At 36.1% G+C, this 138,802-nt stretch overlaps 5 protein-coding genes across 8 annotated transcripts; 1 reads left to right on the top strand and 4 right to left on the bottom strand.

Annotated features, from left to right (window-relative positions):
• Positions 1-17,267: 17,267 nt before the first annotated feature.
• Positions 17,268-20,685, bottom strand: LOC120774773 (protein yellow-like). The gene is made up of 4 exons (XM_040104588.1): positions 20,606-20,685; positions 18,448-18,701; positions 18,191-18,378; positions 17,268-18,128 (listed from the first exon to the last, which is right to left on the bottom strand). Exons 1-4 carry the CDS (start codon positions 20,683-20,685, stop codon positions 17,268-17,270), a joined length of 1,383 nt encoding a protein of 460 aa, XP_039960522.1.
• A 33,811-nt stretch (positions 20,686-54,496) lies between these two features.
• LOC120780051 (gelsolin-like) lies at positions 54,497-97,615 on the bottom strand. The gene is made up of 10 exons (XM_040112324.1): positions 97,408-97,615; positions 88,098-88,313; positions 66,711-66,785; positions 65,240-65,435; positions 64,552-64,845; positions 62,795-63,852; positions 62,487-62,732; positions 62,316-62,426; positions 62,128-62,253; positions 54,497-54,641 (listed from the first exon to the last, which is right to left on the bottom strand). The coding sequence occupies exons 2-10, from the start codon at positions 88,167-88,169 to the stop codon at positions 54,582-54,584; spliced, it is 2,238 nt and encodes a 745-aa protein (XP_039968258.1). The 5' UTR covers positions 88,170-88,313; positions 97,408-97,615; the 3' UTR covers positions 54,497-54,581.
• A 4,895-nt stretch (positions 97,616-102,510) lies between these two features.
• Positions 102,511-104,317, bottom strand: LOC120774585 (WD repeat domain phosphoinositide-interacting protein 3). Of its 2 annotated transcripts, none has more exons than XM_040104319.1 (4): positions 103,995-104,317; positions 103,311-103,939; positions 103,015-103,240; positions 102,511-102,951 (listed from the first exon to the last, which is right to left on the bottom strand). In XM_040104319.1, exons 1-4 carry the CDS (start codon positions 104,059-104,061, stop codon positions 102,845-102,847), a joined length of 1,029 nt encoding a protein of 342 aa, XP_039960253.1. In that variant the 5' UTR covers positions 104,062-104,317; the 3' UTR covers positions 102,511-102,844. The 2 variants fall into 2 exon arrangements, with proteins under 2 accessions (XP_039960253.1, XP_039960257.1); XM_040104323.1 differs by having other exon boundaries at positions 103,311-103,933; positions 103,995-104,316.
• Positions 104,318-104,783: 466 nt separating this feature from the next.
• LOC120774597 (band 4.1-like protein 4B) lies at positions 104,784-111,980 on the top strand. 3 transcript variants are annotated; one of them, XM_040104331.1, is made up of 11 exons: positions 104,786-105,728; positions 106,685-106,832; positions 106,888-107,064; positions 107,123-107,331; positions 107,400-108,196; positions 108,259-108,402; positions 108,696-108,815; positions 108,909-109,060; positions 109,309-109,514; positions 109,769-110,539; positions 111,137-111,980. In XM_040104331.1, exons 1-11 carry the CDS (start codon positions 105,519-105,521, stop codon positions 111,278-111,280), a joined length of 3,078 nt encoding a protein of 1,025 aa, XP_039960265.1. In that variant the 5' UTR covers positions 104,786-105,518; the 3' UTR covers positions 111,281-111,980. The 3 variants fall into 3 exon arrangements, with proteins under 3 accessions (XP_039960270.1, XP_039960265.1, XP_039960276.1); XM_040104336.1 differs by lacking the exon at positions 108,696-108,815 and having other exon boundaries at positions 104,784-105,728; XM_040104342.1 differs by lacking the exon at positions 109,769-110,539 and having other exon boundaries at positions 104,789-105,728.
• A 5,970-nt stretch (positions 111,981-117,950) lies between these two features.
• On the bottom strand, positions 117,951-121,142 carry LOC120774621 (actin-3, muscle-specific). The gene is made up of 2 exons (XM_040104346.1): positions 121,049-121,142; positions 117,951-119,197 (listed from the first exon to the last, which is right to left on the bottom strand). The coding sequence occupies exon 2, from the start codon at positions 119,170-119,172 to the stop codon at positions 118,042-118,044; it is 1,131 nt and encodes a 376-aa protein (XP_039960280.1). The 5' UTR covers positions 119,173-119,197; positions 121,049-121,142; the 3' UTR covers positions 117,951-118,041.
• Between the last annotated feature and the right edge of the window lie 17,660 nt (positions 121,143-138,802).

Genomic DNA, 138,802 nt, shown 5'->3' on the forward strand with positions numbered 1-138,802 from the left:
GCACCTCTAATACCAGACCTTAAATAAATGTTGGCACTTTTCTTAAAACTTATCACAAACTTCTGTGGTTTTAGAAAAAAACACACCGCTTTATCAAACCACCTCCGTAGCATATTCTCCTTCCGCCTTCATTCCCTCCACAATTCGGCTGTTTAAGCAATCGTTTTGATTGCTGATTTGGTCCGGTTCGTTTTGGTTTGGCCTGATTCGCTGTGGTGTGTGTGGTCTGTTTCGGTTAGGTAATGCAGTTTGTGTCTTTGTTCTTGGCTTTTCGCTTCCACTGCTGACTGCCTGGCATGACGTGACTCACAACTCCTCGCAAGCTTACAACCAATATGGTCTCCAGCCGCTCGTTGACTCTCGCACCATATTGGCTTGCCGGCAGCAGGGCGATGCCTTGACTGCTTTAGCGCGACGTTCGATTCGGTTTCTCAGTTTCTTCTGCTCGTTATGCAATGCAATTTTACTCGCTTTAACTTAAAACTTATTTGTGCGCTTTGCAAGTTTCATTACACAAGTTTGCCATTTATTCATACACACACGCACACACATTTATTCTCATATATGTGTGTATGTATGTATGTATGTACATACTCTCCTTCCTTGTGGACACACTCCTTCGCAGCGCAATTGCAACCTCGCCGTGAGATTTGTCGTATATCCCGTTGGCTTTGGTCGGGGCTTAACGCCGCTCACACGTGAGCAGCGTGCGGACTATCGAAGTCGGACCAAGCGAAGCAACGGCGCAAACAGTGGGGCAACAGGGAAAACTCAAGCAACCAAAATGCTTTAAATACAATAAAAGAACTGCAGCCACAAGAACAACAACTATAGCAACAATAGCAAAAGCAACTTCAGCTACAAGCAAAGCTAGCTTTTAATCGTTCGTAATACGTAATCACCCCACAGTTGGAAGTTGTTGAACTGCAATTGCCGCTGTTCTACCTCGGAAACCCCCTGACTCCCTCCTCCCCAAGGCTGCTAACTTCAGCGACACGTTGTAATTGCACAAGTGGCCCTTTCCACAGCGCACCTTTTCTCCTGCTACTCACACTTTACTTGTATGTGTGTGTATGTATATGTGAAACATAAATGTGACTGTGTGCGTCGCATTTATGTGTACACTTGTCAACGTTGTTATGTTGCTGGCGTGTTTGTCTAAATTGAGATGTTCACTGTTGCGAAAAGTCGAATTGAAAAGTGCAACATTTTCATTAAGTCCATTGCCGCCCTTTCATTTACACTGTGCTCGCGTCATAGCGCGCTTCGCCGCAACAAACTTAGGTCCGCCTGCCTGGCTCTCCTCCGCCGCCTCGCTTCCTGGCACAGCCTATTTATTCCGCTCTCTTTCATCTAGTGCTTATTTTCTTTTCACTTATTTTTGTAATTGTTGTTGTTGTTGTTTATGTTGTTGCATGCTTGTTAGTTTACTGTACAGTGCAATTGTAAAGGATTTTATCCTTCGTTTATGCTTTGGTGAAATGTATTTAGCACGTCCTTTAGTCGATCCTTTACCGTTGGCCTTTGTTGCACTAGCACACACGCACACACATACTACATGCATGTATATAATTTTATAAATATATATATTTGCATGTATGTATGTATGCTTTTACTCCAGTGTTTCCTTCTCTCTTGTTGTATTGGTTTTGTGTTGCTTTCAACTTGTTATTGTAATTGTTTTTGTTTTCACTCGGTTTTTCTCCTTTGCCACTTGCGTGTGTTTGTTTTCTACTGGTTTTGTCGCATCGCTTATTCTGTTCTATTTGTGGCCATTGCTGGTTAATAATTAATTTCGAAAACAACTTAAATGCTTCATTTTCTGTGTAAGTATACTTTCCCGCTGCACTCTGCGGTCCTCTTCGGCGCATTGGGTAACATAAAATGGGCAATTAAGTTGTAGGAAATAGCACTGGAAGTAGGCAAATAATGTAAATACATATGTATAATAGTTTGCAATCTCTGCTTTGTTCTAAACATTCACATCCTGAGCTGTCCTGTGAGTAATTGCCCGGATAGAAGTACAAAGAAAGAAAGTGTGAAATCGTTTTACACGTACCTGGATCAAAAGTATAGACTGGTTTATAAAACTCTGGAAAGTAACAGATTAAGACATTTTTATACCGATTTTTGGGGAGTTAACAATTATTAAAGAAAACATTGAAATTAAAAAGTCCAAGCGCTGAACCCAATTTTCGACGGGTTTCAAACATAAATCGGCCGATACTGGTGCAATTTAATGTGTTCGCTGTGTGGCTTTTGGCTTCGCCGGCTTGTGGGAACCACATATTTTCTAAACCCATATCATTTGGTCCAAAAGTATTCGGTTATCATTGCGCGTTGGCGATTCCTATTCACAGTAGTGTGCCGGTCTTAATAATCACGGAAGAAATACAGCCCAAAGACGCCGCCAGCCAATAAACCACACCAAACCGTAACTTTTTCCGGATGCAATCTTTACTCATGGAGTACGTGTGGATTCCTCCCTAACCAATAATGCATATTTTGCTTATTGATGAAGACATTCAGCGATAAATGATGGGATCATCGAACGTTGAAGATGATTTTTCGATGAAAATCCGGATCATTTTCAATTTGTTGCTCAGCCCAGTTCACGAACATACGACGATTCTGGTCTTCAAGCCGCTTCAGCTCTTGCATCAATTTGATCTTGTAAAGATGTAGGCCAAGATCTTTTCGCAGAATTCGCCACAACGACGTCACAGAAATGTCCAACGCTTGAGAACGACGTGTGAGAGACTTATTTGGGTCTTCCTCAATTGATCTCGACGCTACGGGCACTTCTTTGTCTCACTAGCACGTTCACATTAAAGAGAAATGTCAAAAGGGCGAGAAAAATATGGAGTAGCTTTTGAAAAACCCGTTATATATTTTCAAGTCGACAATTTTTTTTATGAACTAGCAATAATCTGCCATCAGGAGTCAATCCCAGCAACATTAAAACCTTCTTTCCATCACTTTTAGATTCTAGTTAAACCTCTCTTCCCGCTCCTTTCTATAATTTCCAAATTTTTCGAGAATGTATGGATATTATTACGGAGATAGTCTAACTCTATTGTCAAATTGGCTGCTAGAGATAGAGATACAGTTTGTCAGCATATTTTGCAAAACTTTGACTTTTTTTTGGACTGTCAACACGATACTTTTCTAAGCTTAAATTTTTTGGAACAGTTGTAACCTTGATAAAATCTGTATCGCTCATCAACCGCCTTATTTGAGGACCAACAAATAGTTTTCCTTTCAATTTTTCAGGAATATTTTATAAATATCATAAAACAATATTCGTCCATGTTATTTTTTTTACCATTCCCAACTTGATCATGTATTCAATTCCTGAGTTCATTGTGTTATCTGGATTAATGGCTGATTAATTGATTTCTAAGTAGTCCTTGCGAATTACTTTTGAAACGGGAGCAAGATTAAAAATGAACATTTTCCGAACTCTGATTTGTTCTAAATATTCACATCCTTAGGGTCCTTACCCATGTTCGGAGAGAACAAGAATGAAAGGAAGTATGAAATCGTACTAGCCCAAAGTCGAATCAATGCAACCAACCCTTTGACTAAGTTGCAGATAAGAAATTCTCCGAAGCATCATCTGCTAAAATACAGCACTATACATATAAATCTTACTGGAAGTCAGTTAGATTTCACTTCTCACTCGCTAAGCCTCGTAAAGGAATACGAAAAATAATTTCCTGTCCTTGTTAATTATCAAAATATTGACAAAAGTAAGCAAATTGAAAAAGTCACCGAAAGTGTGTTTGAAAATCACCAAGTTACGTTGCGTTAGGTTAAAGGGTGATCCAAAATCAGTGGATCTCTAGCTTACTAAAAGAATTTTACAGTAGTTAATATGAATACCAGCAACTTTTCTATTTTCGCCAAAAGTGTGTCTACTAAAATATTTCAATATCAATCTGGCAAAAGCCGGGCAATAGAAGAGAAAGTGACAAGATGTTTCCCTCTATCCTACATCCATACAACTTTGGCAAAGAGCGTCTGACTAAATATTTAACCGGTTCGAACATAATGGACAGTGTGCAGTGAGAAAACCTACGGCGAGATAGACTTTTCTAAAGAGCCAGTACAAGGAGCTTTCCAAATTAAACAGGATTTTTTCATGACATGACATTTCATTGATTGGAAGTGAAGTTATTGCGTTTTAAGTGTCAGTATGTTTGTGTTATCGGTGCGCAAATGAGCCTCGAACAAAAAACAAACATTAAATTTTGTTTTAAAATTGGTAAAACTTTTACCGAAACGTTTCAATTGATGAAACAAGTTTATGGCGATGATTGCCTATCCCGTAGCAGAGTGGTTTCAACATTTTCAAAGTGGTCGTGAGGACATAAATGACGATCAACATGTGGGCCAATCAAAATCCGTGATCACCGGAAATTCCATCGAAACTGAGCGTGAAATCAGCCGAAATCATCATTGAAATTCATGGGAATGGAATTGAACATCTCCAAAACATCGATTTATTGCATTTTGACCGCACATTTGGGCTTACGAAGGTGTCCATCGCGAAGATAAAAGTTGGCGTTTGTTGCACGATAATGCGCCATCTTATCGATCGACGCGTGTGACCGATTATTTGACCAAAAATCACATTTTAACCATTAACCACTCTCCGTATTCACCTGATATGGCACTGTGCGGCTTCTTCTTTTTCGGAAAAATACCTTTGCCCATGAAGGGAAAGCATTATGCAGACGCAGAGGCCATTCAAAAGACTAGCACCGGCATACTGGCCATACCAGCCAACGAGCTAAAACACTGGTTCGACATGATTTTGGACGGTGCAGAAAGCTGTATTGAAGCAGAAGGAGATTATTTTGAATAAAATAAATTGATTTTGCCGAAAAAACCATTTGTTCTGTTTTTTTGTTTTAAATTCCTGTTTACTTTGGAACACCCCTTTGTAAAAGAAGACAAAAAAATATTTCAAAAGAACTCGACAGCTTCACCTCGATGGTTGCTTAACATCCCATATATAATAAATGACCTCCAGCTCTAGAAATTTTCTCCCCAACTTACACACGCAGAGATTTCATGCAGCGAATAGTGCAAGGCGACAGCAATGTCAGCGCACTGTCGAACCCTAATATTTTACCCAAACAACTCTCTGTGCCCACCCTTCTAATATTAATCGAAAATTCCACTGAAACCCCCGCTGCTTGGTAAAACTTTTAATCTCATAACTAAGTAAACTTCTAACTATTTATGCAAATGAGCAGACACGCCAGCAAATCATCAGCGTAAGCAGCAGCAAATTGCCAATATTTAGATGACACACAAATCGCAGCACACCAACACCGGCACACACACACATGCACACAAGTAATGCGAAAGTGCAATCTTTGGCGAACAACTGCCTGGCGACGATAATTAAGCGCCAAATGACGGTAAAACAAGCCGTCGACGGCACAGCCGCAAATTCCCGGGGAGCTTTTGATCTTATTCGACACTTTACCTTTTGGCTTCGGCTGAACACCTTCGACTTTGGCAAAGACTTCGCCAGCGATTGCGGCTGCAACTGACTTTAGCGGTTGTGGATGTCATCGCTGGGAGAACTGTTGCGGTTGGCGGTCTGCAGAGGGGTCTGGCGGACGGTTGGACGGACAAGGCGGCAGCTGGCAGCCACTAACGATATGAGAGTATTTATATGTATGCACTTATACTTTTATGTATTGGTGCGTAATTGAGGTGCATGTATTTACGTATATGTGTAGGTGCCTATGTGTGCGTGTGTTTGTCTGACTTGTCGATCTCTGCGTGGATAACACCGCCGTGAGTGCGTAATTAATATCAATCATAACATTCGCAATTACGAAAGTTGCGAGTGAGAGAAAAAAAATGAAGTGGCAGCCAGGAGAGAGAAGAGCGAATAATAAGAAGAAGCAACATTGGTTTTACGCCAGCACTTTGCCACTTTTGCAACTGCAATAACAATTCAAGGATGTACACTTTTGCACTTTGTTATTTGATGCCCAACACTATCTAAGTATATATGTCTGTGTGTGTGTATGTGTGTACAACGCGCACGTTAACCCTGCTTGGCACTCACCGCTTTAACACAAATGCTACACTACAAGGAAATATATTGAATACAAGTAATTGCTGTTGTGTCTGTATGTATATGTGAACTTAAACACACTCACACAAACACATTTAAACGTTTATATGTGTGCGTTTGCGTTTTGCGAAGATTTGCAGATACTCGAGCAGGCAAACTTGCGGACTGCCACGAAAGCAGAGTCAAAAGCATAATAGCGACAAGAAATACGACAACACAATCAGCCAACAATAACACCAACAACTGCAGGCAAGTATCGCGCGCAACTGACATAAGATAAGGAGCACTCAACAAAGCCAGCGGAGGAAAAATAAGAAATAGAACTAAAAGCCAGCGGCAGCTGCAGCGGTGCTGTTTGTGGTCACCATAGCAAACGGGATTGGGGAGTTTAGGTGGCTGCGCTAAGGCAAAAGGGCTGCAGATTTGCTGCGCAACTTTGCAACATGCAGCTTTCATTGTTTGTCGCACAGCAACACACTCATCTTTGCCTTTGCTGCCGTTACACTTCTTCACATTGTTGTTCTTGTTGTTGCTGCTTTACTTTCTTTGTCGTTGCTGTTATTGCTGTTGCCTGCCACAACGTGCGCCAGGCGCTGTGGCACAAGCCCCTTGCGCCAGCCATTTGCGGTGCACGGACGTGCGTGCGTGCGTGGCTTTTAGGGGTCTTGAGCGCCTGAGACGCTGAGGCCTGAGACCGCAACTGCAGTTGTTGTGGCGCTCATTAAAAAAGTTTTGTTGCTTCAATAGTTTTCGCTTTAGTTTGGCCATTGTTGTTCTTTTTGTGACACACACACGCACACAAATGCTTACATAGCATACTTTCAGGCGCTGGTGCAAAGAGTTGTTACAAACATTAGATACAAGTGCCCATATGTATGTGTGTGTTTATTTATGCATGTATATGTGCAAAGTTTCGCCGGCACTTGGCCAGGTCCAAGTGTTATGCGCACATCCAATTGAATATGTAAATTTTCGTTGTGCAAAATTATTTCTTCGCATTTAATTGGATGGGCTGAGCGCAAACACACATATCTCTTAATGCATACAGTATGCTTATACCTAAAATATAACTAATATATTTGTATGCCATATTGTATGGCTGAATGTCTGTAATATTTATGCAATAAGTAGCAATTGCCGCAACTCAACCGCAATATCGAATCAATCTAAATTCTATCGAAAAAGTTTTCGCCCAATTGCAAATTTCATTGCGGTTCAAAAACTCACTTATCCATTTCATTAGCATTTGCACACAAAAAATAATAAAAGGAGAAAGTAAACTTTTTCAAGGCTATCGCATGTAAAATGAATATTTTAAGCTGCGAAAAGAGATAAAAGTGGCTTTGAGGGATTTGTGCAGTAGCAAAATGATTATATAATTGCTTATGTGTGCTTAGTTGGACTGCTTAATTTCCAATTATAAATTTCACTCTGCCCATAAATAAATAAGCAGTAGTTGCATAAGCACGGCAATTGAAAGTGTGAACACATGGAAAGGGAATTTGATAACATTACTCAACCGAATTGGAATAAGTATGTATGTAAGTACATATAATAATTGTAAATGTCGAAAGGTAAATTTCCAAATAAACAAGTAAGAAACGTCAACCAGAGGATCGGAATCCAAACAATTATATATACATATATATATATATATGTATATATATTAGTTTGTCAAAAAAGTCTTGCGGTAATTTCGCTAGTTGGCGCAGAAAACGCGTAGTTCTAGTTTTATTCGTCGCATCGGGTCATGCTATACCTTTTTGGAAAGCTCATTTCACGCGCTAACACGTGTTGGATTGATTAAGTCGTTCGTGAGTTATAGCGTCGCAAACATGGAGAAAAATAAAGAGAAAATACGGCATATTTTACAGTACAATTACGAATGTATCTCAAGCTGCTAATAAAATTTGTGCAGTTTATGGACCCGATACAGTTTCCATTTCCACCGCACAACGATGGTTTCAAGGTTTTCGTTCTGGTGTAGAGGTGGTCGAAGATGAGCCACGCTCCGGAAGGCCTGTCGACGAAAATTGCGAACCGCCGAAAGAAACCGCCATAGTAGCAGCCGTAGCATCGGTCAAGAGCTGGGCATGAGTCATCAAAAATTCATCTCAATTAAAAAAAAAAAAATTCAATAAATATACCGCAAGACTTTCTTTACAACCCATTATATACATACATACATCAATGGCGGATTCAGAGAGGGGAAATGGGGCAAATTTATAATGGGTTAAATGGCTTATTAGTAATTCTAAAAATATAAAGTAACATATATACATATACTGAAGAATCAATCCATTTTTGAATATAATAAATAATGCCAAGATATCACTGAAGTTACAAAGTGTAGCAACGTATTCAGATTAAATTCTTAATAAATCCAATCAGATCCTTAACTGAAAGTGCTAAATTTGAAACAACGCGGCTTGATAGAGTACTTGAGGTAGATAGAGGCGAATGCACTCCATCTGTGATAGTTTGGATTGATACATTCTCCGCGGTTCATCCTCCAAGTTTTCCAACATAGAAAAGCCAACAGCTGACAGCCAAAACCATTGTGCATCGAGCATTCTGACATTTTACGGCGTGTTTCTTTTTGCGGCAAATTATCTCGAGGAAACAACAATAAGAACTGGAAAAAAAGGACACAGCGGAAAAAGCAGATATACTCATCGCAGCCGTAAATTTCAATTTATAATTGGAATTTTTTGCCGATGTGATATTCTATCTCTAACTCATTCCTCAAAATGAATCGATCGATCTGGCAAAGCCATCAAATGTGATAGATACGCTGTTTGTTAGGTTACGAAATCAAAGACAAAAAACTGAGGAACATTTCGATCCATTTATTCAGACACGAAAAAAATGGCGGCAGAACTTAAGTTGATGAAGAAAAACCAAGAATCTGCGGCCAACGTCGAAACGTGAAAACTTCTGCGTGAAAACTTGCGAAGAATATTACAGGGTCTCAGTGTACATTCCTATGATGGATCCAATAGGCGAAGATTTGAAAACGCACTTTTCTAAACAAATACTGGATGGATATCAACTGAGTTTGTTTTGTTATAATGTGTTTTTTTTTTTTTTTTTAATTTAGTTGGATTTGATATTAGAAGGTCGATTTGAAATATTTCCACCATGATATTGAACTGTATAAAGATTTAATACATATAATAATCTTCATGTGTCAAGTAAATGTTTTATTCCCCTGCCCAAGAACTATTTCTGAATCCGCCCCTTTATATATATATAGCACTTATACTATATATACATACATATATATAATTCATACACTGACGACAATTTCGACATAAGGTTTGTTAGAAAAACGCAAATCATTATACATACATATATTGTATATGGGAGTTGTGGGTAGTATCAAACCTACTTCATCTATTTTTTGTCAATACTACACACGCAACATACTAATAAAATATTCCCTGAGCCTCATAAAGGTGCTATCAGAAATCATATGGAGTGAGCTCACCTGGATTTTATATGGAGGCTACTTTCAGAAAAAAAAAACACAGTAAATCACGACTTAACGCGAAAATAATACAAATTGGGTACATGGGAGCTAATTCACACTCAAACATATGCACTATCGTGAAAAATGATTATAACTGAATTTCAATTACACATCTCACACTTTGACTCGTACTTAACGTAAAAAGTCAGATATAGGTATTGGTCTCCAAATATTCGGTGCCTAAAGGCTTAAACAGCTTTTCCTGAAATTGAACATTTTTTTCTTACGTTCTCCAAATCCATATCAAGCAACTAATCCACAAATGGTGCGAACAGGATTATGTCAAAAACCACATAAGGTAACCTACATATGGGTTGAACTTTTAGTGAATAAAACATATCAAGAAATAAGCCGTTAAACTGAGCTCCAGATCATGTAACTTGATTAAATTATATGGATTTTTGTGAAGGCACGTCAAAGAAATGATATATGAAATGAATGAGTCGCTGCAAAATACAGTCGCAAAAGCGAAATAATACAAGATATTTTTGAACATTAAATGCCATAAAATGTATGTGCTTAGTCTAGTCAAATACGACAAAAAAAATAAAAGCAAACTTACCTACATTTACTACATAACAAGTACAAAATTAGTGAAAGTATTCAAAACGTGGTTAAAAACAAGAAAAAGCGTTAACTGCGGCTGCACCGAAGCTAATATACCCTTCACAGGTGCATTTCTTTTAGTAACTATGTGTTCAGTTTGTCTGGAATCTACATGCTATAGTAATCCGATCTGAACAATTTTTTGGGGATTATGTTATTACCTTAAGCAGTAATCTATGACAAATTTCGTGAAGACACTACGTCAAATGCGAAAGTTTTCCTTACAAGCCCTTCATTCCGATCGTTCAGTTTGTATGAAAGCTATATGTAATAGTGGTCCGATTTTGGCAGTACCGACAAATGAGCAGTTTCTTGAAAAGAAAATGATGTTTGCAAAATTTCAAAACGATATCTTAAAAACTGAGGGACTAGTTCGCATATATACAGACAGACAGACGGACATGGTTAAATCGAATCAGCTCAACTTACTGATCATTTATATACATACTTACTTTATAGGGTCTCCGACGTTTCCTTCTGAGTGTTACAAACTTCGTGGCAAACTTAATATAGCCTACTTAAAAGTGATTCAAGCTTAAAGATCCAGTCAAACAACTCCAAAGAAAAACGTCCAAAACTTTACGCTCATAATAAATTTAATACAAGCACTAAAATCGAATATAGCCAGTGAAATATGATGAAATTGAAAATAAATGCAATTCATAGACAAAATTTCGTTTCCAAAATCGAACGAAGCGGCAAAATGTGAAATAAAAGTAGCATGAATGTAAAATAGATAAATGTTATCATGAAAAATGCAATGATGAATAACTTAAATGCAGGATATTACTGGCAGCTAAAGCGAAAACAACAAAAGCAAAAACACCAAAACAAAATGAAAACAAATCAAGCAACAACTAAATTGTAAGTGCAACAACAAGTAAAAGCACAGACAACGATTTATACGTGTGTATGTGTACGTGCGTGTATATATACATATACTGCATGTTCATGTGGCAGCAATGACAAGCCACTTGCACCGCTGCAACGAGTGTCCTTTTCTCAAGGACAAACTGTGCAACACGCGCGCACACTGTGCTACTCGACGTACTTGCAACTGGGCACGAACACCATTTTACTCTTAACGAAACACACCCACACACACGCGCACTAACACTCGCAAACACGTTTAAGCAACAGTTTTGTGTGTATGCATGTATGTGTGCGACGCTTTTTGGATGTAATAAAGCAACGTTTGACAAAGAAATAAATTTGTTCATGCAACAATGCAGTGGCAGCAATACGAGTAGCAACAACATTACACATACATGCATGTAAGTGTGGGTGCTTCGCTCCACTTTCGCCCAGCAGCAGTTCAGTGCACATCCCTTTCAATGCCACCCCAACGCACCACTTCACAGCTTCGTCAGCGCTCCTTGTTGCCACTTTACTCGTAGATCAAACATTTTTTCTTACATTTCACTTGTTTTCCCCCTTCTTGCCTGCGTTGGTGTCTGGCTTAGATGCGCGTAAGTATTTATATATTTTTTTGCAGATGAATTTTATTTTAATTTTAATGAAGAAATGCCGCAAGTGTTGGACAGTGAGAAGCTGTGGCACACCTTGAATAAGCCTGCAGCAATGCAACCTCTCAGCCCGCGAAGTGCCTTGAGCGCCTGCAAGCGCGCGGTAAGGCCGCTCCATCGCATCAAATATCTGTAAATTATGGTAAAAGTATCCAAAGTGCCTTTTAGTGTCATCTTGACACACAGCCAAACAGATAACTGATTATATATAGAGCACATATACAACCACAACTAAATCAGCAAGGTTTACCTGTCGCAAATCCGCCGTCTTCATGCGCTCTCTGACCGCTTAGCCGGCCACTTAACTAAAAATACTAACGGCATTGGTGCCACTCCGTCTGCCATAGCATGCCACCTTCATTGCAACAGCTTTAAGTATTTTTCTCCCCCTTAGTACTCATGCCCACTCTTCCTGCATTTATTTTCAGCGCTTTCCTTGCGCGGGTTTCCTTAATAATTTTTCAATTTCTTTTGCCTGTTATTTCAGTGGAAACTCTTAATATTATTCCACTGCTTTAGTTAGTTGATATTGTAGAAATGTTGCAGATGCCTTTCCTCACGCTTTGGCGCCTCTCTCGAAGCATGATCTGCATAACTAGGCTACTATTTCCCTTCCTCAAATGCGATTCAAAGTGGTTAAGGCGTTAGGCAGATTTCAAGGACTCTGCGAATATTTTTAGTAATATCATTTGCTACTAACCATACAAAATGTATATAGATGCCCATCTGTGGTCATCAAAAAGGTCCTGAGATGTCTTAATTGCAATGATGTAAGGTTTGCTCAGAAAATGGAGAAAACTTGTAAAACAATAGTCTTAGCATTTGGTTAGAATTTTTCTGCTAAAATAAAGCTAATTTTAGTTCATACAACTATAAATAGTTCAATAACAATAAGGCCTTTGACCGCTTAGTCAAATAGTAGAAGCATGATTGTCAGTGACTAAAAGTGTGTAAGGAGTGCAGTCAGAAATCAGGATGCACAGAAGCCCAAATAAATGAAAGTTCGGTATGCTTTAGGGAACTATTTCTCCAAGCGACTTATTGATCTTGCTGAACAGTCTAACAAATGGAGTTAAGGAATTCACTCAAAGTATACAGAAAATCGTTAATTTAAAGTCCCTTTTTATTGCAATAAACTTTTTCGAGACGAGTTTTTCGTCTGGCTTCACAAAGGACCGAACATAACAATCTAAGTGAAATCCCTCTGTCATGCTGAGGGATCCAACATCTAACCTAATCTAACTTTAATTTTCACAGAAGGTGAGAGAAAGTGGTTGTCACACATTTAAAATAAAATTCTAAAATATAGCGGTAAAATGTTCGACCTAAAGTTATGAGAAAGAGAACGATAAAATGTATGAAGAGTAAGACAAATATAAGCCAGAAATAGCTCTTGAAGAAATAACATAGAGCATTAAAATTCTCTTCTTTAGCATTATTGCACTTAATTTAAGAGTTTTTCAATATACATATTTCTGATTCTTAGATTATACTTGTATTCTGTGGATTATGCAAAAAGTAGGGATACTAGAAAAAATAACAGTATGAGATCCAGCGTTTCTAAAAATTGCCCAAAAGAACGACTCTTCAGAAACAACTTCCATTATGTGAAAAAAAAATTAAGTATTCCTTGGTGGAAAAAGAAAATTTACTCTCCGAGCATATCGAAATTATAAAATTTTATTACATTTTATGTTATAATATTATATTATATCTATTCTCTGCACTTGCTTTCTCGGTACGGACTTTATCGGACCACTCTAATATAGCTGACAAACAAACTGTCCAAGACACATCACAAGCTCCGAACAACTTGTTCACATCGGACTACTAAAGCATATAATTGCAATTCGAGCTGACCGATCAATTTTAAAACAAGATCTTTTCGTAAGCTTTTATGCTGTCGGGAGTTCACCTGCAAATGGTCCGTCCGTACACCTTAGTATGGCGTTGTGATTTTTACAATGGATAAAAATATCGAACAAAGAAAATTTCTCAAATTTTGGTGATTCACTTTTATCAGAAACATAAGACTTCGAGCGGTTCAAAGCCTTCAAAGACGGTCGAAAAATCGTTGAAGACTTGACCACCTTCTTCAACTGATGAAAATATTAAAAAAGTGAAGAACATGGTGCTTGAAAATCATAAGGCAAGTGTTAAAGAGATTACAAGACAGCTCCACATCTCCCGCGAGTCCGTTGAAATGATTTTGGTAGATATTTTGGGTATGAAACGCTCCTTGCTCGCTTCTTGCTCGCTTCTTGCTCGACTCGTCCTGATAAAGCTGAAGAGTACCGCAAACTGATCAGCTAGATCGTGCAATTTTCGATCACAGATTCATGGAAAGCATTATAACTGCCGATGAGACATGGGTTTAAGAGTTTGGCATGCAAACAAGTGAACAATCATCGCAATGGTTTTGCTCATTGATTTTTCGATATTCGTAGAGTAATGCATCATGATTTAGTTGCGGAAGGTCAAACGGACAATAAGGAGTTCTATTTGGCCATATTGAGGCGTTTGCCTTCAACATCCTTTAAAAGTGGACGGAATTGTGGAAAACAATTCATGGATTTTACACGATGATAATGCATCATCGCATCGAGCCACGAGTGTGACCGAATTTAAAGCCACAAACGCAATGAATACCGTTGATCAACAATGACATTTACCAGATTCGGCGTTATTTTTTCGTTTTGCCCAAACTGAAATTGGAATCTGATCAAAAAGATAAAACAAAACTCGCTGAAAAATCGTTGACATAAGTGTATTCCGCCTCGTGGGGAATATGTAAATATTTTCGTTTTACAATTTCCGAGTACTTAAGATTTTGTTTGTTTCTCCTGAAGAAAAATAGTCGTATGTATTTACAGTAAGCTGTCTTCGTCACTTGCAGATAAATTCAATTAAAAATCCCAACAAATCTATGTCTTATTAAAATTTTCTATCTAGCGGGCACATTAAGAATTACGCTAAAGTAGATCTGCGACACTTCCCAAATACGCAAACGAGCATCACACAGCATCAAAGTGAACTTCTAACTCAATCATAGTTTTATTCATCTTAGTAATGGAGCTCTTTGAACGCATTACTCGTCAGCAGAGACTATTATGTCGCCAGAATCCCACTTTCATTACCCGTTCTTAGCGACTTTGCATTAAGCGCAACGCCTTCCATGGCAAGTATGAGAAAGTGTGCAAGAAGCTGCTTAGTTTAATGCGCTCAAAGGTGACCTTGTTGCGATTACAACGCCCGAGCACGATTCGTTGCACGGCATTTGTTTTAGCAACAACAGCGGGCACGACACTCAACGGCAGCGCACAATTTCTTGGTCATCTTCTGGTCAATGCTTTTTCCTTAACCTCTTCTCCTCTCACTCTCTACCAGCCTTTGGTGCGCTGGGTGCTACGTGCATTTTTAATTAATTTCCATTTTGCGGTTCTCCTTTACATTTCTCTTTCATTGCTGTTTTCAGAAATATTCGCGCGCATTTTATTTTGATTTCTCGCGCTTCTCCACTCTCCGCTGCGCACCCACTTTCCTCGAGCACGTACGCCCTTTAAGCGAGTTTGAATTTATGTGCGTAACTCGCAACGGCGAAGGGTGTGTTTGCACATTAGCGTGTCAGCCTGATACCGCTTTTTCGCGGCAGTAAAACTTTAAAATGCAAATGCAAATATTTTGCGAAATAACACCAGAAATGCATTTAATTTGCATGACTCAGCATTTACCGTGAATTATCCACTTCATTCCCGCGCTTTCATTGCATTTCTTGCTCTGGCCTGCAGTTGTTTTTGTTATTATCATTATTTTTGTTGTTTTATCTCGCATTGGTCTGGCGCATTTTGCACCCGCAACAGCTGCAACGTATTATCACGCCAACCCGCTTTCGCGCCCCGCCCCTCATTCAACACCTTAGCCATCATTCACCGTACTTTATTTTCTTTTTCTCTTCTTTGGACTTGTCTTAAACGCTGGCAGCAAAGGCATTAAGTTGCACAGGTGTCCTGACTTTTTGCATTAACTACCGCAGCTCTTCGGCACTCTAAACATCGCCAGCTACCGCGCCATAATGTACGCTAAGCTAAATGAGTGAGTCCATGCGCGCCGCGAAATATGCAACAAATAATTGCATGCCGCTTTGTCGAATTTAATTAAAAAGTCTTTGCTGTGGAATTGCAGTCTAATTTTCTATTCGTTTTTCTTAAATCTTAATCGTTTTTTACCCTTCGCATAATTTTAGTCGCTGCTCGCTGCTGAGTACTGTTTTATTGAGTTTTTACTAGTCGAAATTATGAAGTCAATCTCCCGAAATAGTTCGTTTCTTCAGATGTTAAATGCAAAGTGTGAAAGCGGGTGAGACACAGTTCAAATTTCAGAGCTTTAATTAGAAATTGGAATTTAGAACCAACTATTTTCTATTAAGTTAAATGAAATTTAACAAACAAATGAAATAACGATTACTATTTTAGTGATCAAGATCACTGAAACCATTTAAAATACATAATGGACTTGAACTCAAAAACGGGTTAAACAAACACAGAAATTCTGTTGTCGCCCAAACTTTTGAATCAAATAAACCACCGAAAATATATGCACCCTATGTACAAGATGGAGAAGAATGGAGTTATGTGTAGAAGTTCACGCAAGTGAGGAAAGTTCTCTGATCGCAATTCACTTGGGAGCGGCCAGAAACGATTATTTTACATGTGGCTCAAGCAGCTCACGACTACCGGTCTTTGACCAAGTATCCTCTGGGATAAAGCCAAAGTGAGAAGGCGAAACATCCCCTCCGTAGGGATGTGCGCAGGGTTTGGGACCCGCCACTAAAAAAACGCACCCAATGAAAAGAAACAACAAGCCTCGGATGAGTGCCCCCCTTTTGATGACGACCATGGCAAACGAAATAAGGACTACGATCTAAGGACATGACTGGTAATAATATTGATTTATTAACAGATCTTCAGGACTCAGAATGACAAAAAACTATATGTTCCGATACCTTCGAAACACAAGAGCCAAGTAACAGAAGAACACTTAATTCAGTTTTCCATATACTCCCAGTAAGCCTCGGCTGGATTGTCGAAGAGTTTCGACGTCATATTCATAAAGCCAAATCGTGTGATCACTATTGATGCGTTGAGTGTATTCAGGTAGGATATTCAGCTACGTTTTAAAACATCTCTTTTGCGACCTCTACTCGTCATGGTTTTTGGAAATGATTCAGGTCTTTTGGTACGAGTCTAGCATTGATACGCTTCATACCCAAAATATTAATCAATAGGGGTTGAATCGATCCATACAAGATTTTAATATCTTCCGATATCTTTCTGGGACTAATACTTAGAATCTCAAGAGATTTTTAGTATACTCATATTTTACTATTTATTTAATATTAACCTTTTTAGCTCCTTACACAAATCTTATATTGTACTACTTAAATTTAATTAAAATATCATATTAAGGTTTCAGTAAATTATCCAAAACACCACCCAACCCATCAGCAAGGTCTTCCTTGCAGCAGCTCATCCAAACCGCACCGCATTATTCGGTAGTTAATCTCATTGTAATTAATTTTGCCGGTGAAGGCTTTTTGTAAACGATTTGATAGCATCCAAACTTCTTCCTTTCCCCAAGGATTTCTTATTACCTTTAGACCGCTTATAAATTGCAGTTTTATGGGATTTTCAGCCAGCAAAAAACGCGTTTGAAGCGTGTAAGGGTTACGTATGTTCCAGCCGAATAGCCCGACTGGCTCGTAGTGACCACACAAAAGCACACCATTCGAGGTCATGGCTGATGCTCCACATTGCACGCCACGTTTGCCAAGCACACTGAACTGCTCTATAGCCGAACCTAAGCCAAAGTCCCAGAGTGTGCTGTTGTTTATAACATCCAATGGTATCGCCACTTGCGCATCATTTGAGAAAGAGTGAAAGTAGAGCGAACGTCTTAAGCCCAACCCCAAAGGCGTTGTAGCAAGACCAATTGCGCCCTCCAAAAGCTCAAAACTTTCACCAGCTATAGTATGTGTGCTGAAGTCTGGATCGGGATAGGTGAATTTATTTTCTATGCGCCAAGATCGGGCATTTTGCACATCATAAACAACAATACCGAAACCGGTAGCATCGGCCATATAAACGAAGGTTTGTTTGCATTCACCGCGTGGCGGTGGATCGGTACAATCAACATAAGGCGTAACAAAACGACTAACCGTGCTTTTATACATTTCCGAAGGTAAACGATAGCGATGCAACAAGTGAGTTGTAGCCACGTCAATAACGACGATTTGTGGTGGACAGAACTGTTCGTTGTCTATCTCACCGCTATCGAGTATCCACATACGGCCGCACGGATCGATCTGTAACGACAGCGAAACTATGAAATTTGTATGTTTGAAGGGACCTCACTGGAAGTACACACATGCACACGACAAACAGAGGTGAGTCCGTTACAGTCCTTGCCGTGGGACCAATGCCAATCGTAGCTGGGATACGGCTGCAGCTCGGTGCCATTAGGACGTTGCACATTTGTCAAATATGCCAACGAATAGGGTATGCCTTTACCGAAACGCGGTATTGTGACAAAAAGGATAGGCGAACCATTGGGCGCTGAATTGGAAAATGAGAATATGTAAAGTTCTAACTTTTTCTTGTCTAAGGACAAAGTCTCGTACTCACGCGTATAAAAGACATCTACATCGATCGGCAGCGCACTATCGGGGTTGTAGCGCCCATCCCGTAACGTTGCCTGTCGCTCAGCTACGCTGGGGAAGCCGAACTCCAAGTTTCTCGCTTCGTACATTGTATTAAGTTCCTTATATCTATGAAATTGTTGCTGATTTTGTTGCACGTACCCACCATTGTAGTTGTAGACCGTTGGACAGGCACAAAAGTTGACAAAGACCAGTAGTATATACAACTGAATGATGAGCCTGAATTAGAATAAGATAAAAAATATATATTTTAAGTTTTTGTTGTTTTACACTTGTAATAAAATAGATGGCACCAATCAATGAATAATATGTGCTCTTATATTTTTTTTTATTTCTTCGGAACCTGTTAAAAGACTAGCATGAAATTTGTATACCAAAAACCTGTTTTTGTCATAATTTATTAAGCATTTGAAAGCGAAATATTTATTAGCTATTAAAAAAATTAATTATCATGTTCTCACATACCTTTTAGATGAAAACAAACAATAATTCATTATATTAATTCGATATTTAATAATGGTTGGCAAGTTGTTTAACTGAGTTTTACATCTTAAATATACTACATTAAGTATACCAAGAAGTTTATAAAACCCACTAGGAATATCGAGCTGAAATGATATCACTCGTTCTTTCCTCTCCTAAACTCGACCTTAGCTTTTGAATTGAATTATATGTGAAATTAGGAATTTTAGTAGAACCCTAATGGGCTGATGATTTCGGCAATCTGCCACCTGATCATGATGCAGTGCCACACCTCTGAAAAGGCTGACGGGCTAATGTAGCAACTGTCTTCGTCGCGTTAAAATCCTGACTGGCCTCAGAGCACGTTCTCCGCCGCAGTCGTTAAGTTGACGTGGTAGGTGTACCACTAACCGTGCGTTCAAAGGTGGTTAGGTAATGCCTAACCTTCTTATCAATGGCAACGTGTAACTTTGCCTTGTAACTAGTTTGATAAGACTAGTATGAGTGCCAGACCACAACGGAATCGCAAGCAATTGTTAAACTGATGAGATTGTAAGGAAGGGTATCCTAGTCTCCTATCAGTGGGAAAGAAATAAGTTGATACACTTCCTCTACTCGTGTGTTCTACTACTGGATAGCTGAGCTTCGCAGTAACTTGGAAAGCGCTGGACTTTCATGATTTCGTGCATGATACCTTTATACCAAGATCGATTGTAAGCGACCCCGTGAGCTTTTTGCCTCAGTAAAGCCAGCCTCTCCGTAGGTGTGGGAGTTCTAGCAATCTATTACCCTATCGGCATTCATGCTATAAGGTTGAAAATCTTAACGGAATCCAGCTGCAAAAGTTGTATAAAAGAAGACGAAGTGGAATTTTCTAAGCACTTCGTTGCCCCGCGTTTGTGAGGTCAAGGCATAAACTCTTGGTAGCTCATACTTCTAGACATTTCACCAAACTGATGGAAATAGAAATTAATCACCTGAACAAATTTTTACTGGCCACAAGACCCTTTTCTGGCTTACAAGTTCGAATTACAGAAGTTCTATTCTTGTGGCAAGACAAAGAACTGCATAAAGTAATCTAAATGCGATCTTTGGATCCATAATTAAACTTAAACCTTTCTCCATAAAAACAGCTTTTCATTTGTCGAAACCGCCGATATCGGACCACTATAGGGTAAGGTTCTATATAAGCTGAACGCTGAAGCTCAAATTTTAATATGGAATCATTCTTATTTCCGATGTGTATTGCAGTTTAAAATTGTGAATCAGATATTAGACTATTTCCACTCTGACTAGACTTTTTTTACTTCGACATAAAAATTGAGGACACCCCTATGCATAACCTTTGTGCAATTAAAGCAGAAAATAGATTCTAAAATAAAAGCCATTTCTACACGATCTAACACTAAAAGTACTCGAAAAGTACCAAAATTTCAGACGAGTGTAATATTTATATATACATATTTGAGACACTCATCTTGATAAGAGAACTCAATTAATGTTCAAAACAATCTCACTTAGATTGATTAGATGAGATTAGATTGGACCAGCTACGTCGGTTGAGTCCAATTTTCGATGACTCGTTCGAGTATTTCGACTGGTAACAATATCAGACATCGTTCTCACCAGCATCATTTTTGAGGAAATATGAAGCGACCCACAATCCACACCAAACCGCAGTTTTTCCTGGATGAAATTGCTCTTGAACCACTCCAGGTTGTTCTTCGTCACCGTGTTCCATTCGGTCGGATATTATCTAATAATGAATTTTGGATCTCAAGAAGGGTGATGGTTTGTTGAACCATTTGTAAACGCTGTTCAGGTGTAAGTCTTTCCATGATGAAATGCCAAACATTACAGACCAAAAATAACATGAGAGCTTGACACGACTCAGGCAGGGTATGTTAAAAAAAGCTATTGAAAATAGTACCTTTACTTGGATCAACCGTTACAAGCTAATAAAATTTGAAAAATGCTTCATTTCTGTGAAAGGTTGTATCACTTATACGAAGCAGCTTCAAATTAGCGAATAGAATATATTAATCACTGTTACAATCACGTCTGTAAAGAATTAACCGTTTTAATGACAACATTAGTTACACTAGCTGTTACTGGTTGTTTCTTGCCAATTTTGTGTTGTCTAATCCGAAAATGATAGTAATAATTTCCTAACACGAAGGATTGTTTGTGTGTAGGGGTCAAACCACATCCTTTCACTAAAATTCCAAAAATAACTGTACGTGATGAAAATTTTTTGAACTAAAATTCGTAATCAGGACACCTTAAATACCCTCTGAACACATCTGTCGCTAATTTTTCCTTGAGATTTCTTAAGTAGTGTAATTGAGGTGTTCATTAAAATTTTAAAATTAAAATTTAAATATATTCAAAAAGTTTACTATGCAAGGAGAATAAAAATGTTTTTAAAATATGTCAATTGTTTTCATACTTTACTTCTAATGCCCGGTTTCAAAGTCCACACTTAAGTTGTGCCCAAATAAAATCTTAGCTAAGCATTGTTTCGGACTGAGTAGTCATTTGGGTTTCACAGTCAAGGCTTAATTTCTATAAAATTTTAAAATGATATATGGCAACGTTATGGGCAACATATGTTCTACAAATGTCATCCATAAAAATATGATTGAAATATTTAAATTATAAGAGTAACTGACAATATATAAAAGGAAATTTATATCGAAAATATTGGGACGAAGGCCTAAGCAGCCAGTTTCCTTTTTTTCTAGTATGTCTGTAAATTTATTTACAAGTCATATTAAAATAAAAAATAAATAAATAAATATATCAATATAATGGATGAAAACAACAAAAGAACGCCGAATTTTACCGCTAGAGAGTCGGAGCACCTATTGGAACAGCTGCGAATCCCAATCCGACTCCATATTTTTTAACAAAAAATAACTTCTTATTTCTTATTATTCTTCTTTTGACAAATAACTGGAAATACAAAACAAATCAAAACAAAAATCAGCTGTTACTTAAGCACTGCTTAAGTCTCCCATTTTTAGTAGTTAAGCATAACTTAAGTCTGAACTGTAAAACACTATTTTCCTGTTTTATCTTCAGCACAACTTAAGTATGGACTGTGAAACCGGGCATTAGTATCTCTGTTCAGCAGAGCTTCGTAGATAAAAAACAAATTTTAATCAGTTTTACTTTAAACTTTTTTCACAAAACAAATCTGTTAGATTTTTTCAATTTTATTTTTGTAATTGTAAGTTTTTTTATGATTTTCATATAAACCAATTAAAGTAACTTTTCACTATACTCTATTGCATAATGTACATTTATGTACGTATGTATCATTATTGTCTATTATTAAATCACTCACATTTTGCACAAGACTATTTATTTCTCACTTCAATTAGTAAACAAATAATTTCAATAAGAAAATCTACTCGCATTTAATATTCACACCAGGCGTGGCTAACCCGAAAACCGCACTGAATGTAATATTTCAATAATTTTTGATCGCAGTCGACGATCTTCGAGAGGTACTTGGTAAGTTTGATTTACTTTCATTTACTTTACATTACGCGTTTCGGTATATTTGCTCTGCTACCAATCTAATTTTCAATTTTTTTTTCAAAGCAACAGTGTGAGATTGGACGCACATGTGTGTATTCATAATTATATTTAAGCTAATTTCGACAACTGGTTTCCCTACTTGTGACGCTGCCGAATGGGCAGCTGGTTAGCAGCAATGCATTTGTTGACTTTAAGCGAAACAATTCAGATTTTATGGGGCGAATGACTGCAATAACGGTTTTGTAATGTTACTGTTGTTGCGGTGAATTGTTGGCTTATAGACTTTCAAATATTTGTTGTTCATTTTTCAGACCTTTAAACAATCAAAGCGGCATATTTTTCATTGAAAACATTTCTATATAAAAAATTATCGGAGAAGTCTGCGCTCTTTTTAACGGCATATTATAAGCGCACACATGTCGTGTTTTTCCTTACAACTGCAGCTGTGCTGCTGGCGCGGCAAAAACGCTTTGCTGACCGCGAATGGTCACAAGTTTGATTATTTTTTGATTTTTTTTGTCTGCCTCAATGAACGCAAACCGTAAATATGGCAACTTTCGGCGCATTTATGGTTGCTTTGTTGATATTGTGTTTTTACCGTTATACAAAAACAATACATTTTTAATTTATAACCTGCAATTTGTAATTTCGCCAACATTTAGCCAAAAATTAAATGCGTATTTAGCGGCAACAACCGAAAACACCGCGAAATGAAATGTAAAAGCGGGCACACACACACAGAGAGAGAGAGAGACAGTAGAGCAAACAAAGTGCAGTGGTATTTATGCAAATGGGTTTCAGATGCGATTATAAAAACCTGTTGAAATAATATTTTCATATTTTACGATCATATATTTTACGCTTACGCGCGTGTGCGTGGAGCAATACTTCATTTGAAGCAATTTTAATGCAAAAATATTAAACTGAAAACGTTAAGAGTCGTCGTGGCTATTGTTGTTTGTTGTTTTTTGTATTTTTGTTGGCATTGTTGTTGTAGTAAACTGAAAATGCTGCCGATTGCTGTTGGTATTTTTGTTGTTGTTGTTGTTGTTGTTGCTGTATTCATTTGTTTTCATTTTTGTTGTAGTAAACCGAATATCCTAACGGTTATCGTTGTTTTTGTGGTTATTATTTAACTGTTGTTGTCTTAATCGGAAAATGTTACCGACTTTGGCGTTGCAATAATTTTTGTTGTTGTTTTTGTTATTGTGGTTAACGTTGTTGTTGTTATTTTTTTTGGTAGCAAGCTGAAAATGCTGCTGGCCGTTGAGACTGCACGGTTATTTTTATTGTTGTTGTAATATTAGTATTTTTTTGTTGTTGTTGTTGTTGCTTTACATACATACATGTGCAACGCGTGAATAATTTCGCAAATATGCGCAAAATATTCTATGCATATGCATGAACTCAAATGCAAAACGCACACACATGCACTTGTAACCGAGTCAAAGCTGTATTGTAGCCCAACTCACACACAGCCACACACATGTGCACTGTTGTGTGGCGCACACCAGACCATTTTGTGGCAATTAATGCACTTTCGTTTATTTACATTACGCACCGTAAACAATAAAAGTTGCAACAATGATACCAATAGCCACAACAACAACAATAACTACTACTAAAACCAACGCCAGAGCAAAAACAGCAGTAGCGACAAAAACCATCACAATACCAACCACAACAACAAGCACAACAAATAAAACTTGTATAACAACAATAAAATTACAATAAATTACAATAGGTTGCATTTTAATGTCGATGTTGCATGCAATTTGCAAAGAGCTCGCATTGTTTGCGCGCTATCATTTTGTGTTTTGCCGGCAACATTGTTGCACAGAAGAATCGCAAATGATGCATAGTTGACAAATAATAACAACAAATGTAATAATAGCATTAATACCGAAATAATTGTCGGTTTGAGGCGCATGCCACACTTAACGCTGCACAAATGTGTAAGTGGCAGAGTATAATGTCTGTGTTGCACACACACATTTACATCGACACTACTTGCTGCAAGTAAGTTAACAACAATCAGAGGGGAAGTTACAACTTTGTGTGAAAGTAACTGTGTATTTATGCCCGTATGTGTGTTTGTGTACGCTTGCAACAATCGTGTTTACCGGACATTTTTTCTGCAACTGCAGGGAGTATGGAAGTTCATGTTTGCCAGCAATTAAAATGAGTGACGCATACGGACTGCTCTGAGTATCAAACAAGCAGAGGTAACGGCAGGTGAGGCGCAGTAAACAATTTCTCGGTGAGTATTTCAACTAATTTTGAAATCTGACTATGTGCAGACCGGTATATGTGTGTATGAATGGTGGTGTCAATTATATATCAGAGTGACCGAGGGTTTTGCTTCGTTCACCGAATGCCAATCCGCTGAGCATTGGGGACATAAAACAGGTCAATAAGAAGTTCTTTCTTACTTTTCCCTTACAGTTTATGGAAATATATTTTTTTCATAAACATGCTACTGTGATAAAAAGTACATTGAGTGTGTATACAAAATTCTTCCAATTGAATTTCGATCCTGTCCAATAAAACGCAGTATTGTCAACGCTTTTTCCAGTTCTCGAAACAGTCCGAATAGTCTTTTTCTGGTATAGTTTTAAAGACCTCTTTCGATTTCGATTTTATCTCACCAATCGTACCAAAGCGGCTTACAACGGACTACTGACTGCTTGACATCAGTCCACAAATTTTCGATGGAGTTGATGTCAAGGGACCGTGGCTGCCAGTCCATTACCTTAACATTCTTTTCCTCAAACCACTTTTAAACAACTTGATTTGTGTGTTTGGAATCGTTGTCGTGCTGGAACGTCCAATCAAGCGGGACGAATCTCCAGTCATGTTTTCCTTAATCCAATAAATAGATCCTACACCTTGCCGAGAAAAACTTGCTCGAACCATGATACTTGCACCTCCATGTTTTACCGTTTTTGTATGAGCTGAGTTTTTGGCAGAGAAAATTAGAGAAGAGTGCAGTATTATCTTGAAGAATAAACTAATTAAGACTTGACTTCCGATATTTCTCTCTTGGACACAAAACATTGTTTAAATTATATTTCAATATTCAGGTTTCTTATTGGCAATCGCCCGTAGAGGTTGATGTCTTCTTATTGCAATCTTTTTTTTTCTTATTTTGACTAAATATTGACTCTAAAAATCTAAATCAGAATATTTATTAAAAACTTCGAATTTTAACACTCGACAATTACAGTTATATTTAGGCTTCTAAGAGCATTTCATAATATCTTTAACGACTATCTTTTATAGAAGAAAATATGTTTGGAATTCTTAAATCAAAGCTGCATGGAGCAGGAAGAGGTGGAAACATCCAGGCTGAAACTGACATTATCTGTCTCGCATTTTGTAGATTTGTTTGGTTTTATGATCCGTTTTGAAGGAGTTTTTAGGTACCACAATGGGCTTGCTTTCTTAGCCCTAGTTAGATCCTTTTTAAAATCGACGTATTAACCTAACCTACATAAATCATAATGTATTTTGTTAATTCCTCTACTCTGGAATATAATGTGCCGAAAAACGTACATATCATTGGGTTCGCAGATGACATTGCTGTGGTGGTAATAGCCAAACACTTAGGGGATATCGTTATGATAACCAACACAAAAATATCGCAAATAAGTGACTGGCTCGAAACTAACCCGAGAAGTTGCTACATTCTGCACAAAAGGTGTAAGCATAACCACCCCGCCTGCCATCAAATATTTAGATATTGTTCTTAATGCAAGAATGACGTTTAAGGAACACGTGAATTATACGTGTTAAGAAGCTTTAAAAGTATGCAGAGCTCGAACTCGGTTAATTTTCAATACCCGCGGACCAAAATAAAACACAAGACGACTGCTAGGCGGAGTATTAAAGTCAGGCGCACAGATATTGGAGAAGGATCTCGAGATTAAATCGTATCGGCGCGTCCTATTTTCCACATACACCATTTGCGCATTAAGAGTATGCTCCGCGCTTCGTAGGGCATCTCACGATCCTGTCCTAGTAATCGCGGGCTAACTCCCGTTAGATCTCTTAGCCAAAGACCTCAAATACCCTTTAAACGATAGAGTAACACCCACAACTCTACACGAAAATGCTAGAGCAGATACGGTGAAGCATTGACAGAAACAACGGGAAGACAGCCAAAATGGTCGCTAGGCCTTCCGACTAATTAAACAGTGAGTCATGGCTCAATAGACCGCATATTCTAGTCTATGATTTCACTTAACCCAAACTCTCACAGGACATGATTCATATTTGAAGTAATTCAAACACGAAGACAACGACTTATGACATTATTACGGAGACGAAACCATCGAGAATGTAAAGCAAACTTTGTTCCATTGTGAGAAATATGATCAAGAAATGCAAATTTAGAAAAATTCATTCGGGATAGACACAACTCCAGAAAACCTGGTGTATCAAATGGTGGAATCACTAGATAAATGAAAAGCCGTGTGCGAAGTAGCAGCCAAAATAATGAAACACCTAAGAGCTGGAGAACAGCAAGGTAGAAGAGATCTAAGACAACTAAGACACGACACACAAATCATGATTGAAACAGACACGAAGGGTTTGTGGACAAAAACTGTACAAGGAGAGTTATGAGACAAAACGGGTGACGTAAATACAGCTTGTTACTGGAAGAGCTAGGTATGAGTAATACTTAGTCATCCATTCGACGTAATACTTGACGGTGGTACCAAGAGGATCGGTACAAGACAGTAGGAGCTTTAGTTCGAATTAAAGTTCCACATTGACACGGAGTTAAGGCTTTCGATGCTTCCTTCTCGTAAAACAAAGATCATCACACTATTTAAATTTGTCTTTAGGCATGTACGTAAAACCAGGGAACACAATTTGCATTCCTGCCGCAAAATCCCTTGCAATTTAAATACATGAAATCGCTTTTATTTCTTTTCAAGCATATAGATACATATGTACAAGTACATAGAAGTAAGCAAGTTATTATAGTTGCTGTTCAACAAATCGCAATGCAATGACCCATTTCAAACATGAAAACCACAAAATGAGCTCCCACTTGCATCTACTCCAGTCGTTTGTTGGCAACTTTAACGCCAACAACGAGTACGCCAAAGCAACCCTACATACTTTCAAAAACACACTGACACATACAGAGCCACAGTGATTCGGTTGCATTTACCGTTTTTGGTGTTTAACAATAAAATATTATTATACTCGTATAGCTCACTATTCATAAAACATCAGCGGAGGTGAGGGGAACTGACGCCTCTTTAGCATATTGGCGTACGCATTGAAGAGGAAGGCAGGAAAAGGGAGCAGAAGAGAGCTTTTACTGTGTGCGATTAATTATTTTTTTGCTGCTGCCACTTTCACTAGCTGCCACAAGTGGTGGGGCAGGCAATTGCCGCTCCTCTTTACAACTTACCTGCCGTTGGCGGGTCGTTCGTTGCCGCCATCTGGATAATTCCGCTGCCTGTTCTCCACATTTAACCTGGATTTCGAGTGCTTTTGTTCTCGTCGGCGAAATTAACGAAATTATGAAATTACATTTTGCCTGTACGGATTTCAACAGGCAACTCTTCGGTGATCCGCCTACTTTGTGTTGCATGTTGCTGCCACTGCTGCGTCGACTGCCGGCGCTGCTTCAAGTTGTGCCGCCGTCAGTATTGTTTGCGTGCAAAACTTACGAAATGAGGCGCAAAGAGTTAAGAAAAGTAAGCGAGAGAGAAAGAGGGGAGGCGTATTAAAGAAAGTCGGGGTAGAAGGCGAGCGAAGCTGGCAGCGCTGCAAGCAAAAGTGTTCTAGCTTAAGCTACTTGATTAGCAGTACGGCTGCATGGCGACACGGCTCTGAAAATGCAAAACGAATTACAATGCAATGAAGAAATCAAGAAAGTCAACTACAACACCAGAAATTGAATAGGAAATACAAGAGCACACATCTACACGCATAGGCTGCAGCAAATATGAATTCGTTTATAATTGTGAAATACACGAAAAGCACATTACAAGACGCTCTGGCGCCTGCCAAAGGACATTGCAAGGACACGTAATGGAAATGAGCATTTGAGCGAATAATTTGAAGGTGTAGCAAAATGCAATTATTTTAATCTTAATGCAGCTAGAGTATGCCGGCAATTTATTTCTTCTTGCAATCACATTCCACTCATCGCTACACGGTGCCATGCACACATTCTACATATTCTTTAGCTAGCAAAATGGAATGTGCTTACTTATGTATGTATGTCTAAAGAATTTTTAATTCTTGTTCTGGAACCAATTTTTTTATACCCTGAATAGGGTATATTAAGTTTGCTACAAAGTTTGTAACACCCAGAAGGAAGCGTCGGAGACCCTATAAAGTATATATTTAAATGATCAGTATGTTGTCCATCTGTCTGTCGGTCCGTCCGTCTGTCTGTATATATACGAACTAGTCCCTCAGTTTTTAAAATATCATTTGGAAATTTTGCAAACGTCATTTTATCTTCAAGAAGCTGCTATACAAACCGAACGGTCGGAACCAAATGCTTGCATGGGAAATTTCCTCATTTGACGACATACATATGTACATATATTCAAGAACTTTGGTATGAATTATTGTTCATAGAAATAATGTAACCTCAGAAAAAATTGTTCACATCAGATTACTATAGTATATAGCTTAAATACAAACTGAACGATAGGAGTCAAATGCTTGCATTGGAGACTTTTTCAGTTAACGAGATAAATTCTGCAAAATTCGTCGTGGTTTATTCTTTAAGGCAACGCTAAAATAGTTGAAGAAATTTAGCAGATCGGTTTACCAATCCTGCCATATAAATGTCTAAAAGATCCATTTTCTTTAATAAATAACCTTAATGTTTCTAGCAAACAACCTAGCTAAAAAGAACTAGTAAAATACTCTCCTTTGGATGAAAACCACTGGCCGATTACATCTTTACATTTACTTAAACACATACATAGTTACTAAAAGAAATGCATCTGTGAAGGGTATATTAGCTTCCGTGCCGCCGAAGCTAACGTTTTTCTTGTTTTTATTCTATATACATATATGAAAACAAAGATCATATATGTGACTACTTTGTGGATGCTTTGCCAAAAAAAAAAAGGTTTTTAAAATTTAATGTGGAATGTTTATTATCGTTCGAAAGAACCTTCTTTGGCATTTAGTTTTTGAGGAATATCCCTTTCAAATTCAGCTACATCTCAGATGGTCCATCCATTGAGATGACTTGTGCGAGCATTTCGACCGGTGAATGTCAGGCGTGATGTTTTTCTCCAGACCTGAATCGAAGCAGCATTGTCCACATAGACTTTAGATTTTACATATCCCCAAAAGAAAGAATCTAACCATGTGATAACACATGATCTTGGCCGACCGGTCCAAAACGTGAAATTATCCGCTCACAGAAGTTTTTCTCTCAATAAATTCATTGATTGATGCGATGTATGGGAAGTGGCGCCAACCTTTTTGAAATCAAATGTCGCCGTGATCATGAACTTCTATTTCAGGCACAATAACGGTCCCCATTGACGGTTACATACTTATCAGTTTTGAAGAAATGTAGACCGATGATTCCACCGAAACACAAACCACACCAAACCGCTAATTTTCCTAGATGAAATGGTAACTCTTATGTCTCTTCAGGGTGCACTTCTTCACAAATGCGGCAATTTGCTTGTTTACATACTCATTGAGCCAGAAATTAGCTTCATCGCCGAACAAAATTTGGCTAGAAAACGTCGGATCTTCTTGGAACCTTTTAAAAGCCCACAGAGCGAAGCGATGTCGCTTAAGAAGATCGGGAAGCTTCAGTTCTTGCGCAACCAGTATTGTACGCTTTCAATTTAAGATCTCGCCGTAAAATGCTCCATATGTTAGCTGGAGTTTTTGCGAACAGCGCAGAATCGGCTCTTCACGATCTTCGTGTACACTCTCAGTGACGGCTGCTATATTTTTTCACTGTGTGCTGGACGTGATTTTTTCGGTGCAACATTATCCAATAATGAATGTTGGGTCTCAAAACGGGTGATGGTGTTTCGAATAGTATGCTAAGTAGGCCGATTATGTTACGTTAAGTTGAGAAAAGTGCGTGAGAACGTTGATTTTCGTAACAAAATTGAACGAACAGTTTGTGAACGTTGTTTAGGCGTTAGTCTTTCCATGACGAAATACCAAACAATACTCAACACAAGTAACATGACATCTTGTCACGATTCACGTATGAACTGTCAAAAATAATAATAAGCTTCTATATTTAAAACAAATATTGGACCGATTTACTTCCTTTTTACCTGTATTTCCTTTTTCTTGCACCGACCCTATATTGGCGATCAATTTGGATTCTAGAATAGAAACGAATTATACCTTTTTTTGGTATAGACGTTGAGTGATTTTACAGGGATTAGTAGAGGTACTCGTAGGCAATATGAGACCGAGGACTAAATATTGTTGATTGTTTTCAAAATTTTGTACAAGTCTGTTAGAAATGGAAATCATAGTCAATGAGACAGAAAAGGGCGTTTACACATAGAAAAAGAAAGAAACTGTTGATCCAAGCAAATATTCCTTTTAATATAATTTCAATATATCCAAGCAAATGTGTAACTCGCTCGTAAGAAGAAAATAGTTCCCTCTCAAGAGTAAACGCGAAAATACGACAAATATATAATTATTAATGGTAAAAATATATTTATAATTCCTTTCAAAATATTTGAATAAGCTTATTATTTTACGCGTATATCGGTCAGAAGTGTCTTGGCAAGCAGGGCAGCGGTGAAGATTATCGCCAAAAGGCGTCAAGCGACTTCAATTATACTGGGTGCCAGGTCCTTAAGGCTTTAAAGGCAATAAGAGATTGCGAAGAGTACTGTACGGCTGTCATATATGGCGATCTGGGCAGGAGTATGGCAAGGAAAATCTGGTTCGATCAACCAGGGTTCAAAACTCCAAAAGTCATCGGCAAATCGGCAAATCGTAAATATATAAAGTTCCTATTGGCCCTCGATAGAATGGACTTTAGAAACATGATCGGAATACTCACTGGTCACACATGACCGCAGAATGGGCCTAACATATTGAAAAGACTGCAAAAAATGTCAGCAACAAGGCACCAGCGTAATAAGGGAGCGATAGAGGTACTTCAAAGAAACACAGTTTTGGTAATGCTTGAAGAAGGTTTTAACACTTAATCAACTCATTTGGTAATACTTACTTATATAGCGACATTTTTTTCTAATTTGCATACGAGCACACAACTTAGAATCTGGTTTGAACATGCAAGTAAAGAGCATGTATGTATATGTAATTTCCACAGCTATATGTAAATACTTGCTTGTACAATGTACATACATATGTATATATGGATATGAGTAGCCAGCTGGGTGCGTGTTTCAATTATGGTCAATAAGCAAACACCTGCAGAACCCGCACCGCGCACTTACGACTAAATTAATGCTATCGCAAACAAGCCCACACACACGTGCACACACATGCACGGATGTTTGCGGCTTATTTGCAGCACATAGCGGAAACGGAACTCTAGCCCAGCCCAGTTGCCGCAAATACACGCGTCTTCATTGCCTTCATCAATGGCCTGCACGCCACTTATCACACGCCACTCTCGACTCCATTCGCCATTCGCACTTGGCGGCTGCCGCTTGCCCCTTGCCCCCTTTGTAAACTGGCACTTGTCACCTGGCACCGCAGCTTGAGTTTGCTGCACGCTTAAGCGCCTTAGCCAACAACACCTTTGTATGCTTGCGCGGGCCCCAAGTGCAACCATTGTTATTGTTGCTGTTGTTTCTGTAGCTGTAGTTGCTGATGATATCTCGAAGCACGCAGTAGCGGGGTCATTATAACGATATGCTCGCAGTTAGTGCGGCGCGACAAGTTTATTATACTGAAGCTGTTTTGACTCCGACGCGGATATTGTTATTATGCGACGCTTTGCCAAAGCTCGCACTCATCCTGACTGCCAAGCGGATAGCGCGAAACGCAAACAACGCAGCAGGCATACTATACATACTACATATATAGGCATATGTGGCTATGTGTATGACTTTAGCTCACACCTTTTGGACACACATTACAGTCACCTACACACAGAGCATACAGATGCGTATTTGACGCTCTGGCATTTAATTGAAATTTTCACACGCAGCAAAGTGCTTGAACTTCCCATTGAATGCTCATCAATTAAAGTGCGATTATTAATATAATTAATGTGGACTTGTGTACAATTGCTTTTGCTTATTTTTCATACATTTGCAACAATTTGCAACTCCGGTTTTTGCGACTCGCCGCTCATTCATGTATTTCCAGCGTTTTCGTTGCTTTTTTGCATGTTTATTTATTTTCATTTCAACTTTTGCAATTTCTTTCATTAATTTTTTAACTCTTGCAACATGTTGCTACAGATCATAATGGTTTTGTTGAATCTTTTCATTTATCGGAACTGCCGGTGTCCATGTGGTATATCGAGAATATGAAAGACGTACGGAAATCAAGACCGTTTATGGAAAACTAACTCTCACAATATTTGGTTCATATTCAAAACAACGGTACATTCTCTGAACAAATGAAAATATACGGCTAGAAAGCAGTTGCAAAACATTTGTCTCTAGAACCACACCGTTGGTTGGTTCCTTATTCAGATTTAGTTATTTTTTTTTTTAATTGCTATAAAAAATGCATCTACAAAGCGTACAATTTTGCTGCGGCAGAAGTTAATATTTTATAATTCTATTTTTTATATTTTTTATAAAACAAAATATTTTTTCGTATGTTTTTGTTTTTGTAGTTTCCTTCTACATATTCTTGTTATTTGTTATCATTTGCCACCGTTTATTTTCCGGTTATTGTTTATTATTTCAAGTGTTTTTGCTATTGTTGTTTCTTTCGTTCTTGTTATTGTTTCACCGTCAATTAATTTAATTAAAGGTAATTATTCTGCTTATTGAATTGCGACAGTGTAAATATGAAAACAGCGAAGTTCACTGTCTGTAAACCAACACGACGCAGAAACAACAACAGCTGACTTGGCGCTGGCAGATCTGCCTGCTTCCTCGCTGGCAGAGTGCAGGCCATGAGATTTGTGATGATGTGCTCGAAGCTTTATGCTGACCATTATTGTGTTTTTAATTTAATTAAATTTATAAATTACAACTATAATGGCGAGGCGCTTTACGCATGGAATGACGAAGTGTAAGGTATGCAGGTTTTAATGAATACCGTTATTACTTCGTTTTTTTTTTAAGTTATCCGGCAAATAATATACTTATTAAGTATATAAGTGCTTGTGTTCAAAGTAAAGAAAGAAAATTGAAAGTGAATTTTCGTAGTTAAGGACTTAAATATTAGCAGAGTTTATTGAAATATTGGATGAAAAATACAGATAAACAAAGTAAAAATGGTTCGTTTATTATTAAATTCTGCAGTTACTAATTTTATTTATTTATTCATTTTTTTGCTTAAATCGGTAAAATGTGTCGCTTGTTTATTTTCACATTTCTATAAACTTTAAATGAGCTTGTTTTTTTTACATAATCGCTTCTATAACTTCTCGAGAAGACTGTATGCTGCAGTGGAAACTCATAACTTTAAGGTTTACCCTAGAAGTAATGTGTGATGGAAATAAGTCTTTATTGTTGTGGTACTTTTTATCCTGTTCAAATGGCACTAGAAAAAAAGTCAGTACTGTGAGGTTGTGAAGTCAATTTCACTTCTTTTAACTGGTGATCCAATTAGAGATACTTTTTTCAATAGCCTTTTTGGACAGATTACGCGTGAGTCGTGTCATGTTTGTTTAGTATTCTTTAACATTTCATGTTGGAAAGACTTACGTCTGAACAATGTTTTGAAACCGTTCAACTTTATTACGAAAATTCACGTTCTGCAAAGAATTTGTTACGCTAGCTTTGCTCAACTTATGGTCAACATAATCGGCCTACTGAGCGTACTATTGGCAACACCATCACTCATCTTGAGACCCAGCATTCAGTATTGAATAATATTCGACCGAATAAACTACGTCGAGCACACAGTGAAGAAAATATATGTAGTAGCCGTAGCTTAGAGTGTACACGAAGACCGAGGAGAGTCGATTCGGCGCTGTTCGCAGCAACTAAGGCTGACATATGAAACGACTTGACTTGAAAATCCAACATTTTCCAGCAAAATTTTGTTCAGCGGTGAGGTCCATTTCTATCTTCTTTTGGCAAAATTCTTTCCGAAGAAGAGCAAGCTGAAGATATTCAACAGTTCCCACTTGAACCTACTTATTGAGATAATATTTCGGTAAGCAGATAACTTCACGTTTTGAGCCGGTCGCTAAACCACCAAAGTCGTGTTATATCACACCGTTAGACTTTTTACTATGGGGATAAGTAAAGTCTAAAGTTTATGCGGATCATCCCGCTTCGATTCAGGCCTTGGAGCTAAACATTATGCTTGCCATTCGCCAGTTACCAGTCATCTAAAATCATCTAAAATTGGATGCAACGATGAACTATCTGAAACGTAGCCGCGGTCAATATTTGAAAGAGATAATCTTCAAACGAAAAATAATATTCTTTCGTATGATAATAAACAATCCTCTTTAAATTTCCATGTTCTTTCTTTAAAAAAGAAGGGAACCTCGAAATGGATCACCCCATAGAAAAGAGTTTTCAATAAGACATAGTATCGTTGTGATATGTTTCCTATAATAAATACGAGAATTGAAATTTATATTTCGGGATTAAAGAACAGTAAATATAATATTATTGAAATCAGGAGACTTTTACATGCCTTTGAACCAATTGTCAAAGCACTTTTGTCACTCTGACCATCTTTTCACATGTCGAAAAATGTTAAATTCTTAGTTTGTGTTTATTTGATAATGTTCATACAATATTTAATGTATGCTGGTCCCAATAATGTCAATAGTTTTCGGAACAACGACTAATTTTAGACAGCTTTCCTCAAATTCGTATCGGAGAGATTTAAAATCACGATTGAATTCATCATACCACCGATAAACATTGGTCCTTGATTTAAATGAGTTCATGGGTGCACAGTTGCTAAGTTAAACGACGTCGAAAAATGTAAAAACAAATCCATTGAAAATGTAAAAACAAATCGATATGTTCGCAATTTATTTCCATTTTTTGCTAGAGATGAATATTCTAAGTTACTGCAAACGACTCGAATAGCACACATATGTAAGTATGTCAAAACCTTCTGAGTATATATAACTCAAAAAATGTCAAACTTACGAAAACTTGTGAGTTGCTGATTGTAAGACTTGGGTTGTCAAATCCCGAAATATAAAAGGCACTCTACGTACGTGGTGTGTTCAAAAAGTATCGCGAATTTTAAATTTTCGCGGGTTACGTATATTCGAATTTCGAATTTTTTGTGGCGTTATGTTGGTACTCATGTCTCTCACTTATGCCGACAAGCTCGGCCATTTTTAATGTTCATTTAATTGTTGACAGCTGCTTTTCTTGCACGTGTTTTGGATCGGCTTCGATTTTTACCTATTCAAAAAAATGGATCAAAGAACCTGTATCACATTTTGTGTGAAAAACGAAATTAAGTGCGCGAATGCATTCAAAATGTTGACTGTGGCTTACGGAGAAGCTACCTTGGACCGAACCAACGTTTATCGGTGGTACAAAATGTTCTCAGAAGGCCGAGAAGATGTGAACGACGAAGAGCGTGCCGGACGCCCGAGCACTTCAACAACAGACGAAAACATTAATGAAGTGGAGAAAATGGTATTGGCCAATCGTCGAATCACCGTTAGAGAAGTTGCTGAGGTCCTAAACATATCGACCTGCAAGTTATGCGCAATTTGCGCGAAGCAATCCGCCAGAAACGCCCGGATTTGTGGAGGAACAAAAATTGGCTTTTGCACCACGATAACGCCCCTGCTCACACATCGTTGCTTGTGCGCGACTTTTTGGCCAAAAACAACACACTAATGAAAATTTCAATTCTATTTTTAATTCGGTAGTTGGAGTTAAAAACTCAACATTAATCGCGTAATTGAGATTAGAAAACAAAAAATTAATCCAAGTGTTAATTTAATAATTTTTTTAATGATTTATTTTCAACCCTGGTCAAAACTAATTTCAATAAGAGGCATTTAACTTCATTTTATTTTTAGCGAATTTTACTTAAGAGAAATACTGGCACAAATGTCAGTAATCTGAATATCATTAAGGTCGTAAAACTTCTGCTACAAAAGATTCAGCTTCTAAATTCTGAATGTGGAAAAAACCGACAGCTTTTGGAATCCAAAAATATATTTTTAAATACTTTTCAAAAATATTTTTTATAAAGAGCATCTTCAAGCTTCAATGCGATGTAGTCCAGCTTACTAATATTCAAGGAAACCTTGCTCTAACAAAACTGTATAAGCACACCTGCTTTGCAATACAAGAAAAAGTTCAAGAATATTTAGATTATTAAATTAATTAAATTGAAGTATGTATTGTAAATGATTTAACTCAATTATAATTTATTGAATTTCGTAAATTTTCATAAAATTGACATTTTTACAGTCATAATGAAACTTTGACATAACATATACATACGTGCCACATATTAAGGCAACTTTTCTACTCTCTCAGGCTTATCTATAAGAGTACATATTAAAGGAAATAGTTGGAATTCGTCAGCATATTTTAGAAATCAACAATTACATGAAAAAATTTAAAATTACATTATAAAGTTGGTAATTCAATTTATTATTTGTCTCCGAACATTTAAAATTCAACAGATTATGGCACCTAAGAAACGGAAAATCTACAATGTATGACCCAGAGCTAACTAATTTCAAAGAAATGCTTTTGGCAAAATACCAGAATTTATTGATATGCAAATTAAATTAAAGCAAATCGATTAAACTGCATAATAAACTTCAACCGTTAATAAAATTACATTCAGCATGAGCATGTACGTGTTGCTGTTTGTGTAGGCGTGTAAGTGAATAGGCTTGCAGTTGTAGGCACGCCATTAAAATGTCAAATCAAAAATGTGTCGCTTTCTTGTAATGGCTCCGAGCGGTCGCCAGAAGCGCATGCACACACACATAAGCAAAAGAACGAAAGGCATGCATAATTGTTACATTCTGAGTGTGTGTGTGGAGTGTGTGTGTGTGTACACTGTTCTGCATTCACTCACACTTATTTGCATTTGCTGTAAGCGTTTCTTGTGACAATGAAACCGCAAATTATTTATCGCTGCCAATAATGAGAGCGGAGAAAATACCACAATCACATAATAGCACAGATATTTACATACTAATAAATGTTGACCGCAACAATTTAAATATGCCACGAGAATAATATTTATGAACTCGCATACAATTTACTTCGTTGCTTAAGGGAAAATGAAATATTTTGAAAGTAAAATTTTATGAAATTTTGTCAAAATTAACAAAATGGGATAATTTTCACTTATCAATAAATACATATGTACATATATATATCGAAAAGAATTTTGGCGTAAATAACTTTCCTAATGGGTCAAGGTGCCCTACTTTTTAAAGAAAAACCACAGAAACTTCAAATTTAATGATGAATATTTATTATCATTCGAAAGAACATCCTTTGGCATATATATTATTTAAGGACTATCTCTTTCAAATTTTGACCGCGGCTGCGAGTCTAATTTTCGATGACTCGTTCGAGCATTTTAATTGGTAACTGGCGAATGCCACGCTTGATGTTTTACTCCAAGGCCTGATTGTCCTCATAAACTTCAGATATAATATATCCACAAAGGAAAAGTGTGATATCAACCCAAATCGGTGGCCAATTGACCGGCTCACCGAAATGTTCTCTCAATAAATCCACTGACTGATCCGATGTGTGAGAAGTGACGCTGGCTTGTTGAAACCAAATGTCGCTGAAAACACAAGTTTCAATTGCAGACATGAAATAATCGGTTATGATGACACGATAAGGGGAGGCATTGCCTATAACGTCCTCACCGGCATCATTTTTGAACAAATATGAACCTATAATACCACCGGGTCACAAACCACACCAAACCGTCAATTTTTTTGGTTGAAATTGCAGCTCTAGAATTTCTTCAGGTAGCTCATAGCTATACATATTTATTTGACAATGTATCATCACAAGATTCGGCATTGATTCTAATCTCAGGCATTTTTATAATCTCTGAATAAGTTGTCCAGACCGGTATTCCATAGCAAAAAGCTGCCATTGAAACTGGCCGATCAAGAAAACTATTTTTTATATTCTTTTATGTAATTAGAAGTGAAACTGTGAAATTATAGCTTCAGTGGAGCTGAAGTTAATGGTATTTTCTTTGTTATAAGACAATTTGGTTTTTGTCTGAAAAAACTGTATGCAACACATTTTCCCTCGCAATCAGTTTAACCTAATCAGTTGGAATTAGTGATACTATCATCAGTACTACTCTTTTTTTTTCTGCAAGCCAAACACTTGAATTTTACAACACTTTCATTGATTTCAGCATAATCGTTCGTTGCAATTGCATCACACACGCTGGAAGCAACGCAAACAATAAATATTGGAAAAATAAAAAAAGCAAAAAAATCGGTGTTGTTGCATACTTGTTAATTGCAAACTATGGATTATAATTACATTATTTAGCTCGCAAAAGCGAGTGTGCAGAAGTATACACATAAGAGCGCACGTAAGTGCATGCCATACTCACTCACACACTCACATATTAAAACTTGATAAAGGGTCTCACTTTCTCACACCACAAACGCTCATAAATGAAAGGATATTTCCACTTTGGCGTGAATAATAATCGTGTTAGTAATTGCCAACAGTAAAATACAATAATAAATAATGCTGCTAGCACGCTTGTAATGAGGGGCGAAATAAGTAGAAATAAAAAATATAAAAACAATCAATGTGACGTTATGCATGCATGTCACGTGCAACAACCTGACATAGAATGTTGTAGAATTAAAAGCGATGTAAAAAAGTAATTGAAAGAAAAAAATGCTTTTGAAGTAAAATAAGGAAAATAGCATCTAACTAGAAATTGAGAAATACAAGGCCTTAAAACTTTTCCGTTAATCTTCTTAATACTTTCTCAGATATGTAGTAAGATGTTTGTAGGCTAAGGATTTGAGCTTTAGAACTGATTTCAGCTGTCAATTGTTGTAGAGATTTTACTCTTTACTGCAGAACAAAGATCGCTCAAATGTAAAAAAACAGGTCATTAGCATAAATTCGACTATCTTTCATAGCTTAGAGCCAGATTGACTAAAAATTAAGGACCTAGACCTCCAACTTTACAATAGCATTTTTGTAGTAGGAATTCTCCTTTGCTTCAAAAAAGACCTCAGTTTCGTCGATCGCCTCTTTCTACGCATCAAGCATACTTTTGAGATCTGACAACAAAAAGTAGGGGCTTGGGGGCCAAATCTGCAGATTACGGGAGATGCGGTAGCAATTCTATTCTATTTTTGAAACAGCACTTTCTTTTCTTTATATGTGGCTGTTTTTCGGCGATTTCGTCCTTTGAATGGTTGGACCATTTAGGCTGTGTAATAGTCGTTTTCCTTCCTTTTTCAAAATTATTCCATGCGCATCTCAAAATACAGAATCCATAACCTTTGGAGCGTATTCATCGAGTGCAGTCTACTCGGACGACTGTCGATTGAACTTCGGAGCAAATCAATGGTGCCATGTTTCAGCCGTTGTTACATATCGACGCAAAAACTCAGGTTTTTTATGCTTGAGAATCTTCAAGCAGTGCTCCGAACCTTCAACTCGTCGTAGTTTTTGGTCCAAAGTGAGCTCGCGCAGCACCCATATTTATGAATGTTATGATGTACATGGTCAGTTGATATCTTTCGAGTGTCTGCTATCTGGAACAATTTCACTTTACAGTCATCCAAAACTATTTTGTAGAGTTTTTTGATGTTTTCGACGGTAACAACTTTCTTTTATTCGTCCACTGCGTTCATTGTCCTCGGTGCTCATTTCCCCACGTCCAAACATAGCATACCTGTTATTGATGGTTGACTTTCAGTAGAAGAGTATGGAAACTCAGCTGACAGCTGTCAAACTTATCATGAGCCTCTCGAAGATTAAGACTTTCCGACTGACCTCTTAATATGTCCGACACATAAGACAGACTTCATTCAATATAAAGGCCGTTAAGCATTTAAGCAATTAAAGACATGATAACTAAAGATCTTCATTTATAGAAAAACATACCCCAATACAACCTACTTCGAATTCTTTGCACTCTCAAGAAACATATTGCTTTAGATGGGAATGCAACATTTTAGTTTTAATTCCTTAAGAAAATTTGTATTTTGGAGTCACTTTCTTAAGCGTTCAGCTCGGCTATCATGTTTGAGTCAAGTCCCTATTAAATTGCAATTTCTGGTGAGATTCGTTTAGGAAGGGAGTGTTTGAAACAAAGGCCGTACTTTTACGTTACGGACCCGAATATATTTGAAGAACAGATATCTGCCCGGTAAAGCCAGGGATAAATAACTAAACAACGCAAAGGTTTAAATATTTCAAAAAAAGCCAATTAATCAAATAAATAATATTATATCCTAAAGCCACATCGGTTAAAGACCCTTAAGGGACCGCCACCAACACCAAATTAAGCAATCCGCAATATCCTTCACTCCCCTGCCAAGTAACTCAGGTTGATTGCGTGACGCCACATATGCGTGACATATTATTTATTTACTCATATGTTCGAAAGTTATAAGCATAAATTCTGGTCTTTGATAACGGTAAAAAGTTAGAGCGAGCAATAAAAAAATATATAAAAATATTAACAAAGTAGGATTAAATTGCAAATTGCAGTGGCATTCCTTAACTATTGCTCATGTAATGTGCCGTTGCGTAGCTTCATTTCTGCACAGTGGCCTCTATTATTTAGCACCTTAACACTGGGCAGCTCTCAAGCTCGGTTCCATATTTGAATATGCATGTTCAAATTGATTATCGGTTCAGTACCTTCGGCATTTTTTGCGTACGACATGCCTGTGTTGCATGTTTGATCCCATCGCCGTTGCATGTTGCCGCGCAATGTTTACACAAACACACACAAGCGCGCATGACACTAATTTATGCAGCATTTTTAATAGCGACTTTCAGCGTTTTCACCATATAATTTTGCACTTTGTATAGGTTAAGCGGGTCTAAATATTTCGTAAGCTAAATTTATTACTTTTTCAGGAAGAAGTTTTAATAACAATCAAATGCGGTCAATTTATGAGCCCATGTGTAACACCTCTTTCTTAAGTTGGTCAATAGAGTGTAATTAAGTTCAGTATGCTGGCGATGAAATATGTTTTGTGGAGATATGAATCTGATATGTTTGCGAAGAAAAATTAATTAAAGTCATGTGTAATACAAAAATGTGGAAAAAATTATTTAATTTCCCAGTTATGAGAAATATATATAGAAAACATGTAACTTACTTTAAATTATAATGGCAACTAAATCAATTAAATGTTGCAGGAAAGCTCCTGAGGAGGCTTATAAACGTTTAAACTTTTCAAGAGAACGAAACAAATATACATATTCTCTTGCATGCTTAGTTAAGTGGGATCCGTTATGTGGCTGATCTCACATCTTCCACTATTAATTATACAGACTCTCTCGAAGACAAGTTTGTGAAACTAGGTGCAGAAATTAGCCGGTCAAGTACAGCCTATATTATTGAAATATCTACCCGTTATTTTATGACTACTATTTTTGATTTGGGAAATGGGCTCTCATATCATTTAGGACCACAGGATCTTGGTGTTGCATTATGTTAAAACAAATAATTGATTCCACTTAATTATCTTTTTGTCCAAATTTTCCATATGAAGCTGATCTTCTTCAGCGCTGCTCTAACTTCAGCCCTGCGTTTTAAAAACTGGACGCTTGGAAATAACCTGCTTTTGCGAATCAAGTTTTTGTCTAATGAATGAAGTTTGAGAACAAAAAGTAGTCGCACGGTCATATTTGAAAAGTACGGACGACAGGATAACAGTTCGTAGCCTAATTAGACTAATTTTGCGAGGGCGGAAATGTACGCCAGCTCCGATGGCATGGTATTTATACGCCAAATGTTTCCACTTTTTCTGCACTCCGAAATGGAATAGGTTCAACAATTGGGCATAATGAAGCCCAGCACTCATCTTGGCCTACTTCAGGGCGTCGATATAGATCACATTTTCCAATTCCCAGGAAACAACGGTTGTTGCTTTCCGGCTATAGGACAGTTGTCGACTTCTTCGGAGCAGGATCAATTTGTGAACTATTTCGACTATTTATAGATCAGACAGCATCAAGCATTGTACTGGAGGCAGCAAATGAAACATCTATTATGCGGTGAGACTCCAGATGTCGTCATACGTTTATCAGACACTTGGTTTATGAAGTATTTGCTAGATATATTGTTTTTATCCCTAAACAGGCTATATCAAGGGGCTATACCAGTGTGACGCATGAAAAATTAGGCGACTTTCGTGAATTTTTTTTAAAAGAAAGTACTAGATTGAATGTTTCGCAGTTCTATGAACGTAATAAAGTATATTTTTGGCTATATTAAAAAAATTTTATTTTACAAAAATATTGAAAAATAACGGAGTTATGTGCTGTCTGCGGAAGTGCCGAAAAAAAGTGCCTCAACTGCTGGCATGATTCCGGTCGATTGAGTAGCTGAAACAAAAAAATTCAAAATGTTTATTAAACTTAAATATATTTTCTATGCAATGAACTACGATCTTTGAAAAATATGAAAAATTAAGAAAATGGCGTAATTTAAAAAAAAAAAATCGTTTTTTACGAAAAAAATGGTCTTTTTTTAATGTCAAATTGACAATTATCAACCAATCAAAAAGATCGTAGTCGATTGTATAGCAAATGTATTCAACTATATCCAGTTTTAATTTTAAGTCGATCGATCAATTTCTCGTTGAGTTATAATGTCAGCAATTTTGAAAAATGTCGTTTCGAGAAAAACGCGTTTAAAGTTTCACTTATATAGGTTTGCACCTCTGAGCAGTCGCTGTTTAGAACGCTGCCATTCAAAAACTATTTAAGATACGACCTCGCCGATTTCACAGGATATTTTTGAATATATAAACTATCGAAAAAGCAAAAAAAAAAAATTTTGAAAGTGTCGCACTGGTATAGCCCCTAAGTTTGCCACAAAGTGTTTAACACACAGAAGGAATCATTGGAGACTATAAAATATATACATACACTTATATATATAATAATGATAAGAAAGAAGAGCTGAGTCGATTTGGCCATGTCCATCAGTCTGCATGCACGCAAACTACTCTCTCATTTTTGGAGATATCAATCTCGAAATTTTCCACACGTCCTTTTCTCTCGAAGAAGCTGTTCATTTATTGCAGCCACGGATATCGGACCACTATAGCATATAGCTGCCATACAAACTGAACAATCGGAATCAAGTGCTTGTATGGAAAACTTTTTCATTTGACGAGATATTTGGCACATGTTGTTATCTAAGACAATGAACTAAACTCCTAACCTTTTATTCATATCGAGCGACTATTCCATATAGTCGTCATATGTACATACTGACCGAACCAAATCTAGTTACTGTAAGATATGCGAATTTGCTTAGCTTAATATAAAATAATTAAAATATAATATTGAAAAATTGGCTACTGATACCATTTATCTGGCCTTTACTGTATTTTCTGTAATATTCGACAACGATTATTTTAAAGTTGAAATTATAATAATAAGACCAGCTAAAATGTTTTATAAAAGCGTTGTGCACGCCTCAAACTCAACATAGCTCAGATAGCCAAAGCCTACAATGCCCCATTAGTAACTAAATAGTAGCACTGATAGTTAAAGGTAAGCACAGCGGTCACATATGCGACAAAAAACTGAGATACTAATTTAAAACGCGATTTCCTGGAATTTATGAGCTGGCAAGTGCAGGGCACTGCTCACTTAACGGCAGCTCATGAGCATTGATGATGATCGCTCAATTGCGTTTAAGATGCGGCCATCGAAAGTTTGGCCCAACCAAATGAGCAGCGACCAGAAAGTGCAACCATGTGGAAATAATACTACTACAACAACAAGAACAACTACTGAGCATAAACTTGGAGGTAAAGTGCTAAACTAAAGCTGCGAACAACATATTGCCCCTGTTTTGTTGACTCACAAACACACACACACACACACACCTACATTATAATGCACAGGTGGATTGTTGCATGCGGAGCACTCGCTGCCTTTTAGGGCGGAGTAAATGCGAAATTTGCGTGCCAACTAACAAGCAGTGAATGACGAAAATGTGCAAACATGCATTTAGTCACGCACGCACGCACGCACACACACATACAGGCACGGGCAACAATATGAAAGTGTGCATAGTATACGACGCTGGCGAAGCAAACGCCTATATTTATGCAACAAAACATGCACTTTGCCCGCTTGAGTTTATGCATTTCGCGCAAAATGCACTACGACACATCAGGCAACCACCGGGTCGCACACACCCACATAAACATATGCACATAAAAAAGTTCGGTTTCGTATACATGTGTTCGCACATATGCCTCTATATACATATACATATATTTATACATAAGTGTATTCGCTTATATTTTGTGGCGAGCAATAACGTGTTCATTTCAGTGCAGCCCTTCATTCGCTGCCGAGCCTATTTAACGGCGTTCGATGGTAGTAATGGTATTATTAGCAACACAAGTAGTTCGAATAGTTGTTGCTGAGCTCGAAGTTATTGTTATTGTTGTTAACAATATGGTAATAATCAGAAGCAACACGTGCCATCACCGTCGGCATAACGGTACGTCTGGCATACGTCAAACTTTTGTGGCAAACAAGACTCGCCAAGCGATGGCGTTGCGACACTCAGCCCGGTGGCGAGGCGTTGACCTGTGTGGGTGCATATTACGATTTAACCCGGTGAAAGTAAATGTTTTTGTTTGCAAAATTAAAATTTCAGCTTACTCCATAGCAGAGGGTGTACCACCTTCTAACACGAACAGGCTCTGAAATGAATATATAAAAGATTTATATTGAAATGGGTTAATTAATTTCGAAGCAATTAAATTTCAAATTAGTTTTTTCAAATTCAATTAATAAGTTTTTTCTCTTTTTTTTAATAAAATTGACACGTTATACATTTGATCTTCGCGAGCTATAGAACATATTTTCTATTTTGTTGTGAGTAGAACATTCAGTTCCATTTTATATTCTTCCGTACTAGTGTAGGATACCCAATAGTCTCAAGCTACTCAGCAAAGCCTCGATGAATTTGCAAGATCTACGGCTTGTTGTTAATTGCGCTGAATATTGCAACCTCTAATTAGAGTAAGTAGAGTGAATCTGAAATTTTTATAAAGAAGCATTAGAATTACTTCGACATACTCGTCATACTAACCCTGAGGTAATTTGGAAGAATACTGCCGATTGGACAGTCCTCGAACGGATAAAAATACGTATCCGTTCTGGACCACGTAGACCCGACAGTCGCGGGAACGGTAAGCCCAATAGTTGTTTTTGTTGTTGTAGCGGCAGAATTCTGCCGAGTTGATAGTATACTTGTATGTTGAAAGTTCATGAAATGTCACGAAGTTCTCACTAGACGATCGATAAGGATAGCAGATTCTAACGCGCCAGTCGACATACAGCTGGCGTCACCAGAGGGCGCTAGATTCAAAAAGTCCTGTTTACTTTGGAACGCACCTTCGCATATAAGTCTTCATTACTTACAATTACTTTAAATAAGAGGAATAATAATTTTGCAGATTACTTTTTATAGTCTAGAGGAGATAATATTCAAAAGTACATAAACTAAGTACCTTATACATATATTATATTCACCTTTAAGAGGTTACATGGATTTAAGTGTTTCAAAAACTCGATTTTTTTTTTTATTTTCTTATTAAATTTCACAACACTTCTAAAATATTTTCCTAAATTTTGAAGTTGATCCGAGTAATAGTTTCGGGGATACAGCCTTACGAACTTGAGCGCTGGAGACTAGCTAGGCTAAGTGCGCCCTCTTTAAACGCGTTTTTCTCCAAACAGTGTTTTTGAAGTCGGTTAGCAAGATTTCTCGCGAACTACTCAACCGATCTTCAAAAAATTTAACACAAGCCTTTGCGGTACAATTCGTAAGGATTCACTGAAACTTCCATTTTTTTTTTTTGTGTAAAATTTTTCTTCGTCTAGGGTCTAAGTAAAGGTTTTAACTGAAACACGTATTTTTCACTTTTTATAATCTTTTAAGGATAACCGGCAAACGTGGGCGCATCTTTTTTCAAAGGGATCACCGGCAATGTCGTCGCAATGGCCGAGTTTAAAATATTGTTTTTGCAAAAATTTCAGAAATTCTTTGTTAATAGTGTATGTTTATAACAATAAAGAGTTCTAAAAAAAATATTTAGTTTATTATATGACAATTTTTTTTTTGAAAAAAGGTTGTTTTTTACCCTAGGAAACTCATGTACTCATTGTTTAATCTTGTAACAAATAGATACATATGTATGTATCTCTATTACTACTTTGGGAATCAATAAATTGTCTAAATGGTTATCACGCACATTTGAAATGACAACACCTTATCACTTAAGTGTGTAGTATAAAATATAGTTTATTTAAGAGGAATTTAACTTTATACAAAGATTCCTTTTCTTAAAATTAAATGTCAAATGTAGAATGTTGATGTGCGGCGCAGTATCGAATCGAAAAGTAAAGTGCGGCTTGTATAGGTCGAATGTTGATAGCGAATGGTTTGTAACGAAGTGAGCATGCTTTCCCGATGCCCATCCTTTTTGTTAAGTGGGTTGGCGTACAGATGTGTTGAGTTGTGCAGTAGTGTCATCAGCCGTGGTGAATTACACTATAGCATTAGGATGCGCCAGTTTTACCGGGTAGAGGAGGTGGATGCTTAACTCATTTAAACACTCATACTTTAGTAGTTAATTATCATTTTTTTAGTTTTGGGTTGACTTGATCCTGGAACGGATCTTTCGGAAGATCTTTGAAAAGCGGTAGCTGGCGGTAATCAAAATACTTCTGCTTGAGTTATCTCAAATCCAGAAACCAAAAACCTTATTATTTTAGTAGTTAAGTACAGGTTATGATTTAAGAACTAATCAAAATTTTATTTTTGACAGGCTAGAAACTTCCAAAAATTATTTTATTTTTGTGAACAAATTTATATTTCAGAGTGGCTTAAAGATCTTAATTATTATAAAAAAATATTATTTCTGAAATGAGAATAGTAATAAACCTGAGAAATAGTTTGAGAAGGTTGTGTGAAAATTTTAATTCGATCAGTCAAGCCGATTCGAAAAATTTGCCTCACCGACTCTGAAACTTCAACTTCAGAAATAATTTGTGTTTTGGAAAACCCTTGTAGGAAAATATTTTTGAATATCTACGCTATGGAATTATAAACATTTAAATTTTTTCATTTCTATTTCTAATTATGTATTTTATAATTATATTTCTGGACTGAAACACCCCCTTAAGTCATTAAGGGGTTAATTTCTTTCGAACGATTTTTATTGCACTTTTATTCCGCATTTTATGCACTTTTGGCTGCTTACAGCAGCAAGCAAATTAATTCGATTAATAAATTTGTTTGTTTATTGCGCTCAAATAACGAGAATTAAGTAGCTACTTTCGCTGTCGGCGCTGTTGCACCCATAACGGGTTTTCGCTGTTCACTATCATGCTGTTTAAATTTTCCACATTTTTTTTTGTTATTTTTTCCTTTGTCATACAAATTGATTTAATTTCCTCAACAGCAAGTTACTGTGGCGCTGCCGCACGTGTGGGAGTGTGTGTGTGTGAAACTTGGAATACGCCTCTTTCGCTTCGTCTGAGTGTCAGTGGCGTTATCGTTGTCGCGTCGTGTGCGTGTCTGCACATCACGTGTCAAGTGATCATAAAGCGAACGCCAACTTGTGGCCATTTAACAAATTTCGCCATCAATATGAGAATATACTTCGCCACCAATAACGCTACATGGCATATGCACACTGGCATTTTGACGTGGCACTCGTCATCGTTCTCGTCATGGTCGTCCGTTAACAAAGCCGCGCCTTCACGTTGCCTGCGAGCGCATTAAATGCAACTTACTTTCATATTTCACTCTAAGGTATATGCATACATGTGCATAGTATATAGATGTGTATATAAATGTATATGTATGTTTGTGTGTAAGCCGACTAGCCGCCATTCGAAAGGACATATCATTGACGGCAACGATAAAAGCCATGCTCATGATAACCAACGACAACAGCCACAACCAGTAACACAGCCCAAAACCAACAGCAAACACAAGCACAAAAGAAATAAGCAATGCCAGCGATAAAACTCAGCGACAAGACCGAAATTGATGACGACATCAACGCTGTTGCGGTTAACCATAACAAACATGCCGCGCAATAGCACGCATATTAACAAGTGACTATCTCCGTACATACACACACACATATAACCATAAACACATTCGTGTCGGTGAGAGTGCATATGTCACATGCACCGTTGCAATGACGAACCTCAACGCTGATTCCTATCATAAAGGCGCTTAACATTGTTGCTGGTTTCGTTAACCCAAAATTGTTGTTGTTGTTTTTGTATAAATAGCTTTTTTTGCCAATTTGGTTCGCATTACGTAGTGTCTAAAATTTGGTTGATTTTTTTTTGTGATTAAAGTAACCTAAATCACTTTAGGGAAACGTTGCAAAGTACGTACATTGCCAAACACAAAAAACATATGATCTCGCTTCAGAATTAATCCTGGAATTTTTTCGTAAAACTCACTGTAATGGGAAATTAGATATTATAGTACGTAATGGGTGTCGCCTCTAAAAATATACAAAACTACCAACTCGAAACCTTTCCAATACTTAGAAACGACCTCTTTTCGTGATCCGAGAGAAACCTGATCCTCAATGCAATCTTTCAACATTTAAAACCGATTTTAGGCTTCAATATTGTACTTCGGTTTCATTTGAGCCGATATAGTACTGCAAATGAAATTCGAATTCGGAAATACAATGTCATGGCGTATACGCAACTTCCGCTGTAATTTCACTTAACATGAAGGAATTGATTAATATTGTAACGGCGTATGTATATAAGTACATATATTGAAGATTATAATATACTTTATCCAGTTTTGGTTGACTAGGAAGGTTAATATCATATGTACAGTTCCCGAAAATTCAAGAGTTAGAGGAACGTGGAGTCACGTCGTATACGCAACTTTATTTCCTTTGCATACCCATAGAATTTTACCTTATGAAATCAGTCTGATTGTTTATGCTTACGAATATTTTTTTCAAAAAATAATGTAACAAAACCACTACCACAACTGGATTACACACCAGTCGAATTTTTCCAAAAGTTTTGTTGTACTATTTTTTTTATTTACAAATACTAAAAATACGCTTTTTGTGAGGCTGCAAAAATGGTTACAGTAAATTTCGGACAAAACTATGAGTTTCGCACTTTAAAATTATCTCTTTTTATTGAGCTATAAAATTCATTAAAAAAAATTGCCTTAAAATAGTCAAATTTCAACTGTTATATCTTTTAAAGGTCAGATTTACGAAAAATCGTGGCATAGCTTATTTTCAGAGCATTCGATTTCCTGCAAAGTCTATGAAGCGGAATATTTTTTGGAGTAGTGGGATGCGAGATTTAAATTTTTCTATCTAATTTTAAGAAAAAAATAGAATACTTCAAAGCGGAAGACTTTATTGTTACAATCAAGAGCTCATACTTCATTGAGATATGTAATAATTTATTTTTTTTTTTTTTGAATACTAAGCGAATATAAATGAATTGAAAATATTCGCTTTCTTTTACCTCTCCTTGTGTACATACATACACATATGTACATCCGTTATTTGCCAAGTTAATTTACAATCGCTTCCTGAAGATTCAGGATTATCCTAAAAAAATTATAATTACTAAATAGCTCTTTATTTTCTTTTTAAATCACGCATAACCCATTTTACTATTCCCAAGTATGCATAGAATTCTACAATATTTTGCAATGAACACTAAAACTGCAAATTTGTAAAAATGTCATCCAAAATAAAATCTTCCGCCGCACAAAATAGGTTTTTATGATTTTTTCCATAAAACCACTACTTTAACAGTTATACACAGTTAAAGTTATACTGAGCATAGGTACAAGTGTGCTGACATGCACACAATACCATGGCGTATGAGCAACACAGAATTTATGAGGCTCCGTTATGAATACTCGAGGCAAAAACTGAAACTTCAGCGTACTTAGCTTGGTAAATAAAAACAATATAAAATATACATAAATATAATGAGAAAAAACGACTTTTAGTTAATATTACTCATACGACATGTAGCACACATTTATTCTTACTCGCGCAGTTGCCTTTAAATTAACCGTCACGACCTTAAATTATATTAATTTAACTAATTTCCTTTTTGTTATATACCCACCATATATGACACGATGTCAAGTCAACCACAAGTGATAAGAACTAAAAAACCAAAGGTGTCAATTGCAAACCAGATATACATATATAGTATTTATATGGCAGCATTACCAACGAAGTAAATGGTTGAAACAATGAAAGTTGCAAAGCCTTTTTATTAACAACAATTAAATTCTCTTATTTTCTTTACTCTCTCTCATCAGTGTTTTTCTTTAGAAATTTTATTACACTCGTGCTAATAGTAAAACTGTCAGTGGTTGTGAGAAAAAATGTCATTAAATTCCAGCTCATCGAACAACAGCCACAACGGCTCGAACAAACGCGCGCACCGCACCGCAAATACACTGATAATGCCGACAGCGCGATTACAAATCGAAACCGAAATGCATGCTGAGGCAACAAAAAATACAATATACATACATACCATATATTCAGTAACTGTATACGAATATATATATATATATATATATATATGTATGTATGTAACATGCAATGTGTATATGTGTAGTTGCATGCAATGGTGGCGAATGGTTTTGCACTAGCGCTAAGGGCAGAAATGCCAATAGGCAACCGGAAGTGAAAGCTAACGACCGCATTTAATGGCATTTATTTTGTTCAAACTGTTGCATGCCACAGACAGCATGTTGTTGCTAACAACAAGTGTTAATAGTGATTGGGAAACCGATCATAAAACCCACAAACATATGTAGGCATGATAGGCTATAAGTAAAGGAAATAAAAAAATCTTTAGTACAGTGAAAGTATATTTTTTCAATGCAACATATTTTCGTTCAAGTTCTAGAAAAAACCTTGAGTAAAGACTTATGAAATAATATTTTAAATATTATTTAGCCTAAATTAGTTCAGTTAGGATACATAATTAGTTTTAATTTTTTGGTAAATATTATTACGAAAAAAGGTTAGCTTCGGCTGCACAAAATCTATATAAAGGAATCACTGTTTATTGCATAAAAGAGTATCAAAAGAAAGAAAGGTTATTCACTTTGTAAGGCAGCTATGAGCTATGGTGGTTCGATTTCGGCGGTTCCGACAAATGAGCAGCTGCTTGGGGAGAGAAGAACGTCTGCAAAATTTCTCAGCGATGTCTCAATAAGTAACGGACTAATTCGCGGAATTTCGACCAGAGCTTTTAACAAAAATAATATCAGTAAAAACAAAGGTGTTTATGTTGATTGAGAAATATAAATAACGATATGACTTTGTAGCCAGCATCATGCTAAGTGGCTTACCTTCTATTCACTCCAATTTTTTTTAGTTCGTAGAACATATTCCATATACGAGGCAAAGTAAGAATGATATCTGAAGATAACTCCGCTAACTCCTCAAATAACGGTACGGATTAAAACTACTAAAAGCGCGATAAATCAAAAATTAAATACGCCAGAGACATTAACTTTACCTCCGAGATAGTAAGAGTGAGCTTTATGGAAGCTGGTGTGAAAATTGGACGATGTGCATGGCACCGCCCACTTTTTGGTTAAATCCTCTATCTCGGGACCCGAGCAACCCCTTCCGACAAAATTTAGTAAGTGGCATTCTTCTTACATTCTTGTATCACACTGTGAAAATGGACATGAAATTGAATCGGACAACAACCAGGCCTACTTTCTATATAGCACAGTTTTAAATTCCACTTGATTCGTTCAGTTTCCAGTACATAAAATAGATAAATTATATCTATTATATATTATGTTAAATATTCTCCTTGCATCTTTCCATCGGCGGCATTTCAAAATGGCATGGTATACGTCGTCTAGCGGTTCGCCTCCTTAAATACATGCAGGACTTTTTCTGATTTTCCTCTATTGTGCCTATTGTGCTACTTTACTGCATCTTCGATTAGTTTGGCAATTCATCTCCCTTCACCGATCTTTTCAGAGCGCAAGTGTCTGCTACCTGCCTGTAGACTTGTGGACATGTGTATTTCTCTTCTGGAGAGAAACAACACTGGTTATCTTCTTCTTATTATCCTGTCTTCTTACATTACCGGCGTTATTTATCTACTTTGCGAGTGGATCTGTTGGAATGACGCCACCTATATTCCTATACGGATACAGTGCCGTACGCTAAGATCAGTCTCAGAGCTACTCTTCTCTGCACCATAGCAAATACTTTCCGTCTATGTTTCACGGTTCATATTTCGTTACCATAAAACAACGACCGTGTTTTATTCATTAGCAGTTTCTTTCTAGTTTGAAGCGGACTTCCTTTATTTATCTTTTTAGCAATTATGTTTTAAAGATTATCTCTTTCAAATGTTGGCCGCGGCTACGTTTCAGATGGTCCATTGGTTGAGTGCAATTTTCGATGACTCGTTCGAACATTTCGACTGGTAACTGGCGAAAGACATGCGTGATGTTTTTGTTTGAAAACTTATGTCGCAGAGATGACGAGCTTCAATTTCAGGCATCAAATAGTCTGTTCTTATTTCGTGATAACGGTCGCCATTGACGGTTACGTTCTCACCGGCATCATTTTTTACAAATATATACACCGATGATTCCACCGGACCACAATCCACACCAAACCGTTTTTTTTTTCTAGATGAAATGACAGCTCTTGAATCTCTTCAGTTTGTTCTTCGTCTAAAATGCGGCAATTTGCTTGTTTATATACCCATTGAGTCAGAAATGGGCCTCATGGCTAAACAAAATCTGGCTCGAAGGCATAGGATCTTCTGGGAACTTTTCAAGAGCCCATAGAGCGAATTAATATCGCTTGGGAAGATCGAGCGGCTTCACTTCTTACACAAGCTGTATTTTGTGCGTTTTTAATTTAAAATGTCCGCGTGAAATGCGCCAAGTCGTTCCATACATCAGTCCGAGTTGCTGCGAACGGCGCCGAATTGACTCTCCGCGGTCATCGTGTACACTCTCAGCTACGGCTGCTATATTTTCTTCACTGCGTTCTGGCCGTGATCTATTCGGTCGAATATTATTCAATAATGAATGCTGGGTCTACAGATTGCCGATAGTGTTGGGCATAGTACGCTCAGTGGGCCGATTATGTTCACCATAAGTTGAGTGCTGCGCGCGAAACACATTCTTTATAGTACGCGAATTTTCGTAATAAAGCTCAATGATTTTTAAACGCTGTTCCGACTTAAGTCTTTCCACGATAAAATGCTAAACAATACTGAACAAAAATAACGTAACAATTTGACACGACTCACGTGCTATACATATGTCAGAAAAAAGCTATTGAAAAATTACCTCTACTTAGATCACCCCTTGGTTGGCGTCTGCTGAAACAAATCGACCCTTAAATGAAGACTGGGATTTAGCTTCTGTTGCATTGCAATTCCGATCAAATAATTTTAATTGTAAGTCTTGAAGTAATGCCCGCGTGTAATTTCAAATTTCTTAAGCAAAATAGTTACTTTTCCACAAAAATATATAATTTTTACTTTAAAATTGTTCATGTACAAAAGTAGTTGAAATGCAAGCAGTACAAACTTCTTAATATAAACGTATATAGAAATATCTTTAAGCCAAAAAAGTACAAAATATCAAAGGACATCAGTTTATTTCCCACAGATAATCACGTCATATAACTGCATATATATTTTATTCCTTATTGGCAGCTCACAGTGTTGCATTATGCTTCTTCACCTGCGCCTTGACATCATCATACGATATTATTGACTGTTGCAAGCGGAAAATTTATTGAAGAAAAATATATAATTTCACAAAAATATTTATATTAAGTTAACAGATTTATACAAATATGCATGCATGATATATAACGCTTTTTGCACGATACAATTAATTTAAATAACTCATACAAAAACAACAAAACAATGCAAATATTATGGAAAATGATATCCTAACAGCTTCCATGGGAAAAAATTACGAACAAACAGAACAGAATAATGAAGATAAAAGCATAAATGAAGCGCACAGACACACTAAATATACATACAAGTATATGTGTGTGTGTGTATTTATGGGTTGAAAATGCTGCAATGCATTAATTTTGAAACGTGTAAATTTAAGCGCGAAAATGCGAACATTTCAGCACGTAAAAAGCGAGCGTGTAATAAGCAGCCATGTTAGATATTCAAGCAGACACTCAGTGTTTTCAACTTTTTTCCGAACTGTCGCCGACACTTTTTCTGTCGCTTCACTAGCTTGTATTTTTCCTTTACTACACGGGTGCTCACACATCAATAATCAACTATTTTTCCACGCTTTAGCATAATAAACGTGAATAATTTTCAGCGAAAAACGTTATGTAACAGTATTTTTATCATTTTTAATCTTGTGGTCGCAAAAAGCTATAACAACAATATTTGTCTAAGTACATTTATTAAATATGATATAATTTGTATTAAAACACAATTTCCGGGTTTTCTTTTGTACATGAAACAATGAAATTTTGTTACAATCACAACTTTTTAACATTTTCAGTTTAAATTGTTGCATTCATTAATTATTATGTAAAATTGCGTTGTTTATCTTTAAATCAAATTTATGTGCAAAAATAATTCAATTTATTTGCAAATTCGCTTATGCCGTTAAAAATTAATGCACCTGCATAAATATATAAGCAGCTCGAAAATATTTTCTGGCAGCTTAAATTAATTGAATTATTTGTAAATGTCCAATTTATCAGAAGAATGACTTAACTCAGGAGTAAATAAATAAAAAAAACGTTGAAAGCTTTAATTTTTTTCGCAAATTCAAGTTTTTCTTACAAGAACTTGATTTTGATCGATCAATATAGGGACTATATCTGAACAATTTCTTCAGATATTTCATTATTGTCTTAGAGAATAAGACATGCCAAACTTCGTGGAGAAATCTCTTCAAATGAAGAAGTGTTCCACACAAGCACTTGCTTCCAATTATTCACTTTGTACGGCAGCTACATACATAGATGGTATAAAAGTTCGAATAGACTTTTCCAAAGTTTCTGATCGATAATCGAAAATTGAGAGATTCGTGCGCATATATACGTACTTACAGATGAACATGGCCTCCATAGGGCCACCGAAGCATCCTTCAGAAAATACAAACACTATATGCAGGGTTTAAAAAGTCTAAACTAATAAACGCACAGAAATAAACGCATTGTTTGCCTTGAAATATATTAAGGTGCCGAAACGGTGTATATTGAGGGGTACACTTAGTGTGATATTTGAAAAAAAAATCATTTTTTGTCGTTTTGCATATTCGATAGTTCGTATTTTTAGTTTTTACTTCAAATATTTTTTAAGTTACAACACGATCAAATTTGGAATAAAGTTAATTTTTTATTTTACGCAACAGTGAAGAACCTTTTAACTTTAAGAAAAAAAGGTCTTTAAAAATTGTTCTGTCCTCCCATAAATATGTACGTAACGGGAGGTTCAAGTAGAGGTTCTATTTTTTAATAGAATTTTTCGATGGACCACACGAGAGATCACGCTGTGAAGTGAAGAAAATATAGCAGTCGTAGCTGAGAGTATACACGAAGATCAAAGAGAGTCGATTCGGTGTCGTTCGCGGCAACTCGGACTGACATATGAAACGTTTTGGCGCACGTCGAGCTCTTAAATTGAAAGCGTACAAAACACAGCTTGTGCGAGGATTAAAGCCGTTTAACTTTCCCTAGCGACATCGCTTCGCTATATGGGCTCTTTAAAATTTCATGAAATTTCCGAGCCAAATTTTGTTCAGCGATAAGGCCCATTTCTAGCATTGAGCTAAAGTATGTAAACAAGCAAAATTTCTGCACTTGGGACGAACTGCCCTTTCATCCAAGGAAAAACAACGGTTTGGTGTGGTTTATGAAACAGTAGAATTATCACTCCACATTTCTTCAAACTGATGCCGGTGAGAACGTAAGCGTCTATGGCGACCATTATCGCACAATGATAACCGACTATTTGATGCCTGAAATTGAAGCTCGTGTTTTCGGCGACATTTGATTTCAACAAGACGGCACCAATTGCCACACGTTGCATCAATCAATGGATTTATTGAGAGAACACTTCGGTTAAACTTGTTCCTATGAGAATATGTAAAATCTAAAGTCTATACGGACAATTCCACTTCGATTCAGGCTTTGGAAAAAAACATTGCATTTTGGATTGCGAGAGAATTATATTCGAAGCAATTATATTTCTTAGCGAGTTCAATAAAATGGTGAAAATTAAAAAATAAGAAGGTATCGATTAGCATAGTTTTACAGAATATTATCGCAATAATGATAATAGTAGAAAAATCTAAAAGCTAACATTATTATTTACAAGTATACTTGCCTGATAAGTTTGTAATGCACATACATATATGTACAAGTACATGCCGTTATATGCGTAAAATAAGGTATAATAATAATTCTGACAACTTACCTGTAACCACAATTTTATTTGAGGAAATTGGTTTCCACATATTTAGTCGAGATGGAATTTAAAGCAACAGCTTTAAAAGCAAATTTAAGACTGTATGGTGCATTCCATGACAAATGCGTGTAGAAAAAAAAATATAAATGGAAACTCGTTAAAAGTCACTCTATCGCAAACCATAAGGAGAGTTATGAGGGTATGGATTACTTCATTCCATTTCTATTTACTTTAAATTAAATTTTCAAATATATGATAACCCTAGACAAATTAATTTTTTTTACGTTATTTTATTATTAAATTTTCAAGTTTTAGTATTATTTATTAAAAAGGGTTGCCACCAATCTACAATAATTAAAATAAAACCAAGTGGTAACCCTCTTCAAATAATATTATAGTTTCTATGGTAAGCTGTGTTTATCCCTTTCATTTTTTACTGTTTCCTTATCATATAATTTTTTTTTTAATTAAAATTCTTAAACATATGGCAACCTTTCAAAATTTTTGTTTTTAATTTTCTTAGCCGTTTGAAAAAGTTTTGGTTAAGTTAGTTTCATCATTATATGGCTAGAGTGACGAAATTTTGTTGCGTAACACAATTTCGTTGCCCAATTTAATTACGAAAATTCTAAAAAATTAGTCGAACTCTTCACAGAACAGGAAAATATTTTTTATAAAAAAAAGTCAAGTCCTTTTAACTACTTTTTCTTTTATAACAAAAATTATTCTCATATCCGTCGAACTGGAAAACGCCATATAAGCACACACGCATATGCATAAGCAGTATAATGCACCAGCTCCTCTACACTTACTCTACACATACTTTATTTACTAGTTTCTCTATGCTTATTTTGAGGACCATGTACATATACTTACGTTTTCATGTATATGTGTAGCAAACAGAGTATTATTTGCGTAAATTTAGAAGCAAAACAAGCGAAGGAGATTAATAATGCAAGCATTCATGCTAATAGCTTCATAAATTTACAAGTGCATGCACATATATCCCTAAGCACTTACACTTAAACATAAATAGTGCCATACAAGTAAAAACCAAAATGCTTAAAAGCGAATAAGAGAAGCGGAAAGTGAGTAAGTACTTAGTCACCCTGCATTTAATATATTCACATATTGGTGATATAAGGTAGTCAAAACTAACAATATCGGTTCTAAATATTGCATTTTACTCCATTATTATTATTTTTTTAACTTTTTTATTTTTATTTTTTTTTTTTATTTTATATACCTATATAATCATTAAAGATCTATATATCTACTGTCTCTAGTTCCCTGACTTCTGGCAAACTTTCTGTGCGTCGCATTCTCCAACGTTTGCGCTCATCGAGAGACACAACATCAACACCATCACTCTCTGCTTCCTCATCCTGCGCCATACTTGAATTCTTACCTGAAACTAATCTTCTCTCCACAGCGTAATTGGTCTCCACAATTAATTTCAGCTTGTTATCAGGCCCTGTGGAGGGGTAAAGTAACGCCGCAGTCGATACAGTCATGCCCAACAACATTTTCTTTAATAAATTGGTATTAGAGAGGGTCGCCAACTTCTCGGCATATTGCAGATTATGTTTAAATTTCAATTTCGTTGTCAGCAGAAGCCCTAAATAACCGATTTGCGGTTTGGCTTCGACCAACATATTGCCCTGTTTGATACGCTCTTGCTCAACTTTCTTTATACGTGACTTCAAAACGGCGTCGGTTTTGTTTTCACCCAGCTGTAGACCAATTGAACTCAGCCAATCTTGTATTAACACCACCTCGGCATTGCTGGCGCTGGCAACATCCGTTAAATGCCTCTTGATCACCGCTAGCGCAATATCATCGGCAGCACCAACTATTTTCGCCACTCTCGGGTTCTGCTGTCGTGCGATGGCTTCGCGTATGGCGTTCCAGTGAGTCTGATTGTGCATCGCGGCTTCTATGCCTTGGAGACCTTCAACAGCGTCTGGGAACTCATTCACGTTGCCAAGACTAAGTGGTTCGTTTATATTTATTATTGTATATAATTTTTGTGACGCAATCATTCAAAATACCTTGTGTTTTCTTCATTTTGTTGTAAGGCGGCTATTATTTGTTCCCAATCTGCTTTATTATAGGCGTTTTTCACATCCAATGTTACGACGCGATAGTATTCTTGAAAGCCGTTTCGAACCCTTTTACCTTCAATGGATTTCTCCGACATACTCTCTACAACATCAGTAGGAAGTGAGCTTACGTGATTTCTTGAACTGTCTAAGGTTTCTTTACTCTCATTCCTTGCTTCGTTTTCGTTCTATCTCACATGTATGTGTATAGTTGTTAGTTTGTATTAGTGTTCAACATGAAAGTACGCAAATGGTACTCAATAAAAACAATAAATATGATATAACTAAACATTAAGGAATTTTCATAATATTTACAGTATTGACTTATATTTCTATGTGACGAATATTCGTCTTTCCAAGCACGCTAACCTACAACCAATAATCAAAATAGTTGTAAAAAAATTAACATATTAAGTGTGCCAGAGATCCAGTCAACTTCCCCAACTTTTCATTGCGTCATCTTAGGCGGCTTCTCCAAATGAGGCTCAAGCATGCAATCTGTGGAAAACCTAGGGCTCATACTTCATAGAAAGCTCTTATGGAAGCCAAATATTGAGAAGAAAGTACAGAAGGCATCGGTTGCCTTAAACTTCCATAGAAGAGCTATATGGAAAAGGTGGGGACGCTCTCCAAAAGCGATATTTTGGATCTACGAAACCTGAGTCAAAACAATAATATTGGGTAGTCGAAAAAGTCTTTTCGTATTATATCAGTAGATGTCGTTGCAGTCCTATATCTTCAGGGCTACTAATCACATTGTGTAATACCATATAGTGTTGGAAAGGTGAGATTCTAAGCTTCATTTAACAAAAAAAATTTAATTCGGGGAAGTTGAAAAAAGTTACAGCCGTTCAAAGGGAGTGAAAATAGTGAAAAAATTCGTTTCGAATAGTGTTTCGAAATTTTTGTATAAAAAAGGGAAGAATGCCACGCAAGCCACCAATGAAATTTGTCAAGTTTGACGATGCTGTATCAGTTCGTGTAGCACAACAATGATTCGCTCTCTTCCGTTTCGGAAATTTCGATGTGAAAGATGCACTTCGCACTGGTCGACCTATTGTTTAAAAATTCGATTAAATTATGGAAAATATTGACCAGGACCGTCACATGACATCGCTAAGGAACTTAACATTCACCATCGAACGAAAAAGTAGCACGATGTATTTTCGAATTTTCTATGAAAAATTTAGTGGACCGAAGAAACATCTGCGAATCCTTGCTGAAACGAAATGAAATCGAACCATTTTTTAAGCGAATGGTAACAAAAGACGAAAAGTGCATCTAATTTCAAAATAATGTGCGAAAAAGATCATAGTCCAAACTCAACAAATGGTCGCAAAACCAAGATTGACGCCTCGAAGTGTTATGCTGAGTATTTGGTGAGATTAAGAGGGAATCATCCACTATGAGCTGCTTCAGCCTGGTCGAACTATTGGCTCTACATTTTACTGTCAACATCTGATGAGATTGAAGCAACAAATTGAAAAAACTGCTAGACCTGATCAACAGAAAGGGCTTCGTCTTCCATCAGGACAACGCCAAGACTTGTTCGACTACCCAATATTTTATTCTTAATTCTCATAAACGAAAACTCGAAACTCTAAAACGCTACACTCATAAAGAAGCTTGAACGCGGCCAAATCGCGGCTCTAATCGGCATCTCCGGTGCATTGTGAATTATATCAACAATAGCTTTTAATGCCATTCTACTCATACCACTTGTGGATATTGCCGGCAGATACATTGCTGCGAAAGTCGCTCTAGAGCTCAGGAAAGCTGAGTATATGAAGGGTCCAAACACGGGCACGCTGAAATTCTCTCTTCTTTCAACTGCATCCCTGAAAACTTAAATCATTTCGTCGCAGAGGATACACCTCACATACCACTTCTTTGGTCACATACAAACCATTCACATATCCGGATTGTTAGAAATCGCTGGAGAAGACGGGCAGTATGCTTTTTTAACAGCTAGAAGGTAGCTTAAGCTACCGGACCACTTTAATACTTTTTATCCATCCATCAAAATTTCATCTTTAATAGGCCTGTCACCACTTTTGAAGCCATTTCTAGACATTCCAACTTACTAGAGAAATTACTACCAATTTTTGAGATACTATACAAGCCATAAAAACCGATATTGTTCTCTCAAATATTTTTCAATCGAACAGACTTTCTGATGAAATTCAACTTCGTGAGAAGAAATGCAGCTTTACATAGAAAAGGTTAGGTGAATATACATATTACTGAGTAGGAATTCACAGAATTTTTTCAAAAAACTTTGCAAACACGTGACTCTAATTAGGAAATTTACGATGAAAAAAGGACCTTTAGAAAAAAAGCTACATCGTAAACAACTAATCATGTTGATAAAAATAATCATGTTTTTGACAGTAATCTGAATAAGTATTTTTCATATACAATTACATATAGACAATTCTCAAAGCAAAAGACCAATATAAGGAAAATATTTTCAAATAATTGGCAGCATTTGCAACTAAAAAATCATTTGCAAGACTGAAATGGAAGCTTTATAATACTTACGTTTTGAGATTCCAATATCTCATTACTTTCGAATTTAAACTATGAAATATTTAGAATAAATACAAAGCCGAAATACATATAATTTACAAAAACAATAACAACAGCGCATAGCCAATCAATAAAGCAGCCTTAAAATAAGCACATTCATTCAAGTCCACTGACCTTCCAGTAGTCATTGTCCCAGGAGGGAAACATACGTGTAAATACACGCGGCTCATTGCCCTGAACAATACGAATCACGCTGACAGTATCGACAGTGCGGTCGGTAGGCTCTTGTTTGATGTATTTCTAGAGAACAAAAAGGTGTGGTAAATATTTGTAAAAAAATTCGTGATTGCATAATAAGTTACCCGAGCCATTTGTAAAATTTTGGCATTTTCCTCTACAGATGCACCGGAGCCAACCCACATGTAGATTTCATCACCGGCATCCAACAACATGACGTCATCAACATCGAGATCCTGAAAAAATTTTATATTACAGCACTTTATCGTTAGCCAGACATCACTAAGATTACTCACCGATTGCTCGAATTCGCGCACCTCCTCCACCTTAGTGCGCCAGGCCACCAATTGACAATGGAACAGACGCGGTTCCAGCAATGGTGCACCCAGATCGTTAACGCTGCGGTCATACTCACCCTCACCATGCAATTCTTCCCAAAATTCCGAGGGTTCAGAACCTTCTTCAATCACCTCCGTCTTGCCATGTGGCCAGTAGTGAGCAAAACGCTCATTCGCAGAAGATTTCTCAAAATCGGAAGCACCCTTTTGAATGCAGAGTATTACTTATTTGTACATATAACACACATTCAATATCACAAACTCACCTGACCAATCCATATGTAGACTTTGTGATCGAGCGTGATTAGCGCAAAGACATCACCAGAAGCTAACGATGAGGCGTCACAGTTCACTTCGGTCGCATGTACATCGGTCGCGTCGGTGCCGCGTACGCGGAAGAGTTGCGCACTCTTCGGCTCTTCGGTGAATGGCGTAATCAGCTTACCCTTGAAGATTTTCAAGAAATGACGCGGCTCATGACTTTGGCCGGTGCGCACCAATATGGCATTCTCCTCCTGTGCCATAGCCAAACCGTCATTGAATGAACGCTCCTTCACGGCATCACTGGCTTTTGCACCTTCCCACACATAAATGAGCTTGCCAGACTCACCACTCTTAGCGCTATACTTATAGGTGATAATGTAGGCATATTGACCGATCAGCGGTGTGGTGCCTTCGAAGTCTACAATACTGCGCACCACATCATCTTCCGACTCTGAGCTGAACTTAATAATATGTTCGATATCGCGTTCGCCAAAGTCGGGCATAAAAGCAATTGCACGTCCACCACTCTTCTTCAGATTCTGCACAACTGAATCCACATCCTCGGGTTCCTCATAATCGGAGTCGTCTGTGCTGTAACCCAATGCGGTGCGTACCAAACGCTTATGATATACGCCTTGATCATGCCAAGTGGAGAAGTATTGTTTGAAGGGCGCCGGTTCACCATCCTCCACGACACGATGCACCTGTGTCCAGGTTGGATACGAATTAGTCTCTAAAAAATGCTCAGCTGCTTTCATTGCACTGGTCTTTTCCTTTTGTGTTGAATTACGTCCGACCCAAACATAAATGCCGGAGTCGGTGTCAAGTATGAAGCTGTCATCTGTGTTAAGCATTTCTTGTCGTAGTGGTTTTTCGGATATCTTTTCGATTTCCAAAGACCCGCTAGCGTCACTAACTTTATACAGTGTAACTGCTTTGATATCGGCCGTCTCGAAGGCGCCGTCCTCTTCGTCTGTGCTCTCATCTGGCACTTCGTCAGCCGAACCAGAGCCGAGTGTAGTGAAGAAATGCTCCTTCGCAAAATCAGAGGAGAAGTTGTCTACATGCGAAAAAATTAAGTAATATGTAATATGAGATGGGTGTGAGAGCGAAGTCATGACACTTTATAGAAAAGTCGTATATCTTCAACTTTAAACAGTATTAATCCTAGTCTCTATAGTCGTTTTCTTATCTCTTGTATAAATCATTAATTCTTAGCATAAACTTATTCTCCTTCATGAACTGGAGTTTAAACTTATTAATGAGTTGCTTCTGATTTGGAGTCTTCTGAGAGATATTCATAAAGTTTTTTTTATAGCATGTAATGGCTTAGAGACTCACAAAACAGGAAGACGATAAGCAAATTTTAAAAGAATAATTTTATGAAGAGTTAGTTCTATTCCACTTTAAGACCTACTCATACCTGCACTTACAAATCTACATGTAACACGAAGCTTCCTTCTCATTTAAAGATTTCAAACATTTTCGGTATACGGCATAATAACCGGTAGGTAGGTTAGCTTAATCTGGTATCCACGCATAGACCAAATTTGGTCCTTTGCGATACCAGATGGAGTTAACCAGTAGGTAATCTTCCAAAAACAAGTTCTCCAGACAACACTGAAATTGACGACGCTAAACACAGCATTCTTCCTTACTTAAACTTCGCTGCTCTTCATGAGACGTATTGCTTTCCAACTTACAAATTACTGACGCACCAAGTTGCCTTTCACTTGTACAATAATTTTCGACTACTCACCAATAATGTTCACCTTCGAACGTCCATGATGGTCCTGATCACGTATTTCATTTGCAGCGTAAATGGCTTTCAAACGCTCCAAACGCTTCGCCTGCTCGCCCACATAGACGAGTATCTCTTCGCCCGCATCCAAAATGAAACAATCGCCGCGATTCATCGACGTTATAGACAACGCCACCTGACGCACCCGCACATTGCGTTTACCCTTCACCTGGAAGAGACGCTTCTCGCCAGCAGCATTCACATCGACATGCTCAAAGCCGGTAGCCACGCCTCCCTTTTCGTAGCGCACACCTACAAGCGTTAATGCAAATTAATTAGACACGTCAATGGACTGAACGCAACCCTTGCAGAGTCAGCTTGCGCACCCCCGCCAACCACGACCATTAGCGCGGAGGTGCAAACTGCGCGAGTGCTGCTGCCAATACTCCGTACATGGGTGTAGATGAATGTTGAAAAGTGCAATTTCGTAGAGTTTTTAGTGCAACACAATTTATATTTGCATTGAGTCGATGCTGAGAGCTGCCATTAACCGCCGTGGCAACTGGTCACCTGCCAACAGCTCACCGCTAACGGCCAAGAGCCACTAACCAACAACCGCAAAAGCATTGCGTTGCGGAAGTTCGCCGGTGCCTCATTTGGTCGCGTGAAACTTTTTAATGCGTAATTTTTGCAAACGGCAACTTACCATTTTTAAAGTAGCTGAGGAACAATTGTGATTCATGATCTTGAACTTCGCGATGCTGCACCGGTGCGCCATCCAGTTGGTCGTCCAGTTGCACGGTGCAAATGGCCGCAGCGCCCGCCTCGTCGGTGGTCGTCTCAGCGCCTAACCAAAAGTGAATGTCCCACGAAAGTTTTTGGCTCTTCGGGTCTTCGGTGGTCTAAAGCGGGTGGCCGGTGTAAGGCGATATGCGAAAATGAGTGTCAGTAAGGACAACAATAACAAAGGTATTTAAAGTTAGTATGTAATGTGGTGCGTGGCAAATGCAAGAAAAATGGCACCAACAAAGAATTGCTTCGTTGTTGAGCGTGTACCTCGCTTATTTTGCTCGTGAGTCTAAGACAAATTTTCACAAAACAAATTCAAAGTTTTTCTATTTTCTAAAGTGAAAAAGTATGTTCCTGGTGCCACCGACTTTGCGCCAGTGAGGAGAGCATATACTTTTATAATATTTCATGGCTTTTCAGCGGTCTTCCGTGTGGCTGCAGCATGCGTTGCTCCTTAGGTCGGTCTCTAAGGTGTAAAGTCGTAAGTAAATTGTGCAAAATGAGTTTCCAATTGGAAAACGCAAGTTGGGTGCAACAATTTTGACATTACTGCAAATGAGCAAAGAAATACTGGCGATTCGTGAGAAACTAACTGCGCGCTTGCATTAGGTAAAGAGGGAGCGTAATGTCTGAAAATGCATTTCATTTAAGTTCAGTTATTTTGAAGTTTAATTTAAAGGGAAGAACAACTAATGCCGAAAAGCTTTTATAATTGAGCAAAAGTTTGACAGCTTTTTGTTATGAGAATGCAAATTTTTGACAAACTTTTTATGAAAGCTCTAGTTTTGTTTCCTGAAAGCTTAGAGTATTATAACTATTATTCCATTTGCGGAATATTCAATATTCAGGGGAAAACGGAAACATTGTCCCTAATGATGTTTCTTTAGGCAAATTGAGTTTAATATAGAAGCACATTTTATGTAAAGTTAAATTGATTTATGCTCTTCCATTAGACAAGAGATACTGTTCGGCCTTCAAGTTCTCTGCTGCAATCAATTTATTTCAGATTAAGGTATAAAATCTCACATAATACGCCAAGAGACTTATTATTTAAATGAATGCCTTCAATCTTCAAAACTTAGTGAACGGCGATTCGAACAAACAAGTGGTATAAATAACATATACTCGCCTAATCAAATAGACTTAATGCAGCTGGCGGTTATAACACTTTAGTGAGGTATTCAGAAATTCTTTTCCATTTAATGCCTTTAAATATATGTGACCTGGTCTACGAAAAGGGAGCTAAAGTGCGAAAACTAGTTTTCTGGGAAAAGCTGTTAAAAATAATCGTCAGTTTCTCGTTATCTCATTAATTGTTCTCCTTTTTTTTGACACCTAAGCCCCCTTTCCGTAGACCAGGTCACATATATGAAACTATTTTAACTCACCTTTAAAATAATGTACGAATCTCCTTCGTAGAATTTTCCATAATATTTGGCTGGATACGGTACTGGCTCAAAATCCTGTAAACAAAGTAAATGGAATGTATATAAAGAGCCATAAATAATAAATATTTAAGCAAAAAAAAAAAAACACGGCAGCTATATATATCTTATATTCTGAATGGATCTGAATTATATTTATATTCGGATGTTTTTGCGCTTTCCTGGACAATAATCTATGTCAAATTTCATGAAAATATTTCATCTAATTAAAATGTCTATCATATAAGAGTATATATCTTATATTATTATTTTTCGCCGCACTTGACTCCGATCATTTTGTTTGTATGACAGCTATATTCTATAGTAGACCAATATCCGTGAATTCAAAAAATTAGCCGCTTTTTGGAGAGACGTGGATTTCAGCTCGATATCTCAGGATCCGAGGGATCCGTTCGCGTATATAAAAACGGGCAGAAAAATGGCTCATCACACTGACCATTTATATAGTTACATATATGTTACTTTATAAGATCTCTAAACTCGCAATCAATAGCATCGAGTGTACTCGTATGGGTACCAGGCCACAGCGGAATTGCAGAAAATTGTATAGTTGATGAGCTAGAAAGGAATGGCACCCTAGAATCCCTATCAGTAGAATGATCGTAACAAATTTTTAGCCCCACCTTAGTTGTGCGTTTTTTAACAGGTCATTGCCTTATTGGCGTCCATGCTGTAAGGCTGGGAATCTTACAAGACGGCATCTCCAGTATGGAAGTAGATAAGGTGAAAACAACTCAACACTTCCATCTTGCCAATCCCGCATTTGGGATGTCAAGACTTAAATACTTGTGAGCGCATACCTTCAAACATCCCACCGAACTGACGGGAATGGAAATTTAACGTGTTTTGCTAATTTATAAGTTCGAACATAGCAGTTCTTCTTTTCTATGGCTTCAAACTACATATAGCACTCCGCTTGCGATCTCCCTATGTCAGCCATCTAACCTAACATTGTGGCAAAATGTAATGTTATAAAAAACTTATTTCAAAAAATATTTTTTATATAGTATAACATGTACTTATAACGAATGCACATACATTTAAGAATATTTTGCGAAATTTTTAGGATGGTGCGGGAAACATTCTCGAAGATACGAGTATGAACAAATTTATAAAAATTGTTTAACGTTGTGGATTCGACTCTCAAAACTTTAAAAGTATTTTTTCTAAACGCGTTTCGCAAAGTCAGTAAGAAAATTTCTCCGGGAGGGTTGAACTGATCGTAGAAATTTTTATACGATCTTCTTAGACATATTTGACATGTAAATATAGACGGAATAAGATTTGTGGTAAAAATTTTGAAGCCACTCTGAGGCGTATATTTTCTCACAAAGATGGACTTTTGTCTGAGAAGCCAAAATGGCGAATCAAAATTTTGACTAGCCCTTCGATCGTTACCTCTATTCAGCAACAGTATTAATAATTGATTATGGTTTTTGGTTTCGAGATAGTTTTAAGCAGCACTTTTTTTCTTGTCTAATTTCAGTCGACTATTGATCTCATAAAATAAAAAATGTTTCAGTATAAAACAGCGATTATGAAAGTATATTAATTTTTGTAAGTTTTATTAATTTACTAAATGTAATGCCTCTTCAAAAAGTTCACAAAATAATGCAACCTACAAGTGGATACAATCACTTAAAGTATAAGAAATCACATTGAAAACCAAAAACGTTAACAAACTAGTTCAAATAATGTAAAAGTTGCTCAAAATCAAATATTAAAATCCTTAATTTGAGCAGCAGCAAAATTCATTTCACAAAATAGTAAAGTAAGCGCTCTTCAAGGGCTCAGCATTTAAAAATACTTAAAGCATTAATGCCAGGCAATCAGTTAACACACTTCAATGGCTGTCTGTATAATTAATTATTATGTTGATGATTCGAGTGTCTATAAACCCGCCTCTCTTTATAAAAAGCGCTATATATAAGCAGAAATACAAGCAAAGGATATACATACATGTACATATGTGCGTATGTAATCAGACAAGTGCTTTGTGTGTGTATAGCAGCATATATCCTATTTATTCCACATAATTTACGAATGGCATGCGGCTTATAAAACAATTTAAATGTATTTGCTCATCACAGCGCTGCTGGCGAAAAAATCGACAAGCGCACACACCCACACACACACTCACCAAATGTGTGCAAAATCACACCGTTAAAGATATTAATTTGTTGTGCAGAAATTTTGTTTTGCATAAACAGCTTTTAATGTGTTTACATTCACATTTTCCCAACACGCAGAAAAAACTTAAATTGAAAAAAAGTAAATTAAATTTAAAATTAAATTTGCTGTGATGTGATTTAATGCCAGCAGTTAGTAATGTTGAATAACTATTTGAAAATTGAAAATGATAAATCTACTATTGAAATTAAAACGATAAATCATTCAAAGCACTTATTTTGCGTGTGAATAAGCAGTGGGTTTTTTTCTTTTAATATTTAGTGAGATGATTGTGGTGATTAAAATATTATGGCACATAATTCAAGCGTATTACTTGATTACTTAGTTCTTTAAATTTTTTCAAATATATGATTAAAGCGAATCATGGATTTTCAAACAATTTGCTCTTTTATACAAATTGTTACTATAGTGTGAAAAAAGTTTCAAGATTTTTTATTATTTTATATGTAAATGTAATAAATGGAAAGAATGGAAACAATGGAGAACACCGATCAGAATAGCTAGAGTATAAATAAATAAATATTAAGCGTCTTCGATTCGCATTCTGTTTGTTATGCTTCAACTGAGCTCCCATGTAAAATAAGTTGATTGCGAAAATAAGAATAGTTTTTGTGTTACTCAAATGCCACTGAATCTCATAAACTTAAAATCTTGGTAATTAAGAGCGCAAAGCTGTTTAAAAAACGTTCACTGCCTCTACGAGTACAAAAGGTCAAAATGCGCCTGAATGCCGTCGGCTATTTTCAAAGAATGATAACCCGATTCTGCAGGTGCAGGTACCTTTAAGATTTTGTCAAAAGTAAGATTTGGTGTTTTTAAGGTAAAAAGGGAGAAAAACTTGCAAATTATCTTATATCTTATCCTAATTGTCAACTTACTGAACTGGCAGTAGAAGATGGGAAAATTTTGGCAACACTTATAGTATCACCAAACGTTACACAAAATTCAATAAACACCATAAAGGTGCACTGCAGCTATCTAGCTAATGCTAGATGCGAGTGATGCGAGTGACCATATTGAACAAGATTACGAATCATACGAAGACTTCTTTCAGAGGCACCGGAGACAGTCAAACCAAATGAAGAGGTTGAAACTTTCAACAAATCGGTACAGTGGGCTACTCATGAAGACGTCGATAAAATGATTTGAATGTACTGTGACCGTTAAGGGAGAAAGCTGTATTTCAATTATTAAAAAAACAGTATCTCAAACTTATATTTCCTATCATATCTCTTGAGTAAAAATTAGTATGTATACTAACCAAGAATAAAATGTGAATTTAAATGTACAAAAATATATTAACTTATACTTTTCGGGTATTCGAAAACGTGCACATTTCAAATGTGAACTGCCTTGGTTTTAATTAATTCATATTTTCGAGCGTGCGCTGTAATACCGATTTTATATGAGATATTTCATTAGTGCTTCCATTTCTGGTTTGCATTTTAATTTTACTACAGATGAAGATATTTTTAAATCTATTTTCCGGACTGAAATAAGCTTAAAGCTCTTTCATTGATTGCTGAAGGGCGAAAGTGTTAAATGTAAGGCGGTCAGTTCTTAAACATTAACAAGAAAATTGTTAACTTCGACTACTCTGAAGATGTAATACCCTTCACAGGTGCAATTTTATTGAATAAATGGATATAAAATATCTTTTTCTTTATTCTGATGGGTCAGTTAAAATGGCAGCTATATGCTATAGTGGTCTGGTCTGAACAGTATGTTCGGAGGTTGTAGCGCTCTTTTGGATATTAACACTGGCCTACACTCATTTTGGATTTTATACCTGATTTTGGATGTATTTTGTGAGTTGATATGAGAAAACAAGTCAGATTTTCCATATCAGCTCTTGTTCATAAGAAAGAAGAAAAAAACATCTAGTAGCGGAAATGTGGTTCATCCTACCTACTATACCGACTACTGATGAGCATAGAGCTGCACCAAACCAAAATTTTTTTTTTGTAGGCCAGTGTAATTGGTTTCTTCACATAAATTGCCAGAAGCCAATATTTGAAACAGCTGACCTCATACAGGACAGTACCATACAAGCTTACTTTACTTAGTGTATGCCAGTGCGTATGAGTGATGCGCGATGCAGCGGCTGGCAAGTGCTTGCATAAGTATGTACATAGTATACGGGGAAAATGAGAATTGTAGGTAAACTAAAGCTGTCAGCTGACATCTAGTAGCAGGAATGTGGTTCATCCTACCTACTATACCGACTACTAATGCGCACAGAGCTGCACGAAACCAAAAATTTTTGTTGTAGGCCAGTGTAATATAAGCCGAATTCCCTGACGATATCTTGTTAACTAGAAAAGTTTTCTATACGAGGACTCGAGTTTCTATTGGTATGGCAGCTATATGTTATTGTAGCCCAATCTGTACCATGCTTTCGAAAATTCTCTGTGTCAAATTTCGAGAAGAGACTTATGAAATAAAACTTTTTGCTTGACAGCTAAACGCTATAGTTCAAAGATGAACAATTATATAATTAATCGCCTATGTAAATACCTTATATGGTCTCCGAAGTTTCCTTCTAAGTGTTACAAATATCGTGTCAAACTTAATATGCCCTATTAAGAATATAAAACTTCATGGGCAAGAACTCTAAGCCCCTTTACCGAGTGATGCTATAATAATAAATATACTATATATTATATGTACAAACAACAAAGCTGTAATCCACTGTAGAACTTATTTAATTTAAATTGCTAATAATTAAAAAAAAAATCTTTAAAACTTTAATGTATCCAATAAACAAAAAATACTAAATATTTTTACTCAATTTAAGCCCAAATGCCGGAGGTAGGAAAATGTATGATTTAAAGCCCAAATTAAAGTATACAATTGGATAATAACATAATATATGCAAAAGCAAATGTAAACGATATCATTTAACGGCGTTTGGCAGTGAAGTGAAAAAAAAGGTTTTTACAAATGAAAAATGTAAACTTAATATAAAACAATTTAATATATAGTATTCAAGTATTATTGACTAAAATAGTATACAAGTTTGCTGAACGAAAAGAACATCAAAAGTTTCACTTTAAGGCACATAATATCACAATCTACTCAAGACTCCATGTACTCCAAAGGCAATGTTCAATCTTGGGGTACAGAAAGAACCACTCTAGGCAACTAAATGTGAACAATAAAGTACTAAGCAGTGATGCTCCTTTCGGCTCAAGGAAATGTGTACATTCTGAGTATATTAATAGATGAAATGGAAAAACTCTCTGTCTCTCTGGTGACAGCAAGATGACTCTCGCGAATGATTTCATTCGGTACTTCGATTGAAACACCGATTTTAGATAGAAAATTCATCGGTAAAGTGAAAAGTTCATGCGAAAGCGGAAAGCCATAAATGGAGGATAATAAAAGTCCAATTCTTGTCTAGAATCTTGTTCTTCGTCTTACAGAAAAGATTTTTCAAAAATTCACAAAAAACATTTCTCTAGCTAAAATATTATGTATGAGTAGAAATTAAATTTGCTATTTAGCGTAAACTTAAAGCCACCACATCAGTCCCTAATTGAATGCATTCAATTCGGAAATCAATAAGTTCAGTGAGCTTTGTTTCGATTTCATTTGTAATTTCACTCTGCTCAACAAGAATTCACAGACTCCCACATACATACAAACATATAGCTACAAACGCCCGGCGCTTATTATCGCAAACAACATATTATATGACTGTGATTGCAACAAATGTGTACGGCGTTGTTGCAACATGCAATCTGCCACTGCAATCCGTGTGGCTTCCGCATTTAAATTTCACATGAAAAATAAACGAATTTTGCGCTTAAAGCTGGTTGTTTGTTTAATTAAAAACAACACTTGAAACTGCTGGTGGACACCATTGTCCGAGCTGACATGCCAACAGTTTTTCATGTTCTTGCGCGAGCATGCCATCAGCTGCCAAGTGATGATGTGAGTGAGGAAGGAAGGAAGCTGCCGAGCGACTTCACTTGCTCCACATCCGCTGCCAAAGGCGGATAATTCGGTTTTTGCTTCACCATTTAAATTTTATTTCATTCCAACTGCTTGATTTTGTTTTTTTTTTTATTTTTTGTTTTCGTCTTTTTTTTTTGTTACCGATTTTTCTCATCCAACAAAAATTAAAAGTAATGTATGGCGCAATTATAGGCATTTGTGAAAATGTGAGTAGCATGTAAAGGGTGGTTCAGAACTTTCTCACTTTTTATACCCTTAACAGGGTATACTAAGTTTGCCGTGAAGTTTGTAAAACCAAGAAGATCGTAACCCCACAAACCCTAGTAAGTTTATATATATGATAAGCATGAAGAGCTGAGTCTATTTAGCCAGGTCCGTCGGTATATACGCGAAATAATCCCCCAGCTTTTGAGATGTCACTCTGAAATTTTGCACAGATCCATTGCTCATTTGTCTGAATTACCGATATCGGAGTACTATAGCATATAGCTGCCATACAAACTGAACGTTCGAAATCAAGTTCTGGTAGGGAATACTTTGCATTTTTGAAGGCTACTATAGCTTCAGTTCAATTGAATTTAACGTTTCTTCTTATTTTAATATTTTTTCAATGACTTTTTATATAATTTTGTTTCCAGTAATATTTTAGAGATTTTGAGAATAAACGTGAATATAGTACCCCGGATGTAATTTAACTTAAATAACTTTTTTTTATTAATTATTAGGTAATAATAATGTTCATTATTTGATTTTTAAGCACCCATTTTGTGCGTCAAACTTTAAGCGCGAGTCGATATATCAACAAAAGCATTGGCCTTTGTCCACAGATTCATTGCAAGCATATCGAATTGAATTAATTTTTCACACACTACTTCAAGAATGACCTTTAACCACTATATATATACACACATATATAAATGTATATGAAACAAGTAAGGAAGGGCTAAGTTCGGGTGTCACCGAACATTTTATACTCTCGCATGGTAAAGTGATAATCGAGATTTCATAATACGTCATTTACATATTTTTCAAATACCGTATTTTTGTAAAGTTTTATTCCGCTATCATCATTGGTTCCTAATGTTTATACTCGTATTATACAAAGAAGGCATCAGATGGAATTCAAAATAGCTTTATATTGGAAGAAGGCGTGGTTGGGAACCGATTTCACCCATATTTCGTACATGTCATCAGGGTGTGAAGAAAATATTATATACCGAATTTCATTGAAATCGGTCTAGTAGCTCCTGAGACATGGTTCTTGGTCCATAAGTGGGCGGCGCCACGCCCATTTTCAGCTTCCGCTGCCATTTTTTCATAAGATTTAGTGTTTCTGACGTTTTTTGTTAGTTGGTTAACGCACTTTTAGTGATTTTGAACATAACCTTTGTATGGGAGGTGGGCGTGGTTATTATCCGATTTCTTCCATTTTTCAACTGTATATGGAAATGCCTGAAGAAAACGACTTTGTAGACTTTGGTTGACATAGCTATAGTAGTTTCCCAGATATGTACAAAAAACTTAGTAGGAGGCGGGGCCACGCCCACTTTTCCAAAAAAATTGCGTCTAAATATGCCCCTCCCTAATGCGAGCCTTTGTGCCAAATTTCACTTTAATATCTTTATTTATGGCTTAGTTATGACACTTTATAGGTTTTAGGTTTCCGCCATTTTGTGGGCGTGGCAGTGGGCCGATTTTGCCCATCTTCGAACTTAACCTTCTTATGGAGCCAAGGAACACGTGTACCAAGTTTCATCATGATATCTCAATTTTTACTCAAGTTACAGCTTGCACGGACGGACAGACAGACATCCGGATTTCGACTCTACTCGTCGCCCTGATCACTTTGGTATACATAACCCTATATCTGACTCTTTTAGTTTTAGGACTTACAAACAACCGTTATGTGAACAAAACTATAATACTCTCGTTAGCAACATTGTTGCGAGAGTATAAAAATAAATAAAAGTGCTTCCTCTACGAAATCAAAGTCAAAGAATTTTTTAAGCAATCGATTTTTCGATAACTCCACAAAAGGACACAACGACTCCTACAGCTTATAAAACATTTTATACGATTAAGCAGTCCTCAATACACCCCTACCCTAACCTGAAACCCAGGAGAGTGCTCACATGGCTGTTAATATAATTATTTCCATATCAGTGCAGTTAAATCAGTTAATTCATTAAAACATTTTACTGTCAAATGAGTCCAAAAACTGACACCTACAAATATCATATTAAATAATAAATAAAATGCAAAAAATCGATAAAATGCAACAAAAATAAAAGTAAGAAGCAAATAAATGCAATAAAAAGCTTCCAATACAATAAAAAAGCGAATTCCGCTGTTCAACGTGCAACAATTGCAATTTACTTCTTTTATTTAATGTCGTGATAATTTTTTGTTTGCAAGCATATTATTCGAGCACACCTACACATACCGCGAAAGTCTGAAAATCACCGTTATTTCCGCAATTATACACGCACTTGCTTGCCGGCCACGAAGTTGCAACAACTGCACTGCGCATTGAGTTAATATTCGCGTTTTTAATTAAGGAGCCCGGCTGTTTACTCGTTTATAAGCTTCAAGTACAAACCACATACATACACACATATACACATATCCGCATATATGCCGTGAGTGTGCGTGGGAATGTATAGGCGATAGGTATTTATCCTTGCAAATGACTTATCCGCCACTGACTTGTCATAGCGCTGCATAAGCAGCAACAACAACAACACACTGCTGTAACTGTTGCAAGCAGCTTGTTGCATGTTGTAGATTCGCGTGCAAGTGCTGTTTTTGCACTGCCATTCGTGGACGTTGCATGCTGCTTGCACTTCTTCTTCGTTTTGCGCTTTATTGCCCAACAGGGTCATTAAGTGTGGTTAATTGTTGGCTGTCACTTATTAAATTCGCATATGAAAAGTACGCATCGTTAATGTGCATTTAAATGCAAGTGCATGTGTGTGTGTGTGAGTGAATATAAACTCTTACACAAGTAAACTCTTGTACATTGCATGTAAAACTGGATTCTTACAGGTTTCTTTTGCATCGAGGACATCTGTGGGTTTTTCTTTACTGAAAGAATTTTAAAGTTAATTCAATTTTTCTGTACTTCAAGCCAGTGCTAAAGCCTTGAAAACGGTAAAAATTAAAAAAAAAATATTCTACTGAAAAAAGTTGAATCAAAAAGTGGAAGATTTTCTGAATAGTATCCAGTCAATAGGTGTTGATACTATGCAACGTTGGATCAGAAGCCTTTTTACCTCTATACAGATAAGAGCAGAAAACTGTTTTACGGTGCAGTAGTATGGTGGGCAAGCTTTAAGAAAAACTACAACCGCGACTCTTAAACTGGTACTAAACTTGCCACCTACAGACCTCTTCGCTGAAAACTGCGCAACAAAATCGGCGAGGCGACAACTGGCTGCAGGACAATTTACATATAGAACTTTCGGGCATAGCTCGGTGGATAATGGCGGTTTGGCAAACACCGACTACATGATCCCACTACTCAGCTGGGAGAGAAGGTTCAAAGTAAACATAGAAAAAGATGGTTGCCGTAAAGGTAAGCTAGCTACGCACAACACTTTAAACATTTATACGGATATCTCGAAAATGGACTATGGAGTTGGTGCGTTATTATAGTGTCCAGAGTTAGGCATAAGCCAGCCTTTTTAGTTACCGGAAAACTGCAGTATATTTCAGCTGAGGTCTTTGCTATTGCTATAATGCACCTGTAGGCAATTCCAGATTCAACATCTACGTAGATAGCTAAGCAGCAATCAAGGCAGTAACCTCGTATCGCATATCTACCAGAAGTGAAGCAGGGCAGCGGTGGAAGGTGTTGCTAGAAGTAAGCAACTTCACTTCTACTGTGTGACAGGCCGCAAAGGCATCGAGAGCAATGAAATAGTGGACCAGATTGTCAAGAAACGAAACGTAATCAACATTGGAAGACCCATGCATTGTCTCTATGACGATCTGAGCAGAAACATGGTAAATAAAATCAAAATCCGATGAGACGCCAGATCAACTGATAATATGTACCGACAATAGCTTACTATGGACATCTAAAAGTCAAATGACAATAACTTTAACATAGCATACAAGGTGCGTTCCAAAGATAAGAGGACTTTTTGACTCTAGCTCCCCCTGATGGCACCATCTATATGTCGACTGGTGCGTTAGAATCTGCTATCTTTATCGATTGTCCAGTAAGAATTGCATGACATTTCATTGATTGGAAGTGAAGTTATTGCGTTTTAAGTGTCAGTATGTTTGTGTTCAGCTTCGAGCAAAAAGCCAACATTAAATTTTGTTTTAAAATTGGTAAAACTTTTACCGAAACGCTTCAATTGATGAAAAAAGTTTATGGCGATGGTTACCTATCCCGTAGCAGAGTGCACGAGTGGTTTCAACGTTTTCAAAGTGGTCGTGAGGACATAAATGACGATCAACATGTAGACCAAACAAAATCTGTGATCACCGGAAATTCCATCGAAACTGTGCGCGAATTCATCAAAAATCAACCGAAATCACCATCAGAATCCAACATTCAAAGGACGTCCTTAAAGAGGTCAAAAAGGTTAAATTTTTTTTACAATATTGTGACTGGTGACAAAATGTGGTGTTTCCAATATCCTCCCAAAACAAAAAGCCAAACGCTGAATGGAAGGCACCGGACGAGCCGAAACCCAAAAAATCGCGCATGGAGAAGTCAAAAATGAAGATGATGCCAATTTTTTTTTGGTGATACCAAAAGTATTGTCCACAAAGAATTTGTTCCACCCGGCCAAAACGTTAATGCGGTATTCTACCTTGGAGTTTTGAAGCGTTTGGTGCGCCGTATTCGAATATGAAAGTTGGCGTTTGTTGCACGATAATACGCCATCTCATCGATCGACGCTTATGACCGATTATTTGACCAAAAATCACATATTAACAATTAAGCACTTCTCGTATTCCGGAAAAATGCATTTGCCCATGAAAGGAAAGCGTTATGCAGACGTAGAGGCCATTCAAAAGGCTTGCATACTGGCGGCCATACCGGCCAACTAGCTAAAGCACTCGTTCGACATGCTTTTGGACCGTCCAAAAAATAAAATAATGATTTTGCCGAAAAAACCATTTGTTCTGTTTTTTTTTTAAGTCCTGTTTACTTTGGAAAACACCTTGTAGTTTTAGAAGCTGGAAAAATTAGCAAACTGATAAATCAGGTTAATACGGTGTCTACAGTTTTATTGAAGTTTTTTCTTCTTAATTTTAGATTTCAAGCCTAGCCAGGCCCTTCTCCACCTGGACTTTCCAACGGAATGAAGCTCTTCCTTTTCCTCTGCTTCCCCTGGCAGATACTACCTAGAATGCTTTCAGAGCTGGAGTGTTTCGTCCAGTTGGACGACATGACCTAGCCAACATAGCCGCTGTCTTTTAATTCGCTGAACTACAAGTATGTCAATGTTGTCGTATATCTCATACAGCTCATCGTTCTATCGAATGCGATATTCGCCGTAGTAAAAAGAATCATCAATCTTCTGCAGAACCTTTCTATCGAAATCTCGTAACGTCGACTCATCAGATGTTGTCATCGTCCATGTCTCTGCACCATTTAGCACGACGGGAATAATGAGTGATTTATAGAATTTGGTTTTTATTCATCCTTTACTTCTCAATTGCCTACTCAGTCCGAAGTAGCACCTGTTAGTAAGTGTTATTCTGCGTTGAATTTCGATGCTGTACACTCTTATAGAAGATGGTATCTTCTTTATTTAGTTCTGCGGCTCGAATTATTTTCTCCAAGAGTAGTTTGAAGAAGTCGCACGAAACGGAGTCGCCTTGTCTAAAACCTCATTTAATTTCGGAATATCCTTAAGAAAACCACACCAACTTGCATGGTAATATCTGTTACTTACTACAACTAATATTTTAGATTTATTATAGGAAATGAAACACGAGTCCTAAATTTTCAAAAAAATTCTGATAAATAATGCCTTCAGCAAATATAACGCACCAGGTAGTACCTTTCCATGTATGCAAGGGTGCCCAAAAATTACTCTATAATTGTTTAAAATTCAGTTCTAAAAATCTGTTTTTTAACTGTAAGCGAAAAATGTGGCTGATATCTCTGTCCTATATACTATGTAACAAAAAGAAGACTAGATTTAGAAATAAACTGTCACAACTTTTAAAAATTATTCCAGCCAAAGATGCTGATCATATATGAAATGTAAGGGTTTGTATACTTTTTTAAAGCTAACTCTCTTGGATATTATGGTATATACGTCTACGCAACAACCCACATTTCGCTCTCTCTCCTTCACTAAAGTCTTTTTCTTTTCTCTACTTTCACTAAATTTCGCCGCACTGGGCCGTCTAGAGGGAGGCATTGTTTTTTCGACCTTCTTGAAATTGCTTGCCAAACTTCATTTTTTATTTGGAAACCATTTTCGATTTTTTGTAAACCTTTACTACTCGTACTCGTGCTTGGAGCTGTTTCTTTTCCGTTCTACGTAACTCGAAGACAATGACTTTATATTTGCAAATTAAATTCAGCTAAGAAATCATAAACGAAAAATTACACTTGTACAATGCTATTTTTTATACCTGATATAAACAAGGTAGTGAAATGCATTGACGTCAACTCAAAATATGCCTTTGAAGTTGGTTAAAAAAATACATAAAAAATTTGCAACAGAAAAATATAATTTTCTGAGAAGATCAATTAGACATGTCTATATATTTTCATACATATATATGCATATGTTTTTTCGTATGTGTGTATACATTTTTATAGCAAATTTGCAAGTGTGTCATGAAATGTTTGTTTGGAAAAGCGACAACACTTTGATACTGCTACATATTCACTCACTTACCCATGGACCCATATGTATAGAAGAGCAGATTTTGTTGTTATTTTCGCAAATGTGTATATACAACAAGCATGCATCTACAATATATATGTATGTATGTATTATTTACAAAAGCAAAATGAAATTTTTATGTCTGTCAATAAAAATTTAATTTTGTTTCTGAAAAGACTCCAATTCTCAACAGCCATTTCCCGCTAATTTGGTGCGTTGCACTAGATATTTTCAACAAAAGTATATGCACTTTAATATTTATAAGTATATATACACATATTAGCGTGTGTACAATTATATAATATATATTTATTTATATGCTTATAATGTTTGACGATTTTTCAATACAATTGTACGGTATTTTTAAAGAGCCCACACACATTGTTCACGCTGATTTATTGTCCATTTTGAAGAATGTGAAATTTTTTAAAAAAGAAAAACCATAAAGTGTTGAATTTCTTATAAAAATAAATATTCATAAAAAGTTGAAAGTCAAAATTTTAAAACAAAATAAATTAAATTTTTAATTTTATTCCTCTACAGTTTTTTTAATTTAATGGTTATAATCACTTTATAAGTTATTAGCTTCGCCAAGCGTACAAGAGTTCAAACAGATAGCAAAACTGGTGAAACCCTGCGCTGGCTTGTTCTCTTATGGGAGAAATACCTTTTTTTCGAGTCAAAAAATTTTTCAATAAGGTCTCAGTTTTATTTTCTAAAAACTAATGAGTTTTTCAATAGGGACAAAAATAGACCAATAGGCAGAGCAAACGACGCTATATTTTTTGGCATGACTCTTCACTAAGTTATGCCATTTGTAGGGATATACGATCCAACAACGATCCGAAATTATTAAAATTTACAATCGAAATTCGGAGTCAGTGGCCCCAACTTTAAGAGCGCTAGGTCTAATTTATGGTCGTCATAATCTTCCTGTTAGATCAACAATTGAGCGTCTAGTGAAATGAATTCACAGGCACAGTACAAGATGTTCCTATTCCAGTGAGACAAAGAAGTGCCGAGAATATTGTCGCCTCTAGCGCATCAATTGAGGAAGACTTCAAATCAGACTCATACATGTCGTTCTCAAGCGTTGGGCATCTCTGTGACGTCGTTGTGGCGAATTTTCTGAAAAGATCTTGGTCTATATCCTTACAAGATCATATTGACCACCAGAATCCTCGCATGTTCCTGAATTGTGCTGAGCAACAACTTGAAAACGATCCGGATTAAAACTGATTTTGAGCCTTAAGTATTTAAAATCATGGAATAAAATGAAACTGGTATTTTCATTTGTCATTTAAACCATTCACAAGAGTTAACTGTTGACAAACCAGACAGGATAGAAGTTATACCTCATTAAAGATATATCCGCATATTTGTAGAATTCTTTGTTGTTGCCTTTACATGTAATATTTTCAATTAGAGAGCAACGCGCGAAGATGGCGAGAAAAATGGCGCGTCTAAAGCAGATATTATATGAAAGCTGAAATCACAAAATAAGAACAAAATGTTCTGCTAACTGTTCTCACTAGAACAGCAATGTCAAATCTTAACGCTTTTCGTAGACGTCGTTCTATAATAGGACTATTTTTATCCGCATCCTTCAACTTCAGCAGCAGCAAAAATTCTAAAATTTCACAGGAGCTTTCACCGGTCAACAATGTTGCGCTATAAGTAAAAACTTCACAAAAATATATATGTTGCGTGAATGTCTGTTGCCAAGAATTCCAATAATCAATCAAATAGTTAATTTGAGGATATATTTAATACAGGAAAGCTTTAAAAAGCTCTCGAAAGCGCTTTCATCGAACACCAATGCTTGTAAACCTTTCTATAACAAACTAAAAAACGTTCGAATTGTCATTGCAGGGTGTTTCTTAATCGACAGTAAAGCGGTTAAGAGCTTTCAAATAAGATTTCATCGGCCAAATGATGTGCATGTGTATACCTTTCTCTTAAAAAGAAGAAAAGGCGTCAATATGATGAGAAAACCACTTAACATAAAAGGAGCACTATTTAATAGCTATAAAGCTACTAATATGAAAATATTTTCCAAATTTACTTAAATTTACTCTCTTAAGAGCTTTCTTGAACAAATTACAAATTTCTGCACGTAAAAATTATTGTATGCTCCTACGAAAATAGTTCGAAAATCGCGAGTCCTCATTACCGAATTGTATTAAAGTGTTAAATCTTACGATCATTAATTGGGAATCACGTCCTCTGCAATTACCCTATGTCCTATAAAATGCAGGACACGCGCAAGTACACACATATGTGCACATGTAAAACGTGTAATAAGTAAATAAGTAGCTGGAAAAATAAGAGTTGTCAAGGTAATCAAGCGTTCGAATGACCGTCCTTTCAGCTTCTGCCATCCCACAGAGTAACCAAAGGGCAACGGCAGTTATTAACAGATAATTTTATTACCACTCATGGCGAATCCGCATTGGCACACACGCTGCCACTGACGCTGGCACTGGCGTTGGCGTAGGCAGTGGCGGGGGCAGTGGCGTCAGCGCGCATAACACATTAAGCGTTCAAGCGTATTTACGATTTCCCCGGTGCGCGCATTCGCATGGTGCCAGGATATAAAATGCAAATATGTGCGAAACCAGATGAGAGCGCGCTGGACTCAAGTGTAAGTAGCGCATAAGTACGACTATCTGTCGAGCTCACTTGCATTTATAAATTTATATTTACATATGCACATATACATACATGCATACATATACACAGAAACATGCGGTTGTTGTTGGTCATGAGTTATCACGGCCGCAGGAGTATAATTAAGTTTTAAGTCGAACCAAGAAAAACATGATTAATATTATGGGAATGAAAATAAAAGTACAAAAGTACATATGCGCACATACATATATCCAAACATATGTATACTTTTTAAAAATAATAATAATAATATGTGTGGGTATGCGTATATTGTGGGTGCGCTGTCAAGTCGTCCAACATTCGTCATCAGCTTACTGGAGCCAAAGAGCTGCAACGGTGCGTAAATCATATACGGAGTGTATACATAGTTGCCGCAATGATGATATCCTTTCTACAGCTACATATACTTCCTTATATGTGTACTGAAAGCAACAAGTGACATCGTGTACATTCATACATACATATATACATATGTACATACTTTAGTGCCCTACCCAAGTCGCTTAAATGGGTGACAGTGCTTGTTGGACAACGAGTTCAAATTTCATAGCGAACAAGGAACATGTTCTGAGCAAAAAAGTTTCGAAGACAATTTTCTTTTGAAAAACAGTTGAATAATTCAAACAAACATACAATACTAAGCCCTCAGCCGTTCTTTCAACCTTTCAGGAGCCTTCAACTGTGGAACTAGGAAAGTGGTGAAAATCTTTGCTACGAATATTGCAAAAACCTTAACTATCACCCAATCAAAGGAACTATGTTGAAAATTCACGTTCTGTAAAGAATGTGTTTCGCTCAACTTATGGTCAACATAATCGGCCTACTGAGCGTACTATTCGTAACACCATCCATCTTGAGAGGAAGCATTCATTATTGGATAATATTCGACCGAATAAACCACGTTCAGCACGCACAGTGAAGAGAATATAGCAGCCACAGCTGAGAGTGTACACGAAGACCGTGGAGAGTCGCTGCGGCGCAGTTCGCAGCAACTCGGGTTGACGTATGGAACGACTTGGCGCATTTTATGTCGTGATCTTAAATTGAAAGCGTACAAAATACAGCTTATGCAAGAACTGAAGCCGCTCGACCTTTCCAAATGACATCGCTTCGCTTTATGGACTCTTAAAAAGTTCCAAGAAGATACGATGTATTCAAGCCAATGGCTGGTTTGAGGAGATTCAAGAGCTGCCTTTTCATCCAGGAAAAATAACAGTTTGGTGTGGTTTGGCAACCGTAATCGCGCCATGATAACCGACTATTTGATGCCTGAAATTGAAGCTTGCGATCTGGGCGACATTTTGTTTCAATAAGACGCCGCCACTTCCCACATATCTCATCAATCAATAGCTTTATTGAGAGAACACTTCGGTGTGCAGATAATTTCACGTTTTGGGTCGGTCAATTGATCACCAAGATCGTGTGATATCACACCGTTAGAGTTTTGTAAAGTCTAAAGTCCATGCGGACAATCTCGCGTCGATTCAGTTCATGGAGCAAAACATCACGCACGTCATTCGCCAGCTAACAGTCGAACTGCTTGAACGTGTCATCGAAATTTGGACTAAACGGAATGACCATTTGAGACGTAGCCGTGGCCAACATTTGAAAGAGATAATCTTTAAAAATATGATATTTTTTCGAATGATAATAAACATTCTTCAATAAGTTTGAAATTTTTGTGTTTTTTCCTTAAAAAAATTAGGGAACCTTGAAATGTAACACCCTTTAGTAATCCAACTTACAAAAACTTAAAGGTATGGTTTCAATTTCCAATTAACAGTCGATTTGTGAAGGGGTTAAGAAATAATAGTCAAAGACCCAAAAAACTGAAAATATCCAATTTTGTGAATTTTAGAAACCTCATACTCTTTCATATCTACCCAACCATTGGAATCGCCTTGGTTATTATAGAAATCGAAGTTAGTGTTCTAAAATTACCATATTTTTCAAAATTATCAAAGATTTTTGTATCAAAAATACCTAAATGAGCGATGTTAAATTAAAGTTTTTAGAAAGCTCGAAGAACAATGAAAATATTTATTGGATTATAGGTACACAGCAGCTTCGATAAGTATTGGATGCTGTGCTGGATGACAGGAAAGGCATAGTTAATTTCCAACCCTGTGTATTTAAAATATATACAAGCATATCCTGATTATTTTAAGATGTTAACAAAATACCGTGAAAAATATAATTATATCCTTTGCTACTCATGTTTCGAGGAATATATGAACCCTTCGAAATAGAAGAGAAGCATATGAAATAAAGAAAGATGAGGAACGTCACTGTAATGGGCTGAGTATATTTTGAGACAAGGTGTATTATCTTAATAGCATGAGCACCCAAAAAAAAATAAGAACAAGATTCTATTTTATCGGTGGGTTCTATAAAAGTTATATATACGTTAGATGAAATCGACAAGACCCATATTTGTTTTTACTTCTTTACTAACGAAACATGATTTTTAAGCACTGCCTGTCATCTTTTTGAACATAGGAAGAGCTAGAAATGTACATTATGTACTAAATGACTCTGGAGTTTAAAATCATAATCGCGGACGCGAAGAAGAACCTAAGCTCGAAGGAAATGTAGACTGGAATCGGGAAAACCTTTCAAAACTTTGTACATGAAAATCGAAACGTGTTGGAAATTAACTGTAACTTAGTCAATTGGTAACCAAGTGATGCATAGGGGAAGTCGAAATAGAATTCCAGCCATAGCTCCAGTATTCAGGGCATGTGAACGCAAATTTGTGGGTACATATGTATGTATGCTAGCACATAAGTATTATCAGCTGATTTATAGTGACGCGAAGGCATATTGTTAGTGAAGAAGGTATATGGATGTATAATAATCGGGTTATATATATATATATTTATTTATAGACAATATATATTTATTTATAGACAATATATATATATTATATATATAAATATTGTCTATAAATGACCGACGATTACGTAACAGCAGTTTACTCTGCAGTTTGCATTCACCATGACGGCAAAATTCAGCATCAGCAACCCGATGATTATACATCCATATATGTACCTTCTTCACTAACAATATGTATATATATATATATATATATGTGCGTATATGTGCTCATTATTATGTATCTACATATTTGCGTATAAATGAGTGGTCCTGAGTTCACACTCAAGTGCAGTTTTCAATGTCATTACAAAATGGTTGGGGAAACAAAGCATCGGGCTGGATCAAAAACACGCCAGTCATTCTGTGTATTATCCGCACAGTTTTTCTAATCCCCCCTTTCCCTAAGCAGACAGACCGTCGCTTTTTATTTAAAATGGCATTTGTGTAATATAAAGCGGATTCCCATAGTAAAAGCATTTCTTTGTTTGCTCGACTATTTATTTGAGGAACACAAACACACATACATATAGATAGAGACATGCATACATTTGAAAGTATGTGAGTGCCAAGCGCTGGCGAGCATTTTTGAGATTTTTTTATCTTTTGCACACACACACGCGCAGGAATATTAATGAGTGCACCCTGGAAATGCATTCAAATGTTTTTCTGCACACCCTCCACCACTTTAAAACACATACTCACTAGTACTCACACACACACGCAAGCACGGTTAACCAGCCATTTGTATGGTCACAACGGTTGTTTGGGTGTTACGACATGACATTGATGACCACAGCTTAATGCCAGCGAATGAGCTTGTGAATTCCTGTCCTGTGACCGCCTATTCAGTCGCCATAAGCTGCATTTAGCTGCATGATCATGCACACACACATCCAAATGCACGCATGTTGAGGATTTAGCTGGAATAAGAGTGGTAGACTGTTTGATGGCGGCGTTCAGATTAAGGGCTTCTGCGCCCACACATACATGTCTATATAAGTAGTATGTGTATAAGTAGTCGATTGAGCATTAGTTGGGACTTAGTTGTGTTCCAACGCGGTATATAGCGGCAGACGCACCACTTGACGAAGAATTTTAGTATTTTATTAATCCAGTGTGGTGAAAATGGAGCAAATGAAAACTTAAATTGGGTAAGTTAGGAGTTGTTTATATTCTAATTCTTATCTTCATTTATAAGATATTCATTCCTTTTCTCAGACTGAATTACATAGTAAAAACATTTCTCGCACGAGTGCTTTATGCCGAACCTTACACTGCTTGTTGGGTAAGATTTGCTAGAGTCGAAATAAAAGTCATATTTCAATGTCTCTATTGATCTCTGGCCCACTCGACGCCCGCGAGTTGGCTTCTAGCTTCCTTCTGAACCTTCCACTCCTGAGGAGATAGAGGAGATGTTGCGGGACTGCCATTTCTCACAACTCGCGACTCATATGGACCCGATTATCCATATCGACAGGTGCTAATTCTTCAGAACAAGGAGTCAGTTCTCTTACGGACTCAAAGAGTACGATCAGTTTTGATTTCTTAGAAAGTGGTGCTTAGGATTTTCGCTACCGATGCTTAGGTGGATGTCCCGTAACCTCCAAGAGCGAGAGGATAGAAGGGAACTGAAGCCTAAATGGGCGTGGAAGTGGACTCATACCTTTCGAACCCAGCGAGCACTGGAAGCAGATCGTCGACTGACGACTCTGTTTCAATTTCGAGCAGTTGTATGAGGAGGTCTAATATTTTCCCAAGCCAAGAGCCGTAGCTGAGTAGTAGTGGAATCTGAACTAAGGGAGAGGAACCATAAGCTACTGGCGGCCAACAGTTCAAGTGGAATCAAAGCTTGTGTGTCTTCCAATTTAAAAACTAAATAAATAGTACAAACTCCGAAAATTTAATAAATTGTTCATAGTGTTGTCATAAACTTGATTTTCATCAGTAAGTTCATATGGAAGCTTCTTGGAGAGAAAAGAACTAAGATGCTAACTAACGTATATACAGACAGCCAGATGGACAAAGCTAAATCGACTCCGTTCTGATGCTGATCATTGTAACAGGTGATCCAAGTAGATGTACTTTTTTCGTTCTGTAAAAATTTCGTTCCGCGCGCTTCGCTCAACTTATGATTAGCATAATCGGCCTATTGAGCGTACTATTCGCAACACCATCACTCATCTTGAGACCCAGTATTCATTATTAGATAATATACGACCACGTTCAACACGCAGTGAAGAAAATATAGCAGCTTAAAGTGTACACCGTGGAGAGTCGATTCGGCGCCGTTCGCGGCAACTCGGACTGACGTATGAAACGACTTGACGCACTTTACGTCGAGATCTTAAATTGAAAATACAGCTTGTGAAAGAACAGAAGCCGCTTGAACTTCCCAAGCAATATCACTTCGCTCTATGTGCTCATGAAAAGTTGCAAGAAGATCCGACGTTTTCAAGCCAAATTTTCGATCCCCCTTCATAAATACATACATACATATATATAAATATATACTTTTTAGAGCATTCTTCCCTTCATTTTAGTTGTTACAAACTTAGTGCCAGACTTTATATTTCTTCTCTACTCAGAATTTGCAAATTTTAATGTCTGCAAAATTTTATCGTGAGCTATGTATGAACTTTTCCTTCGCTTATTTATTCTAATCACTATCACACATGCAGGAAATTTTCATTTCTTTCTATTTCCTTTTTCATTTATGTTATTTTTCGTAGATTATCCATGTTTCAACTGTGCTCATGCATTTACTCACCTCAATTCGCCAGATTTCCACACCAGGCTTCTGACCTGCATTAACAAAAGCTTTGTTTATAACCGGCTCCATTGTTGTTGCTCTCTTCTCACTACTGCACAAACTTTTAGGCAGAATCAACAGCTGTTGGCTGCTTTGCTGAGCTTATTTATATTTTTTCTACGCGCTCTAATAGCTGGTGACTGTCAAGGCTAAAGCGAAACGCGTAAAACAAAACTGGAAAAAAATAAAAAATAAATAAAAAAATATTAAAAATAAATTAAAAAAATATTAAAAATACATGAATAATTGGCGAAAAATGAAAACGCGCTATTTACGCTTTAATTATTAAAGTTAATTATCGGAAAAATGTCGGAATTTATATGTGCCAAACCAAAAACTATATTGCTATGTATGTATGTACTGTGTGTGTATGATCATTAAAATTTGATTTAATTGCCTTTTAACAAATAAATGGCTCAACGTCTGACCGGCACTTTTTATAGACACTTTAAATGAACGCGCCGACGACAACGACTGGCAGCTGCCACTTTGAGCCAACTAAAGTTTAGGTATGTGTGTGCGTAAGTGTGACTTTTCATGAAAGTGAAATTTTGACATTTATCGATTTTCCTCATGATATGAGAAACGCGCGCACACGCCTCGATGAAATCATCAGCTGCCACCGCCTGAAGCTCATATATACATATATGTATATATTCATGCACTAGTTTGACGAGTATATAGTATTTACATATGGATCGGCATTTCGCATATTTTTTGCGGTTTGTTGCTTTTTTTGTTATTTGTTTTCTGTTAAATAGTGCCAAATTATGCCGCGAGGATTTTCACATATCGCATGCCATTGTTCTGGTTGTTTGGGGAAAATTTTGTACCAGACTGCTGATACATTGTATGAAAGTTGTATGTGTACATATATCTCTTGTTATTTTAGTATCTGTTTCGCGATTTTATTTACTTTGTATGATTCTTAAATGGTTCTAGGTACAAATATGATCACATTTATAAGCAATTTTCGAACAATATGTGTTATCGAATATAATAACTATTTATTTTATTTTGAGGTTATGGTCGAAAAGTAGGTTTTTCATTCAAACCCAAAAATGTAGTGATATATATTTTTAAAAAAGATGTCTTCTTTGAGCGCTTGGAACGCACCTATGAGAGCTGCACCCGCACACAATGACAAAATCTTGCTTGGCAACTTTGAGGGTAGGAAAAGAAGGTATATTGTGCACATTGTTCGGTAAATTCAACCTCCATGATAAAACATCCCCAAATGGTTTGAGGCTCATCGACTTCGACGGGGCCAGAAATATGGTTATCTATACACTATGTATACACTAGATTCCAGCATAGAATAATTCATCAAGCTACCTGACTGTCTCCGAATTGAAAACTCACCAACCAGATCGATCATGTTGTGATAGACGATCGATTTTCTACTCGACTTGCACATATGCTCTCTGAGAGCACTGATCACCAACTGGGTATAAAGGAACTGTGGAACGGCATTTCTAGCTCCTTATGGTCAGCTGCAAATGAAACCACTAGGTTTTGGAAAAGGCAAAAGAAGAGCTGGTACGATGAGGAGTGCCGTGTCGTAGTGGAGAGAAAATAGACTGCCTACCTCGCAATGTTACAATCGACCACAACACGTGCGGAATGGGCTAGATACCGAGATTTGAATAGATAAGCAATACGCATTTTCAGACAAAAAAGTGAAGCCGTGAGTACGAAGAGCTTAGCAAGTTGACCGACAGGGGTAATGCACGAAAATTCTACCAAGAGATGCGGTGACTAACAGTAAGTTTCAAGAACGGAGCATACTCTTGTAGAACCCCAGAGGTGATTTAGTGACTTATGACCAGAGCATACTGAAATGATGAAGGGAACACTTCTTCGGCCGGCTGAATGGCTGTGAAAGCATAACATCAGGAGATTGTGAACTTGATTTCCCAATCGATGACTATGAAGAAGTCCGAATACCAATTACCTGTCTAAAGAAAAACAAAAGAGGGGAGCAACTCAAATACGCCGACGAAGAACAGATAAAGAGCATGCATCAGCTTCTTTGTAAAATATGGTCGGACAAAAGCATGCACGACGATTGGAATGTAAGTGCGCTCTAACCAATCCACAAAAAGGAAGATCCCACAAACTGCGCCAACTACAGTGGGATAAGCTTGTTCAACATAGCATAGTAGGTTCTATCGAATATATTGTGTGAAAGATTAAAGTCTACCAACAACAAACTGATTGCACCTTATCTGTGCTTTCAAGCCTGAAAAATCAACAATGACCAGTTATTCATTGTGTGAAAAATCTTGGAAAATACCCGTAAAAAGAGGATCAACACACAACACCTCTTCGCCGATTTCAAAACTGTTTCTAACAGCACGAAATGGAGCTAACTTTATGCCTCGTTGTCTGAATTTGGTATCCCCGCAAAACTAATACGGCTGTGTAAACTGACTTTGAGCAATACCAAAAGCTTCGTCAGGACCGGGAAGAACCTCTCCGTGCCGTTCGATACCAAACGAGGTTTCAAACAAGGTGACTCTCTCTCGTGGGACTTCTTCAATCTGCTGCAGTAGAAAATAATTCGAGCTGCAGAGCTGAATAGAGAAAGTACAATCTACTACAAGAGAGTACAACTGCAGACCTAGACCGATGACATCGTTATCATTGGTCAAACTATTTCGACGAATAAAAAGTCTTACTGTTTTTTGATCACAGTAGTATGTAAACAGTGGTAACTAGGAGATCAATCAATCGCAAAAAATTATAACATACTTTTTTGGATGGTTCGAAAGACTCCAAATTTCCAAAATTCCAAAGTTTTTCCAAATAAGTTTTTTAGAAAGAATTCATAAAAAAATATAACTATACAACTATGTACTTTTTAAGGATTCATATGGGAAAATCAATTTTTAGAATTTATGCGGTGAAAGCAATTTTCTCTTCTTATTCAACCAATATCTGAACACAATAAACAATTCACCATAATAACTTTACGTGACTGTCAACGCGTGTCAAAATCTTTTCCTCAAAATTGCTTTTGTGCTCTAAGGAACGGTCCGCCTACACCAGATGTTTTCAATAATGTACTTCAATTATATTATTTTTCTGATGCTAAAAATAATATTCGTAATTGTTTCTCCTGCGTCTTTGTCAATAACCTGACTTTCTCCGAAGATCCCGCTTTTCCGAAACACCTTTAGACTTCATATTAATATACAAACATACTTGTATCTATGAATACAATTGTTGGTGTGTGGCCAGCATGTGTGCTAAAAATTTAATGAGCTGTTGGCTTGTGCCGTTCGCATAAACAAAGTTCGCTGATTCACTGGGCACAAGCTGGAAAACCTGGTTCTCAAAATAGATTCAAATTTCTTCTGTTCATTGGTTTGTTTGTTTATTTGTTTGAAACAAAAAAAAAAAAATATTTTTTTGGGATCTTCATTTAGTTGCGTTGAAACCTGTGCAGAGGTAGACAACAACATACATTACATATATGAATTTATGGTATTTACTTAATTAACTAAGCTGCGTGGGAAAGCATATTATGTGCATATGTTAATAAACAATTCTTCATTTTATAATTAAGCTAGAAAAGAAACCAAATTGTAGATATTGAAGAAAATGCTTCGAGTCAATTACCTTAGGGGAAAGCCCAATAAATGGCAAGCAACCTTGAAGATTAAACGATTTTATTTCACAAGCAGACGTGACATGCCGCTTATGCATTTGGTTTTGGGAAATAATGTAATTTTATGTTTTTTTAAGAATAACATAATTTTAATTTTGTTCGAAGCTATACTTCTATTGAAATACAAAGCATACTTTGTATATTATGAACAGTGAAGAAAATATAGCAGCCGTATCTAAGTGTGTACACAAAGACCGTGGAGAGTCGATTCAGCACCGTTCGCAGCAACTTGGATTGACGTATGGAACGATTTGGCGCATTTTAAGTCGAAGTCTTTAGTTGAAAGCGTACAAAATACAGCTTGTACAAGAACTGAAGCGGCTTGACTTAGCCAAGGAACATCGCTTCACTCTAAGGGCTCTTGAAAAGTTCTAAGAAGATCCGACGTGTTCGAGTCAAATTTTGTTCAGCGATGACACCCATTTCTGACTCAATGGGTATGTAAACATGCTCGTGTTCTCAGCGACATTTGGTTTCAACAAGACCACCACTTCCAACAATCAATGTATTTAATGAGAGAACACTTCGATAAGCAGATCGCCGATCGATTGACCAATAAGTTCGTGTGATATCACACCGCTAAACTTTTTTCTGTGGGAATATGTAAAGTCTAAAGTTTATGCGGACAATCTCGCTTCGATTTAGGCCTTGAAGCAATCCATTACGCGCGTCATTTGCTATTTACCAAGCGAAATTCTCGAGCTTTTAAAGTATTTCGCCGGCTTTGATCCTCGTAACTTGCATGAGTACAGAACGATAGAACGAACTCAGCCCTTCTCTCTTTTTTTCGTAGTTTCTCCGGAAGATCGACTACGAGATCAAAGGAATCCGAAAGTTTTCAAAATGAATAATTCTGCATTTGTATATTATTTTTATTTATTTATTAGATAAAATGCTTCTTCAAAAAATGTTTCACAAAAAAAACGCATTTTCTGATTTATAAGTTAAGCTTTTAACTTTGTTCAAATTAGATTAGTTTTTTTAACTTTTTAATCGTTTTCACATTACATAAATTAGTTTTTTAAGTTTCAATAATATTTTCTACTTATTAAAATTGCTGAAAATTAATTATTAAACTTCAAAATCATTAGTATCTGGTTGCCTGTTAATACAACTCAATGTTATTGAATTTTAAATTTTCCAGCATTTTCCAGTGCTTATAAGAGTTTAACAAAGATAAATCAACTTCATATATGTATATCACAATAAAGCATAATGAAATAAATAAAACTGAACTTGCAACATAATCGCCTAAAATAGCCAACAAATTGTCTAGAAAACTGGTCAATGAATGAATTCAACTCCCAAAAAGGCATCAAAGCTTGTCATAGATACACACATATATACATATTGCAATTAATTATATTGTAATTACAACAACATTGCCATTTTACTACATACGCATAATAAAAATATTATATATTACATAACAGCAGTACAAAAGTAAATATCACAACAGCAAGAAGAAGAAGAGCACTCAGTTAACTTGACGTCACTAATGCCGGGTCATATTGACCGAGAAATTTTATGGGTTTAAAGTTTAGTTATTTTATATATAAAAAAAAAATAATAAAATACATCTCTGTTTTAGTTTTTCCATTTTGAGGAAATCCATTCAAGAATTTTGTCGTTAGAATATCGCCGTTAAAAAATTGTAGTAATAAGTGGCACTCCTGGTGAAATTTCCAACTTTTTGCTGAATTCTTTAAATCAAAATTTGTACATGATAAGCTTGGAACTTCTTCTACTTTTTTTGCCAACAATTTTCATCTGTAAATTTTGGCACGCTGTGTCTTTGTCAGAATGATATTGCCAAGGCTATTTGTGACATCAAGCCTTCTTTCAAAATTGATCTTGATGGGCTGACGCCTATACTAAAAAAAAATTTTCCTGCCTTGGTATATTCTCTCATGCTTCTCTTCAATAAGTCTCTCTCAACTGGCAACTTTATTTCAGACTAGAATTGATCATTAAAGATGGTAGAAAGATGTAGTGTCGGATTACATGGTCTATTTGTAAATTCTCTACCATTTCCAAAATTTGTGAGTGCTCTGTTACAAATAAGTTATTTTTTCTGAGAACGTTCTACTTGATTTGAGTCAAGTGAATGCGACCTCAATATCCGGATTATAATGTAAAAAAAATATAAATTACATTTTATAACAGAAAAACATTTCATGTGAGAAAGATTACCAAAAAAATTATTTTCTCTTCGAAAATGTTATGTAAAAACGGTCTCAAATTGAGGGATTTAATTGTTATGCCCAGTGGGACTTCTTCTATTCTACTACTATTCTCTGCTTCTATTATTTTTCTTTTTTTAAATGTTAGAACTCAGCGGTAGATTGCTATACATTTGCATATGTTCATTTTCAAAACGAATGTTTTCAAATCCACGAGCTTACTTCGATAACGCAAACGAAGGCAAACAAATTCAACAATTTTATGAACACTTAACAACTGCGGAAATGATTGTGGTCATAAAATTAGCACAAAATTTGAATATTCGAGTGCATTTTGTGGAACAACTAATCATATAAACCAAAAGCTGCGGGCAGCACATAATACAGTGTAAATGTTATACCATATGGTAGTTTTCATTTTGCTGAAGTTTTTTGTTTTTTGATTATTTTGTGTTCCAAAATCTTTATAATATTTTAGTTAAAAAGGTTAATTCGTATCACTTTCAATCAGATGAGTAATTAGATAATTTTATAGGTATGATTATATCTATATATCTCTATATGAATAATAGGTGTGTGCACCCAGTTATTTGGCAAATAAATCGAGGGCGTATGCAGTGACGCAAAATATTATTCATCTATGGTATGACTGAGTTATCTTCGATTGGAGTTATGGGTGGGCAAATATAAGGATTGACGCTCGGAATGAATAAAATTTGGTAACACTCTATGGGAGTTATAAAATCGAACAAGAAAATTTATAAAAGTTAAATTTATTCAAATAAATAAAATTGCCTAGCAGTTATTACGCCATACAAGTTTTGGTTCAATTATAACTTAATTTTGAAAAAAAAATGAATAAACACATTATAAAAAATTTGAAGACCACTGGTCGGGATTCTCACAATTATCAAGCAGCTGAAACACCTTCATGAAAAAGTTTTACAAATCTAGGCTTCGAAGAAGTAAATTGATGTTTTCTGAGATTCAAAAGGAGTGGTCTACATTGACTACTTTCAGAAAGACTAAACGGTAACAGGGTAGATTCGACACCGAGTTGCTAGATAAACGACTTCATTTGCTGAAGAAATAAAACGTAGACAAAACCTGTCTACGAAATACTTCACCGAGCACTGTATTCTGCAAGCTTGGCCCCGTGCAACATTTTTTTGTTTCAAAATTTGAAAAAGCTACTCGCCGGATAGACTTTTTTGAGTCGAAGAAGGACCGCCGACTTTTATTTTAAAGATTTCTAGAGAACGTGTTTTTTTAGACGGTATAAAATGTATCGAGGTAATCATACTGAGAATTAGAACGCGGTTTTTCAAAAATTCTCGCTTTTATTTTATAGGCTAAGTCTGATGAGCCCATATAGGAATTAAGGTCTGAATGTATTTCTAGTTCTCTAGTCCATTTCAACCAAGGCAAGAAACAGATATGATGGGTAGGCATCTCATCTTCTTACTTTCTGACAATTTGACAAATTTCTATTAATTTCCAATCTTTTTAAAAGTGTTTACGTTGAACCTATAAGTCTATTTGAAGATCTGTTTTTGTTATACAAAAAATTGTTGCAACGACTTATGGATTATGGATTCTGAATTGATCGAGTTTAATTCCAAGAACCATCAGATGCAAATAGCTTCAATGTACTTTGGATTTATTTTTCCTGATGTGGCACTTGCGCAGAGAAACTTTTTGGATATTAAAGAAAGTAGCATACGAAATCAAATTATTGGTGCAGAAACATTGAGAATGCTGGAAAAGACCTTCGCGAGCAAGCGTCTTTGATTAGTAAAAATTATTCAAATTATTCAAAGAGTCGAGAACGCATTGACGATGTACCACGTCCAGGACGGCCAACAACATCAACTCATGATCAACACGTCAATAAGATAAAGGAACTGGCACTTGATAATCGATGATTAACAGTCGGAAATCTTACCGTCATCGTTGGAGTATCGGAAGGATCAGTGAAAACCATTTAGAAAGATCATTTTGACCAAAGAAAAGTGAAAGCACGTTTGATTCCAAAGTGACTAAATATTTTTTAATAGCTCCGCCGCCTTAACATCTGTGAAGCAATGCTCTTCGACTACCAGGATGCCATGAAACATACTATTACTGGCGATGAGTCTTGGATATATGCTTACGACCCAGAAAAAGAGATCAATCAACCGAATATCTTGGCAAAGGTTAGCCGAAACAAAAAACGTTATGTTAACAGTTTTCTTTGATTGTCGAGGTGTTGTGCACTCCGAAATCCTTCCAATCGGCCAAAACGGTCAAAAAGTAATACTCTTTGAGTGTTATGCGTCATTTAATGAGCCGATAACTCTTGGTTTTCGTACTACGATAATGCACCATCTCATATTGCATTGATTCATCGAGACTTTTTCGTCAATTTTTAACCCCAGCGACCGGAGAAACCATTTCGAGTTAATTGAAGACATTAGACGTGAATCGCTATTGGCATTGAAAGCTATTCCGGAAATTGACTTTAACAACTGTTTCAAGGATTGGAGAAATCGTTGGCACAGTTGTATTGGAACCTAATTTGCATTTTAATATTATGAACAAAGTTTTACTATAAATGTGTAAACGAGCATTGTGGCCGGATGATACGATATAGGATATAGCTGCTGTACAAACTGACCGATCAAAATCAAATCCTTGTGCGTTTTTTTTTGACAAGATATGTGCACGAAATGTGGTATGGATTATTGTCAAAGGGAGCAGGATAAAAATCTTCATAAGAACTCTTTTTTCTTTATTAAATAACCATAATTTAACTTGAAGTTTGTTTATATGTTACAGATTTCTTTTTTTTCTTCTCTTACTACTTGATATGTTAATCTTGATGGTAAGTACTTACTTTAGAAATGCTTTCGGATTTTATGAGAACATTTTTGTGTTAGAAATTTTCAAAATTTTTTTTTATAATTTTCGCTTCTCAGAAGTAATAAACATAAGTAAAACTATAAACTTTAACAACGCGATATAAGCTCAAGCGTCATTCATGTATAGATGCTACAACAAATTGAAACATTGTGAGTCATGTGTGATAATTAGTGACTGACTTTGAAAGCCTAAAACGGTTTAACGCACAAACAGGCATAAAAACATGCAATAAATACGATTGTTTAAAGAGTATACGGGAATCAATGACGTGTACGACGCGCTCAGCGAAACACCGGCCTGAATTACGCGAATTATTTGCTTCAACCTTAGTTGTTGTTTTGGCTTTTTTTAACAAAAATCGCGCGAGCTTAACTTGTCAGGCACTTTGTATTCCAGCGGTGCATCGACACTTGAAAAATATTTCATTTTATCTGCAACTTCGTTGAAACCACGCGACTTGCGAATCTTATCTTTAAAATGTTTTCATTTTGTTCAAATTTATGATATTTACCTTTGTAGAGCACGACAATGTTAGTGCGAATGTCGAACACTAAAGTTATTAATGTATTTTTTTGTTAGACCAATTAAATTTTCAACTTTAATTTCTTTTTTGCAATAAAACTTATTTCAATTAATTTTTTTTTTTCTTTTTAAAAGTCACGCTTTTTACTATTCAACTTGGTAAATAATATCAAGCGCAAAAAAGTTAGTCTACTCGCTGCGAAAGCGCACGGAAAACTGCCACAAATGCCGGTGATCGAGTTTTCAATTAGCTGTCAAAAGGCCTCAAGCCTCAACAAATGCTCTCGCGCTCATGTAGAACAGATCATTTCAATTGTTGTTTTCTTCCCATGTTTTTTTATGGCACGATATGCTTGTTTCTTTATTTACTTAATGTATTTGTTTACTTGTTGCTATTTTTCGGCGCTTGTTTTATCTTTTCGACTTCTTAATGGCTCTCTGCGATAAGTTTTCGTTGCCTCTTTTCGAACGACACACACGATGAGTCAACTCTCGAGCGGCGCAAGCTGCTCAAATGCATCTGGCGATCGCTCTCCGTTTGTTTCTTGAATCATTTTATTTTTCTTTTGCAAATTTACTAGCCTTTGTATTCACGTGCTGAGCTGCAATGCTGCAGACTATGGGATTAGACGGTGATTGGTTCTGAAGATTTCCTCTTTTCTAAATAATTGTTTGTAAATATTTCCGTTAATCAGTTGGAGGAATTAGTAGCGTTGCTCATAAGATCTCACAATATCAATGACTGTGCGAAGGAGCACTTAAATTTCACTAGAACTTGTGAAATAAATTTCTATAAACAGTCTAATGTATATACATATGTACATACATAAAATACATATGTCGAAAATAGAGTAGATATGTTTACAAAAATGGGCCTGATGTAAATCGATGAGCTATCATTTCAATTGCTTGTAAAAGGTCACACCCTAACTTATCTATGCCTATGTCTAACCTTGTTATGGGTTCAATAAAGGTAATCTGAACAAATACAAGGCAATCTTAAGGTAAAGTTATTTAATTTTTTTTTGTGCGTAAGCTATTGGACGTAAATAGTGGACCAAGCCTTATGATTGTAGAGCTTCAAATGAGTCCATCCTCAATTATAAAACATTATCATTTTTTTTTTTATTTGGATACGTTATGACGCCTCTTAATACTATAATATATAATATTTTACCGAGTCTAAATGATGACTTTGATGAAGTTGATTATAATGATATCAGGAAACTCCATAAAATAGAAATAATATCTTGATTAATTTCTTATATGAATTATTAGCTTTGAAAGCTTCAGCAATAAAATGTGCTAAGCCCTTTTCATAAAGTTGTCACAGTCATTGTAGCTTTACGAAACATACTAATATAGTTTCCGATCACAACATCTCTATATGATGGATACCTGGCAGCAAAAGCATCTACAACATACTTCAGAAGCAAGATAGCTCATGAATTGTCCAACTCTTGATTTATGCAAAAACACTTACAATACATATACTACAAACGGCATTTATGCTACGAAGCTGGCCGATAGGTACTTAGCATATTAAAGAATCGCGAAATTTGGAAAGTTTACGACTTATTTCTCAACATAGTCTCATTTCGGCTCGTTAGACTTAGCCAAGCCATGATTCAAGCTGTTTCATCCGCCAGAAAAATATGTTTTTCAGTTGAGTTTAGAAACAGAAAGAAGTCCTAGAAAGCAAATCTGAGTAATACTGTGGATGGAGCAACTATTCGTAACATAATTCGGGTCCGATTTTTTCTAAAAGTTAGGATTCGAACAGGAACAATGTTGCTCCTTTCCAGGTAGCCGATATACTTGAAGATCTCACCTTTTGAATGATGGTGGTCATCGCGTGTTCACTATGAAGATTGAAGTCTACCATGTCGTCTGTTCCTTGGACTTTAATGTGTACCAGTAGATGCATTGTTTTCCCTCGGTCACCAAAAGTTGCAGAAACCCCATGAGCAGTCTCAAACCCTGCTATGACAGTGAGCACAGTTGCCCTTGTAGTCGGACGTAGGCAAAGTTGGCATTCTTTTGCCGCCAACTTACTTTTGGCCCATATTTTGACTCAGAGGGTTTTTGAGGTGCTTCCTGTCTTAGCTAACTCGCTATCTCAATCAGCCGTCTGTCAATACGAGAATGTGAGCGTTTGTCACGTTATCCTCCGTGGAAGTCATTTTCGGGGTCACTGAGTCACCATCGAAGTGAAGAGTCAGCGTATACAGCATCCAATCACTTTTGATTTAACTCTGTGATTTCTCTTCCAAATACAAAGAATCGAATCGCCTCCGCTTTGACCTACGATATTGCACTAGATTTCTTTAACAATAGCAGCCCCATCGGGGGGTAAGGTTAAGTTCTCATCGGATCGAAAAGTCAAGATCAGAAAGTACGTAGAAAACCATCATATCATCTGACCATTCAGATCAGAGATCAACTCAATGATGTTTTGGGTATGAAACATGTAAAACACGTGCTAAAATATCGGAATCCTTTGCAAAAAAGGCGTCGAGTAGAGGTCCTAAAAAAAGTCAAGCATCGTAGTTGAGGACCCTGCATTCATCAAAAGCATCATTGTTGGTGCCGAGATGTGGGTTTACGAATATGAACAGAAACTGTCGTACAATCTAGCGAATGGAGATCCAAAAATGAGCCGAAACCGAAAAAACACATTAAAGTCAATTAGAAATCAGGCAATGCTTATCTTTTTCTTTGATAATAATAAATTCTAATAATAAGAAAATACGAAATTCTAATTGGTAGTTTTGAAGTGTCTACGGGAAACAATTCATCGTAAACGACCGGATTTGTGGGCAGAAAATGCACGGACCAGTCTATTGTGAATGTTACCGACTTCTTTGGCCACATGAGAATCGAAAGTCATCGCTCAGACACAGTGGTTACAACTCCGAAAAAATAGCCCTTGGTCGGATAAAATCCGGGTCAGTTTCGGTAACGTGGAACCGGACGTCGTAGGAATCGCATGACGATGAGCTCGAGTTGCCACGACAATCGAAAGTAATTCTTGTGCAGCTTCGTTCTGCGTACTGTAAGAAGTTAAACTCCTACTTATCCTTAGCTGACTCCGACATATCAAACATATGCGTGCAACGAGTCTTCGCATGACTCTAACCACCTCTTTGCATGCCCAGCTAACCCCACACATCTGACACGCCTCTCCATATGGTTTGACCCCGTCGAAACAGCACGTTTCCTGGGCCTACCGTTGGATGACCACGATGACAACTTATCTAAACCTTACCATTCTAACGGGGGCTAGACAGCCGTTACAACAACAACATCACTTGGCTGTCTGTGGGTTTATTTCATTTTCTAAACATAAAAATTCGCTTCGGTCAACCCGCCGTGAGTCATTTGAAGTCAATGAAAGTCATTCGCTGAAGGACTTAGCGCCATTCCAGCCGAGACTTCAGAGTGTATGAAAAATTGGCTTTTTTAAAGACGATGATAAATTCCCAAGACAGTCTGGTCTAATTAATCGGAACGGATCCGGATTTTTTATCCCGTCAGGGACTGTCAACTCGGCAGAATTTTGCCGCTACAACAACAACACATTATTATTCAAATCAGAAATGGAAAGTCCAGTTCTAACTCAGAAATTACAAATTCTCTTCAGTACCCTCATTAAAACGACAGACTACAATTGATTTCTATAAAAACTTACTACTTTTAAGTTAACCGTTATAACAAACCTCACTTCAAACAACACATCAACAGGGTCGCTTCAAAACGCCAGTTGAACGTCCTTATAATCGCATCATTTGCACCAATTACTTACAACTCGCACACACATGGAACGCATCAGCGGCTACAAAGCAACGTTTGCATCCTCTGCTCCGTTATGCAAGTGCTCGTTGCCGAAATTTCAACTAATATTCAATGGTATTTTAATCGCATTCCCCAGTTGCATTAGCGCCTAATTTTAGGCTATACCATTAGTGTACATTTCAGCATACAAACGTTGCATTGTCTGTGTGTTAGTGATGGCACTGCGCTCACGAGCAGGCGGCGCTCTTCAGAAGTGAGAATAATAATTCAATTAATGAAATTGGTTGATAAATTTACGCTGGCGCTTAATGGCGTTGCAATGCAGCAAAGTGGCTGCCTATAATCAGCTCCTGGCTGGTTGGAAGCAAACATTTTTACATTTGGTATATACATACATATGTATATAAGTACATAAGTACATATTTGGGCTACAGTTTAGTCGACTGCGATTTTATCACAAAGTTATTGGCTAGTTTTTGCAAACACTTGCTAAATTTGCCATTTTTGTTTATACTTGTTCTTATGTATGTATGTATATGAGCTGGTATTGTTATTGTTGTTGTTCTTGGAGCGGCAGAAAACATTCCTGAAGTAATTCTGAGGCATAGTGCCGAGTTGACAGTGCTTTATCGGTTAAAAATTCGGGTCCGTTTCGGTTCCCACTGTCATGGGAACGATATTCATAGTATATATGTATGTACATAAGTAGCAATTCTTATCGCTTAACTGTAATCTAATATTTTCAGAAAGTAAGTAGATAGGCATATTCTTAAATTAGTATGTACATATGTTTGCGTAACGCGTCATGATTTTTTAAACATATGAACAAAAGGCGAAATATACCACCCACAGCAAAAAAAAAACTTGCAAATCATTTTTGCGCAGAAAAACAGTGGAAAGTATTCCAACGATCTGTTCAGCTTTTCGCTTTTAAATGCCTCTCTAAGCCCACTCCCACCATAATCGGGTATGTAACCGGCACATACCCGGATTTTTATACGGCCAAACGCTCGTCAGCATTCCTCCAAATCAATTCAGTGTTATTTTTGAGTCTACAACCTACCTAACCAACAACCACCTTATATTAAATATACATATAGACCTCATACTATATCGTGAGATATTTATTTTGCTACAACATATGGAATTGCTTATACTACATATGTATGTATGTTTGCTTTACAGTATTACAGCATTATAATTAAAATATTATTTACAAAATATAAGGAAGAACAAAAATGAGTACATTGAAAAACCAATAATTGCATTTCAATTGATACGTGCGAATGTACGTAGGTGTGTATGTATGTATGTATGTATGTATATAATTTATTTTTAAGCAAAATAAAAATATATTTTTCTCAGTAGAACGTTTAGTCGAGCCTTCTACACAATCTTATGTAATTATTATTTCACTTAACGAAATGCCTTGCCAATACCGCATGTAATATGTATTTATATTTCAACCAGTCAAAGATACCATCAATAGTTGCAGATTTGCAAATATTATATAAACTTTCCTACAAATAATATATATGTATATATTTTTAAACACTTTTCTATAGGCTTTAAATAGACGTGGAAACTGTTCAATAAAACAGTTTAGCAGCTATTATAAGCTTTTAACACATTTATTCTTCATCATCGGTCAGCTCCAGAAATTGTGTACAAACATCGCGACTGCACTCGCCCTTATTGTTGAATATAAATTTATAATAGTGGCCATCGGCGCAAATAGCTGCAATTATTAAAAAATAATAATAATTTCAACACTAATAACTAAAATTATTATAGCACGCACCTATAACAGAGTTAGGATCGGCGCCGAATGCGCAGATACAGGCTGGACCTTGCGGTATGGAGAACTTAACAAAGCTCCACTGGCTAGAGAAATATTTTGGTATCATCGGAAATGCAGCTTCTTTTGGTTTGTTGTCATCTAAATTGAAGACATGTATGGTGCCATGATCCGAGGACACCACCAGCATAGTGGATTGGTGATTAAAGTTAATGCAGTAAATGTTTGCCTGCAGGTAGGGAAGAAGAAAGTTTTGTATACATGCAACACAAAATGGCTGCTACCAAAATCACTCTTACCTGATTACTACCGCGACGCAGTTCGCAAAGTTTTTTGCCATTTTCTGTATCGAAAATACGTATTAAAGTGCCTTTTTCGCTTGCGGTGGCCAAACGAGTGCCTTGCAAGTTTAAGGCAATGCAACTAATGGACGCTTCGTGCGCGACAACTTCCAGCGGAGCGCGCTCTGTATTTGCCAAATCGACTATCTGGACGTGGCCGGTGCGTCGCCCTGGAAAGGCTAGCAGACTTTTGTTGCTATGTGGACACAAGACGCACAATCCATGCGGATTCGCACTGGTCTCAAAAACATGCAACTGTTGTGGTTGTTGTGTGAAAGTAAACACTTTTATCACACCCTCTAATACTACAACAATGCGATCGCGTCGCAAACGCACTGCTTTGACAGGTTGATTAAAGTCTATAGATATTGCTGGTGCCTTTTTCAAATCATCCCAAACGATTACTTTGTTTGGGGGATACAAAGGTCTGATGCCTCCGCCAACAAGCGCCAAATAATTACATCGGAATAACATTTCAACGTGGCATAGGCCGCCCTCTGGAAAATATTGACGTTCTTTTTCCTTTAATGGATCGCAATTGTAAACACGGAAACCAGTGTCCGTTGCGCATGCGAAACATCCTGAAACTCCCAGTAATTTTTGAAAATAATTTATATTTTGTAAGTGATCGTGTATATTTACCTTGATCTTGATTAAATCCAACATATAACAAGCCATTTCCGTATGGATGTTTCTCTACTAAATTCATCGTGTTTGGTGTTGGTACTTATTTTTACTTTTTATTTACGAGTGTTGTCGTCACCGATAATAATAATTTAGCCACACACTGCTTTTTGTTTTATACACTTTACTTTAGCTTTATTTATTTACTTTAGTATTTTTAAACTAATTATGGAGATAGTTATTTAAGCACTGCCCGAAAGATAATGAAATATTTTCATTTCATAGAAAAAAATTTGTTTTTCATGTCTTTCCTTTTGTCTTCATCGGAAATCTTTAGCAGGCCAGGCACTGCCAGAGCATAACACTTATCGATCAGCTGAGCAAAGGTTTCCAAAAACTCTACAATTATCGATAACTTTATGTTGAATTTTATACTGTTGATAGATTTTATATAAATGTTTCAAAATATATTAATATTGCAGACAATATCAAATATTTTGTTTAATCGTTTCAAAACATATTAATATTGCAGATAAAATCAATGCTTAACAAATTCTAATAACAATTAATATAATTTTTATGTAAATATTATTTAGCAATAGCAATATAATTTAATACATTTATTTGATAACTTATTTCTAAAATAATAGCTTTAATCATTGTATGCTAATATGTAAAATTACTAAATTGTATATAAACATTTAAAATATATTACCGACTATTACCGATAAGAAAACAACTAAACACGGTACAGAATGGTCACATTGGAGAACGACAAATCAATTGGTAGCATTGAAAGAAAAGAAGTTGCAACTCTGAGATTTTTCCTTTTGGCTTGATGTGCTGTTGGCTTTTTCGGTTTAAATAATTTTGTTAATTGCTTCATTTTAAGTTAATAAAATGTAAATCTAATAACTTAAAAGCATTATTAACATATTGCGCAAAGATTTGAATAATTTCGGTTCGGTTTTAATGATTTCTGTGCATTTTATTTGCGGCCTTCATGGTAGAAACAACCTGTGAAACTTGTTTTTGTTGTTGTATTCGATAATTGAGAAGAAAAGTCTCGGTCGTGTTCTTGTATGGTGAGGAGTGGCTGAATTTGTGGAGAAGTAAAAAAGTGACATAAACGTCAAAACAGCGGCAGAAAAGTGCTTAGAAAATTTGTGATTGGGTATTGGGGAAATCGCAGGCGAAGTCCAAAAAGACAACACTGATACCCAAAAAGCAGTAAGAACAGGATCAGTAGGTTTGTTTCGACAACGCACAAGTTTAGCTAAACCACAGACTAGAAACTATTGTGGGGCGGTGGCGGCGGCGTCGTCGTTGCGTTTCGGCAAGCTACAAGTTGCTGCATCAACTCTTGCTTGACGTTAGCTTAAAGTAAGACAGAATTAGGATACGAAGTGGGAAAATTTATAGCAACGACAATACCGATTGGACACATTCAACGTTGATGAAGTAGTTGAGACGCATGCTGAAGAAAGGTGTCGAAAGTGGTCTGGCGAATGCTTGTATTCATGTAAATTTTGCTAGAGGGAAATGTTGCGCTTTTTAAGTCGTCGGAAGGTGCGTAGCAACTATGTGGAAAGCAGAGGTGGTGTTGTCGGTGGTCCCGGCGGAGCTGGTGTTACAAATGCAAACAGTAGTGGCGGCACACAAATTAAGGCGCAGCGTTTGCCAATCAACAAAAATAAAATTGAGTGTCGCGTAGTGCTTTTAGACAATACAGATCTCTCTATCGAACTATCAGTAAGTGCGAATTCAAAGTTATTTATTTCAAATATCATTAAATACATTCAATACAAATATATAAATTGAAATAATATAGCGCTAGAACAAAAAAGAGAAAGTGCGTAAACCTGTCATTTCATTAATTAAATTATGTGGTTGGTTGCACTAGACATTCCATTAGTTTTAATTCACTGTTTCAGTAACTTAGTGTGAGTGTTTAACTTATTCTTTATTTGTATATATAATGTGCATATGTATGAAAAAAGCACCTTCTAGTTAGAATGTAAATAATCATGTGTAAAATTGAATACATTGTAGACACAGCACCATAATTAGAAATTAGTTAACCTTTCAAACTCCAAAAACTTATTTAATTACATCAACTTTTTTTTAATCATGTTAAAATTTAATGTGTTGTCGCAGTCCACTGAAATTTTGAAGGTATAATTAATTTTTTTTTATATTTTCTTTACTAATTAGATTTGAATTTCCGAAGCTTAGTTAATGTTTTGTTTTTTATACCCTGAACAGGGTATATTAAATTCACAACGTAGGTTTTAACACAGAGAAAAACATCGGAGATCGTATATATGTATGTATAACGTATTTGTATTTTTGAGTATTTGTATTTGAGTCGATTTTGCCATATCCGTCTGTCTGCCATACACAAACTAATTCCTCAGTTCTTTAGCTATCTATCTGAAAATTCGCGCTCCTTTTATATCCAAGAATTGGTAATTCGGCCGAACCGCCTATATAGAACACCTATTGCTATAAGATCTGCACGATCAAAAGCAAAATCTGGTATGGAAAATTTTTTTGTTTTATAGCTTCAGTGCAACCAACGTTTTTTCTTGTTGTTCGATTTTTTGTACCAACTATAATTCAACGTCAGTAGTCTGTGCATAAATAATTACTTTTATTTCCGAAATAGTTAGAATTTATTTATATATTATTATTTATTAATTTTACAGAAAAAGGCACTCGGCAGCTTCTTATACGAACAAGTCTTCTATGCATTAGACGTCATCGAAAAAGATTACTTCGGTTTGCAATTTACAGATGCGAACCATGTTAAGCACTGGCTGGATCCTACAAAACCTATTAAGAAGCAAGTAAAGAGTAAGTAACTGCTTAAACTGTAAATCAACACAATAATCATGGCATATTCTTCTAGTCGGACCACCATACACCTTTCGTATGAAAGTTAAGTTCTATTCGTCGGAGCCAAACACTTTACGCGAGGAACTGACACGCTATCTATTCTTCCTCCAATTGAAACAAGATCTGCTAGAAGGTCGCTTAGATTGTCCCGATGACAAAGCTGCTGAATTGTGTGCGCTCGCATTGCAATGTACGACTTAATAATATGTGCACGAAATCGTTTCTAATTGTAATTTATGTGTTTACAGCTGAACTTGGTGATTACGATGAACAAGTGCACACAGCGGCCACAGTTTCGGAATTCCGCTTTGTGCCGGAACAAACTGAGGATCTGGAAATTGCCATATTGGATGAGTATAAGACATGTCGCGGTCTAACGCCTGCGCAAGCAGAAACTGCCTACTTAAATAAAGCGAAATGGTTGGATATGTATGGCGTTGATATGCACACAGTCTTGGTAAATATTTATTGTTGAGTGTTTTGTGGAAAATTTGTCAGTAATAATAAATACAACATATATTACAGGGTAAAGACGGTTGCGAGTATCATTTAGGCTTAACACCAACGGGCATTTTGGTTTTTGAGCGTGATCAAAAAATCGGCTTATTCTTCTGGCCGAAAATTAGTAAATTGGATTTTAAAAAGAAGAAACTCACGCTAATCGTTATCGAAGACGATGATGAAGGACGCGAACAGGAACACACTTTTGTTTTTCGCTTGTACAATGAGAAAGCATGTAAACATTTGTGGAAGTGTGCCGTAGAGCATCATACATTCTTCCGTTTGCGTGCGCCGGTCAAAGGGCCTTCGGCACGTCAAAACTTCTTCCGTATGGGTTCACGTTTCCGCTACTCTGGGCGCACAGAGTTTCAAACGACACAGCAAAGTCGTGCCCGACGCACTGTCCAATTTGAACGTCGTCCCTCACAACGTTTTGCCAGCCGTCAGTCGCATCTGCTACGTGATCGTCAAAAAGCTTCACAAGAAGCGGCTGCCTCAGCTGTAGCCGCAGTAAATGCACGTGCCGCAGCAGCAGCCGCTGCCGCCATTGAACCGGCTAACACTACACTCGACTCGTTGCTCACGAATACGTCGACAGTCGAGTCGCAACTGTCCAATGCAGCTACACCCTCGCCATCCATACAAACAGTTATTTACAATGCCAATGCAGATTTGCTACATGATACGGCAACAAGCAGTGCAGCTGCGGCGCGTAGCGGTAGTAGTGGCGTGCGTCGTAATTCCATGCGTTCGGATTCAAGTGGCGAAGAAAGTGGCTACACTAAACTCGATTGCTACAATAAGGAAGCTTTGGCAGTGAAGTAAGTTTGAATTGCTTTTTTGTTTGTTTTGTAAAGTAGTATCACATATATATTCCCTGTAGGCTTGACACTGAATCCATTGGTGCAACCAGTAGCATATACCCACCGACTACAACGAAAAATGCCGATGATACTAATCCGTTTAGAAACAATGCCTCCTCGCATCATGGTTCCTTCGGCAAAGCGTCCATCAGTTCGGGTTTCAGGTGAATTGTGAAAACTAGTTTCAAGAATTTCTTGAACAATTCTGCAGCAATACATGTGTCGCCTAGTATTTGTTATTTAAAAATGTTTACTTCTATTCCGCTTTTATTTCAATATTTTACTTTCTCGCATTATCATAACTGTTTCTTGGCTGTGAATATTATTTACTTCTATGTATTTATTTCTCTCCCTCCAATTCTTCTTTATAAGTTTTAGCTATTTAGCTTTTCTTTTGTAGTTAAATGTTTATATATATATTTATATGTACTAATTTTACATCTGTCTCGTTGTGCAGCATTAGAAGTGCCTTATCGGACAAAGATAAAGAGCTAGATTCATTACTTAAGTCCATTGTTAAAGATCCATCCCCATCTATACTAGCAACTGAAGCTATTAATGATGCTAACAGTATCAGGTAGAGCAAAATTCGCATTAATAAGCTTTCTTTTAACAGCTCAGCCTTGTTAATTTTAATATTTACTAATTAACTTCCTTCTTTACTACACAGAGTAACGATAAATAAAACCTTCGATATGGAACACAACACAGAGACATTGAAGCGTCTTTCCAGCTCGGATAAGCCGAATAATCAAGTGAAGCTGGCAAATGTCGGCGGTGGCGCACTGCCGCCCGGACATATAAAATGCAATATTTTGAAGGGTAAGTGAAGTTTATACGTCCGGTGCACCGAAGCTATAACAGTCTTTACAAATAAAAAAAAAGTTTCGATGCAAGAAATTGATTTTGATGAGTTAGTTTGCATAGCAGCTATGTATATGCTATAGTGGTCCGATTTGAAATTTTTTCGTACATTCACTTCGTTGCAAACCTATTATACCCTGTTCAGCATTATAAATTAAGACTTATGTGCTTAGTACTCAGTTGTAACCTAAATCCTTATATTGCAGCACGCGTCGAAGAAGAGCTTGGCACTGGTGTGCACTCAAATGCCAACACGAATGCGAAAATGACAAATCAAATGTTTGTGCCCGCGCCAAGCACAGTGCAACACAACAACAGCAATAGCATATTCAGCAGTATTAATACGAACAACAACAACGCAATGTATAGTAGTGACGGCCCAGACTCATTAAATGCCACCTACATTTCTGTGGTGAGTAAAATTATCTTTTTATTTGGACTGCTTTAAGTCTCTTCACGAACTGTTGGCCAGTTGCACACAACGTTAACTTATGCACATACTTATATATACATATGATTAATTGTTTCCACCTATTCATAATTTATTTAATTTATCTCACGCTTTTTGTTTTTTCCCTCCACCTACTTTCGTTTTTTGTTTTGTGTTTACGTCTACTTTTGTGTTACCACTTTTTTGTTTTGTTTTGTTTTGTGTTGCGCGCTTAGGGCGGTGATAAACTAACTTTGAGCATAACGGAACAAAAACCAACTAGCAGCACCGCAATCACTGTGGGCAATGGCAATGCAGAGGCGAATGCCTCGAATACATACGTTGCCGAGGCGACTGTTTTGCCATCGCCCACAACACCATCGGCGCGAAAGATAACCGCTTCCAAAACGACAATATCACCATTTTCCAATGCCACTTTCATATCCGAATTCAATAGCATGAGTCCCAACGCATCGTCGTCGTCGTCGTCTTACAATAATACGCATACAAGCACAGTTTTCACCACAACAACAGCAAATCCTGCCAGCGCCAACGAAACATTCACAATTCGTAAAGGCAATGCCACAACAACAGGTGATAATTTGTTGTTGACACCCACTACGCCACCAACAACAAATATTGCCACCATAACCACACCACCACCAACGCCCACTCACACATTCAGTGCCACAGCTGCGAGCAATGCTTCCGCTGCGGAGCGTTTAATTAACGAGATTTTCATTAATAACATAATAAATAATAATGTGCGTGCCACGAATGAGAAAAAGTCCGCCAGCAGCACACTTATTGGTAAGAGTAACGATACGGAATTGGTCAGTATCGATGGTGGCAACAAGGCGCCGACCAAACCGTCCGCTGGCACAACACTATTCTCCACTTTGCGCGAGCAAGAACGCCAGCAGCAACATGTAAACGATGTGACTAACGAACTAGAGCGCTGTGAAACTGATGGGCAAATGCTAATGAAAAAAGAAATTGACAATAAGGTTTGCATTTGTTTACTTCATACGTCATTGGTATTAGGGTGTTGGGTTGTTGCATGCCGAAAACATATGTTAATGTTTTTATTTACTATTCGTCTCTTTGTTTTGTTGCCACCTAATTTTTTTTATTTTATATTTTATTAATATTATATATTTTACTAATAATTTTATATATTTATCATATTTTATTATAACAAAAAAATTAAATTATTTTCTATAATATTTTAATAATTAACATTTAAAAATGATTATTTTTAATTAATTTTGTTCTAATATGATTTTTTATTTATTCTTTTATTATTAGTTTATTACATTTTATTTTTTTATTTCTTACATAATTTTATTTTTATTTTATCTTTTTTTGAATTCTCATGCATCTCTTGTTTGATATTTGAGGATATGTGTGGTATTAACTATGTGTGTTTTTTTTGTTTTTATTTTTTATTATTATTATTATTTTTTATTATTATTATTTTTTTTTATTATTATTATTATTTTTTATTATTATTATTATTTTTTATTATTATTATTATTTTTTTTTTCCTGATTCCTTTTTTTATGTGAGGTTATGTTATTAACTAATTTTTTTTCTTTCTGTAGCATCAAAATAATCATTCAGTCACTCATATTCCGAACAACAACGACATGGTGTCACCTTGGCTGGTTTCATCCGAAGTGGTTTCAGCGCCTAAAGGCAAAGAACCAACAATTATACGAAAATCCGTTATAACAACGCAATTGTAAGTGCTCAATTTTCTGATAATTAATTTAGTTAGACAACAGTTTCGAGTGTGCGACCGTTAAGTTGCCTTAATAAAAAAAAAAATGTTAGAAATTTATTTATTGAAATTTTAAAAGTAAATGCCAATGCATTTGTGCATGACGTAAGTGCCGATTATGTTAAAAAAAGCATTCCAGAAGTTTGAAAAGTTGTAAACACAAGTAGAAAAAAAATTAATAAAATAATTATGTAGCGGGAAGGCATAAGGGCTTAACTTGTATTTATAAAACTTTGAAAACTGTTCGAAAATTTTTAAAGAAAATAAAAACACCAGAACCGGGTATAAATTTGCCGAAGTTTGTAAAATGCAACAGAAAACGTCGAAGACCCTATAAGATCGATAAATTATGATCAGCATGTCGAGCTGAGTCGGTTCAGCCATATGTGTATGTCTGTATATACATATGTATGTTAAATCGTCCCTCAGTTTTGAAATATCGATCTGAAGTTTTACACTTGTTCTTTTTTGAGCAAGAATTTGCTCATTTGTCGGAATTGGCCAATTATATTCTATAACTGCTATACAAACTAATCGTTCCAAAGCAGATCTTTATATGGAAAACTTTTTTATTTTAAAAGATATCGTCACGAAATTTGGCGTGGATTATTGTCTAAGACAATGCAGCGATCCCCGAACAAATCGTTCATATCGGACCACTATATTCTATAACTGTTATACAAACTCACCGATCACAATCAGATCCTTATATGGAAAACTTTTTTTATTTGACAAGATATCTTTGGCAGGGATTATTATCTAAATTGCTTACATCGGACCACTATATCCTATAGCTACCATACAAACTCACCGAACAAAATCAAGTTCTTGTATGAAAAGCTGTTTTTTATATATGAAGGGTATTGTAGCTTCGGTCGACCGAAGTAAACGTTTTTCTTGTTTTAATTGCAGTTAACGAGTTTCTAATTTCTAGAACAGAAACGTATTCTAAATCAACATGAGCGCTTATGCCACTGCTACTTAGATTTTTTGCCTATCTATATATTGCGGCATAGCATTTTAATTACGTTAAACGATTTTCCATTGCTAGCAGAATGCTTTCATGCGTACTTAATACAGAATTCCATATTACCATATATACTTATATACATACAAACATATACAACACTGCAGCTCATTAATGTACTTAATTTTACTAAAAAGAATAAGAATTGTAAACTCATGTGCGAATCACTAACACACACATATTTATTATATATGTGTATAAAAAACTTAAAACTACAACAACTGAGCAATGATAAAACGAAACGAATGTTTGTGCCTTATTGTACTACATAAATATATACATACATACATATAGAGTTCCAATATTACTAAAGTTAAGGCAATTGTTGCGCCTAAGTGCCCGCCTGAAAAGCATTTTGAAGATTCCATCAATACATGTCCAAATGAAAATAAGTGTTTTTAGTATTTCTACTTAGAGCCGTGTATGGCATTTGAACTTAAGCGAGGTTTGTGGTTTACAGTTATGTCAAAAAGGTGTCTCAAATGACACCACTTTAATTTCATATTGCATTATTTATGAGTTATTGAGTATGAGTTAATAATGCAACAGTGTAAATGTGTGCGTATGTGTTACATAAATCTATTTGAAGCGTGCGCTCGCTTGTAAACGCTATTAATCAATTTTCGCGCGCAAATATTTGTGTGTGTGTGAGTTGACATGTTGAGTTGACACTTGCCAAAAGCGGTCATTACACATTTTTTTGAAGCATAAATAGCACACATTGATACTTCTTTACACATAATAAATCATAAATTGCTTATCGGTATTTATATAATTGGCGTGGAGTAAATTATTTTGATATGATAGGGCGCATAGTTGGCAAATTAAGTAATTAGTAATGCGAATTTGAGATATTTTTATATAATAAACGAAAAAAAAAAATAGTACAACGACTAATTGGTTGATTATATTAAAGCAAAGCAGTGGTAAATTATTGCTTTTTTTTTACTTAGACAACTGTTGTTGCTGTAGCTACAGAAAACATTCCTGAAATAATTTGGAGGCATGGTGCCGAGTTAAAAGTCCTTAGTTCGATAAAAGTACGGGTCTGTTCCGGCTACTTAGACCCGAATGTCGTGGAAACGGTACTTAGATAATTCGAAAAGTGCGATAATGTTCCAAAAAAAAATTTGTTAGAATCGAGTTCATTTTTATAAAATTATTGCAGCTGAAATATTTCTTTTTTAATTTATAATTTTTAAAAATTTTCATTGGCTTCTGGTGGTAAAAGCGCAACTTTATACTTAGAAATTTTTAATTTTTTTATTCTCCGCCATTGGAGTTGCCCAAACGTTATAAAGTATAAAATATAGACTCTCTCTCAATCAATACAAATAACTCAAAATAGCATATTTCTCTAAGAGCCACAAACCTCAACATGAACCCTTAATCTAACTCTAACTACTACTTAGCTGGCATTACACTTACTACATACATATAAATACTGTGAGTATTATTTTATAATAGCAACATCCTCTTTCCATGGTCGCAATTACCATTAAATATCGCAATACATAGTAATATTTTATTAATTCCAATTAAAAGACAATACATACATACGTTGTATTCTTTTACCCATTATATACTCTACTATATATACTTAAATATATTTATATACATATATACAATATCTAATACAAAATATTTTTAAATACATATACAATATTTACATATGTACATTTAGTTTAGCTTTTACTGATATGCATGCAGATTTTATTGTTAAAAAATATATTTTTTAATAAAATATACAAATACAAAAATATTTCTGATTTTTTTTTAATTACTAAGGAAAGTTTTTGGGTCTATTACTTAGCTCAATTACTACTGTTGTTGTTGTAAAATTACGAATTTTCGAAATTCTATCTCGGATACCAGAAGGCAGCAGGTTCTATTTAAATTGCTTCTTAGGTGGTGGATGTCAAGGCTGGGTTTGATCTTGTGAAATAGAGTCCATGCGAATGTTGTCAGCACTTTGTTGAACTCACAGATGTGACAAGAAAAGAGATTGCAGCAAAATCGATCCATTGCTGAAGCGGAGGCTTACTGGTGATGCAAAAGAGTATCACTGACGGCAACGTTAACCGAAAACGGACGCGGTCGAATCGCGGTGAGTCAGGATTGATTATTAGGGTGATTTTGTTATGTATGTGGTGGGCATAATCAACTATAAGCTGCTCCCCTACTGTCATACTCTTAATTTTGAAGCAGTTTCTTACGAATCCACCTTATAGTCCGTACCTGGCATCAAGTGATTACTTACTGCTTCTGTCTCTGGCGAATGATTGTGAAGCTTCTGAAAATCAACTACCTATTTTTTCTAAGAGAGTAACATTACGAAATTACCTGCCAAATGGCAACAAATTATCGAACAAAATACTGCATATTTAACTTAAATCAGATCATTCAATATAATGCAAAAATAATATATTTATTTAGCTCTTATAATTTTCTAATTTAATTTCGGGTTTTCTGCTTTCAAGATATTTGCCTCGAAATGTTCTTTATAATTAAATCGTCCTGTTCTGAGGTAGCGCTGCAAATGCCATGATTCTGCAAGTCGTCCACATTTTTGTGCGCCAAAAAGTATTGATTTCAATGTTGGACACACGCCTTCGACTTTTTTAAGTACTTTGCAGCATACAATGAGATATCTTGGAGCCTTTTGAATGGAAACAAAGAAATGTTGTTTCACAAAAAGTTTCGCGAATACACAACTCAATTCATAAACATGTCTTTGACTGATGCTGCAATTGCACTGCGCTATTGGCGATGAAATCAAGCTTTTTTTTTTTTGAAAGTCATGGTCAAATTCATTTTCAAATTATTTCATGCAAATAAGCCGGTTGCTTTCTTGAAGAACATGCTGTATATTTATATAATTTAATATTTTTTGATAATCCATTTTGAAACATTTGAAACATGAAAGGAATCCATCCCGTAGCAGATCTCCAAGACGACCTCCGAAAAATGTTGTACGCCGATGAGTAAGATTTTTTAATTTAAAATAATCTTGAATTCAGAAACCAAAGAACTTATAACAATTGCTGAATAAAAAAATATTTTTTCGCAAAATAGAAGCTTCGCTAAGACAGCGGTTTCTTGTGACAAAATTTACATATTTCCAACGTGTCTTAAAATTCGAAATTGTTATTAAAAATCTTCATCTCCGATCAGTATATGATAAATATTACTGTGGGCAAGAAATAGTAAGACTAGATTATAGGGTTGGTGCACTCCGAATTCCCTACGACCGGCCAAAGCGCGAAACTATTCGTAAAAAGAGGTCAGAATTATGGGCCGAAAACTCTTGATTTTTGCACCACGATAATGCACCGTATACTGTACTGATTCTTCATAAGTTTTTCGCCAAATTTTAGCCAATATCGTGCCGCTACCACCGTATTCGCCTGATTTAGCTCCATGCGACTTCTGGCTATTCAGCAAACTAACACGATCGCTTCGGAGACCCTTTTGGGGTAACCGTTTTGAGTCGATTGAAGACATTAACGTGAATCGCTACTCGCATTGAAGACTATTCCAGAAATTGATTTTACCAACTGCTTCGAGGATTGAAAAAAAACGATATCACAAAATATAAAATATTAGAGGATCCGGTCTCGCGTTGCTGTGGTATACATTTTATACTATTATGCATATAATAAACTATTCAATACAGTGATTTTTTTTTTTTTTTTAAATAAAGGTGAAAACGTTTCTATCGGTATAAGAATCCAAGGGATTGTACTTGAGATTTAATTTTTCTGTCCAGTTAATAGAATTGTCCGGGTAATAGATTGTATTTAATAAACATTAACAATGTGTCCGCTTAATAGAGCGTCCATTTAATAGATTTTTCACTTTATTTTTTAATTTTTGAATTTTTACTATCTTACCTTCTAAGTTAGTTCGAACTGGACACAGAGTGCTAAATTTTACCAAAATCAGTTCAGTTGTTTAGGAGTCCATCGCGGACAAACAACGTGACGCGTACTTTTTATATATAAAGATAATAAAATATTTCGTGTTTTATATGAAATAAACTTGCTGAAAAAAAGCTGTTTTTACCCGAGGAAACCCATGTAACCTCTTAACAACTGTTGTGAGGATTAGAAAAAAGTGAGAACAAGTGTACTGCGGCCAAGGAGGACTGTTTTGAAGAGTACGACATAAATTTTGAAGAATAAATTAGGAATTTTAAAAATATGAACAAGTTCTTACAATTTTTTGCTAATAGTAGTAACTAAGAAGTTCGTGTGATAATTTATTTGGCCAGGCATTCCGGAAAAATTTTCTTCACCGACCGTTTCAAGAAAAACCGATTACACAAAGTTAAAAATTTAGCACAAATACCATACCATTATCGTCGAAACTATTTGCCAGATGAAATAAAAATTTACAGAGAATATTTTCAAAGAGTAATAACAAAACTAATAAACGACTTTTTTCAATTAATTGAATCTACACTGTTACTTACCTTCAACAGAAAATGAAAACACCACATTTTAGGACGAAGCTAACGGTAAATACTTCAAAGCTTTAGCGTTGAGTAAAAGTCATAAACAATTACGCTTTTAAAATCATCATTCTATGTTCATACATACAAACACACACCTAAGTTCATGCATCCGTGTACATGCCATAATTAATTTATCTGCGCGCGGCCAAAAATGGAAAAGAAATTTTGAAAGATGTGAATGCTTCGAAACCAAACAACAAACACAACAGTATAACTGTATATTTATGACAGCAAGCAAACATATCGATGGCATATTTTTAGAAACGTCAAGCATATTTTTGTATTTATATAGTCGTGTGTGTGTGTGTTTGTGGCAGACAACGAAATATATCCGGCGCGCATCGTGGGTGAACATGCCGTCGGACTGCGTACACGATGATCAACAAAACCATCGAGTAGAAGGGTGAATCACCCAACACACTGCTGGCTTTATTTGGAAGAAACTTGGTGTGGTGGGTTGCTCAGTGCGCGAGCACCGAACACCGATCGACGCTCGCGGCTGCCTGTGTGCAGGTGTCTAAATATATAATACGCCAGCGAGTCAAGTGCAAAGGAATAGCGCCCGAAATGGAAATGTAGCAGGAGATCTGCATTTTGATTTGTTGCATGCGGCCGATTGCAGCGCCGCGCCGCTATTTTTAGACCACTAATGGACTAATAGTCGGGCAGCAATGACGTTACCCGGTGTGGGGTGTGAAGCGGAATACGCGCTTAATGGAGATGTCCAGATGATTTATGGATACACAAAAATCTATGTACTCGCATATTCGTGAGTTGAGGGCAATAAAAAACCAGATATTTATGTGTTTGTAGATTTCAATAAAATTGTAGGTGTATATAGTATATTTTTCAATAATTTGTTTATTTCTTTCATGGGATTTTCAATGCAGTGTTTTTTCTCTTTGTGATTGCTCTCTCGCATATAATCGTATTATCCATTATCCATAATTATTTTTCATTTTTCAATTTTCAAATTCCTATCATCATCTTTATCATCATTTGCGTTATCAACGTTTTCTTTGGTATATCTAGTGCCGTTGTTCTTGCTACATTTTTGTTCTTATAAAAATATTTACATACATAATTAATTTTAAAATAAAGTATTAAAATAAAACAAATACAATACATAGCAAAGGGGGGTTGGAGCGTAAAAGCCCTCAGTTTTCTGTTTCTCATTGAGCGTTTAGAAGCATTTGCGGTGGACAATGCCTGGGCCGGATTCATCGTATTCCTGTTTCGAGATCCACATCTGTTGGAAGGTGGAGAGTGAGGCCAAGATGGAACCACCAATCCATACGGAGTATTTACGCTCTGGTGGGGCAATGATCTTGATCTTGATGGTGGATGGCGCCAAGGCAGTGATTTCCTTTTGCATACGATCAGCAATACCGGGGTACATGGTGGTACCACCAGACATGACAATGTTGGCGTACAAGTCCTTACGGATATCAACATCGCACTTCATGATCGAATTGTAGACAGTCTCATGGATACCGCTCGATTCCATACCCAAGAATGAGGGTTGGAAGAGTGATTCAGGGCAGCGGAAACGTTCATTACCAATGGTGATCACTTGACCATCAGGCAATTCATAGGATTTCTCCAATGAGGTGGAGGCAGCGGCAGTGGCCATTTCTTGCTCAAAGTCCAATGCAACATAGCACAATTTCTCCTTAATGTCACGTACAATTTCACGCTCAGCTGTGGTGGTGAACGAGTAGCCGCGCTCAGTGAGAATCTTCATGAGGTAATCAGTCAAATCGCGACCGGCCAAATCCAAACGGAGAATGGCATGGGGCAGAGCGTAACCTTCATAGATGGGTACGGTGTGTGAGACACCATCACCAGAGTCCAAAACGATACCGGTGGTACGACCGGAAGCGTAGAGGGAGAGTACGGCCTGGATGGCGACATACATGGCGGGTGTGTTGAAGGTTTCAAACATAATTTGGGTCATCTTCTCACGATTGGCTTTTGGATTCAATGGTGCTTCGGTGAGCAATACTGGGTGCTCTTCAGGTGCGACACGCAACTCATTGTAGAAAGTGTGATGCCAGATTTTCTCCATATCATCCCAGTTGGTGATGATACCGTGCTCAATGGGGTATTTCAATGTGAGGATACCTCTCTTGGATTGAGCCTCATCACCGACATACGAGTCCTTCTGACCCATACCGACCATCACACCCTGATGACGTGGGCGACCCACAATTGAGGGGAAGACAGCACGGGGCGCATCATCACCGGCGAAACCGGCCTTGCACATGCCGGAGCCATTGTCAACAACCAGAGCAGCAACTTCGTCGTCACACATTTTCTTTGATTTTTATATACTAATACTGTGCGGTTTCAATTGCGTGGAAGAGAGAGAAGGTAAAAGAAAAGAGACGGTAAGTGTCTGTTGTTGTAAGTGATGACTTAATAAATTGTATTTTAATTTTTGATGTTTTTTTTGTTTATTAAATTTAGCGGTAAACAATAGAAATGTTTATTTTTTGTCTTGTGATATTATATTCAATATTCCTAAAATTCCTAACAATTGTCCAACTCATGAATATTTATTAAAATTTTCGATTTGGTTTATCTTTCAATTGAGTTTTTACATCAAAAAAATTAATTAATCATTTAAAAAATGATATTTAAAAAATTCAAAAAATTTTTATTTGTTTTTTTTTTTGTTTTTAGTTTTTAATTTGGTAGTAGAGTGTATTATTTTCAATAACTTATAGGAAGCTAAAAAACTATCAATCCACAAAGACAAATTAAAAACTTTCAAAATTTTAAACATTTTAATGCTGAATTTTTTTATAAAAAAATTGTAATAAAACCAGAATTAAATATATTTTTGTGTTAAAAAATTTTTTAAATTTATTTTTAGATTATTCTTTCTCTATAAGATGCTAAAAAAATCTTTTTTTACAAATAAAATTAAAACAAATAATTTTTAAAATGCATAAATAATAATATTCTTGAAAATAATTATTTTTTTATTTCTTAAATCCAAAAAGGTATTATTCTATCAATATTTAAAATTTAAATTTTTCCTTTTTATGAAAATTATTTTTTTTTTTGTAATAAAAAATTATTTAAATTCTTTTTTTAAAAAGGAAATATGTCATTTACAAAATTTTTTGCTTAAAATCACTTAAGCTGATTATTTGTATTCAAGTTACTAAAACGTGGGAAATATAAGCTCAAATCGTTTTCATTCAACAAAAATATATTTTTTTAATATAAAAAACATTGTTTTATGCAATAGTTGTTTTTTACTTATATCTATCTTGATTATTACTCTCGAAAAATTAACCAAAAAAAAAAAATATATAATTGTTTTCAAATGTAGAGCTAATTTTGAAAATTATTATTTTTGGTTGTTTTTCTAATAAAAAAATTCATCTTGAAAAGTTTTATATTTAAAATAATATAAATTGATCGTTAAAAAAAATTCTATAATTATTTTAAATTACTTCAAAGTACTATAATGCCAGGAAACTTAACTCAAATTGTTCTTATATTTGAAAAAAAAATTGTTTAATATAAAACCCACAGCTTTATACAAAAGGTTTTTTTCGTACTTTTTTAATTTTTTTTTATATAAAAATAATTTTTGTGCGCAATAATATTTTTTTTTACTTTAAGAGTTATTCTATTTTATTTTAATTTTTTTACATAAAAATAATTTTTTGTGCATTATCATGTTTTGGACTTTAAAAGTTGTTCTAATTCAATTTTTGTATATAACTAGTTTATTTTGCAATAACTTTTTTTTTTACTTCAAAAATTATTCTATATTAATTCTCAATTAGTTTTTATTTACTTTCTATTTATATTTTTTTTAATTATTTTTAAACGAAAAAAAATTTTATTGCTTTAGTCGAATTTTTTTTATGATTTATTGTTTATATTATAAAATGTTAACAAGTTTCCGACACATAATAAACTTTGAAATATAAAAAAATTAGTTTTTTGAAGATAATATTTTTAACTCAGCAAAAATTTCGTTACAAAAAAAACACCTGTCCAACAATTTTTTTTTTTTTTCAAATAAAATTTTTCACTAAATTCAAAAATCCTGCCAATCAAACACCAAACAGTTTTATTGTTTAAGCCGTCTTTTCAAATAATCCTAAATGTTTTTCACACATTTCACTTTTTAAAATATGATTATTATTTCAAACGGTGACACCAACCTTTCTAATTAAATAATGAAATGAAGAGACAAACCTACACTTTCACCGTAGAACTGCGAGTGACTACTGGACATGCCACCACTAATATTTATACTGTCTACAAGAATCAAAACCAAATGAAATTTTCATTTTTCAAAAACGCACACAAACAAAAGAAATTCCGCTTGTACAGGCACGCACACATGCGCACCGTAAATACACATACACACAAACACATATGGGCTGTACGAAAATGCCGTAGGTGTGCTGCTATGGGTGTGGGGTCCTATCCGTATAGAAAGTGTGCACAGACGCTGGCGCATAGACGCTTTTCGCTGAGCGATTTTTCGAAATAATTTTGCGGAAGAAGAGCGGTGGATGCGCACCGAAATATACAAATATTTAAAGATTCCTCATACTTCGAAGCATGCACACACACACACGCACCCATATGCATATGAGTTTTGCCTCCGAGTTTTCGAGTTTTCAGCATTTTTCATTCGATCAAAACATAAATGGACTGCCAGCCGTTGCATGTTGCCGTTGATAAGTAAAAACATTCCAATACAAATACAAATATAACTGTGCGCTGCACATTCAACGCCCCCCACCAACACCCGCCCGCGCGCAGCGGCGAGCGCACAAGTGATTTTTCTCCGATCTCGTGCCGAACACCGACTTGTGGGCATAGCAGCACGAGTGAGTGGGCCGAAACGTTGGCGCTGCGGAGGCCGCTCAAAATCGGCAATTAATTTTTGAAAATAGAAAAGGTGCCAACCGTATTCCAAACATTGTGGCAACAACACCACCACACCAAACGGCCAGAACACACACCAATACCAAGACGGGACGCCAGCCCAACACAGTGACAAGTGCAACGACGCCGTTACTGCTGTTGCTGCGGAAAATATTTTTATAAAAATATTTCTTTCGTTTTTCTATTGTTCTATTTGTTTTTCAATTTCGCTGTGTTTGCTTTTGTTGTTGTTGAAAATTTCGCTTTGTATACAATATTTTGGCCCTATATGCACCCGCGCACTCAGGAGTGCGTCACCCCGTTCGCGACCCCCTAATGGCGACAAGAGTGGCTATTTTCCTGTTGTTGTTGTTGTTGTTTTTGTTGTATTTTTACTCTGAGCATTTGAATTTTTTTGGTATTTTTCTTTTTTTGCTTAAAAAATAATTGTAATTTTTTTGTTGTTGGCAGGAAACATCTTCATCGCTTGTTTACGTTGGGCATTTTTTTAGTATATTTAAGTGGCAACGTTGGCATCCAATTGCTTCATCCCATAAATGGATTGGATGGAATATTGTGGGCAGCGGCAGCGGCAGCGCCAGCACACACATGCGTTCCGTCGCACATATGTACATACATATGTATGTATGTTTGTAGAAGAGGAATTTGTGCAGGCAGTTGCAAATGTTTGAGCATTAACCCATTCGGTGACGTAAATAACAGACGAAACAGACGAGCATTTAAACGCGCCTTAAATATTTTAATTAACAGCATTTTAAATTTATATTCATATCAACATTTTTTTACTTTAACAGTCAGCGTGTAGTGTCAACTCCAAATTTGGGCATTGATGAATTTTTTGTATTATTTCATACCTGTAAGATGTAGACAAAGTGTGTGGGTTGACACCAAAATTTTTGCGAAATCTTATCAATTGGTAATGACGCCAAGTGTGATTATCGTAACGCTTTTTGCCGTTATCTGCTGCGTCAGACTTTTTGGTAATACACCTCCAGAGATATTAGATTTAGATTACTCGCTTTTACAGTTGTTGAAATGACACATTGAAATCTGAGTAATCTGTAGTGCTCCCTAATCGTATATGTTTCATGCAAATCAACTTGTGTTTTATGAACAATAACTAGCTTTTAAACTTAAATAGGCATAATTTAATTATTGACCATGCAAACTCTTCGAAATATGCACTATTTTCAAAGAAATATACTTCTCAAAAATATTCCGGTTGTAATTATCAAACTACTGCTATATAATCCCTTAGCATACCAATCCCTAGATATAGATCGCTTTCCATCTTACCCCAACAACCAACATTACTAAAATTAAGCGGATATTCTAGTCTAGGAATAAAAAAATTGATTTTCTTTTTAACAGCTACAATTCAAGGATGTCTACAAGAGGATTTCTTGAAATTCACATTATTTTCGGAGATGTACACAGGTATTTTGCTGAACCGTTGCGCGAAACTTTAAATACGTTTTCTCGCAAGTATCCTTTTTAAACCCATACCCAAAACTTCTCAGGTTTCAGTGGATCAATTTTACTGAAATTTTTAGAGTACCTTCTTTATAGACTTGGCTATGGCTAGAAAAATCTATCTCCCCAAATTTATTTTTTTACTACTCAAAATTTTTTTTTAAATTATTATCTACGATCTAGTGATTACATATCAACATCATATGTATTCGAAAGTTCAAGTCATTCGACTATATAAGGTGCGTTCCAAAGTAAACAGGACTTAAAAAAACAGAACAAATGGTTTTTTTTATTTTATTCAAAATAGTCTCCTTCTGCTTCAATACAGCTTTTTGCACGGTCCAAAAGCATGTCAAACGAGTGTTTTAGCTCGTTGGCCGGTATGGCCGCCAGTATGAGGGTGCAAGTCTTTTGAATGGCCTCTACGTCTGCATAACGCTTTCCTTTCATGGACAAATGCATTTTTCCGAAAAGGAAGAAGTCGCACGGTGCCATATCAGGTGAATACGGGGAGTGGTTAATGGTTAAAATGTGATTTTTGATCAAATAATCGGTTACAACCGTCGATCGATGAAACGGCGCATTATCGGGCAACAAACGCCAACTTTTATCTTCGCGATATTCGAGCCGAACACTTCGAATACGGTGCACCAAACGTTTCAAGACTCCAAGTGCTCACGACTTCCGATCTTAGACCAAGCACCATCTGGATATCCTAAAAACATCCTTTTGAAGGTGACCTAAAATGAGAAGCTGAAAAACCCCTCCCCGAAAAAATCCCACATTTTTTTTTTAATTTTTTTTATCAAATCGCTTGCATTTCTGAAACAAAGCACTTTTGTGACATGAGTGCGAAGACCTTTTCGGCCCGAAATTTAATTTCCTACAACTACTTAGGAAGTTTTTCGACAAGACCAGCCAGTTACTCACACTTTTAATGTGAAAAACTTGAAAATACGAAAAGGAACTTCTTAGAGTCAAAATTAAGGGCTGAGATTTTCAAAGAATTTGTTGTTCAACATAAAAAACAAAAATTTCATGTGTCCGCAAAGAAAAATAAGAAGTTGGAAATGAAACACACTAATACATATGTTTATTCATTAGAGTACGGTAAATAAAGTAAAAGTTAACCTCATCGTTTTGCCATATTACTTTGAGTAACTTCGTACACCGAATAAGAGTTAAATATAAAGTTTTAATTTCACCAAAAATGGTAACACCAAGTGCAAGCATGTAAAAACTCTATGAAGACTATATATTGGTTCCCTATCGTGTCCTTTTTTCTATAATACTTAAAATAATTTCTTAAAAAACCATTAGGATTTTAAGTCAGACGAAACGAATAAAGTATAAAGTTCACCACGAAATCTTGCATTGGAAAATAAACTCAAGTTAATTGTTATATAAGTATGCCACAAAATATAAGTAAACAAATATGTATATGTATATATATACAAATATGTTCTACAAATGAAGGTTTTTCTATTCCGCCACTTACTGCTCTTAAACGTCAGCCATGAACAAGGACGCACTCATATCTTAAGAACTATTTCAGGGATTATCTTCCATATACTATATCTATGAACCTCAATCTATTTTTAAACTCACAGCGGTACTTTGTTGGATAGGTCATGTATGGCATATTTGCTATTAAGAAAAATTGAAAACAAGCGCAAACGAGACTTTTACTAATACTCAAATGAAGAAACTTAATTTATTTATAGCTATAAATTCACATATGCCCTACACAGTATTAAGAAATTTTATTTTCCATTAGGTGAAAATCAGCGAAATAATTTCAGAAGAAGACAAAAGTGAAAGAAAAAAAGAGTAAAAATTCTATTCAATGAATCATTAACTTATAATTTTTACAGAAATTTTGGAATTTTCAGTCAGCAGAAATATATGCATTTTTTGATGGGTATAATCGGTATAGACATCAAAGATGGAATTTGGAAAGCGCAAAAGAATGAAAATAAAAGAAAATGCTGCTTTTTTACGCTAGCAGGTTGGTGAGTGAATTTCGTGTTTAAAAATAGGAAAATCTGTCAAATCAAGCACATTGATAAATATAGCGATTTCGGAGACTTTGTATATTTGTATGTATGGCTGTAGGCGCGATAAAGTTCATATTATTAGCTGATATTAGTGTTTTAAAAATATTCATGTGTACAATATATATATATGAGCATATCTATACATTTATATTATGAATTATAGTATATACGTATGTGCATAAAATATTTGTGGACGCATGTACATACATACATACATATATACTGATATTTTAGCAATTGCGTTTTTGTAGAAAAGTGCTTGTATATTAACTTGTTGGCACTTTGTTTACTTGAAACAAAAATCGATATGAACATTTATAAGCATTGACATTGTTATTGTGCTTTTCTATTTTTTATTTCAGAAAAGCGTATTTTCGAAGACAAATATCATTCGCCTACATAGTCTAGTGCTAACGCTTGAGGCTTCACCACTGAAACGATCTAAATATTAAAAAGCAAATAAGTTTGCTAAAAGTTTTTAATAGCTGAAACCGAAAACAAAATTTTACAACAAAATGAAATTTGTAGTTTATTTGTTGGTTAAAGAATTTTTTAGAACGAAAAACCTTTTATTCGAAATTTTACATATTAACATATGTTATAGCTATTTAGGAACTTATATTCATCCATTCGGTTTGAGCGCGCTGTTTTAGTGGACCAGTCCGGGTCAAATTTGATCTGCTGGCATATTATATGTTTTGTTATAAATTAAAATTTCAATTTGTGCGTACTTGGAATCGGTGTAAATTTTAGTTTGGAACAGCGCATTCTAACATGCGTGTGAATTTTGAGCAAAATAAAGGTTGATCCATTTCGAGGTTCCCTATTTTTTAATGAAAGACCACAGAAACTTCAAATTTAATGGGGAATATTAATTATCATTCGAAAGAATATTCTTTGGCATTTAGTTTTTGAAATCGAAGCGGGATTGTCCACAAAGACTTTAGACTTTACATTCGGCCCAAAACGTGAAATTATCTGCTTACCGAAGTGTTCTCTCAATAAATCCATTGATAGATGCGATGTGTGAAAAGTGACGTCGTCTTGTTGAAACCAAATGTCGCCGAAATCACAAGTTTCAATTTCAGGCATCAAATAGTGGGTTATCATGGCGCGATAATGGTCGTTTTTGACCTTTACGTACTCACCGGCATCATTTTTGAAGAAATATGGACCGATAATTCCACCGGGCCACAAACCACATCAAACCGTTGTTTTTCTGGATGAAATGACAGCTCTTGAATCTCTTCAGGTTGCTCTTCGAGCCAAATGCGGAAGTTTTACTTGTTTACATTCCCATTGAGCCCGAAACATCTACCTGTGCTCTTAACGAATTTGATGATCATTATAAGCGTTTACTAAGTGAATTCTTTAATTTCTTTTAACTCTTTCATGAGGATTAGAAAGCTAGAATTTCACATGCCAAGTCATCTCATAAATGATACATCCTCCTTAAAAGAACTCTACAAATCAATTTTGTTAACACCAAAATCATATTTTGCAAGGAAAAACCTTTACCAAGTAGTTTATCATAAGCGAATTTACAGAAATATTTTATCACGACCACCGAGTATTGATCGTAAATATTCATTTTGTACTTCAGCATTTTTGGTAGTGACTAACACACTAAGCGGAGCAAGCTCTACGCAGAATTAGATGGTTTTATTGAAACTATACATGAAACTACATGAGGTGTACAGAAACCTTGTAATGATCATGTGGAGAACAAGTAGAAAAGGACTGGAGAATGAAAGTTTTAGTGCTCCAATGAGCTCATGGCCAAGAACTATTTACGTCATTCACATTCTGGAAGCTTTTTACGTCCCTCAGTACTGTTTCATTGGGAGTATGAAACAAGGTATTGAAACCGTAAAGAATGTTGTACAAAAGCTAAGTTTTTTTTAGGTGTAGCCCAGCATGGATTTATCATAGGCGTCGACAGTTTTTCAGCATCAGAGCTCTGCTTTGCGTTACGAATAATTTTCTCTATTACTGCCAATGTGTCTGAAAGTCTGTTGACTTGAGTGAACCATTCAACCATGTTGTAAAAGCGCTTATCAATGGTTGGAGCTTTTTTAGAGACCTAGCTTGCTTATAGTATGAATTTCAGCAGAATAATTGAATGGTTCGTCGACAAGAAACCTAAGGGATCGTCTCAGTGTGGCCGTCCGAAAATCACTGATTTTCGCGAAATTTTTATCGTTGAAATTAACTAATCGGCCGGATTTCTTTTTATAAGTAAATACATTTATGACAAATACAAAATAATTTTTTTTTTATGATTTTGACAAAAATGTTCCTCCAAATTGGAACTAGACGTCTTCAAAACTCTTCCTTTGAGAGTGGAAACCGTTTTGAAAAACACCACTCCAAGAAAAACGCGTTTAGCGATTGGAGTCGCTATATTCGTTCCCTTTCTACAAGAAACGCTGTAGCGACTGTAATAATTTGAATTTTGATTTCAGAGTTTGAGAGGATGTTTATTACAGTATCTACTATCGGATAATACAACAAATAAAACTCGAATTTTCGAAAATTTCACACAGAGACGATCACATGATCTCTGTTTTAATGATTGATCACTTATTTATATAGATGTTTCACCTCGGCACTATGGTGAACATTGAGATAAAAAATCACCCGGGAATTGTATGATCTACCGATAGTCCGATACTCAGCCCGTATCGTTTAGATTCTTATTATTCGAATTGAGGAGATGAATAAGTGGTTATAACATAAATATTTCCAAAAACAACAGGTGGTCAATTATGTAGAAATACATTTACATACAAACCTACTCGTAAATTATATCTGCCGCAAAATTCTAGCGCAGTGGGTGTGCAGATTTATAAAGCGGAATAATAAGATTAATAAAACCGAGACGTTAGCGCATACAGTTATACAATAAAATGTTTAATGGTCAAAATTAATTGCATAATTACAACAGTTTAGTGAGTAACGGTGTACTAAATTCCAGTAGTCAATTATATTTTGTATATATGCACATACATACATATATAGATATATGTATGTATGTATGTGCAAAGTCAAAGTCAATTTGGTGGCAAGAGAACTATACTCCGCTAGCCGCTAGTTTTGAGAGCAAGACCCTCTCCTAAGCAAAAGGAATCGAATAACTGTTGTTTATTATTGAAATTTTATGACGTCAATAAAAAAAGTTGTATGGGATGAAAACCAAGCTGCTAGCAAAGGAAATAATTATGTATGCATGTATGTATGTATGTACATATGTATGTGTGTGTTTTTTAGATATTCGTGAGCAAATTAAAAATTACTGCAAAATACCACATTCGTACATATTGATACTCGTATGCATATACTTGTATGTATATCTACATACATATGTACATATATTCCTGCACCAAAGTAAATATTTATGTTTCATGAATTAATGCCACTTTGTAACTTGCAACAATTAGCTTTTGCACTTATTTGCAACGCATACACCATACATATGTATATACACATATACATGTGTGTGCGCGTGTGTGAGTTTAGCCACCTGCCGAGGATGTTGTCACGCGCTAAAAATTAACATATATTGTGCAAAGCAACAATAAAAACAAAGAAACAAAAACAATGCTTCGGATAGTTCAAGTGTGGGCGCTCAGTTTATGCACAACAATGTCTCGTTTCACATAAAGAGAGAAGCAAAACAAAAATAAAATCAGTTTTGTAAAATACACGCCGCAAACATTTGTATATTGCCACAGATTAATTTCAAGGCTGCCTAATTTCCTAGTTGGATTTTGAGTTTATTATTACTCATATAAAAATAATTTTCAGCGATTTTTAAGAGTGTTTGAAAATGTCGCAAACAGCTGACCATAAGCTCAAGCACCTATAATTTATCTTAATTGGTATTAATTCATTTTTATGGTTATGTCATATAAAATCACTGCGGAGGAGCACTGAACTACAGCTAAAATGATTTGATTTTAATGTGCTTAATTTAATAATTTATAATAATCTTGAAGTATACAAATATTTTTTGTTTGGAATTCTGGTAGGAGCAACGACATAAATGAAAACTAAATAAGTATGTATGTACTTTAGGAAATCGTAAGAATTTATGTCGAATTAATGTGCTGTGAATCAATGACTTTCCTTAATGGCACCAGTCAATGGCGACCGCAACCGACTATTTGATTACTGAAATTGAAGCTAGTAATCTCGGCGACATTTGGTTTCAAGAAGACTTCTTACACATCGGTCAGTGGATTTAACGAGAGAACACTCCGGTGATTGTGTCATATTACTCTCTTAGACTTTTTCTTGTGGGGATGTATAAAGTCTAAAGTCTATGGGAATAATCCCGCTTTGATTCAAGCATTGGAGCTAAGTTACCAGTCGAAACGCTCGAACGAGCCATCGTCAATTGGACTCAACGGCTAAACCATCGGCTATTTTACTACGAATTGAGGATTTTTAAGCATTTTTCCGGGATGTCTGATAATTATAATTATAACATAAATTACAAAAAACAAAATAAATGAGATGTAATATAAATATACACAAATATTAATTTTAATTTTCAATAATAAGTTTGAATGGCAGCTACAGTTTGAGCTGTCCGATCTGAATAGTATCTTCGTAGATTGTAGCGACTTTGGTGTGGACTCCCACCAAAGGTGGTGTTCTGACTCTACCAAACCGTAGTCAAGCCAATAATGTTCTACGGTGTATACATCCGGTAGAAGGCACTCGAAAAGGCTACACTTGCTAAAACGCTTAAGCCAATCCAAAGAGCGGTTCTCATAGGTGCAAATGACTACGCCAATGTCATTTTAAACATAGCACCCGTGGACATTGCCGGTAGGTGTATGGCTACAAAATGTGCTCTAAGGATCAGGGAAGCAGGGAACATAAGTATATGAAGGGGTCCAAATAAGAACACGCTGAAATTCTCTCCTTCTTCTGCTGCATCTTTGGAAACTTGGAACACTGCGTAGAAAAAGGTCATGCGCTGAAGAAGAGGCCTAGTGAGATTTCCACGGATGGGTCGAAGCTGGGAGGGGGCGTTTTGTGAGGAGCTCTCCGCCAATTTTAGCTTTAGACTATCGGATCTCTGTAGTGTTTCTTCAGGCAGTAGTGACTGATATTAAGGTAGCGGTAGACGTACTGCTACGAAGTGCAGTGAGGGATCTTGCGTTGTAGCACTGAATCATTCTACTGAACTACGATACTTATCTTGAACAAAGTTCATCATGCGTAATTGTAGGAGTTCTTACAATACACTGGACTTTCCAATAGGTATCCAAGCGGTAAGCCAAAAAATCGCCGTATGGTAATTGTCATAGTGAGAGGGTGAGGTGAAAACATATAGGCACTTTCTTCTCCATTATTCAAGTCTTTGCACGACAGGCTGAAATATCTCAGTAGTCTTACCTTCGGCAAACGAGAAGACATACCCGAAACTGAATTACCCAACTCAACAAATTTGTGTGATGCTCAAAGATCTACCTCGATTTGTAATGGTCTAATGATCCAGTATACCATAGGGGAGTTTATCGGTACCACAACGGATCGGCGTTCTTAGTTGTCCAAGTGAGATTCTTGCTATGATCGATATCTTAACCTAACCTAAGCTAGCGACTTTAGTTTACTATATGCTAAGGAGGCCTGATTTGAATAATTTGCTCGTAGAATGTACTCTTGCATTGAACAATAATTTATGCCGAACTTCGTGAAGATAAAAAAGTAGGGAAAATATGGCTTGATTTTGATCTATCAGTTTCTATGGCAGCTTTATCCCATAATAGTTCGTTATCGGAGGTTCTGACGAGTCGAGTATCTTCTAGAAGACAAGAGAAAGCTAAGGTATTTTGACGACTGTTGAACTGAAGTTAGGACTAAATAATTTTAGTAGTAAATGAAATATTCACCAAAGAAACTTTATAGAAAATTAGTCGGTATTTATCAACGGAGTATTTATAAAGTTATGTTCGTTATAAGAGCACTAAATATACATATCTCACCTATTGACCGATAGGATTGGATAGATATAATTTTTTTTTAAAGAGAAAATATTTTTCCCCGTTATCATTTATCAACAATGACGTTATAAATGTGTGACTGTTAATTACTTGCTCGAGTATCATTTAAAGAGTTATAAGATACGTGTGAAAATAGTAATATCATCAGGGAATGGTGAAGCTCCTGTTTTCCATTTTTGCAACGCCATATAGCTTCCCATCTGTGACCCCATGTATAAAATTTGAACACTAACCCTTAAATTGTTATATCTCTTCCAACCTATTTGCTTTAACTCGCTTTGAGGGGGTGGCAATGGTGATCTTATCTTGCGTTTTTGGAATAATTCTTAACTTATTAACAAAGTGTATGTCTATTTTCATACAAATATCTTTAGTTAAGTTATCCATGATTGGAAAGTGCAGTTATTGGACTCGTCATTCCGACTATTTTCATATAACTAACTCTGTACCATTTATAGTATAGCTCGTTTATCGAAGCAACTGTTTAGAAAACATAATTATTATACACAAATATATACTCTTTACAAATAAATCGAAAACCAACAGCTGTTAACAAGTGTATGCGCATAGAGTTAGCGAATACAATATTTCAATATTCCCCAGATTGCTGATGATTTGCATTGGCAATTTCATGGTTTTTTGTAGCCAAGCTATGCATTTAGCAAATCACAAATATTTTTAATAAATGAATGAGCATCAATACATCAGCAAACAAGCAGACAAACACACCTGAATACAAATGCATACCAGGTATGTATGTAGGTGTGTGTGTGCATACAAAGTTGTCCACCGTGTGATTAAGTGCTCACCTCAATTGCTCGAATATTGAGTAATTTCGTACGACATTAATTCAAATTGAAATGCACTTGTGTTGCTATTGCTGTTGTTGTTGTTGTTGCTGCTGTTGAACATAGGGATGACATAAATAAATATATTTATCATCTGCGATTTTCGACAATCAGCAAAAAACGCAAACTACAACAAGTGCCTGCAATGCAGCATATTATGATCGAATAGATGAGCGAGTGTTGTGGCGGCGCACCTTTTAAGGATGCGTTCACCTTTTCGTCGTGAACGATGTATGCGCTAGTGTGGTTGTTGTGTGATGGTTGTTAGTTGTTGTTATAGTTTTAGCTATAATGTATGGTATGTATATTTATATTTTACTAGCGCTGCGCTTGTCACTGTGCGCTGTGACCACGGTTGCGGTTAGTTTTGCTATTGTGGTTGTTGTTATTGTTGTTGCGCTTTTCATATTTATCGCCTAACGAATTTATGAGCGAGCTCTGCAATTATTTTTAATTCGAATTGTGTGCCAAAAATGCGTGTAAATATATATGCAACGTGTGTACACAACTAAACATCGAAATGCAACTCAATGAGCGTTGTTTGGCGCGAAATTCAAAAACAAAAACAACTTAAATAATTATAAATAAATAAGGAAAATAAAAAAGTGAAAATAGAACAAGAAAAATCGCTGACATCTACTTAACGAATGCGAAATAAATGCATGTCCGTCCAGAAGTGTGCTGCCAATTTGGGTGATGCACACATCTCAGGCGCTCATACATATCTAATAATGTGTGTAAACAGCTATATTTATGCAAATGCACAGCGTTATTAATTTTTTGATTTTTTTGGTGAAATTGTAGAAATTATTTGATAATTATTTCACCGCAGAAATGTTGTAAGCTCGTTGCATGATCGGAAGCTAATTTAATCGCATAATAATGTGATGTGCTTAACAACAGTGGTGGGTAGACAAAAATAACAACAAAATAAACTATAGGAATTTTTATTAGTTTATTTCTTTTGAAAAAGTAGACTATCAGCAGGCAATGATGTTATACCTGATATAATTTGATGCGGACTGACAGAAAAATATAATCTTTTCACGTAAAACAAATCTTTATTATTGCCATTAAAATAAGTTCCTAAGCCAATAGCAGCTTACCAATGCTTAATACAATCTTCAATATACCTTTATAAGCCTCGACTGGAATATACTTCAGTGCCTGCTAATTGTGTTATTTTCAGTTCGGCTCATTTTTGGTGCGTCATTCGCTGGATTGTTGGACAGTTTTTTTGTCATATTTATAAGTCCACGTTAGCAGTACTGAGGTCTTTGATATATGTAGGGTCCTCAGCTACGTTGACAAGTATCGCTTTTGCGAACTCTGCTTGACGTCGTCTTTGCAAAAGATTCATGAGTTTTGTTACAAGTCTAACATTGACACGCTTCATATCCTAAACGTTAACCAAAATGTGTAGAGTCGATCCATAAGAGTTGTTGAGATCCTCTGCTATCTCTCTGCTGTCAACACAACGATTTTCAATCACGGTTTCTTTAACGTTTTTGATGTTATCTTCATTAGCAGAGGTGCATGAACGATTTTCATCAGGCAAGTTTTAGTTGACTTCACGGCCTTCACTGAATGCTTTATATCACACAAATAGGTCTCAGTTTCGTCGATCACCCCTTAATTGGACGAACATTTTTTTCCCAACGAACATTCTTCTGAGATCGGTAAGCAGGAAATAGTCACTGGAGAATATGTTGGATGCGTAAGCAATTAGAAGTCCAGTTTATGAGTTTTTGCCATCGTTTTCACTGACTTGTACCCTGCCTTGGTTTTTTCTTTTTCTTCAAATTTGGCCGTTTTTAGGCGGTTTCGTCCTTTAAGGGGGGAGCCTGCTTTAGAAGCTTCAAAAAATCGATTTTTATTTTGCTAAAGTCTCTTTAAAAGTTATTTAAGAATATGTCCCCAAAGTTAAAGATGGGAATTCGAAATATTGTGGAAGCTAGAGGGGAAATAGTGGTGGAGCGTCTAGCAGGTATATGAGCGTTTGGGCAGAAAGCGAAAACTTTGACGATTTCTCGGTTTTTCATTTTTACAATTTTTCTTAATTGGTGGGCAGGATTGAAAAAATCGTATACGTTATATGGAATCGGGACAAAGTTCATTATCTTTGGCATTAAATTATCTTCTATTTAAGCTAAAAAAAAACTAAGAAAAGTCAAGTTTGAACAAATTTTTAAATAACATAAAGTAAAAATTTGGTCAAAAACCATTTTTTTTTTCAAATTTTAAGAGACTTTAGAATTTTACACAATTTTTAGGATTTTCTTAGTTTAACCAGAAGATAAGTTATTAACAAGTATGAATCGTTTTGAATTTTTTGTTTCAGATAGAAATTGCGACCTGCATCCTGCCCGCCGTCCGGCAAATTCACACGCGAAATGCGTCGGGCAATTGCTTCCCAAAGTCCGAATATAAAAGATTTCGTTTCCAAAAAAAATTTGGGAGTGATGTTAAAATATATGACTATAAACCCTAAAAATTTCGTTTTAATCAATTATTTCTTTCGCTCCAAATAAAACCCTAAAATAATTTATTTTTTGAAGCCTCTAAAGCAGGCTCCGCCCTTAAACGATCTAATAATGCTAAATCCCTATTGATGGTCTTTCCTTTTCAAGGTAGTCAATAAAAATTATCCCATGCGCTTTCCAAAATGCAGATGCCATAACCTTCGTAGCCGACTGATACATTTTTCCACGAATTGAAACGGGTTGATCGGACTTCGGAGTGAATCGATGAAGCCATGTTTCAATCATTGTCAAATATCGACGCAAAAGCTCAGGTTTATTAGACTTGAACATCTCCAAACACTGTTCCGAATCATCAACATGTCGTTGTTTTTGGTGAAAAGTGAGCTCGCGTAGATTTTACTTTGCCTTGAGCTTTTTATACCAAAATATTCGTGTATAATATGATGATCAGTTGATATCTTTAGAGTACCTGCAATCTCGAGCTACTCTCTTTTGGACGTCCACTGTCTTCGGTACTCATTTCACCATGTCTCAACTTAACATTTCAATCCTTGATGATTTTCTTGGGGCAGTGTCCGAAATCTCATCATCAACTTAAGTTTTTGCTTCAATTTTTCCCTTCACAAAGCAATTTCTTATCAACAATTCCTTTTTATCAATTTCTTTCACAATAAAAAAGTTGCTTCACTCAAAATGACGCAATCACAAACTAATGATCTGATAGATGTCAAATTTATAAACGCGCCTTTTGAAGGTTAGGTCTAACTAAAAATCATACGGATTTAATTCAAGTTTTTATATGTATATGTTTTATATGTATATGTAATTACTATAAGAAATATACCTGCTAAGGGTATTATAGCTTAGGTGTAGCCGAATTAAACGTTTTTTTCTTTGGAGTGTTTTTTATTTATTTATTTGGAAGTGTTCTACTTTGAGAGAAAGTTTAATTTTTAAGCATAATTAAAACTTTATTTGATGAACATAATTTAAGTGATGAATTTTGTGCTCTTTCCTTTGTCCATTTCACAATTTTTTTTTCAATTGCTGCTGCCATTCTATGACCGGATGTTTGTCAAATGAGCGAATACTCATGAAAATTCTAATAATGTTCAGTTTTTTAGAAGAAACCTACCATGTTTACATTTTATCTAAACAAAAACGATTTTTACTTCGTAGATTTTCATTAATAAAATAAACGTTTCAGTACCCATTAGTAAGATCAATCTTTCACTAAGTCGAACTTAGCAAAGCAAGCATCTATATAAACATTAAGTATACTTAAATACTTATCATGTGTCACATAATTCTTCTAAATATTATATGGGAAAAAAGGAGGATCAAGTCACGATTGCACTAATGGTTTACATTAACCATTTCATCACATAAAATAACCATAAATTAATAAGTAACAGGTGTTTCGTACATTTTTATATTTAATTAATGTAAATGGTGCAAACGATGTGAATGCACGCCCTGACGTTCCTTATTTTTATTTGCATAGGTATTTTCCACTTTATTTAATTATATTATATTTTATTACGTTAGTTGATTTATTTAATATAAGTCAATAGTTTTTTATTTAATTATGATGTACTAAGCTTGGAAATATTGCAGGTGCGCCACAAGTGACATTTAATGGTGCATTTTAAACATATAACTGTTAAGTGAATTGCATTTTTATGTTGAACATTTGCATACCAATATTTAATAGCATTTCCAATTAAATATGGAGCTCGATAAACTGGATTTTATTGCCTAATTTCTGGCACTCTTAAATCAAGTAGGCAGGTCTAGCCACGCCTAGCCTTAATCAAAAGATTCCTTAGTCACAAGGCGGTTGACTAGAGTACTCCACAGTGAATTTACCAAGAGAGCTTTATCTATGTTTTTTTTTCAAAGCTTATCCAATTAATTTCATTTAAATTGCAAAATATTTATTAAATCTGCTCTATATTGGGTGAAATTGTAGGCAATATAGTAGTACAAAAAATAAAAAATGCTAACTACATTTAGGATTCAGCTAATAACGACTTTTGTGCTACTAAATACTACTGTGGGCACAAAAGAGCATGATGTTGACGGTTTGTGCAAGAGGAACAAATTCACGGTATACGATGCCTTTGGTGTCAAAAAAGACAAGGAGCATCGTTTTCACTTTGAATCTGCTCATTCTTCCTTTTTTGAGCGAAGAGACGCCGGCCCTCCAAAAAGGCCTGGTGCCACCGAAACAAACCACTTCTTACTAAAGCAATATATGGATAAGCCTGCTTGATCATATCAAACGTCTCTGTTGCAGATTTAACAAGTTTAACACAGGATTTAATCGCGTACCTCTGCTCTAACGAACGCTGCATTTTCGGCTTGCACCACTCACAGAAACACGTCGCGCGAAAATGTTTGTCCTGACTTTCCAAGTGCTTGGAGAGAACTGACCAGCCGCTCGTTCGTAAGCTAGAAACGCTCTCCGAGTTCCTTTCGACCAGCCAAACTGTCAACATATATTATTAGAAATATTATTTGAGTGTTATGCGTCGTTTGCGCAAAGCTATTCGAGAAAAGTTGCTGGAATTATGGGTCGATAACTCTTGATCTTTGCAAGATAATGCACCGTAGCATACTGCATTGAGGTTTTCGCCGATTTCCAATCAATATCGTGCCACAAACATCGCCTGATTTAGCTCCGTGTGACTTCTGGCTATTCGTCAAACTCAAACGAACGCGGGGAAACCATTTTGAATCAATTGAGGACATTAAACGTGAATCGCTATGCGCATTGAAGGTTCTTCCGGAAATCTACTTTCCAACTGTTTCGAGAATTGAAAAAAACATTGGCACAAGTGTATTGGGGTCAAGGTGGATTACGTACTTTGAGGGGAACGACATAGATTGTGAAGAATAAATACAGAATTTGAAAAATATGAACAAAGTCTTACTGCTTCTTATTCATATGTAGTAGTATAAACATTTTGAATTAAAGTTTGATACAACAAATTCTAAATTAGAAGTTTGAGTGCTCTTTGGTATTACTTTTGACGACATTTTGGCGTTGCAAGATTTTTGCATAGTTTTGAACCTCATGTCATAATCTTTCAGAAGCTGGTGGGTTGTTTTGTGAAAGTGAAAACTTTTACTCGAAGCATATTTGGTCACAATGCATTATACGACTCAGTATTATATCCAGTTAAGACCTTTCCTCTCTTGTGCCAATAGGCACAAAGTACTTTAATCGAAAGATAACTGGTATTTGGAAGAAAAAAAACCTCTGATATATAAAATATGCATTAATGTATAATTTATAGAAATTTAAATCGAAACATTCCAAGAACTAGTAAAATCTCTTTGTGGTCTATTAAACTGGTTATTTACCCTTTTACTTTTTATATAATAAATAACTTTTTAATTAAGGCACTCCCATAGCAGGCAGAAATAATTACTAAACATATTATTTTTTGTAAATATTAATTATTATTATCATATTATTTTATTTCTTCAATATAACAAGTGCTAAGCGCATTATTAGACTCTTACTTATATCTACGTACATATTTACTCATGTACACATATTCATAAATATTGAAAAAAAAAATTGGCTAACTGTGAAATAAGGTAATAGGAACTAACTAGCAGCAACGGCACCATTGTTTTTAACAACCACCTTCTGTAATTGTTTGAAAGTTCAAGAATGGTTTCGCTGGTTCAGAGCCAAAAGAATGAGAAGTGTATGCCATAAGAAACAAAACGCCTTTTTACCACTCCTTTGCATTGTCGCGTTCGTTTTATCTGAAAACAAAGCCATGACGTTCTTTTATGCACTATTCGTATGTACTGTTATGTGCACTCGCATGTACTTATGTAGAGATATGTATGCTTCTATGTATGTGTGTGAATGCATTTAAGCACAAAGGTACATTAAACGTTGTTGCTGTTAAGTTGCATGAATGCAATAAACCTAATTTATTGGTTTACCCGAATTATGCCAGCATTTTGCATGTTTGTATAGGTAACAATGCATTGCAACCGAAAGCCCGCAGCAATTTTGACTGTATGATAACAAAAAGTTCCAATAAACTTTGTTTACAAATGAAAAAGATGAAAATGTAAAATGTGGAAGTTAATAAAGCAAAGGTTTCAAATTCC

This window comes from Bactrocera tryoni, chromosome 1 (genome assembly GCF_016617805.1).
Source record: "Bactrocera tryoni isolate S06 chromosome 1, CSIRO_BtryS06_freeze2, whole genome shotgun sequence".
Lineage (NCBI taxonomy): Eukaryota > Metazoa > Arthropoda > Insecta > Diptera > Tephritidae > Bactrocera > Bactrocera tryoni.

Coding starts and splice junctions, on each gene's coding strand:
- LOC120774597 (XM_040104331.1), top strand. CDS start 105,519: ATGTTGCGCTTTTTAAGTCGTCGGAAGGTGCGTAGCAACTATGTGGAA. Junction 108,197..108,258: donor AAGGAAGCTTTGGCAGTGAA/GTAAGTTTGAAT, acceptor TATTCCCTGTAG/GCTTGACACTGAATCCATTG. Junction 110,540..111,136: donor AAAAAGAAATTGACAATAAG/GTTTGCATTTGT, acceptor TTCTTTCTGTAG/CATCAAAATAATCATTCAGT.
- LOC120780051 (XM_040112324.1), bottom strand. CDS start 88,169: ATGGAGCCGGTTATAAACAAAGCTTTTGTTAATGCAGGTCAGAAGCCT. Junction 66,786..88,097: donor TGGAAATCTGGCGAATTGAG/GTGAGTAAATGC, acceptor CTTTGTTTACAG/GATTTTGAGCCAGTACCGTA. Junction 64,846..65,239: donor CCTCAGCTACTTTAAAAATG/GTAAGTTGCCGT, acceptor TAACGCTTGTAG/GTGTGCGCTACGAAAAGGGA.
- LOC120774585 (XM_040104319.1), bottom strand. CDS start 104,061: ATGAATTTAGTAGAGAAACATCCATACGGAAATGGCTTGTTATATGTT. Junction 103,940..103,994: donor TGGATTTAATCAAGATCAAG/GTAAATATACAC, acceptor AATTACTGGGAG/TTTCAGGATGTTTCGCATGC. Junction 103,241..103,310: donor TGCGTCGCGGTAGTAATCAG/GTAAGAGTGATT, acceptor CCCTACCTGCAG/GCAAACATTTACTGCATTAA.
- LOC120774773 (XM_040104588.1), bottom strand. CDS start 20,685: ATGGAACACGGTGACGAAGAACAACCTGGAGTGGTTCAAGAGCAATTT. Junction 18,702..20,605: donor ACTGCGGTTTGGTGTGGATT/GTGGGTCGCTTC, acceptor ATTCTAATTCAG/GCTCATCATTCAGTTGTATA. Junction 18,379..18,447: donor TGTAGATGTCTTTTATACGC/GTGAGTACGAGA, acceptor TTTCCAATTCAG/CGCCCAATGGTTCGCCTATC.
- LOC120774621 (XM_040104346.1), bottom strand. CDS start 119,172: ATGTGTGACGACGAAGTTGCTGCTCTGGTTGTTGACAATGGCTCCGGC.